The sequence below is a fragment of the Saccopteryx bilineata genome, chromosome 3 (assembly GCF_036850765.1).
Source record: "Saccopteryx bilineata isolate mSacBil1 chromosome 3, mSacBil1_pri_phased_curated, whole genome shotgun sequence".
Taxonomy (NCBI): Eukaryota; Metazoa; Chordata; class Mammalia; order Chiroptera; family Emballonuridae; genus Saccopteryx; species Saccopteryx bilineata.
The window spans coordinates 277,686,388-277,823,675 of record NC_089492.1 but is presented as its reverse complement, the minus strand read 5'-3'; the positions used below and the strand labels follow the sequence as shown (position 1 = coordinate 277,823,675).

The window sequence follows — 137,288 nt, the reverse complement described above, 5'->3', positions numbered from 1 at the left end:
AGTCAGGGAAGGAGGCACAGAGGGCTAGACTCACTAGACTAACACAGTAACTGCTAGCCACATGTGGTTATTTAAATTCAAATTAATTAAAATTAAATAATGTTAAAAATTCAGTGGCTTAATGCTCAACCGCTACCAGTGGCTAGTGGCTACCATATTGGACAGCCAAAATATAGAACATTTCTATCACCACAGAAAGTCCTATTGGATGGCACTGGTTTACAGCAGGGTCAGCAAACTGATTCTATAAAGGACCAGAGAGCGACTATTTTAGCTTTTGTTGGCCATATAGTTTTTATTGCAATGACTTAACTCTACCATTGTAGCATGAAAGTGGCCATAGATGATACGTAAATGAATGCATGTGACAACTGTTTCCCAATAACCTTATATACAAAAACAGACCATAAGCACAATTGGGCCCACGGGCTATAGTTTGCCAACTGCAAGTGGCAAACCCTTTGCAAGTTTGAGGCTTAGCAAAAGGCTAAGTTCTCCCCCTCACTCCTCCATATTGGCTATGAAGCTAAGTAGTATTTGCACTCATCCCAACCCCCCACCTCACTTGCTTGGTTAAATTGCTAAAGGCTAAGTTTTTCTTCACACCTCCATGTTGGCTGTGATGCTGGATTGTTTCTACTTGTCCTATCCTCCATGTCCTTCGGAGAGTTCGTGAAGTTAAGATGTTATGTATGGTGGAGGTTTTCTGCACTTGGGAGCATTCTTGGGTTGCCTTGGAAATGTGACTTTGTTTTAATGATCTCTTTGACTTGCTAATGACTTCACTTTGCCCTATAAATACAGCGGTAGGGGGGTGGAGACTCACCCTTGGCAAGCTGTCTTTCCCGTTGCAGAGTCTTCCTGAGCCCATCCTTTTTTCCCTTTAAGCTTATTTTCTTAATTCCACACTGTTCCCACTCAGGACCTGGAATTACTAGCCACGCTGGTTTGTGGCAAAGCCCTGGTTCAGATGGAGCTTTTGAAATCAGAATGTATCCCTGGCCAGAGAGCTCGGTTGGTTAGGACCTCGTCTGTCCTAAAACACAGAGGCTGCCAGTTTGATCCCTGGTCAGGGCACCTACAGGAACAGCTCGATGTTCCTGTCTGTCTCTCCCTGCCCCCCATACCTCTCTCGCTGAAATCAATAAATTTAAAAAAAAAAAGAAAGAAAATCAGAATGTAGAAAATGAGGAGAGAGGCAAAGGACTTGGGGCAGGTGGTGCTTCAGAGGACCCAAGAACCTTGGAAGAACTGGGGTTCAGATAGAGCAGAGGGCATTGGACCTACTGACACAGGTTAGAGGACAGAGAATGTTGAGATGCCCAGGTAGGTCGTAGGGCTGGTGGTTGGAGGGCTTTGGAGAGTCAGAATGTGATTTTAGTGACAGGGCCACCACCATGAGCAGCTGTATAGGTTGAGCACTGCATATTTCTTTCCTGCGTGAATGATGTCCTCCAGAGTTGTACAATGCACAACTTATACAGCTATGGGTAGCAACCCTTGTTGTGAGGTTTAAACTGCTCATCTTTCTCCCTCTCTGGCCCCCAGATCTCCCTGCAGTATGAAAAGGATGGCGCCTTTCACCACACCTGTGGTGGCAGCCTCATTGCCCCTGACTGGGTCATGACTGCGGGCCACTGCGTCTCGTGAGTTCTCTCAGTTGCCCTGTGCCCTGCATGTGATGTAGGCAAGCCAGGGTGGTGGGTGACCGTGGGAGGGAGGGAAGGGGGCCAGTTAGGCCTGGACCGACCTTACCTCCACTGGCAGGAGCTCCAAGACCTACCAGGTGGTGTTGGGAGAGTATGACCGGGCTGAGAAGGAGGGCCCTGAACAGGTGATCCCCATCAATGCCGAGGACCTCTTTGTGCACCCACTCTGGAACCCCAACTGTGTGGCCTGTGGGTAAGTAACCTCTTTGGCCTGGGACCTAGGAGATCCTCTATTCATCCCTCTGTGACCCAAAGCCAATTCTAAGAAGACTCCAGGGTCAGAGGGGCTAAGTCCAGCAACCTGTGCCCAGGTCCCACATGCTGAGGGTCAGATCCAGCAGAACCCTACACCAAACCTCTCTCCCTAAGGAGGGGACATCAGGACCCCAGGAGAGGCAGGAACTCCTCCCAAGCCACTTGGCTAGTTGGCTTCGGAACCCAGGATTCCTCTGGAACCTGCTTTCCCAAATCCAAGGGTTCTTCCATTCAATACATGGCATTCAGTGCATCCTGGGTTCCCGGGACCAAGGGCAAAAGGAGAAGCACTGAACCAAGATAAGAGCCAGGCTGAAACACTAAGTCACTGTATGGCTTGAGCAAGTCACTGCCCTTCACTGGGCTTTAGTTTTACCACTTGTCAAGGATGAACTTCTGGGCTTCCTGGGTGTTTATAAAGTTCAAGGAGGTAATCACTAGGTGAGGACACAACGTGGGGTCTCTCAAGCCCCTCAACCATATGCAAAACTGTGTGTCTGAATGGCCCAGCATTTTCTGATGGGAAGGTCCAAGAAGAGTGCAGAACACCTGAAAGTGTAGGACAAGAGTGAGGGGCCATGAGGACCTTGACCTGTCCTCATGGGGCCCTGGGGGTAAGTGAAGAAAGCTGAAGCAGGTGGATGGCAAGCAGGGGCCCTCACAGCATGGTCCCCAGGCTAGCAGTAGCAGCATCCCCTGCAAACTGGTTAGAAATGAGAATTTTTGAGACTCACTCAGACCCCCTGCATCAGAAACCCTGGGGTGCGGCCCAGGCACCCGTGTTTTAACAAGCCTTCCTGGTGATTCTGATGCAGCTAAAGTGTGAGAACCACTGGGGTAAAAGCCGAAGACAATTGTGAAGGCCAAGGGTGAGCAGGAAGCTGAGGGGGCCCTTGAGGGAAAGAGCGAGGGGGAGAGGAGAGTTGGAAGTGAAATATCTGGAGCAAGGGTTGAGAGGTGGGCTTGGCCTGGCTGGAGGACTAGGAGGATCGGATCGCGTGACTCTTCCCTCCTCCCCAGCAATGACATCGCCCTCATCAAGCTGTCGCGCCCTGCCCAGCTGGGAGACTCAGTCCAGCTTGCCTGCCTCCCTCCTGCCAACGACATCCTGCCCGATGAGGCGCCCTGCTATATCAGCGGCTGGGGCCGGCTCTCTAGTACGTGCTGCCCCTCCACCCGGCCACAGGGACAGTGGGCAGAAAGACAGGGCCTGGGAGCCAGGGTGGAAGGCAACACCAGGACTGGGCCTTGCATGTTTTTTTCCATTCCTCCTCCAGCAGCAGCCTTCTCCCCTGACACTCCCAACCCTGAATATGTTCAATTGAACATTTTTAGTGTCTCCTGAGTGACAGGTGCTAGGGATGCAGGGAGACAGAGCAGATAGGGTTATGTAACCTGGTGGGAAGAGAGCCCCCATCTTCCCCATCAGAAGAGCTTCCTACCTCCAACCCTCCATCCCACACAGGGGCTCCCAGCCCTGACTCCCAAACCCAGCCCAAGCCCTGCATCCCATAGCCCCTGAATCAGCACTCTCTGCCCCACAGCTGGTGGACCACTCCCTGACAAGCTGCAGCAAGCCCTGCTGCCCGTGGTGGACCATGAGCGCTGCTCCAAGTGGGACTGGTGGGGCACCTCCGTGAAGAAGACCATGGTGTGTGCCGGTGGGGACATCCGCTCCGGGTGCAACGTGAGTCAGCTCTCATCTGCCCACGGGGATGCTGGGCTACACCTACTCAGTTGGGCGGGCTGTGTCCTGGGGTACCACTGCTGTCTGCTCTGAAGCGCAGGAGGAATCTTGCCTGCTTGCCCCATTCAGCCTCCAGGCCAAGCAGGACTGGGAGGAAGTCACTTAGTCTAGACACACATCCCCAGCCTAGAGTCATGACCTTTGAATTCTACTCCTAGCTCACACACTGACTTGACCTGGGCAAGTTACTGTCCCTCCCTGGTCCTCAGGCTTCCCCATCAGCACAGTAAGGGATACTGACCTCTAAAGTCCTGAAGTTATACTTAAACCAAACAATCACTGTAATATAAGTGAGTATTAACCATAACATGGTGTGAATAATGGGAACTACCATTATTGACTGCTTCCTTTCTACCAGGCATTGTGCTAAAAATTGTATATCTGTCATCTCATTTAATTCTCACAAAATCCCATAAGATGGATACTATTCTCCATCACAAATGAGCAAACTGAGGCTCAGACAGGTCAAGTAATATGGGTTTTTCAAAATCCCTAAAGTCAGAACCAATTCCTGCTCAGACTTGGCTCAACCCCCCACTGCTTTCTGACCATTCCAGGGTGACTCTGGAGGACCCCTTAACTGCCCTGCTGCAGATGGCTCCTGGCAGGTCCATGGTGTGACCAGCTTTGTTTCTGCCTTCGGCTGCAACACCCGCAAGAAGCCCACTGTGTTCACCCGTGTCTCGGCCTTTAATGACTGGATCCAGGAGGTGAGCAGGTGGCTAGCTGCTAGATAGGAGGGCTCCAGGTGCTGCTCTTTCAAGAAGTGCCGAGGGGAAGGGTGAGGGGGTGAGAACAGCAGATCCTAAGGAAGGGCTCAAAGGATCCTAGGTCAGTAGTGAAAGGGCACTTGGTGACATTCCAGAGGGTTTGGGGATGTTTTCTGCTACAGTGTGGCCCCAAGAATTTTGATGGCTTCTGGGTGGAGCTTTGGACTTCTGCTGAACTTATTTAAACAAGTGTTTATGAAGTGTCTCCTCTGGTCCAGTTCTTTTCTTGTCATGAAGGACAAAGCAATGTGTCCAAGGGCTGCCTCGTGGGGGGACAGATAATTAAATGAGCAACAACGATGAGCTGTGATAGGAGAAGCTCAGGCCCCAGTGAGAGTGTAAATATCAGCTGGGGGTGAATGATCAAGGGATTAACAATGTTCGTAATAGTAATAACTACCATTTATTAACTACTAAAATATGTATCAGGCACTGTAATGAGCATCTTAGTTAATAGTTTAATTTAAAAAAAACCCATGCAGTGACTACTATGATTGCCCCCCCCATTATACAGATTAAGAAACTGAGGCTCAGAGAGGTCAAGTCACTCTCCCAGGGTCACACAGCTAATGAATGGAATGGCTGGAGTTGAACCCAGTTCCATCTGGCTTCAGAACCTGGCTTTTTAACTAGACGATTCTGGGTTTCCCCCCCATTTTTACAGACCATGGCAAGCCACTAGAAGCAAGGCCTGGGTGACAGTACGAATCCATACTCTGCAAATAAAATAATAAAGATCTTTTAGAAAACCCAAACTTGAGTTTTGCTTCCTTATTTGACTTACCTCTTCCTCTCCAGCCCTTTCCTAAAAGTGTAGCCTTCTTTTATGAAGATGAGAAAAAAATAATGAGACCCAGAGAGAATCAGGGAGTTGCTACAAGGTGACCAACCATCCCAGTTTGTCTGAGAGTAGGAGGTTCCCAGGACACAGGACTTTCAGTGCTGAAACTGGGAGAGTTCTGGGAAGTTGGTCACCTTCTATAGCCACACACAATCAATCATTGGCTTGTTAAGGCAGGCCAAAAAACATGGTAGAATCTGCAGAAAAACTGACTCTGCCAGCTCCTTGGGAGGGTCCATGGTGGAACAGGAAGGGCCATGTGTTTTCTGCTTTCACTGATGGGTTGGGGCAAGAGGACTAGAGTCATCATTCATTCAACAAGCATTCATTCCTTGTTCCAGAGAAGGACTCAGTGGGGGAAGATGATGTGGGTCTTGCCCTGAAATAGCATATTACTTATATATAAATAAGCATATTAAAACATTTACTAGCACCTTCTTTGTGGAAAGTTCAGTACAGAGGTGAGTAGGACAACCTGGGGAGAGCCCTTGTTGGGCCCTGCAGACAGACGCACACACAGATGCTCATGCAATGCTGGCAATGAGGCCGGAAGCCTTTAAGCTGTTATTGAGGTCCAAGACTGCTGCCACGTGACCAAAAGCAACAGTCAAAACAACTAATTCGGCCCTGGCCGGTTGGCTCAGTGGTAGAGCATCGGCCTGGCGTGTGGAAGTCCTGGGTTCGATTCCTGGCCAGGGCACACAGGAGAAGCGCCCATCTGCTTCTCCACCCCTCCCCCTCTCCTTCCTCTCTGTCTCTCTCTTCCCCTCCCGAAGCCGAGGCTCCATTGGAGCAAAAGATGGCCTGGGCGCTGAGGATGGCTCCTTGGCCTCTGCCCCAGGCGCTAGAGTGGCTCTGGTCGCGACAGAGCGACGCCCAGGATGGGCAGAGCATCGCTCCCTGGTGGGCGTGCCGTGTGGATCCCAGTCGGGCGCATGCGGGAGTCTGTCTGACTGCCTCCCCGTTTCCAGCTTCAGAAAAATACAAAAAAAAAACAAACAAAAAAAACACAACTAATTCGCCTGACCAGGCGGTGGCACAGTGGATAGAGCGTTGGACTGGGATGCAGAAGACCCAGGTTCGAGACCCCGAGGTCGCCAGCTTGAGCACGGGCTCATCTGGTTTGAGCAAAAGCTCACCAGCTTGAACCCAAGGTCTCTGGCTCCAGCAAGGGGTTACTCAGTCTGCTGAAGGCCCACGGTCAAGGCACATATGAGAAAGCAATCAATGAACAACTAAGGTGTTGCAATGCGCAATGAAAAACTAATGATTGATGCTTCTCATCTCTCTCCGTTCCTGTCTGTCTGTCCCTGTCTATCCCTCTCTCTGACTCACTCTCTGACTCTGTAAAAAATAAATAAAAACAACAACAAAAACAACTAATTCCTTTACTCATGTTTTTCCTGAATACTGTGAAAGGAAATATGGTCCCAGTGAGAACACATATATATAATTTTTTTAAATTTATTTTTCTTCTTCTTCTTATTATTTTTTTTTAAATTTTTTTTTAATTTACTTTTTTAGATTTTATCTATTCATTTTTATTAGAGAGAGAGGGGAGAGAGAGAGAGAGAGGGAGAGATAGAGAGAGAACAGGGGGAAGAGCAGGAAGCATCAACTCCCACACGTGCCTTGACCAGGCAAGCCCAGGGCTTCGAACCGGCAACCTCAGCATTCCAGGTCGACGCTTTATCCACTGCGCCACCACAGGTCAGGCTTATTATTTTTTATTAATTCATTTTTAGAGAGAGAGTAGAGAGAAAGAGAGAGAGAGAAGAAGGGGAGGAGCAGGAAGCATCAACTCCCGTATGTGCCTTGACCAGGGAAGCCTGGGGTTTCGAACCGGCCAACTCAGCATTCCAGGTTGATGCTTTATCCACTGCACTACCACAGGTCAGGCTATAATTTTTTTTTAATTTAATTTAATTTTTTTACAGAGACAGAGAGAGAGTCAGAGTGAGGGATAGACAAGGACAGACAGACAGGAATGGAGAGATGAGAAGCATCAATCATTAGATTTTCGTTGCGCAATGCGACACCTTAGTTCAGGGGTCTCAAAACTTTTTACACAGGGGGCCAGTTCACTGTCCCTCAGACCATTGGAGGGCCGGACTATAAAAAAAAACTATGGCCTGACCTGTGGTGGTGCAGTGGATAAAGTGTCGACCTGGAAATGCTGAGGTCGCTGGTTCGAAACCCTGGGCTTGCCTGGTCAAGGCACATATGGGAGTTGATGCTTCCAGCTCCTCCCCCCTTCTCTCTCTTTGTCTCTCTCTCCTCTCTCTCTCTCTCTGTCTCTCTCTCTCCCTCTCTCTCTCCTCTCTAAAAAAAAAAAACAAAAAAAAAAAAACGAATAAATTAAAAAAAAATTAAAAACAAAACAAAACTATGAACAAATCCCTATGCACACTGCACATATCTTATTTTAAAGTAAGAAAACAAGGCCTGACCTGTGGTGGCGCAGTGGATAAAGTGTCGACCTGGAAATGCTGAGGCTGCCGGTTCAAAACCCTGGGCTTGCCTGGTCAAGGCACATATGGGAGTTGATGCTTCCAGCTCCTCCCCATCTTCTCTCTCTGTATCTCTCTCTCCCTTTCTCTCTCTTCTCTAAAATGAATAAATAAAAATTAAAAAACAAAAATAAAGTAAGAAAACAAAATGGGAACAAATACAATAATTAAAATCAAGTAAATTTAAATCAACAAACTGACCAGTATTTCCATGGGAACTATAGGCCTGCTTTTGGCTAATGAGATGGTCAATGTGCTCCTCTCACTGAGCACGAATGAAAGAGGTGTCCCTTCTGGAAGTGCGGCGGGGGGCCGGATAAATGGCCTTAAGGGGCCGCATGCGGCCCGCGGGCCGTAGTTTGGGGACCCCTGCCTTAGTTGTTCATTGATTGCTTTCTCATATGTGCCTTGACTGTGGGCCTTCAGCAGACCGAGTAACCCCTTGCTTGAGCCAGCGACCTTGAGTCCAAGCTGGTGAATTTTTGCTCAAACCAGATGAGCCCACGCTCAAGCTGGCGACCTCGGGGTCTCGAACCTGGGTCTTCCGCATCCCAGTCTGATGCTCTATCCACTGTGCCACCACCTGGTCAGGCAAGGCTATAATTTTTAATATTAATGTTCCATTGCTCCCACTTCTAATTTCGAAAGTTTAAAAGGTATAACATAGCAAATAATATAGGACACACCCAGGTAGCTTCCATCTAGAATTAACAAATTTCACATTTTTGCTTCATATTTTCTAAATTGATAACTACAGTTAAAGTAGAGGCTCCTTTGTACTCTTCTCAGGGGTCACCAACATCATGGGTGTGGGGTCATCAACCCTATTTCTGCTTTCCCTTTAGGGCACATAGTAGGCTAGCTCTTGCCTGCCCCCTTGAAGCTGGGCTTGGCCATGTGACTTGCTCTGGCCAAGGAGAAGATCTGAGAGACAAGATGAATTGCTATGCTCTCTCCCTTTGCTCTGGCAACTGGTCACTCCTAGTCAGGCTGGTCCCAGAGCTAGGAGACAAGGAGCAGAGCCTCTGCTGACCCCTGCTGGTCATGTAGCACAAACAAGAAATAAGCTCTTATCACCGTGATGGTAAACCTATGACACGCGTAGCCATTTTTTTTTTTTTTTTTTTTTTTTTTTTCTGAAGCTGGAAACGGGGACAGTCAGACTCCCGCATGCGCCCGACCGGGATCCACCCAGCACGCCCACCAGGGGGCGTCGCTTTGCCGCGACCAGAGCCACTCTAGCACCTGGGGCAGAGGCCAAGGAGCCATCCCCAGCGCCCGGGCCATCTTTGCTCCAATGGAGCCTTGGCTGCTGGAGGGGAAGAGAGAGGCAGAGAGGAAGGAGGGGGAGGGGGTGGAGAAGCAAATGGGCGCTTCTCCTATGTGCCCTGGCCGGGAATCGAACCTGGGTACCCCGCACGCCAGGCCGACGCTCTACCACTGAGCCAAAAGGCCAGGGCTCGTAGCCATTTTTGATGACACGCAGCCTCATGCGGCCACATACCAGAGAAGTATGGGGCTGCATGCCGAGAAGGACGTTTCATCCTCAGCTCCTGCATGGCCAGGTGCAGTAGCCAAGGATAAAACATTTGCTATAGTGTAGACCAGTGATTTTCAACCTTTTTTGAGCCGTGGCACATTTTTTACATTTACAAAATCCTGGGGCACACCACCTACCAAAATGACACAAAATGACACTCTAACACAGTACATATTATACATATAGTTAATAATATAGTTTCTAAATGTATTTATACTCACTTAGTGTGAAACCTGGGCCTGTTTCGATGAACACAAAAGGGATATCCTGGCAGGAATGGTAGAAAGACACACATGAAGCTCTTCCTCAACAGTTCTCAGTCTCTCTCTGTTTTTAGTTTTTATCGCAGTCAAGCTTAAGAAGCTCAGCTCACATAGATATGTGGCTGAAAACGGGAGCAATGTCAAAATAGCTTTGTTGGCCAGAATGGGGAACTCCTTGGCAACAGATAACCAAAAACTGTCCAAAGGAAGATCAGCAAACTTTAGCTTTAAAGTTAGATAACATTGTGATGCATTGTATATCACCCTCTGCGGGGGCCTCTTTTAAAAAGAAAAAGTTCAAATATCTATATACACCATCAGGATAGACATAACCAGCTGAGGCTGAGGCTTCATCTAGTGGTGGCAACATTTACCTCCAGTCCTGACCAGGATTAGAAATCGGGACCAGCCTGACCAGGCGGTGGCGCAGTGGATAGAGCGTCGGACTGGGATGCGGAGGACCTGGGTTCGAGACCCCGAGGTTGTCAACTTGAGCGCGGGCTCACCTGGTTTGAGCAAAAGCTCACCAGCTTGGACCCAAGGTCGCTGGTTCAAGCAAGGGGTTACTCAGTCTGCTGTAGCCCCATGGTCAAGGCACATATGAGAAAGCATTCAATGAACAACTAAAGTGTCACAATGCGCAACAAAAAACTAATGATTCATGCTTCTCATCTCTCCGTTCCTGTCTGTCTGTCCCTGTCTATCCCTCTCACTGACTCTCTCTCTCTGTAAAAAAAACCAAAATAAATAAATAATAATCTTAGAAATCGGGACCATGGGGAGGAATAGCAGCTTCAACTACTTGCTATGGCCACACAATGACAAGTGCGCGGCAGCCCAAGCGGGGACCTTCCTGGGTGTGGATGAGAGGTGGCCTACAATTGGTTCATCGCTAGTGGTTGGGATGAATCCTAGAAGGTGATTGGTCAGTGAGCGTTCCCTGTGCCTCCACTCTTCCTGTCGCTGATAGCTGGAGGGATTGTGAGGGGAATGTTTATGTTCGGATGGAGGAGGCTGGCGGCAGGCCGGATAAACAGCCTCCATGGGCCGTATCCGGCAGGCGGGCCATAGTTTGGGGACCCATGTTTAATTTCCCCACGGCACACCTGACCATGTCTCACGTCACACTGGTTGAAAAACACTGGTGTAGACAATCTGTGCCGGAGGTCTGTAGGCCAAAACAACAGAACTCCGGCACAGAGCGTCTAGTTCTGGGACTTCCAGTTAGGCCGTTAGGGGATCTTTGACCTCACTTCCAGCCAGCGGAGCAGGGAGCAGTGGAATGCCACAGGGGACGCATCTCTGGGGGCCCTGTGATCGCCATTACCAGCAACCATATAACTACAGCAACCATCGTCCAATCTACTGTTCTGGGGTGTCATGGATTTCTAATTGACCATCATTACTGAGATAAGTGAGGAGAGGCTGGGAGAGGCAAGGGCCTGTACTATGGGTGCCGTTTCCCGCCATTAGAAATAGCAGCAGCCATCTTTTTTTTTTCTTTTTTTTTTTTAAGATTTTATTCATTATAGAGAGGAGAGAGAGAGAGAGAAGGGGGGAGGAGCAGGAAGCATCAACTCCCATATGTGCCTTGACTAGGCAAGCCCAGGGTTTCGAACCGGCAACCTCAGCATTTCCAGGTTGACGCTCCATCCACTGCGCCACCACAGGTCAGGCCAACCATCTTAATTTACATAAAATGCAACTTGCAGAATTTTAAGACAGCATCTGGGCTCAGGTGTTTGTCGACTTGAGGTCAAGCTTGAGAAACTAGAAAGATGCCGCTTGGAGAATCAAGAGGAGTGCCACTACGAACAGGAAATTTGGAGTGCCTGAAACCGATTACCAGACACGTTTAGCACCCTGAAAAATATAGCAATGACTTTACTCACAATTTTTCCCTCTATGTACTTTTGTGAGACCTTATTCTCAGCATTAAATAATATCAAAACAAACAAAAGAAGCAAATTGACAGATGAAGTTAGTAGTGCTTGCTTGGGCTTGAAGTGTACAAAATACTAACCTTCAATTGAAGATTTAGCCAATGAAATTCAGCAACAAAAAAGTCACTAATAGGCAGGTTAGTTAAAGAATTCCCCCTCCCCTCACTTATCTTAGTTCACGGCACCCCACACAAGTTAAGTAATATCAAGACCAACAAAAGAAACCGACTGACAAATGAGCAAAGAAGTCACTAAGCAGGTAAGTTAAATAGTTTTTGTTTTATTAACTACATTATATTTATAATTGTTATATATTACAATTATACATTTTTGTTATTTAAACTATAAATATCGTGAAATTATGTTTTTTTTTCTTGAAGTGACACACCACCCGAGTTATGCTCGGTTTTTTGGCGAATTTTGACACACCAAGCTCAAAAGATTGCCCATCACTGTCTTATCATCTACTGTGATTTGTGGTGTTACCAAAGCACGGCCCTAACTCAGGGGTTGGGAACCTTTTTGGCTGAGAGAGCCATGAACGCTACATATTTTAAAATGTAATTCCGTGAGAGCCATACAATATGTTTAACACTAAATACAAGTATATGTGTGCATTTTATGTAAGACCAACACTTTTAAATTACAATGAATCTCTGAATTCTTTTTAATAATGTTGTTATGCTGTTGCTAACCAATGATGAATAAAGTACTTCTTACCATTAATGTGACTTCTGGTGCTGCATAGTTTTGCTGATGGCTTTGTAGTCTGGTTGATATGTGGTGAGGTTAAGCTTCATGCAGGCGTTGAGACTTCCATCCGTTAAACGTGATCGTAAGTTGGTCTTAACGTTCTTTAGATGTGAGAAAGACTGCTCACATGCATACGTAGAGCCAAACATTGTCAGCATAGCAATACTCACAAGCTGCAGTGTGTGGTATGTGACGGGAAGCGCGTTCCAAGTTTTGACAATCAGCTGATCCGCGGGTTGAAGTTTTTTCATTTCTCCCCACTTGTGTTTGCTCGCCAACTCTGCTTGCTGTCGTGCTAGTCTTTCCAAATCTTCATTCAGTGACTTGAATTTATTCACCCACATGTCTGAGGCATTCAGGTCAGCAGCTTGTAGCTCAAAATCTCTGACGGAGACACTGGGGATGTAACTCAGGTCGGCGCTGTCCACTGCACACTCACGTGGATGGGTGATGAACTTAAAAAGACGACTACGCTCACGAAATTCTCCAAAGCGCGCTTTGAATGACTGCAGAAGATTAGATGTGAAGCCTGCTAGCTGCTGGAGATCAAGATGTTGAGCAGGGTCACTTGCTGTGCATGCATCTTTAAACTCTCCCAGTTTTTCAAGTGTAGTAAACGACCTATTTCAATGTTGGGACGAAGAGTTCCAGTTTGTTTTCAAATGCAAACACTGCTTGTTGAAGAGATAAGACTGTATTTCCAACGCCTTGCATTTTCACATTGAGCTGGTTCAGATGTTTAGTCCTGTCCATGAGATAGTAGGACTTCAGGAGCCACTCAGTGTTAGCTAACTCGGGATGCTTGACGTTTTTCATTTCAAGAAAAGTCTGGATTTCAAAAGTCTGGATTTCGCTCAGACAAGCCACGAAATGGCTGAGCACCTTCCCTCTTGACAACCAACACACATTGCTGTGCAGAAGCAGACCAGGATAATTATTCCCAACTTCATCCATCAGTGTTTCAAACTGGCGATCATTTAAAGCTCGGGCAACAATAAAGTTGACCATCCGAATGACCAGCGACATCACTTCACCAAGCTGCTTGCCACACATCTGAGCACAAAGCGCCTCCTGATGTAGGATGCAGTGAAAACTTAGGATGGGTCTCTTTTCATGTTCACGAAGAAGTGCTATGAATCTTCTGTTTTTCCTCACCATGCACGAAGCACCATCAGTACACACTGAAATAAGTTTATCCGTCAGTAGATTTTTTTCTTTTTTTGGTAGATTTCTGTCTTTAGCGAACTCAGTGAAAGACTTGGATAAATCCTCCCCTCTTGTTGTCTCTTTCATAGGCAAAACAGCAAGCCTTTCCTCATGTAGTGTGTCACTGACAGCATACCTTGCAATCACGCTGAACTGGAATAAATGGCTTACATCTGTCGACTCATCCAAAGTGAGAGAAAAGAATGGTGCTGCATTTATGTCCTTAACTTGTGTTGCCTCAATTTGATTTGTCATCACGATGGTACGATTGTGAACAATTCTTGCCGACAGAGGCATGTCTTTTATTCGTTTGATTATCTTGTCTTTATCTGAAAAGTCGTCAAAAAGTTCATTGGTAACATCAAGCATGAATGTGTTGGCATACTCCCCATCTGTGAATGGCTTTCCATTTCTCACAATTGCTAAAGCGCCAGCAAAGCTAGCAAAATTCCAGTCACCTTGTTGGGTCCAAACACAGAGTTGCTGCTGACTAGCTTGCACTCTGCACAGTAGTTCTTGACATGCTTTCTTCCTGCTGTCCCCCACTGGATATTTCGATACAAACGTAGTATGGCGTGTGTTGAAGTGCACTTTATATTTGACCATTTCATCGATGCAATTTTATCATTGCATATTAGACACACTGCAGAACCTGCTCTCTTCACAAAGGTGAATTCCTCTGTTCATTCCTGCTGAAAAGTACAACACTCCTCATCTTTTTTTCTTTTAGCCATCTTCTTTATCAAAAGGGTTTCTGCAATTAGCCAGCTGACTACTTGATTAAAAGGAGGGAAGTTTACTTCCTGACCTCACAACGACCCATGTATGTTACGCATTATCCAATAAAAATTTGGTGTTGTCCAGGAGGACAGCTGTGATTGGCTCCAGCTACCCACAACCATGAATATGAGCTATAGGAAATGAATGGATTGTAATACGTGAGAATGTTTTATATTTTTATTTTTTATTTTATTTATTTTATTTGTAAAGAGACAGAGTCAGAAAAAGGGATAGATAGGGACAGACAGGAACAGAGACAGATGAGAAGCATCAATCATCAGTTTTTCGTTGTGACACCTTAGTTGTTCATTGATTGCTTACTCATATGTGCCTTAACTGTGGGTCTTCAGCAGACCAAGTAACCCCTTGTGCAAGCCAGCGACCTTGGATCTAAGCTGGCGAGCTTTTTGCTCAAACCAGATGAGCCCGCGCTCAAGCTGGCAACCTTGGGGTCCTCCGCATCCCAGTCCAACGTTCTATCCACTGCGCCACCGCCTAGTTAGGCGAGAATGTTTTATATTTTTAATGTTATTATTATTTTTATTAAAGATTTGTCTGCAAGCCAGATGCAGCAATCAAAAGAGCCACATCTAGCTCGTGAGCCATAGGTTCCTGACCCCTGCCCTAACCGATCCTGACTGAAAAAAAATGAGTTTGATTTTTATCCTTCTACTCCATGCTGTTATATTTATATTGTGCATATAAATATTCATAAACAATATATTGCATTGTTTGAGTTTTTAAAAATATATGCATGGAAATGAACTCAAAGATACAGAGAATAGACTGATAGTTGCCAGAGGGGGAGGGAGTTGGGAGACTGAAAAAAGTGAAGGGGATGAGAATTACAAATTGGTAGTTACAAAATAGTTAGGGGGATGCAGAGTACAGCAGAGGGAATAGAGTCAGTAATATTGTAATAACTATGTATGGTGCCAGGTGGGTACTGGAAATACCAGTGGAATCACTTTGTAAATTATATGATTGTCTAACAACTATACTGTACCCTGAAACTATACAAAATAATATTGAATGTGAACCATAATTTAAAAAAATTTTTGAAATTGCAGTAGGGCAGAGCAACTCATAATTGTCCAGATCCTGAGTGAGAATGGTGCAGAATGAAGAAATAAACTCAGAGAAAAGAAGTATGGGATTGGGAGGTCTCTGCAAGCTGATAGCAAGCCAGAGCAAAGCAAAACCCCTGGTTTGCTTTATTATATTGTGCAGAGTCGTATGCAAATAAGGAAGTCTCCTATACAAAGTTACATATCTGAGGCATAAACAGGAATCCTCTTAAGGCATAAGGAATCACCCCACCATTCATTACTGAAATCAACCAACAGCAGAACAAACAAAGGGTGAGAGGAAGGGCATGTAAATTGCCTCTAGCAACTTAATCAAACAGTCAGAGGTTGAAGGGAAGAGCTTAGTTAGCCTTTAGCAACTTAAGCAAGTGAAGTGGGGAATGGGCAATGACCATGTCAGCTTACTGCCAGTCCCCCACACTTCTGTCCCCCACAAATCTAAACTGCAAGGACCCTGTCAGCTTGCAGTCTCCCACATGAAATAGAATAAATAAAAACACATGCAGGGCTTTATGCCATGTGGATGATTTTGCTTCTTTTAGTCAACATTATGTTTCTGAGGTCTTCTCAGGCTGATTTCTACACCTCTAGATCACTGCGGCTGGCTTGGTAGAGTAGCCCATTGCATAACAACACTAGTTATTTATCTTTCTCCTCCTACTGATGGACATTCACAACAGGGCCAACTTTTTTTGTGATTGCAAATACTGCCTCAATGAATGTCCTTGGACATATCTCTAGGTGCACGTGTGAATTTCTCTAGAGTATATTCTGAGAAACAAACGCAATTGAGTGGGGGGTGTTCTTTTGCAACTTTATAATTGCCAAATTGCTCTCCAAGACTTCTCCTTTTTTTTTTCTTTTCCAATCCACCGTCTCCACATATTTCAACTGCCCCACATTTTTCTCCCAAAAACCGCTCCTGGAATTGCAAGTCTCTCCCACAAAACCAAAACTCTCCTCCCGCCCACCCCCCACTCCAGCTCCTACAAAAACCCAAGAATTGGTCTGGTAAGTTGGGAGTGAGGGCCAGGAAGAAACTGCATCAATCAGAGAAGAGACTGCTGTGTCATGGGAGTGTGGGGGAGAGTGGGAGAAATTCTGGAATCAGCGTATGTTAATTATTTGTATTTAGTCAGACAGACAGTGCCAGGTGATATATATAACTGTCAGGTGTTCCCAAGGCACAGCAGGGTTACAAAAGCTGAGTACTTCTTCCTAATGGATCAGGGAAGAGCCCTTAGACAATTTTCCAAAATAATTTTAGGATAAAGGGCAGTCATATTGTTATAAAGTACCGCACCCCAGATTCTGAAAGGCACTGTACCTCTCACTTCGAGTTCACGTAGAGACACCTAGTCCAGATGAATTTTGAAGTTTTATTAGAGAAGAAAAATTTAAATATGCCGGCCGCATATGGCTGACACAGGGCATCTGCAGGTCCAAATCGTGCAGTCCCAAAAATAGTTCAGGGGCTGTTCATATATCCTGATCACACACGGGTGGGGGGGAGCATGACCTCATGGTACAACTTGGCAACATTTGTTTAGGGGATACACAGAAACATTAAGAACTTTCAAGGGCCTGACTGTGGTGGCGCAGTGGATAAAGCGTCGACCTGGAAATGCTGAGGTTGCCGGTTCAAAACCCTGGGCTTGCCTGGTCAAGGCACATATGGGAGTTGATGCTTCCAGCTCCTCCCCCCTGTCTCTCTCTCCTCTCTCTCTGTCTCTCTCTCTCTCTTTCCCCCTCTCTCTCCTCTCTAAAATGAATAAATAAAATAAAAATTAAGAACTTTCAAGGTAACACAATGAAAGATGTTTACAAATCTTTCAGGGTTCATCTTCCCTCACTAGCCTAGAGGTATTTTACCCTGAAGATTCAAGGGAGGGGGAGGAACTACAGTCAATGCAAGGTGGTATGTAAATTCAGCCTCCTAGCCTGACCAGGCGGTGGCGCAGTGGATAGAGTGTTGAACTGGGATGCAGAGGACCCTGAGGTCGCCAGCTTGAGCGCGAGCTCATCGGGCTTGAGCAAAAAGCTCACCAGCTGGGACCCAAGGCCCCTGGTTCCAGCAAGGGGTTGCTCAGTCTGCTGAAGGCCTGCGGTCAAGGCACATATGAGAAAGCAATCAATGAACAACTAAAGTGTCGCAACAAAAAACTGATGATTGATGCTTCTTGTCTCTCTTCGTCCCTGTCTATCCCTCTCTCTGACTCTCTCTGTCCCTGTAAAAAAAAAAAAAAAAATTCTGCCTCCTATTGAAAGAGAAGTTTCTAGGTTAACCATTATTTTAGATTTAAAACTGAATGACCCATTGTTCTTGCAAGCCAGAAACTTCTACATTCTTCTCCCTCCCCTTCCTAAAGGAGGGAAGGGACAGGAAAGCCTGACCTTTCCTCCCAGAATATCAATATCAATTTTCAGCTTTTTGGTACCTTACAACAATATGTGTAAAATTCTATACAGTGGCTGGGCAGAATGTCCTCGGGCCCTCTACCCAGCACCAGGAGGAGACTGAGAACTGCTATGACACCTTCCTTATATATGGGCAACAGAGAGTTAGGGAATCTTGCCTTAAAGTGCTAACAACTTTATCAATAACTTAATTTCCACTTGTTTAACCTCCAAGTCTCAACGATTCAAATCCTTTAAAAATCACATACATGCCTGACCAGTGGTGGCGCAGTGGATGAAACATCGACCTGGAATGCTGAGTTGCTGGTTCAAAAACCTGGGCTTACCCGGTCAAGGCACATACAAGAAGCAACTATGAGTTAATGCTTCCTACTCCCCATCCTTCTGTCTCTCTCCTCTCTCTAAAATTCAATAAATAAAAAATTTAAAAATCACATACTGTCATCATCTTGGCCAGATACCACGATTGGTTAGAGCATTGTCCTGATAGGCAAAGGTTGCAGGTTGAATCCCTGGTCAGAGCACATATAGGAACAGATCAGTGTTTCCCTCTCTCTCTCTCTCTCTCTCTCTCTTTCCCTCTCTCCCTAAAATCAACAAATAATAAAACTCATATAGTCAAGATGACAGACTACGTAAATGCATACTCACATCCTCCCACAACCACATCAGAATTACAACTAAACTACTGAACAACCATCATTCAGAACTGCCTGAAATCTAGCTGAACAGAAGTCCTATAAATAAGGAGAAAAGAAGAAGCCACAACAAGACTGCTACACAGGGTAGCAGTCTCCAACATGGTAATTACTAATTTAAAGATGATATTTGTTGTTTTGTTTTTTGGGGTTTTTTTTTGTATTTTTCTGAAGCTGGAAACTGGGAGGCAGTCAGACAGACTCCCGCATGTGCCCGACCGGGATCCACCCGGCAAAACCACCAGGGGGCGATGCTCCGCCCATCCGGGTGTTGCTCTGTTGCAACCAGAGTCATTCCAGCGCCTGAGGCAGAGGCCATAGAGCCATCCCCAGCACCTGGGCCATCCTTGCTCCAATGGAGCCTCGGTTGCGGGAGGGGAAGAGAGAGACAGAAAGGAAGGAGAGGGGGAGGGGTGGAGAAGCAGATGGGCACCTCTCCTGTGTGCCCCGGCCGGGAATTGAACCCGGGACTTCCGCACGCCAGGCCAACACTCTACCACTGAGCCAAACGGCCAGGGCCGATATTTGGGTTTTTCCCAGTGAAACAAACAGAGAAAATGCTTGAACTATCTAGCCGCAGGATCAGGACTAAAGAGCGCAATGTCTTGACTTATGTGGACCAGGTGACCAATGAGACACTGAGCTTTTCCTTCACCATGCTATAAGACACCTCTGAAACCTGGTATTGTGAATGTCTACGATTACTATGACACAGATGAAGCAGCTTTTGATGAATACAGACATAGGGCAAGTAAATGTTTGAGGCCCACATCTATAAACAGGGCTTTGCTACAATCCCCATGTTGGGCAGATAAAATATATTATGCTCACTTTGTTAAAGATGGGACTGCCCACGTGGAGGCCCGTTGCCCAGGTGATATTAATGTGTGTTGGGGGCGGGCTGTGGGCAGCAGGATCCTTGTAGCCTGAGGCTTGGTTTTAGGACTAAGCCTTTCCCACCCTTTTTTTTTTTTTTTAAGATTTTATTTATTCAATTTTCAGAGAGGGGAGAGACAGAGAGAGAGAGAAGGGGAAGGAGCAGGAAACATCAACTCCCACATGTGCCTTGACCAGGCAAGCCCAGGGTATCAAACAGGCGACCTCAGCGTTCTAGGTCGAAGCTTTATCCCACTGCGCCACCACAGGTCAGGCCTTTCCCACCCTTTTTGATGTGGGGTGGTGCAATCCCACCATGCCTCAGATATGTGACTTTGTATTAGAGACTTCCTTATTTGTATATTGGATTACAGGTTTTGATTTCTACACTATAAAATGGGGGCAGACCGGGAGCTTGCTCTCTCGGTTCCTGAGATTAGCATGAGAGGAGAGAGCAGAGAGGAGAGCAGAGAAAGACCACGTGGAGGAGGCCAGGAGAGGCAGCCAAGATGGCGGAGTGCTGAAGGAAAAGCCAGTTTGTGCAGAGAGAAGGAGATGGGGACCAGAGGTGAATAAGGCTGGTGAGCTAGAAACCTTTGATTCTAGGAAATTCAGATCCAAGTCAGTAGCTTTGTCAGCACTGAATGAGTGGGTTTTGGAGCCCAGTGTGTGTTTTTACTTGCCCGCCGGGTGCAAGCTAGGATTAAAGCTAATGGCCCACCAGTTCGTGGCTCTGTTGTTTCATTACCATCTGTCTGAATCCAGTGTGAACGTGCATGGGCCAGGCTGTTGTGATGGTGGCCACGGCAACTGGCCTTACACCCCAGAACCAAGACTTTTTTAAAATTTATTTTTATTGACTTTAGAGAGAGAAGAAAGAAGGGAGAGAGAGAAAGAGAAACATTAATTTGTTGTTCCACTTATTTATGTATTCATTGGTTGATTTTATTTATTATTTTTTAAAATTTTTTAAAAAATTTTATTTATTCATTTTTAGAGAGGAGAGAGAGAGGGAGAGAGAGAGACAGAGAGGGAGAGAGAGGAGAGAGAGACAGAGAGAGAGAGAAGGGAGGAGGAGCTGGAAGCATCAACTCCCATATGTGCCTTGACCAGGCAAGCCCAGGGTTTCGAACTGGCGACGTCAGCATTTCCAGGTCGACACTTTATCCACTGCGCCACCACAGGTCAGGCTATTTATTTATTCTTTTTAAGGATTTTATTTATTGATTTTAGAGAGAGGGGAGAGAAAGTGGAGGGAGGGAAGTGTAGGAAGCATCAACTCGTAGTAGTTGCTTCTCATATGTGTCTTGACCAGGCAAGCCTGGGGTTTCGAACCAACAACCTCAGCATTCCAGGTCAATGCTTCATCTACTGTGCCATGACAGGTCAGGCATTCTTTTTTCCCCCCATTGGTTAATTTCTTTCTTTCTTTTTTTTTTTCTGAAGCTGGAAACGGGAGAGACAGTCAGTCAGACAGACTCCCGCATGCGCCCGACCGGGAGCCACCTGGCACACCCACCAGGGGCGACACTCTGCCCACCAGGGGGCGACGCTCTGCCCCTCTGGGGTGTCGCTCTGCCGCGACCAGAGCCACTCTAGCGCCTGGGGCAGAGGCCAAGGAGTCATCCCCAGCGCCCGGGCCATCTTTGCTCCAATGGAGCCTTGGCTGCGGGAGGGGAAGAGAGAGATAGAGAGGAAGGAGGGGTTGGGGGTGGAGAAGCAAATGGGCGCTTCTCCTATGTGTCCTGGCCAGGAATCGAACCCGGGTCCCCCGCATGCCAGGCTGACGCTCTACCGCTGAGCCAACCGGCCAGGGCCTCTTTTTTTTTTTTTTTTTTTTTTTTTTACAGGGACAGAGAGAGAGTCAGAGAGAGGGATAGACAGACAGGAATGGAGAGAGATGAGAAACATCAATCATCAGTTTTTTGTTGCAGCACCTTAGTTGTTCATTGATTGCTTTCTCATATGTGCTTTGACTGTGGGCCTTCAGTAGACCGAGTAACCCCTTGCTCAAGCCAGCGACCTTGAGTCCAAGCTGGTGAGCTTTTTGCTCAAGCCAGATGAGCCCGCGCCCAAGCTGGTGACCTCGGGGTCTCATACCTGGGTCCTTCCACATCCCAGTCTGACGTATACACTGCGCCACTGCCTGGTCAGGCCCATTGGCTAATTCTTGTATGTGCCCTGACTGGGGATCAAACCCACAACCTTGGTGTATTGGGATGATGCTCTAACCAACTGAGTTAATTGGCCAGGCCTCAGAGCCAAGATTCTTTAAAAGGATTGTTTTATCTTTGAATATAGATGCCAAACAAGTTTGATAAATAAAGATATATTTCGCCTGACCTGTGGTGGCGCAGTGGATAAAGTGTCGACCTGGAAATGCTGAGGTCGCCGGTTCAAAACCCTGGGCTTACCTGGTCAAGGCACATATGGGAGTTGATGCTTCCAGCTCCTCCCCCTTCTCTCTCTCTGTCTCTCCTCTCTCTCTCTCTGTCTCTCCCTCTCCTCTCTAAAATGAATAAATAAATAAAAAATTAAAAAAAAAAGAAAAAAAAAAGATATATTTCTAGGGAGTATCTTTTTTTTTTTCTTAGGGAGTATCTTAAGAAAACATATAGTCTTGCCCTGGCCAGTTGGCTTAGTGGTAGAGCATTGCCCCAGTGTGTGGATAAACTGGATTCAATTCCCAGTCAGAGCACACAGGAGAAGCGACCATCTGCTTCTTCACCCTCTAACCTTTCCCCCTCTTTCTCTCTTCCCCTCCTGCAGCTGTGGCTTGATTGGTTTGAGCACGTTGGCCCCAGGCACTGAGGATGGCTCTGTGGCCTCTGCCTCAGGTGCTAAAAATAGCTTGGTTGTGAAGCAAAGGAGCAATTGGCCCAGTTGGGCAGAGCATTGCCCCTTAGGGGGTTTGCCAGGTGGATCCCGGTCTTGGGGCTGAAGCGGGAGTCCATCAAGCTGCCCTCCTCTAACTTGAAAAAAAGAATAAATTATCATATACTTTTGAAACCTATATAATTCTATTAACCAGTGTCACCCCAATAAATTCAATAAAAATTTTAAAAATTATGTAGTTAGTAATTTAATTTTTTGAGTAACTAGTATGTCAATAGCAACAGTTTTTTCTTTTGGTTTTTTTTTTTTTTTTTTTTTATAGAGACAGAGAGAGAGTCAGAGAGAGGGATAGATAGGGACAGACAGACAGGAACGAAGAGAGATGAGAAGTATCAATCATCAGTTTTTCCTTGCGACACCTTAGTTGTTCATTGATTGCTTTCTCATATGTGCCTTGACCGTGGGGCTACAGCAGACCGAGTAACCCCTTGCTCGAGCCAGCGACCTTGGGTCCAAGCTGGTGAGCTTTGCTCAAACCAGATGAGCCTGCGCTCAAGCTGGCGACCTCAGGGTCTTGAACCTGGGTCCTCCGCATCCCAGTCCAACGCTCTATTCACTGCACTATCACCTGGTCAGGCTGGTTTTGTTTTTTTAAAGTGTGAAGAACAATCCACAATATCAGTACTTCAATTCCCTTTTAAAAATGAGAAAGGAGCCTGACCAGGTGGTGGTGCAGTGGATAGAGCGTCGGACTGAGATGTGGAGGACCCAGGTTCGAGACCCCGAGGTCGCCAGCTTGAGCGCAGGCTCATCTGGTTTGAGCAAGGCTCACCAGCTTGAGCCCAAGGTGGTTGGCTCAAGCAAGGGGTCACTTGGTCTGCTGTAGCCCCCCGGTCAAGGCACATATGAGAAATCAATCGAACAACTAAGGAAGCACAATGAAGAATTGATGCTTCTCATCTCTCTCCCTTCCTGTCTGTCTGTCCCTCTCTCTGACTTTCTCTGTCTCTGCCTCAAAAAAAAAAAAAATGAGAAAGGACCAGTGTTGCAATGGTTTTATTTTTTTGCTACTATCATTTTGACATGCCTCCTTCTGCTTCGTCTTTATATTTAGAAAACCTACCAACAGTTAGATTCAATGGACTGAGCATCTAATGTTCTTTCATGCCAGGCATGGGCAGAGGAAAAAAGACCCAGGCTCGGTCTAGGACCTCAGTGAGCCCAAAGTCTGGCTAAAAAGCTGACAGGTACACTCAAGCAGGGATGAAGACCTGACTCAGTGTTCTAATGCAGGCCCAGAGTGAAGTGGGACTCCAGGAACTGGGAATATCAGAGCTATTGATGGCCCTCACATCCAGACGATTAAAGCATCAGCCATTCCTGTCAAATGTGAATCTGTCAAACCTTTTGTCAATTATACCAAAGACATGGTGCTGAGAAACTTGGCTATTTGAAATCGACACATCCCCCAACTGTCTAGAGAGGTAGGGCCAGATATGACACAGAGAAGCAGCCTGGATTACCAGCCCAGGTGCAGAGCCTCAGATAAGGGTTTTTCGTATACAACAGTCTACATTTATCTTAAATTTGTGGTATTCAAGAAAAGAGGACCATGTGTCTGCTTCTCAGCCTAAGCCAAATGTTAGCACCTTTCCGCACAGTCCAGATTTTCTTTGAGCCTATTGATGCTGCTTTATTTCAATTTAACCTATTTTCTTTCTTCCTCTAAATTCTAGAATAACCTGTTTCTTCTTTTATTTAGTGAGATACCCCATGGTTCCTCTGGGTGCTTGCTGAATCAAGTTAATAAACCCAACTTTGTTCAACTACACCTGTGTCTCTGATGGTCTTTACCAGATTGACTTTATTATAAAATTCAAGCCCTCTCTGTTCATTCTTTCACTCATTTATTCATTCAACAAACATCTGTTTAGGCTATGCTCAGCTTTAGGTCCTGAAGACACGGTGGCAGAACAATTGGAAGTCTTTAATCTAGCCTAATTTCTCTCATTTTACCAACAGGGAAACCAAAGCTGGGAAGAAGTGGAAACTGCATTGTAAGGAGTGAGTGGGGAAAAAGCCCACAGTAGCTATGGGTAGGGGTGGAAGCACAGCAAGGAGCCCTGGTTCTCCAACCACCAGCTAGAGTACCTGGTTATCTAGGAGTGTACTGACCAGCATTGGCACTGTAGACAAAAGGCACATCTTACCTTTCCCAAGGACTTTGGCTCTCCAGGTAATAACCCAGTAGGGGGCTTGAAGGTGCATCTCTTAATTCCCTTGCCTGTCCCATTGGATAAGTCAGTAAAAGAGGAGTGAGATGAGCCACCTGAGTGCCTCTTTTTAAGTACCAAATCCCTTCTCTTTTATTTATTTAGAGAAGGGGGGGAGGTGGAGGAGGAGCAGGAAGCATCAATTCCTACATGTGCCTTGACCAGGCAAGCTCAGGGTTTCAAACCAGCGACCTCAGCATTCTAGGTCGATGCTTTATCCACTGCGTCACCACAGGTCAGGCCCAAGTTCCTTCTCTTTCAAGGTTCAGAGCAAAGGGGAAGGGCTGCCTTGGCATAGCTGCACTGCTTCATGGAGGCTGTGCTATTTAACCTGTGTGCCCAGACTCAAACCTAAATTAAACCCAGGCTCAAATCAGCTCAATATGACTTTAAATTTTCAGTTCTTAACCATCAGCTATTGGAAAGTGTTGGGAAGAGGCACACAGGACTAAAATTGAATCACGCAGAGGCATGGGGTTGCCCCCTGGACAAACTGTTAAACCTGCAGGGCATATGCTCATTTCTGTTTGAGTTGACTGAGGCAGGGGCACTTAATGGACTGTGCCCACTGCCTCTTGTGAACTGATCCCACGGGGCGCTACACAGGACCACTGTCTCTAAACAGCAGCCATCCAGGCTTGTTTTTTGCTTTCTTTCCTCTGGGTGGTGCAAAAACTCAAGGGTGTAATTTCTGGGTGGGGCGCTGATTTAGCAGCGGGCCGTCTTCTCGAGTGTCTCAGTTCCCGGATTCATTCTCTTTCCATTTTCCAATAGGGCAAATTGCGGCTTAGAAAGACAAAGAACTTCGGTAAAGCGGAAAAGCTGCCTAGCCCTAGACTATCCCTAAAACGCCCCAAAGAAGGCAGCAGGACTGAGAAAGACCTCGAGAAGACCAAAGTTTACCACGGGTTAAAACCATAAAGTTGCGGAGCACCCCCGAGGCCTAGAGAGACCCAGACCCTCTAATCTAGTCCCACTCCACTTCCAATTTCCGGACAGGGCGCGATTTCCGGTTCCGGCGGTGGGCTACAAAGCTCTGCACCCGAACCGTAGTCTCCCTTTCCCGGAGTCGCTTGAAGGGTGTCCGCTCTTGTGGTGAGGTGTCCCGGTTCCGTTTCCCCGCCCTCTGGAGTGGCAAATGTGCAGGTGAACGCCTCCCCCCCCCCCCCCCCCCCGCTTTTCCCCCCAGCAGTTTGTTGGGAACGGAGGCCCCTGGCGTCGGCCGTCTTGAGGAGCCGGAAGCCCTGCCCTTGGGGGTCTGCGGGCTGTGCCACCTGGCGTTACGTTGGGCTTCGCCTCGGCTGAGGGGAGCAGGTCGCGGTCTGGAGTCCCAGAAGCGCTCTGTCCAGGCTGCCGAGGCTCGCTGAGCCGCGCCCATATTGGTGGGAGGAGTTGGGCAGCTCCCCGCCTAGACGCCTAGGATTTTTATTTGGTTGAGTGGTTCCACCATCTCCTACTGATTTGGCCTTGGACATGTTTTCTCTCTCCCCGGGCCTCAGTTTGCTTATCTGAATGGAAACGACAGTAACTGTTCCACTGGGCTACTGGGAGGATTGGATGAGGGAAAGCTGCCGCGGAGTGACTGGCCTGTAAAATTCAACAAATAGTTGTGGCTGCTGCTGCTGCTGATGATAGAGAAAACTGGGGTGGTAGAGAGTCGTATTAGGCCCTGGCCGGTTGGCTCAGCGGTAGAGCGTCGGCCTAGCGTGCGGAGGACCTGGGTTCGATTCCCGGCCAGGGCACACAGGAGAAGCGCCCATTTGCTTCTCCACCCCTCTGCGGCGCCTTCCTCTCTGTCTCTCTCTTCCCCTCCCACAGCCAAGGCTCCACTGGAGCAAAGATGGCCCGGGCGCTGGGGATGGCTCTGTGGCCTCTGCCTCAGGCGCTAGAGTGGCTCTGGTCGCAACATGGCGACACCCAGGAGGGTCGCAACATGGCGACGCCCAGGATGGGCAGAGCATCGGCAGAGCATCGCCCCCTGGTGGGCAGAGCATGGCCCCATGGTGGGCGTGCCGGGTGGATCCCGGTCGGGCGCATGCGGGAGTCTGTCTGTCTCTCCCTGTTTCCAGCTTCAGAAAAATGCAAAAAAAAAGAGTACCTGGGCCCTGGCCGGTTTTCTCAGTGGTAGAGCGTGGGCCTGGCGTGCAGGAGTCCCAGGTTCGATTCCCGGCCAGGGCACTCAGGAGAAGTGTCCATCTGCTTCTCCACCCCTCCCCCTCTCCTTCCTCTCTGTCTCTCTCTTCCCCTCCTGCAGCCAAGACTCCATTGGAGCAAAGTTGGCCCGGGCGCTGAGGATGGCTCCATGGCCTCTGCCTCAGGCGGTAGAATGGCTCTGGTTGTAACTGAGCAGCGCCCCAGAGGGGCAGAGCATCGCCCCCTGGTGGGCGTGCCAGGTGGATCCTGGTCGGGCGCATGCGGGAGTCTGACTGCATCCACGTTTCCAACTTCAGAAAAATACAAAAAAAAAAAAAAAAGAGTACCTGGGCTTGACCTATGGTGGTGCAGTGGGTAAAAAGTCGACCTGGAGTTCTGAGGTCGCCAATTCGAAACCTTGGGCTGGCTGGTCAAGGCACATATGGGAGTTGATGCTTCCTGCTCCTCCCCCTTTCTCTCTTTTTCTTTCTCTCCAAAATAAATAAATAGCCTGACCAGGCGGTGGCGCAGTGAATAGAGCGTCAGACTGGGATGTGGAGGACTCAGGTTAGAAACCTCGAGGTCGCCAGCTTGAGTGCGGGCTCCTTTGGTTTGAGCAAAGCTCACCAGCTTGGACCCAAGACCGCTGGCTCAAGCAAGGAGTTACTTGGTCTGCTGTAGCCCTAGGGGTCAAGGCACATATGAGAAGGCAATCAATGAACAACTAAGGTGTTGCAACAAAAAACTGATGATTGATGCTTCTCTCTCCGTTCCTGTCTGTCCTTATCTGCCCCTCTCTTTCTCACTCTGTCTCTGTAAAAAAACAAAAAAACAAAATGAATAAATAAAATCTTAAAAAAAGTTGTCTGACCTGTGGTGGTGCAGTGGATCAAGAGTCGACCTAGAACACTGAGGTCGCCGGTTCAAAACCCTGAGTTTGCCTGGTCAAGGCACATATGGGAGTTGATGCTTCCTGCTCCTCCCTCCTTCTCTCTCTCTCTCCTATAAAATGAATAAACAAAAATTAAAAAAAAGTGCCCGAGTGGCTAAGAGGAGCATGTAGAACAGGGATTGGGAAGATTTTTGGCTGAGAGAGCCATGAATGCCACATATTTTAAAATGTAATTCTGTGAGAGCCATACAACGACTCGTGTATGTACGCATTATCCAATAAAAATTTGGTGGTGTCCCGGAGGACAGCTGTGATTGGCTCCAGCCACCTGCAACCATGAACATGACCATTAGGAAATGAATGGATTGTAATACATGAGAATGTTTTATATTTTTAATGTTACTATTTTTTTTATTAAAGATTTGTCTACGAGCCAGATGCAGCCATCAAAAGAGCCACATCTGGCTTGCAAGCCATAGGTTCCCGACTCCTGGTGTAGAGGATAAAGTAAACTGCTCAGCACAGTGTCAGGAAATAGTGCTCAATACACTGGAGTTAGTGTGAGGTCAAGCTCTGTGTCAGGTGATCTAAAACTGTAAGTGGGACCCATCTTTCAGAACCAACCTTGAGACCTGACCTACTGACAAATGAGACTTACTTCTTAGAAGCCAGGGTTGTAATAGTCCTTGGTGATGCAAACTAGAATTATTATAAGGGTGTTACCCTAAGTGGGTTAGGGGTTTTCACTCAGAAAGGTTTTCCTCTTGAGTCGCGAGTTGTGTTTAAGAAGAAAGCAATACAGAAAGGTATAAAGTGGAAAACGCTCCCCTCTTCACTGTTCCTGCCCCTCATAAGTAAATGCAGTAAATGTCTTCGATAACCTTCCAGGTAGTGTTTGTGGGTAGGTCAGGTCTATACATGCTTATGTATATGTATTTTTAATTTCCTCAGATGGGATCATATTATGCATATTGATCTGCACCTTGGTGATGTGATCAGTTTTGACCATCTTCACATATGTACACTCACAGCCCTACTTCATTCTTTACAAGGCTCGCACAGTATCCCACTGAGGGGCTGACAGTACTTTTAATCATTTTCCTGTTGATGGTCACTTCAGTTCCCAAATTTTGCTTACCTACAATCTTTTATCTACCCTCTCTTTGACTAAAAAAAATTTTTTTATCCAAAGCACCCCTGAGTTATGGCAATATTTTACTTTTGTCCTAATCATTCTAGTTAGTAACTTACTTTTGAGATGAGCATACCTTTTATTTGCTGGTATGGTAATATAATTGCTGTACTCCAAGAATATTCAAGCTGTCGAGTCTAAAATCAATTCAGGACTCCTAGAAAATAAGTCGGGGAAGCATTAGAAATAGGTGAGCTGACAACTAGTTAATGTATAGGGCAGCTTGTCATTGTTGGCCTTTGTCAGTTACCTGGGGAACAGATTTGAGTGTCTGAAGGTAGTGGTTTTTATTTATTGATCTTAAAGAGAAACATTGGTTTGTTCCACTGATTGATGCATTCATTAGTTGATTTTTTAAAAAAGATTTTGTTTTAGAGAGAGAAAAGAATAAATATTTATTTCATTGATTTTAGAAAGAGATAAGAACATTGATCTGTTCCTATATGTGCCCTGACTGGGGATTGAACCAGCAACCATTATGCTTTGTGACAATGCTTAATCAACCAAGCTATCTGGCCAGGCCTGCTTTTATTTTATTTTATTTTATTTTATTTTATTTTATTTTATTTTACAGAGAGAGAGGAGGTGGGGGAGTGAGAAGCATCAACTCAGTTGCTTCTTCACTTCCGTTGTCCAGTGCTTGCTGCTGCCTTTTTTTTTTTCCCATTTTTCCAAAGCTGGAAACGGGGAGGCAGTCAGACAGACTCCCGCATGCGCCCAACCTGGATCCACCCGGCATGCCCACCAGGGGGCGATGTTCTGCCCTTCTGGGGTGTCGCTCTGTTGCATCCAGAGCCATTCTAGCGCCTGAGGCAGAGGCCACAGAGCCATCCCCAGCGCCCGGGCCATCTTTGCTCCAATGGAGCCTCGGCTGTGGGAGGGGAAGAGAGACAGAGAGGAAGGAAAGGAGGAGGGGTGGAGAAGCAGATGGGCGCTTCCTTCTGTGTGCCCTGGCCAGGAATCGAACCTGGGACTCCTGCACGCCAGGCTGACGCTCTACCGCTGAGCCAACCAGCCAGGGCGCTTGCTGCTTCTTTGGTATATGTGCCTTGACCCGGCCAGCCTAGGGTTTCAAACAGCAACCTCAGAGTTCCAGGCTGACACTCTATCCACTGTGCCACCACAGGCCAGGCCAGGGCTGATTTTAAATGTCAACACTTCTGTGTAGACTAGGGAGGAATTAGTTCTTGGGGGAGGGGAGTTGTTAATGAAAAAGAGGTGATCTCTGGTAACTGACCACATCATAAAGCTGATATTCTTTGATTGGACATACTTTGATGTGAAAATTAACTTAATCATTTCTGTCATTTGAGTTTCTCCTCCTTTCCTCTGTAACTAAATTAACATAGTGTGTGATTTTCCTATAAATAACCCCTCTGTTGGACTGGGGCCCTAACCCAAATGGAGCAAAGCCTTTTTTTTCCTGGTACTTTACAGGTATTTGATTTGCTTATCTCCTTTCTGGTATGGTGGTTTTGCTCATCTTGGAGCGATTAGGCATCCTAAGAGATTCTGAGTTCAAATTCCCAAACACTGAGTAGCTTAGGATCTTGATTTTAACAGGTAGGCTTTTCTCTTTCTCTCTCTCTCTCTTTTTATTTTTTTTATTTTTATTTTTTTGAGTCTTGGCTCTACCCTAATGGTAGCTCCTAAAGTATCACTTGCTATTTTTTTCATCATGAAAGATGGGAGAGGTAGAAAAGACAGTAGGATAGATGTAAATGAACAGACGGTTTTCTTTTTATTTTAGAGAAGAGAGAGAGAAGGGGGAGGAGCAGGAAGCATCATCTCCTATATGTGCCTTGACCGGGCAAGCCCAGGTTTTGGAAGTGGTGACCTCAGTGTTCCAGGTCTACGCTTTATCCACTGTGCCACCACAGGCCAGGCAGAACAGACCGTTTTCTTGTCTGTCTTAGCACCTCTTAATAATTTGCTTTTGGACATTGCAGGTACTCCATAAGATGGTTGGAGGAAACATATCCATGATTTTAAAGATTTTTTTCCTTCCCTATAAATCATGTGTATATATAGTTTTTGTTTTAGTAGAATGATAATGTAAAATACTTTGTAGTGGGAGGTGAAGTAGATGAAAGGTTCTCAAGTTAACAAGGCTAGCATTCTTCATTCTTTATCCTTTCTACTTTGATAATCTACATTTTTCTTTTTTTTTTTTCTGAAGCTGGAAATGGGAGAGACAGTCAGACAGACTCCTGCATGCGCCCGACTGGGATCCACCCGGCACGCCCACCAGGGGGCGATGCTCTGCCCCTCTGGGGCGTCGCTCTGCTGGGACCAGAGCCACTCCAGCGCCTGGGGCAGAGGCCAAGGAGCCATCCCCAGCACCCAGGCCATCTCTGTTCCAATGGAGCCTCGCTGCGAGAGGGGAAGAGAGAGACAGAGAGGAAGGAGAGGGGGAGGGGGGAAGAAGCAGATAGCGCTTCCCCTGTGTGCCCCGACCGGGAATCGAACCCGGGACTTCTGCACGCCAGGCCGATGCTTTACCGCTGAGCCAACTGGCCAGGGCCGATAATCTACATTTTTCATTTTGGTAAATCATTGACACATTTTCTCAATTGTGTCAATTGATCCAGCAAGAGGAAACAAAAATAAAAGTTCTAGTAGCTTTATTAAGAAAACCTATTAGCCTGACCAGGCGGTGGCGCAGTGGATAGAGCGTCGAACTGGGATGCAGAGGACCCAGGTTCGAGACCCCTGAGGTCACCAGCTTGAGCGTGGACTCATCTGGTTTGAGCAAAAAGCCCACCAGCATGAACCCAATGTCGCTGGCTTCAGCAAGGGGTTACTTGGTCTGCTGAAGGCCCGCGGTCAAAGCACATGTGAGAAAGCAGTCAATGAACAACTAAGGTGTTGCAAAGTGCAATGAAAAACAAATGATTGATGCTTCTCATCTCTCTCCATTCCTGTCTGTCTGTCCCTGTCTATCCCCCTCTCTGACTCACTCTCTGTCTCTGTAAAAAATAAATTAATTTAAAAAAAAAAGAAAGCCTATTAAAACAAAACCAGCCCTGGCTGGATAGCTTAGTTGGTTAGAGCATCGTCCCAATGCATGGAAGTTGCTGGTTCTATCCTTAGGGCACATACAGGAACAGATTGATGTTCCTGTCTATTTGTCTCTCTCCCTTCCTCTCTGTAAATCAAGAAGATAAACAAAAAAAAAACAGAAAAGAGAACTGATCATTGCCAGCAGGGGAGTGGGATTAGGAGGATGGGTAAAAAAAGTGAAGGGATTAAGCAATACAAATTGGGCCCTGGCCAGGTAGGTTAGGTAATTAGAGTGTCATCCCAATGTGCCAGGGTTGTGGGTTCAGTCCCTGGTCAGGGCACATCCAAGAGTCAGCCAACGAATGCTTGGATAAGTAGGACAGCAAACCAATGTTTCTGTCTCAAATCAATAAAAAAAAATTTGTTAAAAGAAATAGATAATGGTTAGAAAATAGTCATAGGGATATAAAGTTCAACATAAGGAATATAGTCAATAGTAGTATAATTGTGTATGGTGCCAGGTGGGTATTTGAGTTTTTTTTGGGAGAGACAAGACAGGAAGGGGAAGAGATGAGAAACATTAATTCTTCGTTGCGGTTCCTTAGTTGTTCATTGATTACTCATATGTGCCTTGACCGGGGGGAAGGGGGCTCCAGCAGAGCAAGTGACCCCTTGCTTGAGCCAGTGACCTTGGGTCCAAGCTGGTGAGCTTTGCTCAAACCCTATGAACCTGCACTCTGGCTGGCAACCTCGGGATCTCAAACCTGGTCTTCTGCATCCCAGTCTGATGCTCTATCCCAGGGGTCAGGAACCTTTTTGGCTGAGAGAGCCATGAACGCCACATATTTTAAAATGTATATATGTCGAGCCATACGACGACCTGTGTACGTTATGCATTATCCAATAAAAATTTGGTGTTGTCCTGGAGGACAGCTGTGATTGGCTCCATCCACCCACAACCATGAACATGAGTGGTAGGAGATGAATGGATTGTAGTACATGAGAATGTTTTACATTTTTTTTTTTTTTCTTCATTTTTCTGAAGCTGGAAACAGGGAGAGACAGTCAGACAGACTCCCGCATGCGCCCGACCGGGATCCACCCGGCACGCCCACCAGGGGCGGTGCTCTGCCCCCCAGGGGGCGATGCTCTGCCCAGCCTGGGCGTCGCCATATTGCGACCAGAGCCACTCTAGCGCCTGAGGCAGAGGCCACAGAGCCATGCCCAGCGCCCGGGCCATCTTTGCTCCAATGGAGCCTTGGCTGCAGGAGGGGAAGAGAGAGACAGAGAGGAAAGCGCGGCGGAGGGGTGGAGAAGCAAATGGGCGCTTCTCCTATGTGCCCTGGCCGGGAATCGAACCCGGGTCCTCCGCACGCTAGGCCGACGCTCTACCGCTGAGCCATGTTTTACATTTTTAACGTTACTATTTTTTTTATTAAAGATTTGTCTGCGAGCCAGATGCAGCCATCAAAAGAGCCACATCTGGGTCGCGAGCCATAGGTTTCTGACCCCTGCTCTATCCACTGCGCCACTACCTGGTCAGGCGGGTACTTGAATTATTTGGGGGATCACTTTGTAAATTATATAATTGTCTAACAACTATCTGTACACCCGAAACTGATATAAAATAATACTGAATGTCAACAGTAATTGAAAAATAAAATAGAAAAAAACCCACAAGCCTTACCTGTGGTGGCACAGTGGATAGAGTGTTGACCTAGAACACTGAGGTTGCTGGTTGGAGGCCCTGGCTTGCCTGGTCAAGGCACATATAAGAAGTAATCGGCCCTGGCCGGTTGGCTCAGTGGTAGAGCGTCGGCCTGGCATGTGGAAGTCCCGGGTTCGATTCCCAGCCAGGGCACACAGGAGAGGCGCCCATCTGCTTCTCCACCCCTCCCCCTCTCCTTCCTCTCTGTCTGTTCCCCTCCTGCAGCCGAGGCTCCATTGGAGCAAAAGATGGCCTGGGCGCTGGGGATGGCTCCTTGGCCTTTGCCCCAGGCGCTAGAGTGGCTCTGGTCGCGACAGAGCGATGCCCCGGATGGGCAGAGCATCGCCTCCTGGTGGGCGTGCCGGGTGGATCCCGGTCGGATGCATGCGGGAGTCTGTCTGACTGCCTCCCCGTTTCCAGCTTCAGAAAAATACAAAAAAAAAAGAAAAGAAATCAATAACCAAAGTGAAACAACTATGATCTTGCCCCCCCCCAAATCAATAAATAAATCATATGTGGCCTGACCTATGGTGGCGCAGTGGATAAAGCGTTGACCTGGAAATGCTCAGGTCGCTGGTTCAAAACCTTGGGCTTGCCTGGTCAAGGCACATATGGGAGTTGATGCTTCCTACTTCTCCCTCACCCTTTTCTCTCTCACTCTCCTCTCTAAAAGTCAATAAAAAAAAGAAAATTTAGCCTGATCAGGCTGTGGTGCAGTGGATAGAGCGTCGGACTGGGATGCAGAGGACCCAGGTTTGAGACCCCGAGGTCACCAGCTTGAGCGTGGGCTCATCTGGTTTGAGCAAGGCTCACCAGCTTCAGCCCAAGGTGGTTGGCTCAAGCAAGGGGTTACTCGGTCTGCTGAAGGCCCATGGTCAAGGCACATATGAAAAAGCAATCAATGAACAACTAAGGTGTTGCAGTGTGCAATGAAAAACTAATGATTGATGCTTCTCATCTCTCTCCGTTTTTGTCTGTCTGTTCCTGTCTATCTCTCTCTGATTCACTCTCTGTCTCTGTAAAAAAACAAACAAACAAAATTTAAATCATACGTGTGTTTGCGTGTATATATATATGCATCTCTGAAAAGAAAACCTGTGAATGTCAGAAAGCTGAGCCCTGGCTATGGAGTTCAGTTGGTTAGAACGTCTTCCTGATATGCCAAGGTTGCTGGCTCAATCCCTGGTCAAGGCACATATAAGAATCAACCAATGAATGAGTAAATAAGTGGGACAACAAATCTGTGTTTCTCTTTTTTTCTCTTTCTCTCCCTACCTCTTTTTTTTTTTAATTTTATTTATTTATTTATTTTTTTAATATTTTTTTTATTTATTCATTATAGCGAGGGGAGAGAGAGAAGGGGGGAGGAGCAGGAAGCATTAACTCCCATATGTGCCTTGACCAGGCAAGCCCAGGGTTTTGTTTTTTATTTTTTTATATTTTTTATTTTTATTTTATTATTATTATTTTTTTTCATTTTTCTGAAGCTGGAAACAGGGAGAGACAGTCAGACAGACTCCCGCATGCACCCGACCGGGATCCACCCGGCACGCCCACCAGGGGCAAGGCTCTGCCCATCCTGGGTGTCACCATGTTGCGACCAGAGCCACTCTAGCGCCTGAGGCAGAGGCCACAGAGCCATCCCCAGCACCCGGGCCATCTTTGCTCCAATGGAGCCTTGGCTGTGGGAGGGGAAGAGAGAGACAGAGAGGAAAGCTTGGCGGAGGGGTAGAGAAGCAAATGGGCTCCTGTGTGCCCTGGCCGGGAATCGAACCCGGGTCCTCCGCACGCTAGGCCGACGAAGCCCAGGGTTAAACCGGCAACCTCAGCGTTTCCAGGTTGACACTTCATCCACTGCGCCACCACAGGTCAGGCCATTTATTTATTTATTTTTACAGAGAGAGTGAGTCAGAGAGGGATAGACAGGGACAGACAGGAACGGAGAGAGATGAGAAGTGTCAGTCATTAGTTTTTCATTGCGTGTTGCAACACCTTAGTTGTTCATTGATTGCTTTCTCATACGTGCCTTGACCTTGGGCCTTCAGCAGACCGAGTAACCCCTTGCTGGAGCCAGCAACCTTGGGTTCAAGCTGGTGGGCTTTTGCTCAAACCAGATGAGCCTGCACTCAAGCTGGCGACCCCGGGGTCTCAAACCTGGATCTTCTGCATCCCAGTCCGATACTCTACCCACTGCGCCACCGCCTGGTCAGGCTCCCTACCTCCTTTCTTAAAAAAAAAAAAGAAAAAAATTTGAGGTCAGAAAGCTGATGGAACCTGGGTCTGGACCAGATCCAGGAGATCAGTATCGTTTTAGTAGCCTTTGTGGTCTGTTTTTGTTAACCCTGACATTTCTCTTTGTGCCTAGGAGCCTGAATCATCCTTTTCTGGAGTTCCAGAATGGAGACTGAAGGAGACACAGAGACACCAAGAAATAGAGAAGTCCAGAATGATCAAATAATGTCACTGCCAAATGAGGTGATGGCTAAGAAGCCAGAAGATTTCCTCATAGCGGCTGCCCAGGGCCAGGTTCCACAAGAGCCTTCTGAGCACCCACCAGAGAGCCTTGATGAAGAATGTGTTGAAGATGTTGAGACCATGCCAGGAAGGAATCCTCTCAACCCTGTGGCCTTCAGGCAGATGTTCAGAAAGTTCCGCTATGACGATGCAGCTGGGCCCAGGGATGTCCTCAGACGTCTCCTGGAGCTTGCTAGGCAGTGGCTGAGACCTGATATTCACACAAAGGAGCAGATTGTGGAAATGCTGGTGCAGGAGCAATTCCAGGCTGTCCTGCCTGAGGAGCTCAGAGCTCAGGTGCAGAAATGTCAGCCCGGGGTCAGATTCACTGGCTAAGTCTCACTGCTCAGTTGTTCAGCCTACATATGAGACATTTGGTTAAAGGTTCTCTTTGTTGCAAGTTTCTACAGTCACGGGGAATCTGAACCCTGGTTTTCTTTTGAGTTTGCCTTTGACTGATTGTAATAAGAATCTATCAAAGCCCTGCCTGGACCTCTTTTTGCCTGAGGCAGCTCTATTTCCTGGGACTGAACTCCAGAAGGAGTTTCTCTGCCCTCTTGTTAGGACAATCAGCCTGCTGCTTGTTTTTGCTCTGCTGAATGTCTCCTTTTTTGCACTTTGTGACATCCTTTAATATATTGTTTTTATGTACCCAAAGAGGTAATTCTTTTTTTTTTTTTCCAAAGAGGTAATTCTTTATCTTTTCAGAATTACTGATTTTGCTATCGTGGCATGAGTGGGAACTTCTGTAACCCCACCAGTAACTCATTTGGGATGTCCTTGAAATATTAAAGTTTGGTTCTTAATAAAAATGTTCTGTGGTATTTTACCAGTATAGCTCTTAGTAGTCAACATTTGAGAAAGAATTATCAGGAATGGTAGAGCTAGAGATAAGAACTATGACCCGTATTCACTGAGCTGGGAAATAGGAACAGGCCAGGCCTTTGTTTTCAAAGCCAGAATTTAAATTGGACAAATGGGATCATAAGAGGTAAGGAACTCTTAAGCAGAGCTGTTCGAATTGGTCTTAATCCATTTCCATTACCGTTGTTCTACAGCTTGTTGTCCTGCAGAACTAAAGCCATCTGACAGTCTTGGTCTTCCCGAAACAGGTTATCCTTCCTTTCTGTGTATGGAGACCTGTACTTTGGCTGACAGCTGAGACAGAGCCACCATAGCTGTGGTGGAGACAAAGTAAACAGCAGCTGCTTCCCCAGCATGACCCAGTCTGAGGAGCCTGTCTGCCCTTGTGGCCTGGCTCTTAGATTTATAGATCTGCTCTAGTAACAAACTTAGTGCCAAATCACAACTAATCTTTTGGGTTAGGGTTGATTAGCTCCATGCTGTTTGTTAAGTAATCCTTTTTTTGTTTGTTTTGTTTTTGTGACAGACGGATAGATAGGGACAGACAGGAAACAGGGAGAGAGATGAGAAGCATCAGTTCTTCGCTGCGACACCATAGTTGTTCATTGATTGATTTCTCAAATGTGCCTTGACCGGAGGGCTACAGCAGACCGAGTGGCTCCTTGCTCGAGCCAGCGACCTTGGACTTGAGCTGGTGAGCTTTGTTTAAACCAGATGAGCCTGTGCTCAAGCTGGCAATCTTGGGGTCTCGAACCTGAGTCTTCCACGTCCCAGTCTGATGCTCTATCCACTGTGCCACTGCCTGGTCAGGCTTTTTTTTTTTTTTTTTTTTTTTTTTTAGATTTTAGTCATTTTTAAAGAGAAGGCGGGGGGGGGGAGAGAAGGGAGGAGGAGCAGGAAGCATCCACTCCCATATATGCCTTGACCAGGCACTCAGGGCTTTGAACCGGCAACCTCAGTATTCCAGGTCAATGCTTTATCCACTGCGCCACCACAGGTCAGGCGTATTCCTTTTTTTTTAGGTTTTTATTTATTGAGTTCACAGATAGAGGAGGGGGTGAGTGGAATTGAAAAGTAGTTGCTTCACTCTAGCTGTTCATTTGTTGCTTGTCATATGTGCCTTGACTGGGCAAGCCCAGGGATTTTTTTTTTTTTTTTTCTGAAGCTGGAAACGGGGAGAGATAGTCAGACAGACTCCCGCATGCGCCCGATCGGGATGACCGGGATCCACCCAGCACGCCCACCAGGGGGCGATGCTCTGCCCCTCCGGGGCATCGCTCTGCCAGACCAGAGCCACTCTAGCGCCTGGGGCAGAGGCCAAGGAGCCATCCCCAGCGCCCGGGCCATCTTTGCTCCAATGGAGCCTTGGCTGCGGGAGGGGAAGAGAGAGAGAGAGAGAAAGGGGGGGGGGTGGAGAAGCAAATGGGTGCTTCTATGTGCCCTGGCCGGGAATCGAACCCAGGTCCCCCGCACGCCAGGCCAACGCTCTACCGCTGAGCCAACCGGCCAGGGCCCAAGCCCAGGGATTTGAACCAGTGTTCTATCCACTGCACCACCACAGGCCAGAAGGTGGGGAGGAGCTGGAAGCATCAACTCCCATATGTGCCTTGACCAGGCAAGCCCAGGGTTTTGAACCGGCGACCTCAGCATTTCCAGGTTGACGCTTTATCCACTGCGCCACCACAGGTCAGGCTGCAAAGACTTTAATGTTTGGGGAATGGTGAATATAAAGACAAGTGTACTATGCCTTTAACTAGGTTAAGATATTTTGAAAATTTATTTTAGAGGAAGGGAGAAAGAAACAATCTTTCTGTATGTTCTCTGACCAGGGATTGAACTGGCAACCTTTATGTATCCAGATGATGCCTTAACCAACCGAGCTGTCTTCCCAGGGCTAGGTTAAGCTTTTTTTATATTCTTAATGCTAAAGGTAAATTTAATATTGGGAAAGGAATTAGTAATATTTATAGGTAGGGTCCTAGTATTGTCAGTACTTCAGTTTATTCAGACATTCTGAAGGTATTTCCTTTTAGTACGCAGGGATCAGGAACTCCTGGTGTTAAGGAACTTCTGGTCTGTACCAATTTCTTAGCTGTTTCAGTGATCTAGAATTTTGTAAGTAAAGGGCTTTTATGACAAGACAGCTGAGGTTCCCTGAATTAAGTGAACCTAGCACATTTTTTTCCAACCTTGGCACTTGGAGGCCAGATAATTTTTTGTTGGGGATTGTCCTCTGCATTATGGGATTTTTAGCAGCACCCCTAGCCTCTACCCACTAGGTCAGGGGTCCCCAAACTTTACACAGGGGGCCAGTTCACTGTCCCTCAGACCATTGGAGGGCCGGACTATAAAAGAAACTATAAACAAATCCCTATGCACACTGCACATATCTTATTTTAAAGTAAAAAAAACAAAACAGGAACAAATACAATATTTAAAATAAAGAACAAGGAAATTTAAATCAACAAACTGACCAGTATTTCATTAGGAACTATGCTCCTCTTACCACCAATGAAAGAGGTGCCCCTTCCGGAAGTGCGGTGGGGGCCGGATAAATGGCCTCAGGGGGCCGCAGTTTGGGGACCCCTGCACTAGGTGCTAGTAGGAATTCCCCTAGGTCTGACAAGCAAACCAAATGTCCCTTTAGGGCAAATCTGCCCCTGGTTGAGAACTGATTTTTTTTTTTTTTTTTTAGTGAAGGAGAGAGAGGTACAGACAGACAGGAAGGAAGAGAGATGAGAAGCATCAGTCTTTGTTACAGTACTTGTAGTTATTCATTGATAACTTCTCATATGTGCGTTGATGGGCTGGGGGCCTCGCTGAGCCAGTGACCCCTTGCTCAAGCCAGCAACAATGGAGTCATGTCTATGATCCCATGCTCAAGCTGGTGAGCCCACACTCATGCCGGGTCAGCCTGTGCTCAAGCCGGTCACCTCGGGGTTTCAAACCTGGGACCTTGGCGTTCCAGGTTGATGCTCTACCCATTGTGCCACCAGTGGTCAGGCTGTTGGTTGATTCTTGTATGTGCCCTGACCAGGGATCAAATCCATAACTGGCTTTTCAATGCCATTCTAACCAACTGAGCTAATGAGCTAGAGCTATCTTTTGTTTTCATCAAATTGAAAATAACATTTTTTAGATTCATTTGATACAGAAAAAATATTAAACAAAAATGGTGCATAAACTCACTTCCTGGGTAAATGCTATTGACATTTTTTAACGGTAAAGAAGATATTTACATGTGGATAGAAAAGTCCCAACAACGAAGAAGGGTATAAAAGGAAATATTAAAGACTTCCCATTTAAGAGTTTCTTATGTACCTTCAAGAAAATATGACTTACACATATGTAAGCAGATAAATGCACATGTGTATGTACACAGACATTCCTTATTTTTTTAGAATACATGTTAGTATATATAAAATTTTTTTCCTGTCCAATAAGCACTTGACTTTTTATCAATACAGAGAGATTTACTTTTTTTTTTTTCTTTTTTTAATGTTTGAAGCTGGAAACGGGGAGAGACAGACAGACTCCCGCATGCGCCTGACAGGGATCCACCCAGCACGCCCACCAGGGGGCGATGCTCTGCGACCAGAGCCACTCTAGCACCTGGGGCAGAGGCCAAGGAGCCATCCCCAGCGCCCGGGCCATCTTTGCTCCAATGGAGCCTTGGCTGCGGGAGGGGAAGAGAGAGACAGAGAGGAAGGAGGGAGGGGGGTGGAGAAGCAAATGGGCGCCTCTCCTATGTGCCCTGGCCGGGAATCGAACCCGGGTCCCCCGCACGCCAGGCTGACGCTCTACTGCTGAGCCAACCGGCCAGGGCCCAGAGAGATTTACTTTTTATTCAAAAAAAAATTTTTTAGGAGCTACAAAATAGTTGCTTTTATAGCTAATAGCTAGCCTAACACTTTCTAGCAAAAAAGGCAAAGTAGAGTATTTAGGTGTTGAGTCAACCTCCAAAGCACAAGTGAGATTTAGAGGTAAGTGACAGCCAAAACCCAATCCCCATGATCTAATACCAGAACTGGTCCAAATCACAGTTGCTCAGCACTATCTCCCAGCAACCTGTTTGGTACCAGCTCTTTTCCTTGGTAAACTCAAAGTGACTTTACAGATGAGATTCCTTGCCCCAAACAAACCCAGCAAGAGGAGAAGCTGAACTTCATTTCATCTGGCTTTAGCCCCTTGCCCTTACCACAAGGTCACACTGCCCAGATATCAAAAAATAAACCATTTCTGTTTCAAAGGCTCTGTGAGGGTTTGGGAGGACAGTAATTCCTCCTCTCGCCACTCCCTGAGATGATTCCTGTGCTTTCTCAGTTGGCATTACCCAGTTACCACCAGTGTCTATCATTGTCATTTCTTGAGCCAATATAGGTCCCATTTTGTTTTTTTGTGACAGAGTCAGAGAGACAGAAGATAGGGACAGACAGGAAGGGGGAGAGATGAGAAACATCAATTCTTTGTTGTGGTTCCTTAGTTGCTCATTGATTGATTTCTCAAATGTGCCTTGACGGTGGGGGGGGGGGTGCTACAGCAGACCGAGTGACTCCCTGCTCGAGCCAGCTACCCTGGGCTTAAGCTGGTGAACCTTGCTCAAACCAGATAAGCCCTCGCTCAAGCAGGCGACCTCAGAGTCTCAAACCTGGGTCCTCCACATCCCAATCCTACGCTCCATCCACTGCGCCACCGCCTGGCCAGGCTAGATAGGTCCCATTTCTAAAGCACCCTGACAACTTTAGTTCTGTGAATGATAGAGAAGGAAGAAGACAATGTAGAGGAGCCAGAGGGAAGTATTTCTAAAATGTCTAATTTTCCTTTGTGGTTATTTTGACTCCAAATTCCACAAAAATAATTTCATCTAGTTATTGAAAAACGCTCCTGCCAGATGGCTGTTGGTGAAAATCAGTGTTGGGACCACAAAGTAATATGACATTGCTGACAACTGGCCAGTGCCATTGAAAAATGTCATCTGTTGGGCAGCTACTCTTTGAGCAGTGAGTGGGTGACCGGCCCTGGCTGCTGGAGAGGAGGCCAACTCCAGGAGGGGTGGGGCCATGAGGGGACCATGGTGGTGGCAGCTGGAGAATGCGAGTATAACTGGCTTTCCTAGGAGCATCATGTGTGGTCATTTTCCACAGGCCACTCAGTACAGTGCACTTGACAATGACAACTATTTTGCTAAACATTTTCCACCCACTGCCATGCTTTGGATGTTTTTCTTTAGCCTGGAATGCCCCTCCCCCAATCTTCGCCAGCCCACTCCTATTCATTCTTTACTATGCAGATGGGCATGGTCATTCTCCTGAAGCTTTATTAAAAAATGTTTTTATTTTAATGTATTGATTTTATAATTTATTTATTTATTATTATTTATTTATTTATTTTTTATTCATTATAGAGAGGGGAGAGAGAGAGAGAAGGGGGGAGGAGCAGGAAGCATCAACTCCCATACGTGCCTTGACCAGGCAAGCCTAGAGTTTTGAACCGGCAACCTCAGCGTTTCCAGATTGACACTTTATCCACTGCACCACCACAGGTCAGGCTTATAATTTTTTTTATTTTTTCATTTTAGAGAGGAGAGGGAGAGAGAGAGAGAGAGAGAGAGAGGAGAGACAGAAGGGAGGGAGGAGCTGGAAGCATCAACTCCCATATGTGCCTTGACCAGGCAAGCCCAGGGTTTTGAACCGGCAACCTCAGCATTTCCAGGTCGATGCTTTATCCACTGCACCACCACAGGTCAGGCTTAATGTATTGATTTTAGAGAGAGGAGAAACATTCCTTGTTGTTCCACTTAGCTGTGCATTCATTGGTCGTTTCTCATGTGTGCCGTGACTAGGGATGGAACCTGTAACCTTGGTGTTTCCAGACGAAACTAAGCATAACCAACTGAACTAATTAGCCAGGGCTACTGCTACTTTTTTATATATATATATATATATATATATATATATATATATATATATATATATATATATATATTTAAGATTTTATTGATTGATTTTAGAGAGGAGAGAGAGAAAGAGAAAAAGGTGGAGGAAAAGTAGGAAGCAGTAGTAGCTGCTTTTGATATGTGCCTTGACCAGGAAGCTCAGGGTTTCGAACAGGCGACCTCAACGTTCCAGGTTGATGATACTTTTTCAACTGTGCCATCACAGGTCAGGCCTAACAAAATTATCAGGAAACATTCCCCTTCTTCCATTGAGTTCTCCTTCTAGCCATCCTTCCTCCTGTAGTTTCCTCACATTCCTGATGATTTCCTCAACTTGAATAGTTAACTCATCATCATGTACAGCATCATAGTCAAACTCCACAATATAGTCAACCATGCTGGGAGCCCTGGCGGGGAGAAGCCCGGTGCCGCTGCTCCTCCTCCAGCTGCTCGCGCGATGTCTGCCTTGAATTAGCATCTGAAACCCTCCTGTGAGCTGTGATAACACATCAACTTTAGTTCCCTCTTAGTCCATGTTCATTCAGCAAATATATATGCCATGTGCCATGCCCTGTTCTATCACATTGTAGTACAGCTTCTAGTTTGTGTCCCCAGGCAGGTTGTGAGCTCCATAAAGATGGAATCTATATTCTTGGCCTCCGACACAGGTCTTGCACATGGCTGATCCTCAAAGAACAGTTTGATTTTTGTAGGAGACACATGGTTGCTTCCTGATTTAAGATGTTTCCTTCTAGTGAACACAAATAACTAGAGTTTATGGAAGATCATTAAGTGTTACAATGGGAAGGGGGCAGGGAGTGAGATTATTTATTCCTGTGTAAGGGCTTGGGATGGCAGTAAAAATTAACCCCCCCAAAAAACAAGGCAGCTTCACTTAGGCTTCTCTCAGGTAACTGACTTCACAAGAAGGTGAGCCTAACAGCCCTGCATTGGCCTCGGTGGTGCCTAGCGACAACCTGACTGCCCAGAGTGATGCTTTTGAAGCTGTGTGTGTCTGCTGGGCAGGAAGCCACCTACACCGCTAAAGCAGCCAGGACCTCCCCTTCACTTCCTCTGAGCCCAAACACCACCTTCAATTGGAGCCAGTACTTAGCGTTTTGGAGCCCTGTCTTAGGAGCACAGATTAGATGTTTCTAGCAAAGATAACGCTAGTATTTATGAGATGTGTGATCTCAGATGAGTAGTGCCTCCTCTCTGAGCTTAAGTTTCCACACCTGTCTTTCTGTCTTGTCTTATTCCTAGCCAGGATCACTCTAGCACAGCGTTGGAGGCACAGGAACATGCAATAAATGCAATTGTATCTGAACCTTGGTTAGGGGAAGATTCAATTAGTGAGTTTTTCTCAGCTGTCCCTTTGATCTTGTTCTTCTGAGCTCTTTCAGACAGCTCTATCTTATTTTTTTTTCTTTTCTTTTTTTTTAAGAGGAAGGTGTATTATATGATGTTAAGTCAGTACTCTTTTTTTTTAAATTTATTCATTTTTTTTAGAGAGGAGAGGAAGAGACAGAGAGAGAGAGAGAGAGAGAGAGAGAGGGAAGACAGAGAGAAGGGGGGAGGAGCTGGAAGTATCAACTCCCATATGTGCCTTGACCAGGTAAGCCTAGGGTTTCGAACCGGCGACCTCAGCATTTCCAGGTTGGCGTTTTATCCACTGCGCCACCACAGGTCAGGCTAAGCAGCTCTATCTTCTATGTCCTAATTCCTATACATAAAATCCTATTACTGTTTCACTCCTACCCATCCTTCTCCTTATTGCTTATCTTATTCACAGGCTGTAAACTTCATCATCAAAAAAATTCTACAATTCAAAAAAATCACACAATTGTTTTGATTTTTTAAGCTAATACTGCTGCTGTAGTGACATTTATTATTTTTTAAGTTAAATATAACATGCAGCCTGACCTGTGGTGGTGCAGTGGGATAAAGCGTCGACCTGGAACACTGAGGTCGCCCGTTCGAAACCTTGGGCTCGCCTGGTCAAGGCACATATGGGAGTTGATGCTTCCTGCTCCTCCCCCTTCTCTCTCTCTCTGTCTCTCTCTCTCTCACTCCTCCCTCTCTAAAAAATCAATAAATAAAATATTTAAAAAAAAACATGCATCCTGTATGTACACAAATCTTAATTGCACAAAGTGAGCCTGCCCTTATAACCACCTTCCAAATGAAGATAGTCTATAATCAATATCTCTGAAGTCTCTCATGCCCTTTCCTAGTCATTAATCCCCTGAAAGTAACTGCTGATATGATTTCTATTACCCTAGAATAGCTGTTTTTCACCAAATGGAATCATACATTATATACCCTTTTGTGTCTGACTTCTTGTGTTCAATATTTATGTCAGTGAGATTCATCTATCCTTGCTTTTCCATGTCTGTGTACCTAAACATGCTTGTTTGTTCTGCCAGGAAGCTTTCTGTTCTTCCAGCATGCCCCACTCTGTCCTGGCCAGTCTGTACAAGTCCCCTAAACTCAGATCAAACCTCTCTCCTTTGTGAAAGCTGATGGGCCTTCCTGATCAGCTTTGGGTTTGAATCCCAGCTTCTGCACCTACCAGCTGTATGACTTTAGGCAAATTTTACTAACTTTTTCATGCCTCATTTCGGTTGACGATATTAGTTTCTATATTCCAGAGTTCTTGTGAATTTCAAGTGAGATAATACCTAATAAATACTTAGAACAATACCTGGAACATAGGAAGTACTTAATAGATATTAGGCATAACTGTTGTGAATTCTCTTCTTTTCTTTCTTGTATTTTTCTGAAGTTAGAAGCAGGGAGGCAGTCAGACAGACTACCACGTGCATCCGACTGGGATCCACCGGGCATGCCCACCAGGGGGCGATGCTCTGCCCATCTGGGGCGTTGCTCCATTGCAGCCGGAGCCATTCTAGCACCTGAGGCAGAGGCCATGGAGCCATCCTCAGTGCTTGGGCCAACTTTGCTCCAATAGAGCCCTGGCTGCAGGAGAGGAACAGAGAAAGAGAGAGAGAGGAAGGAGAGGGGGAGGGGTGGAGAAGCAGATGGGCGCTTCTCCTGTGTGCCCTGACTGGGAATCGAACCCGGGAGTTCCACACACCAGGCCAACACTCTACTGCTTAGCCAACTAGCCAGGGCCGTGAATTCTCTACTTATTCCCCTAGATCCTTCTTTTCTTTTAAATATTTTAGTCATTGATTTTTATGGGGTAGTGGGTGGAGTGAGAAGTGTCAACTCATAGTTGCTCCACTTTAGCTGTTCATGGCTTGCTTGTTGTGTGTGCCTTGACCAGGCAAACCCAAGGTTTTGGGGTTTTTTTTAAATAGAAATTGATAAATGACCAAAGGTTTTTTTTTTGTATTTTTCCGAAGCCAGAAACGGGGAGGCAGTCAGACAGACTCCCACATGTGCCCGACTGGGATCCACCCGGCATGCCCACCAGGGGGCGATGCTCTGCCCATCCTGGGCGTCTCTCTGTTGCGACCAGAGCCACTCTAGCGCCTTATGCAGAGGCCACAGAGCCATCCTCAGCGCCCAGGCCAACTTTGCTCCAATGGAGCCTTGGCTGCGGGAGGGGAAGAGAGAGACAGAGGAAGGAGAGGGGGAGGGGTGGAGAAGCAGATGGGCGCTTCTCCTGTGTGCCCTGGCCGGGAATCAAACCCGGGACTCCTGCACGCCAGGCCGATGCTCTACCACTGAGCCAATCGGCCAGGGCCAGTTTTTTATTTATTTTTATTTATTCATTTTAGAGAAGAGAGACAGAGAGAGAGAGAAGGGGGGAGGAGCTGGAAGCATCAACTCCAATATGTGCCTTGACCGGGCAAGCCCAGGGTTTTGAACCAGCGACCTCAGCATTCCAGGTCGACGCTTGATCCACTGCGCCACCACAGGTCAGGCCAAACCCAAGGTTTTGAACCAGTGACCTCAGTACTCCAGGTTGATGCTCTATCCACTATGCCACCACAGTTCAGGCTCTTGTACAAACTCTTGTTTTCATACTTATTTTAATTATAGTTTGTCTCACTATGAGACCTTAATTCCTTGATTAGGAATTAAGTCTTCATTCATTGTATTTCTTCAACAGATTATATTATCAATTGATTTTAGGGAGAGAGAGAAGCACTGATTTGTTGTTCCACTTTGTTCTGCACCCACTGGTTGCCTCTTGTATGTGCCCTAACCAGGGGTCAATCCCACAATCTTGGCCTATCAGGATGATGCTCTAACCAACTGAGCTAACTGGCAAGTGTGTGTGTGTATGTATTTTTTAAATTTTAATTTATATTTATTTTAGAGGGAGGAGGAGGGAGAGAGAGACATTAATTTGTTGTTTTATTTATTTCTGCATTCATTGGTTGATTCTTGTGTGTGCCCTGACCAGGGATCAAACCCACAACCTTGGCTATTGAGACAACGCTCTAACCAAATGAGCTAATTGGCCAGAGCTTAACAGATTCATTGAGTATGCACTAGATTCTAGTACTGAAGGTAATGTGGAGAAAGAGGCTCTGAAATTTTTTTTTTTTTTTTTTTTTTTTACAGAGACAGAGAGTCAGAGAGGGTAAAATAGGAACAGACAGGAACAGAGAGAGATAAGAAGCATCAATCATCAGTTTTTTGTTGTGACACCTTAGTTGTTCATTGATTGCTTTCTCATATGTGCCTTGACTGTGGGGCTACAGCAGACCGAGTAACCCCTTGCTCGAGCCAGCGACCTTGGGTCCAAGCTGGTGAGCTTTTTGCTCAAGCCAGATGAGCCCGCGCTCAAGCTGGCAACCTCAGGGTCTCGTACCTGGGTCCTCCGCATCCCAGTTTGATGCTTCATCCACTGCGCCACCACCTGGTCAGGCTTTACTTTTTTGTTTTTTTTTTAAAATATTTTATTTATTGATATTACATAGAGAGGAGCTGGAGGGGAATGTGAAGTTATTGCTTCACTCTCAGCTGTTCATTGGCTGCTTGTGGTATGTGCCTCGACCGGGCAAGCCCAGGGTTTTGAACCAGCGACCTCCGCTTTCCAGGTCGATGCTTTATCCAATGCGCCACCACAGGGCAGGCTTACTTTTATATATATATTTAAGTGAGAGGAGGGGAGACTGTCGCATGTGCCCCGACTGGAATCCATGTGGCAATCCCCATCTGGGGCTAATGCTCAGTGGAGCTATTTTTTTTTTGCACTCCTCTGAAGCTGGAAACGGGGAGAGACAGTCAGACAGACTCTTGCATGCGCCCCACCGCGACCAGAGCCACTCCAGCGCCTGGGGCAGAGGCCAAGGAGCCATCCCCAGCGCCCGGGCCATCTTTGCTCCAATGGAGCCTTGGCTGCTGGAGGGGAAGAGAGAGACAGAGAGGAAGGAGGAGGGTGGGGGTGGAGAAGCAAATGGGCGCCTCTCCCATGTGCCCTGGCTGGGAATCGAACCTGAGTCCCCCACACGCCAGGCCAACGCTCCACCGCTGAGCCAACCGGCCAGGGCCTCAGTGGAGCTATTTTGAGCATCTGAGGCTGACATACTCAGACTAACAGAGGATGCTCAAACCAGTTGAGCCACTGGCTGCAGGAGAGGAAGAGGGAGAGAAGGGGGAGAGCGAGGGGGAGAGAAGCAGATGGTTGCTTCTCTTGTATGCCCTGACCAGGAGTTGAACCTGGGATGTCCATACACTGGGCTGATGCTCTAGCCCAGGCGTGGCCAACAGTTTTTGCCCCCAGGCCAGATTAGAAAGAAAACTTTTTTCACGGGCCAAACGAAATATTAAAATTAAAAAATATTTAAGTAAACAAAGTTTTATTATGTAATTTTTTATGAATAAATGTGAGTGAAAACAAATTTTAATATACAATATCATTTTAATAAAATATTTTAATAAAAATGTAATTATATACCGTATAAATATCCAAACTATCGCAATCAATCGAAACAATATTAATTAATAGAATGAGCTTGAAGGGGTTATATCGCAAATAAAACAATGATTTTGTCTTACAAACAGCCTGTACACATTTTCAGTTAACTGCAGCTATTGTCTATGCTACAATGCCACTTGATTCAGCACACTTGACCACAAAAATAACGGATTGTTTGACCTTGGGTGCGCACTGGCAAACTCTGCCTAAAAGAATGTGGGTTTCACATTGCTGCTAAATGTCAAACAGTTCATATCGAGTACAGATGGGTACAAAAGTTGTAAATCTTTTTTTTCTTTTTTTTTTTTTTTCTGAAGCTGGAAACGGGGAGAGACAGTCAGACAGACTCCCGCATGCGCCCCACCGGGATCCACCCGGCACGCCCACCAGGGGCGAGGCTCTGCCCACCAGGGGGCGATGCTCTGCCCCTCCTGGGTGTCACTGTGTTGCGACCAGAGCCACTCTAGCGCCTGGGGCAGAGGCCAAGGAGCCATCCCCAGCACCTGGGCCATCTTTGCTCCAATGGAGCCTTGGCTGCGGGAGGGGAAGAGAGACAGAGAGGAAGGAGGGGGTGGGGGGGTGGAGAAGCAAATGGGCGCTTCTCCTATGTGCCCTGGCCGGGAATCGAACTCCGGTCCCCCACACGCCAGGCCGATGCTCTACCGCTGAGCTAACCGGCCAGGGCCGTAAATCTTTATAATGGGATTTTTTAAAAAAAACAAAGAAGGCCTGACCTGTGGTGGTGCAGTGGGATAAAGCGTCGACCTGGAACACTGAGGTCGCCGGTTCGAAACCTTAGGCTTGCCTGGTCAAGGCACATATGGGAGTTGATGCTTCCTGCTCCTCCCCCTTCTCTCTCTCTCTGTCTCTCTCTCTCACTCCTCTCTCTCTAAAAAAATCAATAAATAAAATATTTTTAAAAACCCCAAAAAACAAAAAAACAAATATTGCGAATCCATTCGACCAATTATTGGAAGTTAACCCTAGATTAGTCACATGCGGAATTCTTTTCCGTATATCACTATCTTCTTAAATATCTCAATTTCCACTAATCAAAGACACTTCCGCTTCTGAGTAGCTGAGATTTTAAAGTAGCAGTGAATATTAAAAACTTAATCGTGGGCCGCATAAACTTATTACGCGGGCCAGAGGATCTGGCCCACAGGCCGTATGTTGGCCATGCCTGCTCTAGCCACTGAACCAATCAGCCAGGGCCATATTTATATATTTTTTACAGATTTTATTTATTGATTTTAGAAAGGTGAGAGAGAGAAAGAGAGAGAGAGAGAGAGAGAAAGGTGGGAGTGGGGGGGGAGGAAGAAGCAAGAAGCATCAACTTGTAGTTTTTTCTCGTATGTGCCTTGACTGGGCAAACTGAGGGCTTTTGAACTGGCGGCCTCAGCATTCCAGGTCAACACTATCCACTGTGTCACCACAAGTTGGGTCTTTTTGCTTTGTTTTGTTTTGTTTTTTAAATATTTTATATATTGATTTTAGAGAGAGAGGAGAGAGAAAGAGAAAGGGTAGGGGCAAGAACAGGAAGCATCAACTTATAGTTGCTTCTCATACGTGCCTTGACTAGGCAAGCCTGGGACCTCGAATCAGCAACCCCAGTGTTCCAAGTCGACACTTTATCCACTTTGCTATCACAGATCAGGTGATATCAGCCTACTTTGCATCTGTGGTACCTAGCACATAATAGATACTAACTGCTGAATACTGGTCACAACTGCCAATGACCAACTGGCCCACATGAGTGATCCTCAGATAGTTTTCTTTCTTTTTTTTAAATGTTTATTTTTAGAGAGAGGAAGGAAGACAGAAGGGAAGACAGGAATATCAATCTGTTCCTGAATGTGCCCTGACTGGGGATTGAACCAGCAACCTCTGTGCTTTGTTTTTTTTTTTTTTTTTTTTTTAATTTTATTTTATTTATTCATTTTAGAGAGGAGACAGAGAGGGAGAGAGAGAGACAGGGGGGAGGAGCTGGAAGCATCAACTCCCATATGTGCCTTGACCAGGAAAGCCCAGGGCTTTGAACCGGCGACCTCAGCATTTCCACGTCAATGCTCCATCCACTGTGCCACCACAGGTCAGGCAACCTCTGTGCTTTGAGATGACACTCTAACCCAAGCTATTTGGCCAGAGCTCAGATAGTTTTCAAGTTAAAACTTCATCATGCCTGACCTGTGGTGGCACAGTAGATAAAGCGTCAACCTGGAAACGCTGAGGTCGCCGGTTCGAAACCCTGGGCTTGCCCGGTCAAGGCACATATGGGAGTTGATGCTTCCTGCTCCTCCCTACCCCTTCTCTCTCTGTCTCTCCTCTCTAAAAATTAATTAAAAAAAATTAAAAAAAAAAATTCATCATTGTGCCATGTGCCTCTGGGTTCTTACTAAGTCCTACCGGAAGGGGATGGAGTTGCTCAGTTACTTCTAGACTTCTCTCTTCCCTGTCCCATTTTACCTACCCTTCTTTAGTGACCCAGATTATCTTTGCCAGAGATGTGTAACAGAGATGAAAGTCTGGCAAGTCTGGACCAGTTGGAGAAAAGGCAAACAAACAGGTTTGGTCAGTTCTTTTCCTTTCTCTGACTCCTAGAAAGGTCAGGGTCCCTGGATAAGTGTACAGTTGTGGCACAAAACGGTGAAGGGAGGCTGAGCAGTGGGTGGGGCTGCAGAAGGGGTGGGGGTGGGGTCAGAGCCATAGAGTAGACAGACTGCAGCTGCAGCAGCTCTAGCCTCTTATGGTGTGGCAGGCAAAACCCGAGCATGTCTGGAGTGTTACCAGCAGAGTGGGGCTGTCAACAAGGTCTGGGCCATTATCGGCTAGTGGAGGAAAAGACCTGCCAGTAATTCGGAATGGGAAGGTAGGCTTGATTCTTAAGTGACAGGAGTTTGCACAACAGCATCAACTTTTCAGTAACAACAGTGAGACTTTTTGTTTTACTAAATTATTTTTAACCTTTACTTTTATGAAATATTACCCATGAGAAAAAGCACATAACACAAATGTACAGTATGGTGAATAATTACAAAACAAACATCCATGTAATCATCACTCAGGTCATAAAACAGAACATTGTCAACTGTCCCCGCTACGGTCCCCCATCCCTCTCAGATTACAACCTCATTTAGAGGCAGCCAGCAGCTGGATTTTTTTTTATAATAATCACTTTCTGGCTTTTCTTTATAGTTTCATCACCTGTGAATCACATGGAAAGTCTTAAATTAGGATTTTCTTATGTAAATCCTCAGACTGAAGACCATGAAGATCCGCCTCTTTAATGTGGATCCTACTGACTTCTTTTGTAAATCTTGTTAGGCCCTGGGGAGATGGTGGTGGATTTGCGGTCTTCTGCATTTGGCAGAGAATGCAGTTTGGAGGCTTCTCTCACTCAGCCGGTGTTTAAATGCTCCTTATGTTTAAGGTACCTGAAGAGTATGGTGAGGGGCACAGAGATGCATTCAAAACTGCCCCTGCCCCTGGTAGCTTGCAGTTGGGAAGAGACAGCATGGAGATACATGGCAGAACAGGGCAAGGTCCTAAAGAAGTCCCCAGGTAAATGCTATCAGTGTTTTGAAGAGGCAGCGATCCCTTTTGGCAGCCAGAAGCAAAGCATGCTTTGTGGAAGAGGTGGCATTGCATTCATTCATGCATTATTTATCAAACATTTTTGAGGGCTGGCAATGTGCCAGGAAATTAAGTTCAAAGGATACAAAAATAAATAAGATCCTTGCCCACTCATGGACTAATGGTTGTGTTAGCAAGGCTATAAATGATTCTAATATGGTATGCTTGAAATATAAAGTGTAATAGGAATGACTGTGGCCAGAGGTTGTCAAGGAGGGCTTCAGAGCTGAGGTCTAGGCTAGTATTTGAAGGAGAGAGGAATAGGAGTTTGGCAGACAGAGAGGGGAACCGCTGAATCTTCAGAGCCACTGAGGTGGGAAAGGACACAGCTCAGTGTTGGCAAAAGGCAGAGTTCATGGCGGGACTTGACAAGTAGGATGGATGAACAGGAAAGGTATTCTAGACAAAGGGATGAGTAGGGGTGTAGAGGCAAGAAATTTGTTACCTGCATGCATAAAAGGAAGTTGTCAGCATAAAGTGTATGATGGAAGGTATGATGGTTAATCTGTGTCAACTTGACTGGGCCATGAGGTGCCCAGATATTTGGTCAAACCTTATTCAGGGTGTGTCTGTGAGGGTGTTTTGGGATGAGATTAACATTTGGATTGGTAGACTGACTACTGCAGACTTCTCTCCCTATTGTGGTGGGACTCATCCAAACAGTTGAAGGCCTGAATAGAACAAAAGGCCGACCATCCCTCAAGTTAGGGAATATTTTTCCGGGTTTTGGACACAAACTGAAACATTGGTCTTTCCTGGATCTTAAGCCTGCTAGTTATTGTACAGCAACTGAGACATCGGCTCTTCTGGTTCTCAGGCCCTACAACTTGGACTGGAACTATACCAGTAGCTCTCCTGGGTCTCTGACTTGTCAATTCACAATGCAGATCTTGGGGCTTATCAGCTTCCATAGTTGTTTGAGTCAACTTTTTTATATATATAGGAGAACCCTGACTAATACAGAAAAGGAAATAAGTTTGGAAAAGCAAGTTGGTGCCAGATAACAGAGGACAGAGAATGCCTAGCCGAAGGACTTAGAATTTTATTTGGAGGTTCCTGAGCCTAGAAGCAACACCTGAGCCTAGAAGTGACTTACTAAGAGCTAAGACCTGAGAAGATGGAGGTTGTGCTGTATAAGATGAATTAAAACAAAGATTCTCAAAGGAACCCTCTAGAAATTGGGTATAAATTTTATGGGTACAGGAAAGTTTGGGAGCCCCTGGATGTGCGAGGGTGCATGGACAGCAGATTTAGGCAGCAAAGATCCTGGAGCAGGTGGGAATTGGAAGATGGTTTCAGTGGTGCTGATGGGTCTTCTGAGTAGCCAAAATTTGGAAATGGGGCCCTAGCCTGATAGCTTGGTTGGCCGGTACACAAAAGTTTCCAGTTCAATCCCCATACAGGGCACATACAGAAACAGATTGATGTTTCTGTCTTACTCTCACTTCCCCCTTCTCTCTCTCTCTCTCTCAAAATAAATAAATAAATAAAATTTGGAAATGGGGGTGGGAATAGGCAATGGAGGAAGTAGAGATTTGGGAATCATCTACATAGAGGGTGGTGACTAGAACCACACAGGAGCAGACATGGGGCGTAGAGATGGCAGAGTGATTCATCAATAGGCTTATAGTTGTGACAGAGACTTACTCAGCCTGGCTCAGGCAGTATAAGAAATTGATTATCTCATTGCTGAAATACTGTGGCAAGGGGTGCTGTCTAAAACGCTCTGATTGGTCAAGCCTAGGTCACCAGTCTATCCCTGCAACTGGGGGTAGAGTCATCTCCTCTAGAGCTTCTTGGAGTAAGAATGAGGGAGGGGTGGCTCCAGAAGAAATAGAAGTACTGTTACTAGAAGAAGGAGGAATGGACGCTGCGCTTGTAAGTACAGGGGAAGGGCAGCTGGAGACCTGGATGCTACCCCTTCTGTTAACAGGCAGCTGTAGCCAGTGGGGCAGTGGCAAAGAAGCACTCCTGGGAGGCTGGTGTCTGGATGGGCTAGCAGCAAGGGAAGCAGTTGAGTGGGGTTAAGTAGTAATGCTACTGCCTTCTGGGGCTGTGAAAAGCTGGGGGAGGGCCCTCTGACAAAAACCTGACAGCATAGTAGACAAAGTGCTAAATGAGTCCTTGTCCTCAGTATAAAGGCAGGAAAAACCAAGAAGTTGGGTGACACCCCATCAAGATATTGCTGCTGATGGAAAGAGCAGATATTGGGGACAATTCGTGGGATTGTGAGAAGGGATGAAGGAAAGGTCACTTCCAAATGGCCTTGCAGAGGGAGAAATAACCAGTTTCCCCTCAAGTTTAAGAAACTAAGCTTATGCATTTTTACAATAGTAAAAAATTTGTAATAGCCCAAAACAACTTAGATTACAACAGGAGGTTGGATAAATACTATAATGCCAATGCAGTAGTATACAGCCTTTACAAGTCATGCTGTATATGACATGGGAAGATGTTCACAATGTAGTTTTGAGAGAGAAAAGCACATTACAATCTGTTTTTGTGCAAAGATGTGTGTGTATACATACACAGATACATAAATAAATATTGAGAAGGTATACACCAAAATATTAACAGTTGGTATTATTAGAGGCAGGACCACAGTTGAAACTATCTTTTGATTCCTCTATAATAGAGCTGCTGAGTAGTATGATAGTGTAATGGTCAAATAGAGACAGCCTTCAAGTCCCAGCTCTGCCACTGCCTGCATTGGCCACCTTGGGTAAGTCCCTTAACACCTCTGAGCCTCAGTTTATGTATCAATAAATGGGAGTACTAGTTTTTTTGTGTGTGGCAGAGACAGAGAGTCAAAGAGAGGGACAAACAGACAGGAAGGGAGAGAGATGAGAAACATCAATTCTTGGTTGCGGCTCCTTAGTTGTTCATTGATTGATTTCTCTTATGTGCCTTGACCGGGGAGCTACAGTAGACCGAGTGACTCCTTGCTCCAGCCAGCGACCTTGGGCTCAAGCTGGTGAGCCTTGCTCAAACCAGATGAGCCCGTGCTCACGCTGGCGACCTTGGGGTCTCGAACCTGGGTCCTCTACATCCCAGTCCGAAGCTCTTATCTACAGCACCACCGCCTGGTCAGGCGGGGGTACTAGTTCTAAACTTAAAATGGTTAAGTATTAAATTAGCTACTGTTACATGCAAAGTTGTTAGCACACCTATAGTAAACATTCAAAAATGTATTTATTCTTCTTGTGTAATTAAAAAGTCCAAAAGAAAATATGACTATTAAATCAAATTATTAAAAATAGGTGTCTGTCTTGATCAAATAACAGTGGTAGTCATCAATAAATCAACTATTATTAAGATAATCTGTTTTCCTCTAGCTGGCAAACATTTGCGAGAACCCCAGAGAAGGTTCCTATTCCACTGAAACTTCCTCACTAGCAGGAAAGACAGATGATAAACAGGTGCTGTGAGGATAGGATGATCGGAAGGGCTGAGAGCCAACCAAAGGGCTGAAGAGGTGCAGGCAGTGAGTGAAGGGCCTTGCAGTGGGGAGAAAGTCTGTAAACCAAAGGAAGACACTGGCTGGAGCCAGGGGGACTGAGGTGTTGGCAAAGATGAGAAGAACAGCTCAGCTCTCAGGCCACCTAGGACCCACAGACTACAGGGTCCTCCATCTGAACTGGTATCTCGGGCAAGTCATTTTCTTCTTTGGTTAGTCTTCGTCTTCTCTGCTAAATAGGGATGATAATACTGTACTGCACAAGGTTGCAAACTACCTAAAGAAATGTTAGTGGAAGCGCTTTGCAAACGACCATTTACAGTATTATAAATACAACTATTTGAGAAAGACATGAGGAGCTCCGCAGCAAACGAGGAAGCCGCATTCGCTGGCGCGTGCGCGATAAACGACAGGAACCAGAGTTTAGGATGAATTCAGGGCACGGGCTCAGCCTTTGCCGGCCTCCAGGTCCCTCCCACTTCCGCGGGTACCCAACCGTGCGTCGCTTGCGTGCTGACGTAACGCGCGTGCCCCTGTCCGGCAGTCGAGGAGACCCCGCGCAGTGCTGCCAACGCCCCGGCGGAGAAGCTGAGGTGAGTGCGGGGCCCGAGGCTCCCGGCGGGAGCAGCTTTCCAACTGTCCCATACCCACCGCGCCGCCCCCAGCCTTTTCCCGTCCGCGGGGACCCCCTGCCTCTGGCTTCCCGGGAAGCCTGGGAACACGGGTCGCGGGGTTGGGTGCGGTGGCCGGCTCGCGCAGCGCCGTCCGGACGAGCGCGGGTCCGGATTCTGTAGGGGGAATGGAGGGGGGGGGGCTCCGAGGGAGGAAGGCGGGGGTTCCCGCCCCGCGGAGGGGAGTGCGGCCGGGGCGCGGGGCGCCGGCCTGAAGGTGCGGGCGGGGCCGGGCTGTCACCGGGCAGCGACGGAAGGAAGGGGTCACACCCATCCCGGCCGCTCGGGCTCCCCTCCCCCCCGCCCGCCCGGCTGGCCCCAAGGGCGGACGGGCGGCCTGCTGGCCGGCCAGTGCGCGGCGAGTCTGAGCTTCAGAATCCCTCGCGGAAGTCCAGGGGGAACGAGGGTGTCTGTGGCTGGGACGCCGGGGATGGCTCTGCCCCCGGCGCTCCGGCTTCGACTTCCTGCTCCGCCGCGGACATTTTGCGGTGGGCGGGCGGGCGGATTTGCTAGCGCGGCGGTAAGTGGCGGCCCGGGAGGGGGCGGCTTGCTGGCTGCCCCGGGCTTTTCCCGCGGCGCGCTTCCCTCTGCAGCCTCCCCTCCCGAAGCTTCGTCCAGGCGGGGTGGGTCTGATCGCCGTTTTTCTTGCTTTAGGTTGAGTTCCTAATACCATTTCCGTTTGCTTCTCCAACTCTATCTTCCTGACTATTCAGCTGAAGCTTCCCTTTCTGGGAGTTACCTAACCACCTCTCGAAACTGTGGTTCTGCTGCTTTCTTAATTCCTGTTATTAGGGGGAAATTTTCTTTGTTCATTTGTTTTTTACTCCCCTTTAAGTCCAAGAGAAATGCGGTGTGAAAGATGACGTCATCGAAATATAAGGGGTGAGAGTTTTAACTCCTGCAAGTCAGGGACTCACCAAATTAAGACAGCATTTTGAAGCCTTAATTGGATATCCTGCCTGCTTCCCAATGCATCGTATTCAGAGAGATTTCAAATCCCGGTCGTCTCGAATGCTTCTAAAAGCCAGGAAGTTTAAAATCTCCAGATTAGTTTGTGCCAGGGAATAAAGCGTAAGACAATACCTTCTACAGCCACTTACTTAGGCAATACCTTTAAAGATCTCTTGGTACTCAAATGAACTCAATTTATTTGTGGAAGCATCTCTGGTCCAGAATGACTTTCCCAAACTGTTTAATGTCTCCCATATCACTTATTGATGCAGAGTGCATACCTAAGTTGACTCACGTGTGCTTTTTGTGACAAGGGAAAAGAATCAGTTCATTTTACCCCTACTCTTTGCTTACTAGACACTTTCAGTTTTGTAATTAAAAGTGAGTTTTGGATTTTTATCTAAAAAACCGGAGTAACATTTTCAGACTTTTGGGATCACAGTATGGTCCTATGTTAGGTACATCCTTCGTGGACTACAAGGTACAGAAGCACAGTAAAATGTTGGCATTGTAAAACAAATGAGATCCAATTGTGTAATGCATTGTTAAGAGTAGTTCTTGTTGGAACAAGTACTTACCTATTGTTTCTCATTTGTATAGAGAGAATAAATTGCTTGTTAAGAAACATTTAGGAGAACTAGGTTTAAATAAGTTTTCTGCAGTGTGTAGGTGTTGTGATTGGATAGGTGTGGAGTTTGGATCTTCTGAAAAAATGTTTGCCATGATTGATCTTGTTTTAAGAGAATATAAAAATGAAATGCATCTGCTGCTTTATATCTTGAATCTTATATATTTAAGAAGTTTATCCTATCCCAGTGGTGCCTCAAAAAAAAAAAAGTTTAAATATATGTATATATCAATTTGTATATTTTCTCTTAAAATGTAGCAGAATAGTTTGAACTTACAAGGTTTAGGCTGAAAGCAGTAAGATAAGAGATTGGTATTAACTGAGTATTAAAAATAAGCTCTTTTCCAGTAATTTTTTCAGGACCTAAAGTTATGCCAGCCTCTTATAATGTTTTCACATGATAATGAACAGTTGTACTCAGTTAAACTTAGTTTTCAGGAATCTGAGAGAGGTATTACAGTCTAAAGTATTCTGGGGCTTAAATATCAGTGAGATTCTTTTTTATTAAAAATTAAAAATTTATTCATTTTTAGAGAAAGCGAAAGAGTGGGGAAGAGCAGGAAGCATCAACTTCCATATGTGTCCCAACCAGGCAAACCCAGGGCTTCGAACCGGCGACCTCAGCATTTGAGGTCGACGCTTCATCCACTGTGCCGCCACAGGCCAGACTATCAGTGAGATTGTTAAAACCCACTGACACCAATCTTGACTCTCTTGTAACTTCAGGATACAAGATAAATGGATAATTTTTCCATTTATAATTTTCTGGTCTATTAGAAAAGCATTTTTAGTTTTGTATAAAATTGTTACACTAATACAATGTATTAATCCAAGAGCTGGCACATTTGGAAAACTTGGAAGTAATTCACTGTGCCTGTCTGGGAGTAGTATGGATAGATATTCCTGGGAGTAAAGATCAAATTGCACTTTTATTTGTAGAGAGAGGCAGAGGCAGAGACAGACAAACAGAAAGTGAGAGAAATGAGAAGCGTCAACTCATAGTTGTAGCATCTTAGTAGTTCATTGATTGCTTTCTCATATGTGCCTTGGTCCAGGGGCTCCAGCTGAGCCAGTGACCCCTTGCTCAAGCCAGCAACCTTGGGCTTCAAGCCAGTGACCATGGGGTTATGTCTATGACCCCATGCTCAAACTGGTGACCCTGTCTGTGCTCTAGCTGGTGAGCTTGCGTTCAAGCCTGTGACCTTGGAGTTCTGAACTTGGGTCCTCAGCACCCTAGGCCGACACTATGCACTGCACCACCCTTTACCCACTGCACCACTGCCTAGTCAGGCTGTAGATACATATGAAATGCATTTTGATATGTTTTATAGTCTTTTTTTTTTTTTTAAACAGACAGAGAGAGGGATAGGCAGGGACAGACAGACAGGAACGAAGAGATGAGAAGCATCAATCATTAATTTTTCGCTGCCCATTGCAACACCTTAGTTGTTCATTGATTGCTTTCTCATATGTGCCTTGACCTCAGGCCTTCAGCAGACCGAGTGACCCCTTGCTCGAGCCAGCGACCTTGGGCTCAAGCTGGTGAGCTTTTGCTCAAACCAGATGAGCCTGCGCTCAAGCTGGCGACCTCGGGGTCTTCCGCATCCCAGTTCGATGCTCTATCCACTGCGCCACCACCTGGTCAGGCTTTACAGTCTTTTGAGAGGATAAAAAACACTTAAGGAGCAGCATTTCAGGCAACAAGGCCTTTGCAGCAGGAGAAGGAAGGCTTAATATTTTGTTAACTTATTTCCCACAAATAGATTTATATATCCCACTGTATTGAAGGGTTTCATTCTTGTTCTTCAACATTCAAGATTCATTTCCACATCTGTTAGTTTCCCTCATTAAAATATGTTTTATGAAGGGAAGGCTTTGATTTGGCATGGTCAACCCTGTCCCTAAAAATGTTTATCAAATGAATAAATTTGATGATGTTTGAGGATTAACTTGCACTTTCTGCATATTCTATAGGCCTGTGTGCTGTGTTTCCTGAGACTTCTTTTGTGCTTGCTCAGCCATGTCCATATTTGGGTTCACTGAAATGATGATTACCAATCTATTTTTGTTTGACCGTATCCATCTGTGTAGTCCAGGATCTCTGCAGCTGTACTATCTGGATAGTTTACCATTGCTTAGAAAGTGTTTTCTGATGATCAATTCTTACACTCCTAAAAATTATTCAGACTTTAATATTTGTTTCATTTCTCTCTTTATTTGCAAATAGCTATTTTTGCCACTTCTCTACTCAACAGTATCAAATTCCTGGTCATGTTATGCTTTGTCCCCTACCAGTTTCTACTTTTAGTTACTCATCTTTTCAGTCCAAAATATTTTTGGTAAAGTAATTTTCATTACTTGCCATTTTAGCTGTGTCTGCTACTGCCGCTGTTATAAGTTCTGGATGTCAAAACTCTTCTTTACTAGTTGTCCTTGGGACATTGATCCCAAACTGCTTATTTCATGAAGTAAAACAAGGTGTTTTGCCACCAAGATTGTGTCCCATTACAATTTTTTAGGAAAATAGGTTTTTCTCAGTTATTATGCTAAAGTTCAGAACAGTTTCTTAAAAAAAATTTTTATGTATACATTTTGGGGGAGAGAGAGAGAAAGGGGGGAGGAGCAGGAAGCATCAACTCCCATATGTGTCTTGACCAGGCAAACCCGGGGGTTTTGAACTGGCGACCTCAGTGTTCACGTCGATGCTTTATCCACTGTGCCACCACAGGTCAGGCCAGAACAGTTTCTAATATAGCAGGAAACTACATAATGTTAAGTCATGGAATTCACCAAGCATCTGTGGTCTGTCACTTTGAAGAGATCCTGTTCCTCCCTCTGCTTTAACATTACACTTTTGCCTGACCAGGTGGTTGCGCAGTGGATAGAGCATTGACCTGGGATGCTGAGGACCCAGGTTTAAAACCCCGAGGTCACTGGATTGAGCACGGGTTAATCAGTTTGAGCGCGGGTTCGCTGGTTTGAGCGTGGGATCATAGACATGACCCCATGGTTGCTGGCTTGAGCCCAAAAGTAACTGGCTTGGAGCCCAAAGTCACCAGCTTGTCAAAGGGTCATTGCCTCAGTTGGAGCGCCCGCCCCCCCCCCAACAAGGCCCGGATGAGAAAGCCATCAATGAACAACTAAAGTGCCGCAACTATGAGTTGATGCTTCTCATCTCTCTCCCTTCGTGTCTGTCCCGGTTTCTCCCCTGTTAGAAAAACAAATGAAGGCCCTGACCGATTGGCTCAGTGGTAGAATGTCGGCCTGGTGTGCAGGAGTCCAGGGTTCGATTCCTGGCCAGGGCACACAGGAGAAGTGCCCATCTGCTTCTCCACCCCTCCCCCTCTCCTTCCTCTCTGTCTCTCTCTTTCCCCTCTGGCAGCCAAGGCTCCATTGGAGCAAGGTTGGCCCCGGGTGGGCGCTGAGGATGGCTCTAGGGCCTCTGCCTCAGGCGCTAGAGTGGCTCCCCAGATGGGCGGAGCGTCACCCCCTGGTGGGCATTTCTGAGTGGATCCCGGTTGGTCGGGCACATGCGGGAGTCTGTCTGACTGCCTCCCCATTTCCAACTTTAGAAAAATACAAAAAAACCCCACACACACAGCCTGACCTGTGGTGGCGCAGTGGATAAAGCATTGACCTGGAAATGCTGAGGTTGCCGGTTCAAAACCCTGGGCTTGCCTGGTCAAGGCACATATGGGAGTTGATGCTTCCAGCTCCTCCCCCCTTCTCTCTCTGTCTCTCTCTCTCCTCTCTAAAAATGAATAAAAAAAAAAAAAATTAAAAAAAAACCACACACACAAAAAACTACACTTTTATCACTTACATCGTTTTTTCCAAGAGTAAGCCATTATGATTTGCCATTTTGATTCTGCTTCTGTGTCTTCTTTAGAAAAATCATGCTAGTATAGTGATTGAAAGTGTAGACTCCGTCGACCTGGAAATGCTGAGGTCACCGGTTCGAAACCCTGGGCTTGCCTGGTCAAGGCACATATGGGAGTTGATGCTTCCAGCTCCTCCCCCTCTTCTCTCTCTTTGTCTCTCCCTCTCCTCTCTAAAAAAATGAATAAATTTAAAAAAATTAAAAAAAAAAAAAAAAAAAAAGAAAGTGTAGACTCTAAAATTGGACTGCCTGCATTCAAATCCTGGCTCTGTCATTTATTAGATATGTGCAATCTAAGTAATGTCTTTGTGACTCAGGTTTACTTTCTGTAAAATAGAGGAAGCAGTAGTCCCTACATAAGAGTGTTACGAGAATCAAATCAGTTAAACTGTGCCAAGTACTTAAGACAATTCACTGGCACTTGGTAAGTGCTTTGTAGATGTTTGCTGTTACCATTACAACTTCTTTAGGCCTCCAGTTTTGAGAAGCTATCTGCCTTTTCCTCAAATGTCGACATTTTAATAACCTTCTCTCCACATGAATCTTATGTGAACCCATTAAAATTATTAAATGAAGTGGAAATTGTTGTCTGCTTTAAATTTTTTGTCCATTATCTTAACCAGTGTCATAAAAGCAAAGGTGTAAGGTCCTAAGCATGTATTGTGTAGTATTTGGACCAGCAGAATAAGCATATTTTTGGAGTTCATTGGAAATCTCAGGCTATATCCCAGTCCTACTGAAGTGGAATCTGTGTTTTAACAAGACCCCACATATTTATGTTCATTGAAGTTTGAAGCACCTCTTCAGTGCTGCTAGAATGATGTCTTAAGGAATTTCAGAAACAATGTTGAGTGTTTTATTTTTATTTTTCTCTCTACATGATTAAGTCTAATCTGATTCCTTTTAAGCAGTGTACCAGAATTTATTGCAAAGTTCGTATCTTAAGCTGAATATGAAACCTATTTGGTTTTTATTTTTTATTTTTTTATTTATTCAATTTTAGAGAGGGGAGAGAGAGAGATAGAGAGGGAGAGAGAGACAGAGAGAGAGAAGGGGGGAGGAGCTGAAAGCATTAACTCTCATATGTGCCTTGACCAGGCAAGCCCAGGGTTTTGAACCGGCGACCTTAGCATTTCCAGGTCGACGCTTTATCCACTGTGCCACCACAGGTCAGGCCTCCTATTTGGTTTTTAAAGGAATTATATTTTCTTGCCTATTGTGTAGAATCACTTTATGCCTATATTCATTGTCAGGAACAAATGTGTGGTTTAGTTATTAAAATACTGTTGTCCACTTAGTAATAACTAGATAATTTTAAATTCTAGGTTAGTATATCAGTGACATTTTACTTCGTATTTTTTTTTTTTTAACTTTATTAGTTTTACAGAAACAGGAGAGAAGGGAGCATGGAATGGGAAGTATCAACTCATAGTTGCTTCATGTTAGTTGTTCATTGCTTGCTTGTTGTATGTGCCTTGACCAGGGAAGCCCAGGGTTTCGAACTAGCAAGTTTGGCATTCCAAGCTGAAGATTTATCCACTGCGCCACCACAGGCCAGGCTATCAATGACATTTTAATGGAAACCTTTTTTTTTAAGCAAGAGAGGGAAAAAAGAGAGAGAGATAGGGACAAACAGGAAGGGAGAGAGATGAGAAGCACCATCTCATAGTTGTGACACCTTAGTTCATTGATTGCTTTCTCATGTGCCTTGACTAGGGGGAGGGGGCTCCAGCCAACCCAGTGACCCCTTGCTCAAGCCAGTGACCAGGGGCTCATGTCTATGATCCCGCTCTCAAGCTGGGGACCCCAAGCCCAAGCGGGCAACCTTGGGGTTTCAAACCAGAATCCTCAGCGTCCCAGGCTGATGGCTCAATCCACTGTGTCACCACTGGTCAGGCAAGAGTAAAAAGTACGTGATTTCATCTTTTATTATAACACACCTTCACTGGAGCTATACTAGTATTTTTATTGCATATTTTGAGGTTAACAGATTTTAAATTATGTAGTTTTTTGTTAATGTCATAACTAGGAAAAATAGGTAGTTCCTGTGAATATTAGAGTTTAATCAAAGGTTTAAATTACTATCTGATACCCTCATTTGTTTCAGAAAGTATACAAATAGTATAAATAGTACAAAATATAAGCTATGGGGAAATGTTTAAGTTATTTTAGGTCATATTTATTGGTTCCTCTCATAGGGGCAAAGAATGTTAGATCATCCTAAGAGTTTATAAACCAGTAAAGATGGGGATAGGGGATAATTTTTACTTTTAAGAGTAATGCCTGTGTTGTTTCTTTAGTGTTTCAGAATACCTGAAAGATGTTTCCATGGGAGAGGGTGTCAGATTAATTGGGAATCCAACTTATTGTATCCTATCTTGGAAATTCAAATAATGTTTTTTTGTTTTTTAATTCAGAGAGAGAGAGAGAGGGATAGATAGGGACAGACAGACAGGAACGGAGAGAGATGAGAAGCGTCAATCATCAGTTTTTCATTGTGACACCCTAGTTGTTCATTGATTGCTTTCTCATATGTGCCTTGATCACGGGTCTTCAGCAGACCGAGTAACCTTTTGCTCGAGCCAGCGACCTTGGGTCCAACTGGTGAGCTTTTTTTGCTCAAGCCAGATGAGCCCACGCTCAAGCTGGCAACCTCGGGGTCTCGAACCTGGGTCCTCAGCATCCCAGTCCGACGCTCTATCCACTGTGCCACCGCCTGGTCAGGCCAAATTTATATGTTTATTAAAGGCTTAGAGGAGGGGTTAGATGGTCAGAGAATCTGTGTGTTGGTTTTTTTTTTTGTATTTTGTATTTTTCTAAAGTGAGAAGTAGGGAGGCAAAGAGACTCCTGTGTGAGCTCGACTGGGATCCACCCGGCAAGTCCACTAGGGGGTGATGCTGTGGCCTTGCTCCTTTGCAACTGAGCCATTCCAGTGCCTGAGGCAGAGGCCATGGAGCCATCCTCAGTGCTGGGGCTAACTTTGCTCCAGTGGAGCTTTGGCTGTGGGAGGGGAAAAGAGAGAGAGATAGAAAGGAGAGGGGGAAGGGTGAAGAAGTAGATGGTTGCTTCTCCTGTGTGCTCTGACTGGGAATCGAACCCAGCACTTACGCATGCTGGGCCAATGCTCTACCACTTGGCCAGTCGGCCAGGGCCTCAGAGGATCTGTTTCATGAAAATTTTTTTCTTTTTAAGTGAGAGGAGGGGATATAGACAGACCCCCACATGTGCCCTGACCAGGATTCAACTGGCAACCCCTGTCTGGTGCTGACACTCGAATCATTTGAACCATTGGTTGCAGGAGGGGAAGAGGGAGAAAAGCAGATGGTTGCTTCTCCTGTGTGTGCCCTGACTGAGAATCGAACCTGGGACGTCCATACACCGGGCTGATGCTCTACCCTGAGACAACCAGCCAGTGAGGGCCAAAATTTTATTTTTCAACTACAGTTGACATTTTTATTATTTGTTTTAGGTATACAGTGTAGTGGTTAGTCATGTAGTTTACAAAGTGATTCTCCGCAATATTTCAAGATCCACCTGTCACTGTAATTATTATATTACTGACCATATTTCCTATACTTACATCCCTGTAACTTTTTTTTTTTAGAGACAGAGAGAGAGAGTCAGAGAGAGGGATAGATAGGGACAGATGGGGAGAGATATCTGAGAAGCATCAATCATCAGCTTTTCGTTGTGACACTTTAGTTGTTCATTGGTTGCCCTCTCATATGTGCCCCAACCACGGGCCTTCAGCAGACCAAGTAACCCCTTGCTGGAGTCAGTGACCTTGGGTCCAAGCTGGTGAGCTTTTGCTCAAACCAGATGAGCCTGCACTCAAGCTGGCGACCTCGGGGTCTTGAACCTGGATCCTCCGCATCCCAGTCAGACGCTATATCCACTGTGTCACCGCCTGGTCAGGCCCTGTGACTATTTTATTTTTATTTTATTTTTTTATTTTTTTTTACAGAGGCAGAGATAGACAGGGACAGACAGACAGGAACGGAGAGATGAGAAGCATCAATCAGCAGTTTCTCGTTGCGCGTTGCGACTTCTTAGTTGTTCATTGATTGCTTTCTCACATGTGCCTTGACCATGGGCCTTCAGCAGACTGAGTAACCCCCTGCTGGAGCCAGCGACCTTGGGTCCAAGCTGGTGAGCTCTTTGCTCAAGCCAGATGAGCCCGCGCTCAAGCTGGCAACCTCGAGGTCTCAAACCTGGGTCCTTCCGCATCCCAGTCAGACGCTCTATCCACTGCGCCACCACCTGGTCAGGCGCCCTGTGACTATTTTTAACAACCAATTTGTACTTCTTAATCCCCAGAGAATCTGTTTTAATTCAGTGTTTCTTAAACTTTTTTGGTGGAACTCTCTTCTGCCTTCCCTTCCCTTCCCTTCCCTAAGCAGCCCCTGTGGAAGAAGACCCTTTAAAGATTTGAGAAAATGGCTTGGGAGAGACTGGTGTCTGGTGACTTAATGAGCTTTATTAGGTTAAAGGGCTTGTTGGTGTGGTCAGTGTTTGCTATGGGTAGAAAAATGGGAAACATTTTCTCAAGTTCCTGAGACAAGTGAATGAATGGTAGAGACTTCAGCAAAGGCCATGTCTATTCTTGCTGTGGCTTAAGCCCCGTTTAGGAGCTCTTGTATAGAAATTGCTAATTTTCAATTTCTCAGGATGGAACTGAACATGTTATATATAAAATACATCTTTGAAGTATCTATAATAGCTATATCTCAACTTAAAATTGTGGCAAGGTATTGGAAGGGAGAAGCAGACTGATATTCAGGACTAGGGGAAATGATAACTCCATTGGTTAGATCATTGTCTCTATTCGCAAAGGTTGTGGGTGCGATCCCCAGTCAGGGCACATACAGGAACAGATCATGTTTCTCTCTTCATTCCTCTCTCTAAAATCAAAAGAAAAATGAAATGGAGGCACTGTCTCCAGTTTCCTCTGTTCTTGCATCAGTGTTTCTAGTTTGCGTATCTGATTGTTTTCCAATATTTTGGAAAGTTTACAGTAATTTCAAAGCCAGTATTTTAGTGCCTTGAAACTCATATATTTCTTAACTTTTATCTGTGGTCCAAACATTTGTTTTTTTAAAGATAATTGTTCACATGCATGCGAAGTTAAGTTTTTTTTGGAGGTTGTGCCAATCTATAAATTCTTTTTCTTTTGTAATTTGACATATTTGCTTTCTTTTTCTGTTGCACATACTACCCTGTCCTTCCCCCTGCCCTCTCAGAAAATCACCCCAGTGCCATCTTTTAGATTAATACTTTTTACTGGTTGCATTTATTACATGCAAATGAAGATATTCTCCCAAAAACTTGTCCTTGGTTCTAGTTAGATCAGAACTAGGAACAGGAAATTTATTTCAGCATTACCAGTTATCTGAGCAAAATGGAAGAGTGGTGAAGGATATAATTTTGTATATCAGGTTAGGGGGCTTGAGGTTGGGATGTCTTAGTTCTTCTTTTGGTGGAGGAGATGAGAAGTATCAATTTGCAGTTGCTTTACTTTAGTTAATTGTTTGCTTCTCATACATGCCTTGACTAGGGGGCTCCAGCTGAGCCAGTGACCCCTTGTGACCTTGGGCCTCAAGCCAGTGACCTTGTCCCGTACTCCAGCTGGTGAGCATGGATTCAAGCTGGATATGCCCACACTTAAGCTGGTGACATTGAGATTTTGAACCTGGAGCCTCAGTGTCCCATTTCAATGCTCTATCCACTAGGCTACTACTGGTCAGGCTGTCTTAGTCCTTTTTCCCCCTGTTTTTTTGGTTATTTTTGTATTTTTCTGAAGTGAGAAGAGGGGAGGCAGAGACAGACTCCTGCATGTGCCTGACTGGGATCCACCCGGCATGCCCACCAGGGAGCAGTGCTCTGCCCATCTGGGCTGCTGCTCCACTGCAACCGGAGGCATTCTAGCGCCTGAGGGCAGAGGCCGTGGAGCCATCCTCAGTGCCCAGGTCAACTTTTGGTCCAGTTGAGCCTTGGCTGCAGAAGGGGAAGAAAGAGAAGGGAGGGAGGGAAGGGTAAAGAAGCAGATAGGCGCTTCTCCTGTGTGCCCTGACCGGGAATCGAACCCTGGACTTCTACATGTTGGGCCGCTGAGCCAACTGGCCAGGGCCTTAATTCTGTAAAAAAGAAAACCCTTGACCTGGCTTGGATTGTGCATTGGTTAGAGTGGTATCCCGAGACACAGGTTGATGGTTGGGTCCTTGTTCAGGGAACATGTAGGAGTAAGTTGATGTTCCTGGTTCTCTTTCTCTCCCCCTCCTCCATCTCTCCCCCTCCACCTCTCCCCTTTCACCTCTATCTCTTCCCCTCCCTCCCTCCTTTACCCCCTCCCCTCCCCCTTTACCCCTTCCTCCCTTCCTGTCTTTCTCTCTCAAAGTCAATAAAAGAAAATTACTTGATAATTAGGTTTTCTTCAGGATTAAGATTAATTCATGTTCTGCACTTGACATGTGTTGAAAACCCGAGTTTGTTATCTGCTGACACCAAATTTCTTACCTCTGCTACTTTCAGTAGGAGAAATTGGTGTAATTTCTGCTCCTATAAAATATAAATTTGCCTTTCTGGCTCTTAGTCTCTTTTTAATTTTTTCATTGATTTGAGAGTGAGAAGAAGGGGGGGAGGGGAACAAAAGGGAAGAGAGAAACAACTCATTCCACTTAGTTCATTTATTGAATGCTAATTGGTTGGTTGCTTCTTTTTTTTTTATTTTTTTATTTTTTATTTTTTATTTTTTGCATTTTTCTGAAGTTGGAAACAGGGAGGCAGACAGACTCCCGCATGCGCCCGACCAGGATTCACCCGGCACGCCCACCATGGGGCGATGCTCTGCCCATCTGGGGCGTCGCTCTGCTGCAATCAGAGCCATTCTAGCGCCTGAGGCAGAAGCCACAGAGCCATCCTCAGCGCCTGGGCAAACTTTTTGCTCCATTGGAGCCTCGGCTGTGGGAGGGGAAGAGAGAGACAGAGAGGAAGGAGAGGGGGAGGGGTGGAGAAGCAGATGGGCGCTTCTCCTGTGTGCCCTGGCCGGGAATCGAACCTGGGACTCCTGCACGCCAGGCCGACGCTCTGCCACTGAGCTAACCGGCCAGGGCGGTTGGTTGCTTCTTGTATGTGCCCTCACCATGGAATAGAACACGCAGCCTATGCATGGCTGGATGATATACTGTCCATTTAGCTACATGGCCAGGGCCTTAGTCTTTCTTCCGTAAGATGATTCTTTACAAACATTAAAAAAACCCACAAAAATCTAAGAAAAGAAACCTAAGACAAGCTGCTTTAAAAATAGAGCCATGGCCTGACCTGTGGTGGCGCAGTGGATAAAGCGTCGACCTGGAAATGCTGAGGTCGCCGGTTCGAAACCCTGGGCTTGCCTGGTTAAGGCACATATGGGAGTGGATGCTTCCAGCTCCTCCCCTCTTCTCTCTCTCTCTCCTCTCTAAAATGAGTAAATAAAATAAAAAAAAAAAAAAATAGAGCCAATCAATGGCAAAGATTTTTTGGTTTTTTTTTTATATTTTTCTGAAGTTGGAAACAGAGAGGCAGTCAAACTCCCGCATGCGCCTGACCGGGATCCACTTGGCATGCCCACCAGGGGGCGATGCTCTGCCCATCTGGGGTGTCGCTCTGTTTGACCAGAGCTATTCTAGTGCCTGAGGCAGAGGCCATAGAGCCATCCTCAGCGCCCGGGCCAACCTTGCTCCAGTGGAGCCTCGGCTGCGGGAGGGAAATAGAGAGACAGAGAGGAAGGAGAGGGGGAGGGGTGGAGAAGCAGATGGGCGCTTCTCCTTTGTGCCCTGGCCAGGAATCGAACCTGGGACTCCTGCATGCCAGGCCGATGCTCTACCACTGAGCCAACCGGCCAGGGCTCAAAGATTTTTGTTTAGACCTAGATTCTGGAGATAATTCACTGGTAATTTTGTGATGCTTAAATTTGTTATACACTTTTTTTTTTTCTGACAGAAACAGTGAGAGACAGAGGGACAAATAGGAACAGAGAGACAGGAAGGAAGGGAGATGAAAAGCATCAATTCTTCATTGTGGCTCCTTAGTTGTTCCTTGATTGCTTTTTCATATACGCCTTGACCTGGGGGCTCCAGCAAGGTAAATGACCCCTTGCTCAAGCCAGCAACCTTTGGGCTCAAGCCAGTGACCATGGGGTCATGTCTATGATCCCACGCTCAAGCCAGTGACCCCATGCTCGTGCAGGTGAGCCCACGCTCAAGCTGGCGACTTTGGGGTTTTCGAACCTGGGTTCTCTGCGTTCCAGTTCAACGCTATACCCACTGTGCTATTGCCTGGTCAGGCTGTTAGACATTATTTTAGTTTATTTAAATCTGAGTGTATTGTTTCAAAATTGGAGGTATATTTTAATTATAAAATGACTGAATGTAAGATTGGTTCCATTATCTGTTTTCTCTGATATGGTTGTAAACACATTCTTTTAAAAAATTATTTATTTATTTATTTATTTTTTTGTGGCAGAGACAGAGTCAGAGAGAGGGACAGATAGGGACAGACAGAAAGGGAGAGAGATGGGAAACATCAATACTTTGTTGTGGCTCCTTAGTTGTTCATTGATTGATTTCTCACATGTGCCTTGACCGGGGGGCTATAGCAGAGTGAGTGACCCCTTGCTCAAGCCAGTGACCTTGGGCTCAAGCTGGTAAGCCCTGCTCAAATCAGATAAGCCTGTGCTCAAGCTGGCGACCTCAGGGTCTTGTACTTGGGTCCTCCACATCCCAGTCTGATGCTCTATCCACTGCGCCACCGCCTGGTCAGGCTGTAAACACAATGTGATACACATGCTTTGGGGGATCCTGCTTTTTCTAGGTGTCTTACCTTTTTTTTTTTGCTAGTTTAAAAGTTGTAGAGGCCCTGACTGGTTGGCTCAGTGGTAGAGCATCAGCCAAGCATGTGGATGTCCCGGGTTTGATTCCTGGCCAGGGCACACAGGAGAAGTGCCCATCTACTTCCCCCTCTCCTTTCTCTCTCACTCTTTCTCTCTCTCTCTCTTTTCTTTCTGGCAGCCAAGGCTCCATTGAAGCAGAGTTGGCCTGAGTGCTGAGGACAGGTCCATGGCCTCCACCTCAGGTGCTAGAATGGTTCTGGTTGCAATGGAGCAACGCCTCAGACAGAGCATTGCCCTTTAGTGGGCATGTCAGGTGGATCCTGATCGGTTGCATGCGGGAGTCTCTCTGCCTCCCTGCTTCGCACTTCAGAAAAAAAAAAGTTGTAGAATTGGCCTGACCAGTGGTGGCTCAGTGGATAGGGCATCAATCTGGGATTCTGAGAACCCAGATTGCCGGCTTGAGCATGGGCTCATCTGGCTTTGAGCCCAGAGGTCACTGGCTTGAATCCTAAGGTCACTGGCTTGAGCAAGGGGTTACTAGCTTGGCTAGAGTCCCCCTCTCCCCACTTTTCCCATCATGGCATATATGAGAGGCAATCAGTGAACAACTAAAGTACTGCAACTACGAGTTGATGCTTCTCATCTCTCTCCCTTCCTGTCTCTCTCTGGCTTCAAACACTTTCTGTTAACTACTTTAACTACTTTAGCTAGTTCAGACTAGATTCCCCCCCCCCCCCCCAAGCTGGAAACGGGGAGAGACAGTCAGACAGACTCCCGCATGCACCCGACCGGGATCCACCCGGCACGCCCACCAGGGGCTACGCTCTGCCCACAAGGGGGTGACGCTCTGCCCCTCCGGGGCGTTGCTCTGTCGCAACCAGAGCCACTCTAGCGCCTGGGGCAGAGGCCAAGGAGCCATCCCCAGCGCCTGGGCCATTTTTGCTCCAATGGAGCCTCAGCTGCGGGAGGGGAAGAGAGAGACAGAGAGGAAGGGGAGGGTGGAGAAGCAAATGGGCGCCTCTCCTATGTGCCCTGGTCGGGAATCGAACTCGGGTCCCCCGCACGCCAGGCCGATGCTCCACCGCTGAGCCAACTTGCCAGGGCCTCTTTTTTTTTTTTTATTTACAGAGACAAACACTTTCTGTTAACTACTTTAGCTGGTTCAGACTGGATTTTTTTTTTTTTAAGTTTACAGAGACAGAGAGAGAGCCAGAGAGAACGATAGATAGGGACAGACAGGAACAAAGAGATGAGAAGCATCAATCAGTTTTTCGTTGTGACACCTTAGTTGTTCATTGATTGCTTTCTCATATGTGCCTTGACCGTGGGCCTTCAGCAGACCAAGTAACCTGTTGCTTGAGCCAGCGACCTTGGGTCCAAGCTGGTGAGCTCTGCTCAAACCAGATGAGCCTGCGCTCAAACTGGAGACCTCGGGGTCTCGAACCTGAGTCCTCCGCATCTCAGTCCGACACTCTATCCACTGCGCCACCGCCTAGTCAGGCAGACTAGATTTGACTTGTTAGAAAGTATTTTTCTCTTTCAGAGGGGTATCAAAAATTTAATTTTTTTAGTGAGAGAGACAGAAAGAGAGAGATAAGAAGCATCAACTCGTAGTTGTGGCACTTTAATTGTTGATTGATTACTTTTCATATGTGCCGTGACCTGGCAAGCCAGGGGTTTCTAACTGGTGACTTCAGCACTCCATGTCAACACTCCACTGTGCCACCACAAGTGAGGCCATACTAGTATTTTTCAGTATTTGCAACTCTACTCTGTTTGTTTCTCTCTCTTAGTGGATAGAATTGTATAGTTAACTGCTTTGCAAAGAAGCTGAAGCATCTGCAGTCATGCCAGCTGTATTCTATGGCCATAGAGAGACTTTGGTGCAACTGTGAAAGCATCTATTATTCTTTGTCTAGTTATTTCTTCAAGTACACGGTTGAGTGCTTCTGTATATGTTTACCCTATTAACAACAGATTTTACATTAAAATTGGCAGACTGCTTTGATTCAGGATTTTGGTAATCTTGTTTTGTTCTTTAAAAAAATGGCTTGTAAAATACTGTTGAGAAGCTGAATGTAGATAGCGCTCTGTCTCATTAGCTATACCAAAGAAAGTCTAAAAGATCATGGTTAGTTTTGTAGTTGGCATGTAACCTAATACAGTGTGTGTTGCCTAGGTAGTATAGTGATTTATTTTTTTTTTGCTGCAAACGTGTTTTTGTATGTAGGATTTCTGATACAGGCTGGCACATGATTTAATTCTTCATCAACTTAGGACAGATTTTGTTTACTGAATCTGAAAAGGTTGTTTTCTTACAAGAATGCCTTAAGAGCATAATAGATTTCTTCATCTAACTTCCTCCATTTTCTGTGGTACAAGCTTAAAAAATTTGTTTTTGAATTTATTGGGGTGACATTGGTTAATACAATTTAACAGGTTTCAGGTGTACAAACTATAATGCATCATTTATGAATTGCATTGTGTGTTCTCTCTGAGGTACAAAGTTTAGTGCCTCTTAATTTCCCAGACTGAAAAACTTCCTCATAATTTGCCGCCTCCTTCAACAAACCCACCCTCTCCCCCAAGCCAGTTAACTATTTCTTTTCTTTTCTTTTTTATTTTATTTTATTTATTCATTTTTTTTTTTTTAGAGAGGAGAGGGAGAGGGAGAGAGAGAGAGAGACAGAGAGAGAGGAGAGAGAGACAGAGAGAAGGGGGGAGGAGCTGGAAGCATCAATTCCCATATGTACCTTGACCAGGCGACCTCAGCATTTCCAGGTCGAGGCTTTATCCACTGCGCCACCACAGGTCAGGCAACTATTTCTTTTCTTTTTCCATGCTACCACCTTGTGCAGGTCTTTTATATATTTAAGTCTTGGATTGTTAAAGTAGTTTTATAGCTGAGTTCCCTTACTTTATTTGGTTAACTTTGACGTCCTCTTTGCAATACAGGTATAAGATTGATATTCCTAAAAAGCAAATGAAACTGTTGTTCATTGATAAGAAATGGTAATCTCTTGTTTACCCCCCAGGTTAAATGAAAACTTCTCTGCCTAACTTTCAGCGTCTTTAATGACTTGGATTCATCCTTTTTTTGTTGTTGTTTGTTTGTTTCTTCTATTTTGCAGTTTGGCAATACTTACCCCTTTCTCCTGATACTACATCTAACTAGTGATTTATTCTCACATTTTTCTAGACCACTCTCATATTTATTACTCTTTTTAAAAAAAATTTATTTATTTTTTACAGAGACAGAGAGAGGGATAGATAGGGACAGACAGACAGGAATGGAGAGAGATGAGAAGCATCAATCATTAGTTTTTCTTTGTGTGTTGCAACACCTTAGTTGTTCATTGATTGCTTTCTCATACGTGCCTTGACCGCGGGACTTCAGCAGACCGAGTAACCCCTTGCTGGAGCCAGTGACCTTGGGCTCAAGCTGGAGGAATTTTTGTCTCGAACCTGTGTCCTCTGCATCCCAGTCCCGACGCTCTGTCCACTGCGCTACGGCCTGATCAGGCTCATATTTATTACTCTTGAAAATCTGACACTTGTATAATTTTGTAGCAATCAGATGACTAGCCCTTTTTTTACTTATAACCAGTAAATTACATGAGATCTATGTCAAACTTTCTAGCATAGTGTTTAGCAGAGTAGGCATTCAGTAAATTACTGAAATGTTTTCAAGACCTTTGAAGGCAGGATTTCTTTTTTACCCAATGTGGTATTATAATAGGCATTGAAATAGTTTGCTGACTTTTACAGTTAATAGAATTGTTTCTTGAAGAACAGAAGCCTATTGTAATATGCTCTAGGTCTTAACCTGTGTCTCGATGCAGTGAAGTTGGATAAGACCTGCTGGGTGCTTGGTGGTGGTAACACGCACACCCACAACAGCATAGCTGCTATTAAACTCTTTTGCATTTGTCTTTTATATATTAGAACCCCAAATTTTAACAGTTACTAGTAGTATGTTTTATTTTTGGGTTTTTTTGTTTGTTTGTTTTTAATTTTTATTCAGAGACAGAGAGAGAGTCAGAGAGAGGGATAGATAGAGACAGACAGACAGGAACAGAGAGAGATGAGAAGCATCAGTCATCAGTTTTTCGTTGCGACACCTTAGTTGTTCATTGATTGCTTTCTCATATGTGCCTTGACCGCGGGCCTTCAGCAGACCGAGTAACCTCTTGCTCAAGCCAGCGAACTTGGGTCCAAGCTGGTGAGCTTTGCTCAAACCAGATGAGCCCGTGCTCAAGCTGGCAACCTTGGGGTCTCGAACCTGGGTCCTCCGCATCCCAGTTCGATGCTCTATCCACTGCGCCACCACCTGGCCAGGCCACAACTATTTTTGTTTTTATTTAAAAAAAATTATTGATTTTACAGAGGGAGAGAGAGGGATGAGGAGGGGAATGAGAAGTATCAACTCATAGTTGCTTCACTTTAGTTGTTTGTTGATTGCTTGTCATATGTGCCTTGACCAGGCAAGCCGAAGGTTTTGAACTGGCGACCTTAGCATTCCTAGGCCACAACTATTTTTACTATGAAAAGCATTTCATCCTGTGATACCTTATTAATCATTTTTTTGTTGCATTACTTTTTTTTTTTTTTTTTTGTATTTTTCTGAAGTGGGAAACAGGGAGGCAGACAGACTCCCGCATGCGCCTGACCAGGATCCACTTGGCATGCCCACCAGGGGGTGATGCTCTGCCCATCTGGGGCGTCGCTCTGTTGCAACCAGAGCCATTCTAGCGCCTGAGGCAGAAGCCACAGAGCCATCCTCAGCGCCCGGGCCAACCTTGCTCCAATGGAGCCTCAGCTGCGGGAGGGAAAGAGAGAGGAAGGAGAGGGGGGAGGGGTGGAGAAGCAGATGGGCGCTTCTTCTGTGTGCCCTGGCAGGGAATCAAACCCGGGACTCCTGCATGCCAGGCCGACGCTCTACCACTGAGTCAACTGGCCAGGGCTCTGCATTACTGTTTTTATGTTATAGCATTTTATTGTTTCCTGATAATGTATTTTCTTCATTTTGATTTAAAACTTTTTTTTTAATTTTAATTTTTTTAAAAATTTTTATTTTTTTATTTTATTTATTCATTTTAGAGAGGAGAGAGAGAGGGAGAGAGAGACTGAGAGAGAGAGAGAGAGAGGGAGAGAGAGAGTGGGGAGGAGCAGGAAGCAGCAACTCCCATATGTGCCTTGACCAGGCAAGCCCAGGGTTTCGAACCGGCGACCTCACCACAGGTCAGGTGTATTTCTTCATTTTGGATAAATTATCTTAAGTGGTATAGTTTTCTTTTAAAATGGGATACACATGAAGTGAAAACTTTAGTACAAAAGAAAGTATGATGAAAAATGAGTTTATCCATCTCCCTTCCCAGAAGCAGCTAGTGTTATCTAGCAGATCTCTTTGTTGATAGCCTCTACAGCTGTGCCTTTGCAGATAGTCTTATGTGTCTTGGCAGATAGTGTCTGCACCTGGAATTATATATGTACTGTATCTCTTCTCCATTAAAAAAAACTCAGAAACATAAATTGGCAAGTATACACACTGTTTGCACCTTGTTTTTTATTTTTTATTTAAAAAAAATTTTTTTTTTATTTATTCACTTTAGAGAGGAGAGAGAAAGTGAGAGAGAGAAGGGGGGGAGGAGCAGGAAGCATCAACTCTCATATGTGCCTTGACCAGGCAAGCTCAGGGTTTCGAACCGGCGACCTCAGTGTTCCAGGTTGACATTCTATCTATCCACTGCGCCACCACAGGTCAGACTGCACCTTGTTATTTATTTATTTATTTTTATTATTTTATTATTTTATTTTATTTATTTATTTTTTTTAATTTTATTTTTTTAATGGGGTGACATCAACAAATCAGGACACATACATTCAAAGATAACAAGTCCAGGTTATCTTGTCGTTCAACCATGCTGCATACCCATCACCCAAAGTCAGACCGCCCTCTGTCATGCACCTTGTTTTTTAAAAACTTCATATATAGGTTGGGGCAAAAGTAGGTTTATAGTTTATGTGGAAAATAATACAGTAATTAATAATAATAAAAATAAACTTTTGTGTACTAACAACTGTAAACCTACTCTTTGTCTTGGACCTCTTCCATATTGGCACTGTTATTAGGTTGCTAGGGCTACCATAACAAGGTACTATAGATTGGGTAATTTAAACAGAAATTTATTTTCTTAAAGTTTTGGAGGCTTGAAGCCCAAGATCGAGGTGTTGGCAGGGGCTACTTTCTTCTCAGGCCCTCTTTCCTTGGTCACTTTTAGAGTCTTCACTTGGTCTTCCCTTCTCTGTCTGTCTTTATCTTATTTCCCTTATAAGGATACCAGTCATATTGGATTAGGGCCCACCAATATGACCTTATTTTACCTTAATTACTTCTCAAAGACCCCATCTCCAAATACAGTAAGTCATATTCTGAGGTACTCTTAGGACTTCAACATACAGATTTTGGTGGGAATCACAATTCATTCTATAATCGGCAAAATAGTGCTTTTTTTTTTTTTTTGAGACAGACAGAGGGACAAACACAGACAGGAAGGGAGAGATATGAGAAGCATCAACTGGTAGTTCTGGTACTTTAGTTGTTCATTGATTGCTTTCTCATATGTGCTTTGACCAGAGGGACTCCAGCTGAGCCAATGACCCCTTGCTCAAGCCAGCGACCTTGGGCTCAAGCCAGCAATCTGGGGTCATGTCTATGATCCCATGCTCAAGCCTATGATCCCATGCTCAGGTTGGTGAGACTGCGCTCAAGCCAGCAACCTTGGGTTTTTGAATCTGGGTCTTCGGCATCCTAACTCGATGCTCTATCCACTGTACCACCACCTGGTCAGGGTAGTGCATTCTTTTTAATAGTTGCATAATATTTCTTTGTATTATAAGCTAGTTTACCAGTCCCCTGTTGGTTTTTGCAAGTTTAATTGGGAATAAGAATAAGGTGCCATATTAGGTGTTTACTCTGTGCCAGATGTTATATTAGTTGCTTTATATACATTACCTCATTTCTTTTTATTTCAGTTTTTTTAGTTAGATGTTATTGTGTATATGAGAAAATTAATATAAAACTGAAGTAACTTGCCAGCATCCACACATTGAAGTGAAGCTAAGATTGGAATCCATATGTACTTGTGTTTAAAAATCCAATGCTTTTTTCATGTTATTACTTTAGTTACGGTTTTTTTAAAAAAAAGTGTTGATGGATTTTAGAGAGAGAGAAAAAGAGAGAGAGGAAGGGAGAGGGGGAGAGAGAGACAGGAACATTGATCTGCTCTGTATGCATGTGCCCTGACTGGTGATCAGACTGGCAGCCTCTGTGCTTCGGGTGATGCTCTAACTCGGAGCTATCTGGCCGCAGCTAATTAACAAGGTTTAAAAAAAACATTAAAAAATTAATTTTTTTCTTGCCCTTAATATATGCTCAGTACTGTATTAGGTGCCTTGAAAGGGAGAAAAAGAAGTATAAGCCTGGTTTTTCTCTCTGGGGGCCTATAATGTTAGAATAAGCACAAGCACATGTGAATAAAAGCAGCATGATTAAGTAGTCACTTGTGTGATTCATTTATTCAGTGAGTACTTACTATATGCTCAGTATTGAGCTATTTCCTGGGAATACAGTAGAGTCCCTGCCTTTATAGCAATTTCCCTAGTTTTTGTCTCCTTTGCTACAATATAGCAAATAAAGTACATGATAATATGACAGTATTATAGAGGAAATAAACAGGGTAATATGATATAAGTAAGGAGGGAGAAGGGGGTTGGATATTATTGTGGGTAGTGTGCTTAGGGAGGATTTTCTTTTTTTTTTTTTTAATTCATTTTTAGAGAGGAGAGAGAGAGGGGGAGAGAGACTTAGAGGGAGAGAGAGGAGAGAGAGACAGAGAGAAGAGGGGAGGAGCTGGAAGCATCAACTCCCATATGTGCCTTGACCAGGCAAGCCCAGGGTTTTTTTTTTTCATTTTTTTTCTGAAGCTGGAAGCAGGGAGAGACAGTCAGACAGACTCCCGCATGCGCCCGACCGGGATCCACCCGGCACGCCCACCATGGGGCTACGCTCTGCCCACCAGGGGGCGATGCTCTGCCCATCCTGGGCGTCGCCATGTTGCGACCAGAGCCACTCTAGCGCCTGAGGCAGAGGCCACAGAGCCATGCCCAGCGCCCGGGCCATCTTTGCTCCAATGGAGCCTTGGCTGCGGGAGGGGAAGAGAGAGACAGAGAGGAAGGAGAGGGGGAGGGGTGGAGAAGCAAATGGGCGCTTCTCCTGTGTGCCCTGGCCGGGAATCGAACCCAGGTCCTCCTCACGCTAGGCCGACGCTCTACCGCTAAGCCAACCGGCCAGGGCCCCAGGGTTTTTTTTGAACCGGCGACCTCAGCATTTCCAGGTCGACGCTCTATCCACTGCGCCACCACAGGTCAGGCAGGGAGGATTTTCTGAGGAGATGATTTGAGTTGAAATCTGAAGGAAGAGATGTTAACAGCTTTGTGAATAGGGGAAAGAGTGCTCTTGGCAAGTATGAAAACCTAAAGGGTAGGACAGGGCCCAGCATGTTTGAGGAATATAAAGAGATCTGTGTAGCCAGAGCATGGAGAGTGAAGGGGAGAGGAATAGGAAAAATGAGATCAAAGAACTAAGAAGGGTTTTGTCATGGGATTATAGAATTTGGGCAGTTTTTGATAGTTGAAAATAGTTAGGGAAGTAGTCTCAGATAAGGTAGAGTTTGGGGATGGAAAGTTAGGATCAGAGTAGGATGAACTAAGTTGTAAGGCCAGACATCTCTGGTTTGGAGAGATGTGAATAAAGTCATAGACTTTGAAATAAGCACTGTACTGGACAATTTAAATATTATCAGGCAATTGATAATTGATTAGATGGACAGAATAAGATGCAAAGAAACTGTTTGAGACTGACCTGTGGTGGTGCAGTGTAAACATTGACCTGGCTTGAAACCCCGGGCTTGCCCCATCAAGGCATGTACAAGAAGCAACAAGTGTATGCTTCTTGCCACCCCCCCAACCAATAAATAAAACCTTAAAAAAAAAAAGAAAAGAAAATAAACTAGTTGAGCAATTTCAGTCCTGTTTGTTGTTTTTTTTCCTAGGTTGTCTAGACCTCAGAACTGTTGTAAATTCAGATTTGAGATTTAGGATAAGCAAAATGCCCTTCTCGTTCGTTTTTTGGTATTTTACACAAAATGGAAGAAGATTTGAGTGTATGGAATATCTCCTTGCCTGTTCTTAATTCAGAGAATAGAATTATATTGCTCTTATTTAAGAGACCAGAATGGGAAAATTACATATTTGAGTGTCAGTATCAGTAATGTTATGAGGGAAGAAAATGTTGGGGAGGATGATGCTTATTTGTTGTCTGCATACTCCACTTAGGATTGTTGCCCCTAGAGAACATGAACTTTGTTCTGAGCATAGGGATTGGATATGGCTATAGGGGGTTTGGCACATATTAGGTGCTTAAAGAAAGGTTTGTTGAGTGAATGAATAAATCTACAAGTCTTTTTTTTTTTTTCCTGCAGTGAGAAGTGGGGAGGCATGCACCCGACTGGGATTTACCCAGCAAGCCCGCTAGGGGTTGATGCTCTACCCATCTGGGGTGTTGCTTTGGTTGCAACCGGAGCCATTCAGGCACCTGAGGAGGAGGCCATGGAGCCATCCTCAGCGCCCTGACCAACTTTGTTCCGATGGACCTTGGCTGTGGGAGGGGAAGAGAGAGACAGAGAGGAAGGAGAGGGGAAGGGGTGGAGAAGCAAATGGGCACTTCTCCTGTGTGCCCTGGCCGGGAATAGAACCTGGGACTTTCACATTCCAGGCTGATGCTCTACCACTGAGCCAACCGGCCAGGGCCTATTGGCCTGTTTATTGATGACTCAGGAAACAAATTATAAAGTTTAAAAAGAACTGTCTTTATGTGGCTTGTCCTGTGTTTGCCTTTGAAGTCTAAAGAGTTAGAAAAGAATGGCAAGATACATGGGGTGTTAACATTCTGGCTTTGGGGCAGTTTAGGGATATTTCAAGTCCTAAAAAGATTCTCATTCTTTTTTTTTTTTTTTTTTTTTTTTATTTTTCTGAAGGTGGAAACGGGGAGAGACAGTCAGACAAACTCCTGCATGCGCCCGACCGGGATCCCCCTGGCACACCCACCAGGGGCGATGCTCTGCCCCTCTGGGGCGTCGCTCTGCCGCGACCAGAGCCACTCTAGCGCCTGGGGCAGAGGCCAAGGAGCCATCCCCAGCGTCTGGGCCATTTTTGCTCCAATGGAGCCTCGGCTGCGGGAGGGGAAGAGAGAGACAGAGAGGAAGGAGGGGGGGGTGTGTGTGGAGAAGCAAATGGGCTCTTCTCCTATGTGCCCTGGCCGGGAATCGAACCCGGGTCCCCCGCACGCCAGGCCGACGCTCCACCGCTGAGCCAACCGGCCAGGGCCAAGATTCTCATTCTTTATTTTGGTTCTTTCAGGTAATACTGAGTCAACTAATACCATTAAGTTCTCTTGAATTTTATTTGAAGCTAAACATTTGTTGCAAGGTTTAAAACATGCCTTTTATAATGTATTGTTTGTTTTTGGGAAAAAGGTAATTGGTGGAGGTGTAGTAAGGTTTTTGGAGTTTAGCTGGCAGCCAGCCAGTAATAATAATGATACTAAAAAGAGAGAGAGCATTCCATAGTCTCTTCAAAGCTACACTCAAGGAAAAACATACAATAAAATAAATCTACTTTCAAAGACCCCAAAAATATAAAGAGACTTTAGTTCTGAGATTCTCAAATGGTATCTGAGATTCTCAAATGGTATTTGGACCCCCAAAGCATTTAAGAACCTAGGAAGTAGGGGTTTTGGTGTAGCTGTCTGGAGGAGTGATGGGTATTGGGAAGGAGTGTAGGAAGATTACCATATTTCACAATTTCCTTTTTCTTTTTTTTGACAGAGACAGAATCAGAGAGAGGGACAGATAGGGATAGACAGGAACAGAGTGAGATGAGAAGCATCAATTCTTTGTTGCAGCTTCTTAGTTCATTGATTGCTTTCTCATATGTACCCTAACCAGAGGGCTGCAGCAGAGCGAGTGACCCCTTGTTCAAGCCAGTGACCTTGGGCTCAAGCCAGCGACCTCTCGCTCAAGCTGGTGAGCCCTTGCTCAAGCCGAATGAACCCAGGCTCAAGCCGGTGACCTCGGGGTTTCGAACCTGGGTCCTCTGCATCCCTGTTCAACTCTTTCTGTCCGCGGCATCACTGTGTGGTTAGGCTCACAATTTATTTTTCTTATAATTGGCAGAATTGTTTTTTATGCTTTAGTTGCTCAATTCCAATTCTAAGTTCTGGTACAAATGAGCTTCATCATTAAAGAGGGATAGTGTTTAGTTACTGATGCAAAATAACTTCTAGCCACTTTGGATAGCAAAATGGTAATTGGTACACATAACCTCTTAGCTGCTGTAGTGATTTGACATTGTTTTAACAGGAAGTTAACATAGGATATACAAACATGTCTGGCCTAGTTTCCTCCATGTTGTTGAAGCTGTCATTGTATATATTGTGAAACCAAAGTCTCTTCCCTGTTCACCTGCTTCTTCATTTGGAGACATTTTAATACATGAAATTATTAATTAATAATACATGTCAAATGCTTTGCAGAATAGTTAATGAAATTGGAACTTGACTCTGAAATGACCACTTTTGTAATGATAGCTCTGTATTAAACTACATTTTTAGTAAGAACAATGACTGCTTTAATTATTTTGGAAATAAAAGTATATGCTCCTTTCTAAATGGGTTGAAATTGTTGATGTTTTCTTTTTTTTTTTTGTGACAGAGACAGAGGGAGGGAAAGATAGGAACAGACAGACAGGAAGGAAGGGAGATGAGAAGCATCAATTCTTTGTTGTAGCTCCTCAGTTGTTCAGTGATTGCTTTCTCATATGTGCCTTGGGGGGGGGGCTAAGCAGAGCTAATGACCCCTTGCTCAGGCCAATGACCTTGGGCTCAAACCAGCGACCATGAGGTCATGTCTGTGATCCCATGATCAAGCCAGCGATCCTGTGCTCAAGCTGGTGACCTCAGGGTTTTGAACGTGGGTTCTCCACGTCCCAGTCCAACGTTCTCTCCACTGCACCGTCTGGTGAGGTGAATTGTTGATGTTTTAAAACTTGTCTGGCCTGTGGTGGCGCAGTGGGATACAGTGTAGACCTGGAATGCTGAGGTTGCTTTTTCAAAACCCTGGGCTTGCCTTGTTAAGGCACATAGGGAGAAGCAATGAATTGATGCTTTCTGCTCCTCTCCTCCCCATCCCCCCTACCTTTTTCTCTTTTCTCTCTAAAAATCAATAAATAAAATCTTAACATATTGATTTAAAAGTGCCTTTAACTGAAAATTAATTGCTAACATTTACTAAGCATTTACTGTATGCCAAGGCACTGTTTTAAATTCTTTACATGTAATATCTTTTTTTTTTAATTTTTATTTATTTATTTCAGAGACAGAGTGAGAGTCAGAGAGAGGGATAGACAGGGACAGACAGACAGGAACGGAAAGAGACGAGAAGCATCAATCATCAGATTTTCGTTGCAACACCTTAGTTGTTCATTGATTGCTTTCTCACATGTGCCTTGACTGTGGGCCTTCAGCAGACCGAGTAACCCCTTGCTCGAGCCAGCAACCTTGGGTCCAAGCTGGTGAATTTCTGCTCACACCAGATGAGCCCGCGCTCAAGCTGGCAACCTCGGGGTCTTGAACCTAGATTCTTGGCATCCCAGTCCGACGCTCTATCCACTGCGCCACCGCCTGGTCAGGCTACATATATTATCTTAATCAGCTTATTCTTTGAGGAGGGTGTTACCATTTTCATTTTTTAGATAAAGGGATATTGAGCCACAGGGAAGTTAAATAACTTACCTAAGGTCACATAACTAGAGTGGTAGAACCGGTCTGATTTCTGAACCAATGCTCTTAACAGGGAACCTACAACCAGTTTCCAAAAGATTGCTAGGCTGTCAAATCAGGAAGCCTAAGAAATGGAAGGTTTGTGGGTACATAGAAAGAGGAAGAGCGAACTCCTGTTTTTCCCCAGTAAAATTCGTAGTTGTCTGCAGGGTGAAGAAACAGGAACTGAACTTGTTTCTTGCTTCCACTTCTGCCTTCCTCTTTCTAATGTTGACAGTTGTTATGGGTATATACTTGCTACTCCATTTGCAGTGATCATGGTTTTTTTGTTTGTTTGTGACAGACAGAGACAGAAAGGGACAGACAGGAAGGGAGAGAGATGAGAAGCATCAATTCTTTGTTGCAGCACCTTTGTTGTTCATTGATTGCTTTCTCATATGTGCCTTGACCAGGGTGGGGGGGGGGCGGCTACAACAGATGGAGTGACCCCCTTGCTCAAGCCAGCGACCTTGGGTCCAAGCTGGTGAGCTTTGCTCAAACCAGAGGAGCCCGCACTCAAGCTGGTAACCTCGGGGCTTTGAACCTGGGTCCTCTGCATCCCAGTCTAATGCTCTATCCACTGTGCCACCACCTGGTCAGGCTCATATTTGTTTTTATTAATGTTACTTCTTAGGCATGGTAGTCAGACTGCTTGGGTTTAGAAGTTCCGTTTTGCCATTTACTGGCTCATTAACCTTGGCCTAGTTACTTAACTTCATTAAGCCTCACTTTTTTTACTTGTAAGATAGGGATAATATAGTACACAGTACATACCTCATTTGGGTTGTTGGGAGGATGAAATGTATGAATATGTATAATGTGTTTAGAACAGTATGTGGCACATTGAAAGTGATAATAAGTGTAATCTTCCCTGTTTGAAAACACTTTTAGGTAGAAACACCTCTGAAATATACTATGTAGTTCATGACCTCTCAGTATTCAGTGTGAGTTTTTCATTACTAAACATGTAAAATGTTTGGGTGATACAGCTAATTCATATTGATAATCTGAATTCTACTTTAAGAAACTTACTTACGCGTGACCTAAAATGCTAGCAGTTTATTTAGTTTAAATTCTTTTGTTACTGGTATTCCTTGTGTTGCTATCATATAGGAAAGTGGTTCTCAGACTTCATTGTGCATTAGAAACATAGGAAATGTTGAGTTCTGAATTGTTAATAAACCTAGTTCAAGGTAATTCTGACTCTGATGACCTGAGGTAATAATTTTGAAATTGCAGATTTAGAGGTTGAATTCAAGCATAACAGGAAAAAGATTATAAAAGAAAATAACTTTCAGATTTTTGTTAGTCTGCATGTAGGCAGTGATGAGTTTTTTGTTTTATTTTAGCATGAGAGACAGGAAGGGGGGAGAGAGATGAGAAGTAACTCATAGTTGCAGCTCTTGAGTTCATTGATTCTTATGTGTGCCTTGTAGGGTGGGGGCTCCAGCTGAGCCAGTGACCCCTGCTCAAGCCAGCGACCTTGGGCTTCAAGCCAGCAACCTTTGGGTTCAGACTGGTAAGCCTGTGGTCACGCCGGATAAGCCCGTGTTTGAGCCAGTGTCTTTGGGATTTCTAACTTGGGTCCTCAGTATCCTAGGTTGATGCTCTATCCACTGCACCACCACTTGGTCAGGCTAGGCAGTGATGGTTTGTAAACTAAAAAAACATTTAATTTAGTGTTTAAAGATACTATTAGATATCTTTAGTCTCCCACCTAAATATTTTGTTAACACCTGTTAGATAACTTGGTTTTAGGACTGTTCTATATATACAGAAATGATACAGGAAATATGGAAAGGAATAATACAGGAGTCTTCAGTTGAAGAAGTGTTTGGGTGGGTTTCTTGGTTTTTCTGTCATTAAGTAGCAGAAAATACAGTCCGTTCATTTTAACCTGTTCTTTTTTCTTTTTTTTTTTTGACAACAATTATGTATAATGTTAACTCATTCACACCAGATTTATTGATTTTAGTGAGAGAGAGGAGGAAGGGGAATAGAGAAGAGAGAGAGAGAGAGACAGGAACAATGAGCTGTTCCTGTGTGTGCCCTGACCGGTGATTGAAACGGCAACTTTGATGCACGTCTGACACTCTTTACAGAGTTAACCGGCAAGGGCGGGTTAACCTGTTCTTTTGATGTGCCTACTGTGTGCAAAGTATGAATAGTTTGGTTAGATAGTCCACCAAAGAGAAGTACAGTGTAAGTTTTGATCCACTGGTTGAAAATAGAATGAGGTATGATGGATTTTATTGGTACAGTATATATTGAGTATGTGCTATAAGCCAGGTCTTTTAGTCTTCATTACAACTGTGAGGTTTTTTTATCCTTTTTTTTTTTTGTTTTGTTTTGTTGTTGTTGTTGTATTTTTATGAAGCTGGAAATGGGGAGGCAGTCAGACAGACTCCCGCATGCCCCCGACCGGGATCCACCCGGCATGCCCACCAGGGGGCGATGCTCTGTTGTGACCAGAGCCACTCTAGCGCCTGAGGCAGAGGCCATGGAGCCATCCTCAGCACCTGGGCCATCTTTGCTCCAATGGAGCCTTGGCTGCGGGAGGGGAAGAGAGAGACAGAGAGGAAGGAGTGGGGGAGGGGTGGGGTGGAGAAGCAGATGGGTGCCCTGGCCGGGAATTGAACCCGGGACTTCCGCACGCCAGGCGGATGCTCTGCCACTGTGCAAACCGGCCAGGGTTACAACTGTGAGGTTTTGATACAATTAGTTCTGTTTTACAAATTAGAAAGTTGAGACAAACACAGGCCTGTAGTAAGTGCTGAGCAGCGATTAAAACCCAGAGTTTTTCTAACTTTGAAATTAGGAAAGTTATTTTATATATTAAGTATATTCATTTTGGATAATCTCTATAGTTTATTAGTCAGGATGTTACACAAAAAGGACTAATTGGCTTGGGGACTGTATTTCTTACTCTGAAAAGATACAGACTTTTTTTTTCTTTTTTTCAGAGACAGAGAGAGTGTCAGAGAGAGGGATAGATAGGGACAGACAGACAGGAATGGAGAGAGCTGAGAAGCATCAATCATCAGTTTTTTGTTGCGACATCTTCGCTGTTCATTGATTGCTTTCTCATATGTGCCTTGTCTGTGGGCCTTCAGTAGACTGAGTAACTCCTTGCTCAAGCCAAGCGACCTTGGGTCCAAACTTTGCTCAAACCAGATGAGCCTGTGCTCAAGCTGGCGACCTTGGGGTCTCGAACCTGGGTCCTCCGCATCCCAGTCCGAAGTTCTATCCACTGCACCACTGCCTGGTCAGGCAAAATACAGACTTCTAAAAGCAATCAAAGTAATAATATTTATTTAATGATCTAGCTGAACTGAATGCAGAACACTTTTCTCTTATGTGAATTCTACTTATCCATTACCTTCCATTGGAAAATCTTAAGGATCTCTCAGAAAATTTGGCATTTAGTTGTAATGAATTTGTGCTTAACAGTGCAGAAATATATTTCCTTGGTTATACGACTTCTGTTCACCTAGCCTTTAGTTGGTTAATTCAGGTTGATCTGTAATTTAGTTGTAATTGTAGTTTGAACCTAGAAGGAGGTGAGTGTAATTTCTTCTTCCCTGCTGCCAACTTGGATCTCCCAACAATGAAGATATATTTTAAAAATTTTAATTTATTGATTTAAGAGGGAAAGAGATTTATTGTTTCACTTATTTATTTATGCATTCATTGATTGATTCTTTTATTTTTTTTGTGGCAGAGACTGAGAGAGTCAGAGAGGGATAGATAGGGATAGACAGACAGGAAGGGAGAGAGATGAGAAACAGTTCTTCATTGCGGTTCCTTAGTTGTCCATTGATTGATTTCTCATATGTGCCTTGACTGGGGACTAAAGCAGACTGAGTGACCCCTTGCTTGATCCAGTGACCTTAGGCTCAAGCTGGTGAGCCTTGCTCAAACCAGATGAACCTGCACTCAAGCTGGCGACCTCGGGGTCTTTTTTTATTTATTTTTATTTTTTTATTTAAATTTTTTACCTTCCCTTCATCTGGTTTTTTTTTTTGTTGGTTTTTTTAAAATTAATTTTTAGAGAGGAGAGAGAGAGAGCGAGAGAAGGGGGAGGGAGGAGCAGGAAGCATCAACTCCCATATATGCCTTGACCAGGTAAGCCCAGGGTTTTGAACTGGCGACCTCAGCATTTCCAGGTCGACGCTTTATCCACTGCGCCACCACAGGTCAGGCATCGGGGTCTTGAACCTGGGTCCTCTGTGTCCCAGTCCAACGCTCTATCCACTGCGCCACTGCCTGGTCAGTCGATTGATTGATTCTTGTATGTGTTCTAACTAGGGATCAAACCCACAACCTTGGTGTATTGAGATGACTAACCAACTGAGCTACCTGGCCTGGGCCAGAAATATTTTTAAAAACTATAGTTAAAACTGATGAGCCAATTTGAAATATTGTTACTGTTGTTCCTCAACTTACATCAGATTTTTCTTCTAATACAAATTGTGTTGTATCTGTATATTTTACTTATATGTTTCCTAGTGGCCAGAGTGATCTCATTTTTAAATTTTTTTTTTAAAATTTATTCATTTTAGAGAGGAGGGGGGAAATAGAGAGAGAGAGAGAAAAGAGGGAGGAGCAGGAAGCATCAACTCCCATATGTGCCTTGACCAGACAAGCCAGGGTTTTGAACCGGCGACCTCAGCATTTCCAGGTCGATGCTTTATCCACTGCGCCACCACAGGTCAGGCATTGTGGTCTCATTTTTTTTTTTTTTTTTCATTTTTTTTTTTCTGAAGCTGGAAACAGGGAGAGACAGTCAGACAGACTCCCGCATGCGCCCGACCGGGATCCACCCGGCACGCCCACCAGGGGCGACGCTCTGCCCACCAGGGGGCGATGCTCTGCCCATCCTGGGCGTCGCCATGTTGCGACCAGAGCCACTCTAGCGCCTGAGGCAGAGGCCACAGAGCCATCCCCAGCGCCCGGGCCATCTTTGCTCCAATGGAGCCTTGGCTGCGGGAGGGGAAGAGAGAGACAGAGAGGAAAGCGCGGCGGAGGGGTGGAGAAGCAAATGGGCGCTTCTCCTATGTGCCCTGGCCGGGAATCGAACCCGGGTCCTCCGCACGCTAGGCCGACGCTCTACCGCTGAGCCAACCGGCCAGGGCCGTGGTCTCATTTTTAATATTTTTTTATTTATTAGAGTGATATGCATTTAAGGTTTCTACTACATAAAGAACCAATATAGTATTCTAACACTGCTCTTTGTGACTGATCTCTTGAAGATAATTTATATGATGGAATTTTCATTTATATCTATTTAAATTATTTCTTCTTTAATACAGTTATTAATGATGGCTTTCTTGGCCTGACTTGTGGTAGCACAGTGGATAAAGCATTGACCTGGAACACTGAGGTTGTTGGTTCAAAACTCTGGGCTTGCCTGTTCAAGGCACATATGAGAAGCAACTATTACAAGTTGATGCTTCCCTCTCCTCCTGCCCTTTTCTTTTTCTCTCTCTCCTTTCTGTAAAAAAATCAATAAGTAAAAAAAATATATATATGTGTGTGTGTGTATATATATATATATATTTTTTGTTGTTTTTTGTATTTTTATGAAGTTGGAAATGGGGAGGCAGTCAGACAGACTCCCGCATGCGCCCGACCGGGATCCACCTGGCATGCCCACCAGGGGGTGATGCTCTGCCCATCTGGGGCGTTGCTCTGTTGCAACCAGAGCCATTCTAGCGCCTGAGGCAGAGGCCATAGAGCCATCCTCAGCGCCCTGGCGAACTTTGCTCCAGTGGAGCCTTGGCTGCGGGAAGGGAAGAGAGAGAGAGAGGAAGGAGAGGGGGAGGGGTGGAGAAGCAGATGGGCGCTTCTCCTGTGTGCCCTGGCCAGGAATTGAACCCGGGACTTCTGCACACCAGGCCGACGCTCTACCACTGAGCTAACCGGCTAGGGCCTCAATAAGTAAAACCTTAAAAAAAAGTTGCCTGCCTGACCAGGCGGTGACATAGTGGATAGAGCATCGGACTGGGACATGGAGGATCCAGGTTTGAAACTCCGAGGTCGCCAGCTTGAGTGTGGCCTCATCTTGCTTGAGCATGGGCTCACCAGCTTGAGCGAGGGGTTGCTGGCTTGAGCATGGGATCATAGACATGACCCCATGGTCACCAGCTGAGCCCAAAGGTTGCTGGCTTAAAGCCCAAGGTTGCTGGCTTGAGCCCAGGGTTGCTGGCTTGAGCAAGGGGTCACTCGCTCTTCTGTAGGGCCCCCCCCCCATCAAGGCACATATGAGAAAGCAGTCTGAACAACTAGGGTGCCACAACGAAGAATTGATGCTTCTCATCTATCTCCCTTTCTGTCTGTCTGTGTCTATCTGTCCCTCTCTCTGTCTCTGTCACAGGAAAAAAAAAAAAGAAAAGAAAGTTGCCTGACCTGTGGTGGTGCTGTGGATAGAACATTGACCTGGATGCTGAGGTTGCCGGTTTGAATCCCTGGGTGTGCCCAGTCAGGGCACATATGACAAGCAACAAGTGAGCAATGAACAACTGAAGTGAAGCAATTATGAGTTGATGCTTTTTGCTCCACCCCTCCTCTGTAGAATCAATAAATGAAATCTTAAAAAAAAAAATGATAGCTTTCTTGTAATATTTTTGAAAAGTTCTAAATGTCTCCACAGCTTGTAAAAGTTGCTGATTTAGCCATGTGGCGGTAATATTCATTGCTTTAACCATGGAAATATTTTGTCTCAATTTCTTCTTTTTTATTCCCTAGGGGATTTTAATGAAAATTTCAAGAAATAATAGCTCTTCCTTCATTAAAAGTTTCAAGTTTGGGTATTTTTTGTCTTGTTTTGTTTTTGGGTTTTTTTGTGGCAGAGACAGAGTTGAGAGAGGTACAGATTGGGACAGACAGGAAGGGAGAGAGATGAGAAACATCAATTCTTTGTGGCTTCTTAGTTGTTCATTGATTGATTTCTCATATGTGCCTTGACTGGAGAGCTACAGCAGACCGAGTGACCCCTTGCTCGAGCCAGGGACCTTGGGCTCAAGCTGGTGAGCCTTGCTCAAACCAGATGAGCTTGCGCTCAAGCTGGCGACCTTGGGGTCTCGAACCTGGGTCCTCCACATCCCAGTCCAACTCTCTATCCACTGCGCCACCGCCTGGTCAGGCAGAAGTTTCAAGTTTATAAACAGTCTATTGATTTTGTTTTTGCTTGTTAGTTTGGGTTATAAGTCTTAAAAGTGAATACCAGATAGACCCTGGCCAATTTTCTCAGTGATAGAACAGTGGCCCAGCATATGGATGTCCCGGGTTTGATTACTGGTCAGGGCACACAAGAGAAGTGACCATCTGCTTCCCTCTTTCTCCCCACTTTCTCCCCACTTTCTCTTCCCCCTTCATCTTCTACTTCTTGCCTTCCTCCTTTCCCATAGCCAGTCGCTGAGTTGGTTCGAGTGTTGGCCTGCGTGCTCTCGATACCTTGGTTCATCCAAGCACATCAGCCTCAGGTGTTAAGGATAGCTCTAGCTTGGTTGATTAGAATAACAGCCCCAGGCAGAGGTTGCTGGGTGGATCACAGTCAGGTTGCAGGAGGGAGGGAGTCTGTCTCACTATTTCCACCTCCTCTCACTTAAAAAAAAAAAAAATAGTGGATACTAGATACAAAATGAAGATAAAGAACTTTATATTTAGGGATGACAATGAATTTGACTTCACCCACAATTAAAACTTAAAAACAGCATTTATCTTAGATGTGTGTGTGTGTGTGTGTATATATATATATATATATTTTTCTTTTTGCTAGAGAGAGACAGGAAGGGAAAGATGAGAAGCATCAACTCGTAGTTGTATCACTTTAGTTGTTTATTGATTGGTTCTCATATGTGCCTTGACCAGGGGACTCAGCTGAGCCAGTGACCTTGGGCTTCAAGCCAGCGACCTTTGGGCTCAAGCCAGCAACTGTGGGATCATTTCAATATTCCATGCTCAATCTGGCAACCCCACTGGTGAGTCTGTGCCCAAGCTGAATGACTTGGGGGTTTCAAATTTGGGACCTCATTGTCCCAGGTCATTGCTCTATCTGTTGTGCCACCACTGGTCAGGCCTATATTAGATATATCTAAAAAATTTTTTATTTATTGACTTAGAGGAAAGGGGAGACAGAAAAAACATTGATTTGTTGTTCTACTTATTTATGCATTCATTGATTGATTTTTTTTTTTTAAGAGAGAGACAGGGACAGACAGAAAGGGAGATGAGAAGCATCAACTCATAGTTGCGTCACCTTAGTTGTTCATTTATTGCTTTCTCATATGTGCCTTGACTGGGGGGCTCCAGCCAACCCAATGACCTCTTGTTCAAGCCAGTTACCCTGGGGTCATGTCTATGACCCCATGCTGAAGCTGGTCGCCTAGTACTCAAGCTGGTGACCTCACTGTTTCTGACCTGGGTCTTTAGCATCCTGGGCTTATGCTCTATCCACTATGCCACTGCCTAGTCCAGCGGTTCTCAACCTGTGGGTCGCGACCCCGGTGGGGGGTTGAACGGCCAAAACACAGGGGTCGCCTAAAGCCATCGGAAATATATATTTTATTTAAAAATGTATTGTATAATAAAGTTACTCGATAAATCCAAATATTACAATTGATTCTAAGACATTTTCTCCCTTAATTTGAATTTAGGGTGTATTTTAAAATCACTATCTTCTTAGAGTCTATTAAATATAGTAATTAGGATTTCAGTTTTGCTACTATAACAGTCCAAAATACTTGGGACTTAATGAGAATGTGGTTTCTTTCTTGTGTAAAAGTCCTAGAAGGCAATCCAGGGCTGGCCCCTTCTATTTCATTAGTCATTTTATTTTTTTTAAGGTGAGAGGAGGGGAGATAGTGAGGCAGACTCCTCCCAGCAAGCCCTCCTTAGGCCAATGAGTACTGAGCTGTTTGTAGTGCCTGAGGGTGGTGCACTCCAAGCAAGCTATCCTCAGCACCTGGGGCAATGCTTGAACCAGTCAACCCACTGACTGGGAGGGGAAGAGGGAGTGAAGGGATAGAGGGAGGGGTGAGAAGTAGATGGTTGCTTCTGTGTGCCCTGACTGGGAATCCGACCTGGGACATCTATATGCTGGGCCAACACTCTATTCACTGAGCCTTTGGCCAGGGCCATGTTAGTCATTTTTAACATGTAATTTCTATCTGTGGTTTAGTATGAGAGTTTGAGCTTCCATCATCATGTCTGCATTCCAGCATAAAGGCTGGAACAGGGGAGATGGTAGCCTAACTTTTAAGGCTATTATAGTTCGTCAAGTTGCCATCCATCATTTCCACTCCTACTTGCCAGAACTTAGTCACTATGGTCATGTCTAACTGCAGAGGAATTTAGGAAATAACAGTCTTTACTAGGAGCCATATGCTTAGGTAAGAATTCTGTTACTGAAAAAAAGGAAGAACCTGATCGTGGTGGCATAGTGGATAGAACGTATACCTGGGATGCTGAGGTTCCAGGTTTGAAGCTTCAAGATTGCTGGCTTGAGCATGGGGTCACCGGCTTGAGCCTGGGATCATCAACATGAACCCATGGTTGCTGACTTGAGGACCCTTCTCCCCCCACAGCCAAGGCACATAAGAAGCAATCGATGAACAACTAAAGTGCCACAATCATGAGTTGATGCTTCTCATCTCCCTTCCTTCCTGTCTGTCTCTCAAAAAAAAAAAAAAAAAAAAAACACGAAGAGGGAGGAGGAATTGGCTGACCGCATTCTCTGCCACAGTGATCAAACATTACTTTCTGTCCAGTGTTTACAATTAAACTATACATAAAAAAATTACCTCAGTAATGATCAGGAGAAATGGAGGGTAAAAGCAGTGAACCTGAAATAGATTTGTAGACATTTGGAAAACTCTCTTTGCTTATGGCACTTTTCTCCTTCTCTGACTTGAAAAGAAATTCCATAGAAGACCTTGTTCTTTTTCTTTTCTTTTTTTTTTTAGCAGAACATTATCCTGCTTTTCAGAGGTAGTCTGAGGAACCATGAGAAGACAATTATTCCTATTTTCTATTCTTGCCTTTATTATTAAATAAAAGACATTCTTTTAGAATAACTCTCTAGAATTGATTTAATACTCAATGTGCTTGATTATTTTGCTTAGGGATCAAGATCTTTAAACTTCAATGCTATACTAGTATGAGTGCTTCTAGTGCATTAAAAAGGGAAGAGAAAGCAAAGGATAAAAGGAGGTTAAATAAAAAATGTAATAAAGATGGTTTTGATGAGGAACGGGAGAATGTATATTTACTGGCGGTTACTCCCAATGTATATACAGATGTTAACATTCATTTATAAATCATTATGATTGAGTTATGAAGGGTACTGTGGAAGCATTATAGGCATTACATCCAACCCAGAGTTAGATGATTCTATGCCATTTTTATGTTTAATAAGGTGGCAGCTCTAGCCAATAAGAAACTGTAACCTCTTTAGCATTATAATTGAAATAGGACTTTATCTTAAAATATAAGTACAGCCTGACCAGGTGGTGGCGCAGTGGATAGAGCATCAGACTGGGATTCAGAGGACCCAGGTTCGAGACCCCAAGGTCAACAGCTTGAGCGTGGGCTCATCTGGCTTGAGCAAAAGCTCACCAGGTTGGACCCAAGGTTGCTGGCTCGAGCAAAGGGTTACTCGGTTTGCTGAAGGCCTGTGGTCAAGGCACATATGAGAAAGCAATCAATGAACAGCTAAGGTCTCGCAACAAAAAACTGATGATTGATGCTTCTCATCTCTCTCCATTTCTGTCTGTCTGTCCCTGTCTATTCCTCTCTCTGACTCTCTCTCTGTCTCGGTAAAAAAAAAAAAAAAAAAAAAAAAAAAAAAATATATATATATATATATATATATATATGTACACAAAGAGTAGTGTTTCTTTTTTATTCTTCCAGAAAAACTATTAAACTGACTCTAAGATGCCATTTATCTCAATTTTGTAGATGTCAAAATGTGGGGGGAAAATGGCTGATGATAATTGTAAGGAACCTTGAGTAAAGACATGTTCTGATTTTAGAGATATTTCAAGGTGAAAACAAGTATCTCAGAATTGATGAAATGTAATAAATCTTTGGTGCATTTGTAATCAATAGCTTCTTAGAATGGAGGACTACAGTAAGAGAAGCTGAAGTAATTATATTTGTTTATAAGTAAATATGTTTTAGAGTGATTTGGCTTTTTCATTATAAAAATGTAGCTTTTGACTTTATGCCACAAATACTGAATTAGTAACTAGGCAACGTGGTGCTAAAACAGCTGCTGAGAAGAGGGATTACCCTAATTTCTGTCCAGTTTCTCATGCTGCTCATCTATTACGGGGTGGTGGTGGTGGTGCTCTGCAGCTTTTTGGATATTGTCTGAGTAACTATAGCTCTAATGTTGGATATATGGACCATTCTTTTTTTAAAAAATTTTATTTATTGATTTCAGAGAGGAAGAGAGAGAGGGAGACAGGAACAAGACAGGAACATCTATTTGTTCCTGTGTGTGCCCTGACTAGGCACTGAAACAGCAACCTCTGTGCATAGGGATGATGCTCCAACCATCTGAGCTGTCTGGCTAGGGCTGGATCATTATTTAAAGCAGTGGCCTTCATATTGTAGTCTAGTACACATACAATTATAGACACATAATGTGTATACATATAACCGAAGGAAAAGTCTCACAAAGTACTTTGCACACTAAATGGGATTCATTCTGAAAAATGAATAGCCTGTTCTCACTATAAAAAGAAACATGCTGCTTTTTACAGTACTTTGAGCTTTTTAAAAATCATTTTTTGAAAAAAAAAAAACAGGTATCAGAAATTTGACTTATTGTGACTTTGAGCAATTCACCATTTCTCTAGGTTTTTTTTGGTCATAGTGGTTGGGTGCTAGTTCTGTTCTTGTTCTGAATGAGTGAACCTGTTGCAAAGTGAGGGAAAAATACATATATAAGTACAAATGCATAAAACAAATATCTTTAATCTTTTTGTAGGTCATCATTGGATTTAAAATATTTAAAGTGGATAGAAAACAGTTTCAGCTATGCAGACAATTAAGTGCGTTGTTGTGGGTGATGGTGCCGTTGGTAAAACATGTCTCCTGATATCCTACACAACAAACAAATTTCCATCTGAGTATGTACCAACTGTAAGTATAAAGGCTTTCATCTGTTAGTGAAACATAATTTGATATCCTTTTGAAAACTCTTTCTTTGTGTGTACTGAAGTATTTCTGTTGTCTGCCTTTGTTTCCTGTTTTTAAAGGTCTTGACTTCTCATGGTAAATTATATATACTTTAAAATTAAACAGCTGAAAAATCAGTGAAAAGTCAGAAGGGGTGACACAAGGGTTTGCAAGAAGTGGTAGGTGGCAAAACTCCAATAGACAAGATTCTAGAGTGGTGGTCGCAGTTTTGGAGAAGTATGTCCTACATCCTGAAATGAGGTGACCTTTTTTTTTTTTTTTTTTTTTTTCTTTCCTATTTTGGCCAATGATTAATCAATGCTTAGAGGTTTTCTGGGATGCTTTTTGGGATCTTGTAACTTTAAAAAAAGTAATATATGTCTTAGTATGTCTACACTTACTGTCCTGAGGGAGTGGAAGAGAATGGGGCTGTTATCTTAGAAGTAATGGAGGTCCAAACTAGTTTTTAGAGGCAGAGAAGACCTGCTCTTGTTATGAGACTACCAATAGATGCCTTAAAAGATCCTTTCCCGTCAACCTTATTATTAGCTTGTTGGAAGAGTAGAGGGAAAATGGGAATAACAAAGGTAATGAGAGAGAGAGAGAAAGACAGGGAGTTATTTAGAGTAACATGCACTAGTGAAAGAATATGTTTGTGGATCCAGTGTTTGTCCTAGGTAGTTGGATCAACCCAGTGATATAATTATGTTAACATAGATTTCCATTCAGTGGTGAGAGGGGAGTAGGGTTGGCTTAGTCTGACAATATTCACCTCTGGTAAGTGAGCTATTTTAGTGGTTATGTAGCACCTGTGTAGATTAATAAGGGTTTAATCCTGTTTGTAAGTAAGAAGGAAGAATATGTATGAGTACTTGAGGTTAATCTTAATAGATATGAGCATTGTTAAGAGGGTGTTTTTTATTTTTTTGGGAAATAGACAAGACAGGAAGGGAGAGAGATTGAGAAACATCAACTCACAGTTGCATCATTTTAGTGGGGGACTCAAGCCGAGCCATTGACCCCTTGTTCAAGCCAGCGACCTTTGGGTTCAAGCCAGGGAGCATGGAATCATGTTGATGATCCCACACTAAGAGACCCTGTGCTCAAGCTGGCGACCTCAGGTTTTTGAACCTGGGACCTCAGCATTCTAGGTTGACACTATCCACTGCACCACCACCGGTCAGGCAAGAGGGTAAATTGTTAAAGACTTGGTAATTATATTTAATTGGAATTGATTGTTTATAATGTAAAATGAATGAGGTAGACCAATGCTATAGGAAGATTAGGTTTCTTGGAGGAGGGAGAGAATTTGAAGGTATAATTAAATACAAAATCACATTTTTGTGTTAGCCCATTTGGAGACATTGTAAGTGAAAGAAATTCTGAGGTCAAAAGAGAGTTTTAGGGGATTTTTAGAGATACATGGACCTTAATTCAGAGAGCATCTCTCAGAATTTTTTTGATTCTAGTCTCTATTAACATTTTTTCTTGTAAACATTTTTGAGTCTGTTTTATGTCTTTGGTAGGTGTTCTGTTTAAGGTGGTGGGTGTGTGGGTGCTTTCTGTATGTGTTTGTCTGTGGATCTCTGGAAAGGGGTTAGATATGACTTAAGAAAATAACCTGTATGGTGTGAGAGCTTAACCACATTAGATACATTTCCTTTTTCTTGTTATCAAAAACTGACTTTCATGTTAACTATGTAACTATCGCCTCCCCCATGCTGTAGCTTCCACTTTTGTTTACATTTATTTATTTATTTATTTATTTATTTATTTATTTATTTATTTTGGTATTTTTCTGAAGCTGGAAATGGGGAGGCAGTCAGACAGACTCCCGCATGCGCCCGACTGGGATCCACCCAGCATGCCCACCAGGGGGCGATGCTCTGCCCATCCAGGGCGTCGCTCTGTCGCGACCAGAGCCACTCTAGCACCTGAGGCAGAGGCCAAGGAGCCATCCCCAGCGCCTGGGCCATCTTTTGCTCCAATGGAGCCTCGGCTGCGGGAGGGGAAGAGAAAGACAGAGAGGAAGGAGAGGGGGAGGGGTGGAGAAGCAGATGGGCACTTCTCCTGTGTGCCCTGGCCGGAAATCGAACCTGGGACTTGTGCACGCCAGGCCGATGCTCTACCACTGAGCCAACCGGCCAAGGCCCTTTTTGTTTACATTTAAACAAACGCTTAACCTATTAGAACATGAATCAGAAAATTAGTGTTAGATAGCTAAAAGGTTAAATAGGGCTGATCTCTTTTTTTTTTTTTTTAAATAAGATTTTATTTATTGATTTTACAGAGAGGAGGAGGCTGGGGGAGCAGGAAGTATCAACTCATAGTTGCTTCATGTTAGTTGTTTGTTGACTGCTTGTAAGTGCCTTGACTGGACAAGCCCAGAGTTTCGAATCAGCAACCTCAGCATTCCAGGTCAACACTTTATCCACTTTGCCACCACAGGCCAGGCAAACCGGACAGATCTTAAAATGTAACATCTCTATTCTAGTCCTAGTTAGAAAGCTTTGCTTTTTAATTGTAAATTAATTCTAAGGCATCCATGAATTAATGTTGAGTCCTTTTCCATTTAGCACCATTGTCTCCCATTTTCACAAAGAACTTAGTACAGCCATATTAGTATATATTGAGTTTGTCATGGGTTTTACCATCTATTTACAAATAAAACATCTAGTCAAAGAAGGCATCTTACTTATGTCATGTGGTTTGTACCCAATAATATAAATTTTATTTATGAAATCCCAACAAATAATGTGTCAGCCTTTTTTGGACCCTTTCCTTGAGTACCCTGAGGAAACCTTTATTTCTCTCCACTGGGTCTACTGACAGCAAGACTCTTATCTTGAACACTAAAGTGGAAAAGATTATCATGGATCTAGGAGATTACCATTCTAGATGAAAAGGAAAAGGTCTGTGAAGAAATACTTCCTCAGAAATTAGGTTGAACATTGAGGTAAACTTTAAACTACTGTCTTCAAAATTTTCAAGCTTGAACAGGGTCATTTTATATAGTTAGGGACTCTGCTCCTGTGACATCTCTAACCCTTTTGTGGCTTTTCATCCAGGCTGCTGGAGTAGAGCAGGCATTCCAAAATACATCCCCTGTCACTTTTTCCAAGAACCTTTTAGCTCATGCAAAGGGCTTGGTTGGCAAGGTTGGTTATATAAGGAAAATGGACTCAGAGAGGAGTAAGTCTTAGGAAGGAAACATTGCCTTAGCGTAAGAGTTGTACTGTCTCATTTTGACCATTCTCTTGTACATCTCATTTTGACCATCCCCTTGTACACTAACAGTCTGTTTTTGTGTTTTTAGGTTTTTGACAACTATGCAGTCACAGTTATGATTGGTGGAGAGCCATATACTCTTGGACTTTTTGATACTGCAGGTGAAAACTTGATATCTTTTATAACGTTTTGGTCTGTACCTGTGACAGTTGTTGGTTGGTTGTCTTTTTTCGGACATTTTAGAAAACTAGCATATTAGGAAACTAGCATATTAGCAAACTCCTTGCCTTTTTAAAATAGTTAGCAGGATTGAATATCACAATGGTTTTTGCTTGACCAAGAGGCAATCCCAGGCCTGGAATGGCAAATAAGAATTTGGCATACCCTGGGTGGATGGTGTGGAAAGGGATAAAGTAGGGTGAGAGTGGAGTACATAGACAAGCTGTATTGTCACTCCCTGAAATTTGAAGGCTTTAGTATGCGTGTCCCTATCATATATGTACAGGTACGTTCTTATAATGTGCAGGTAGCATGTTATTTTTATACTACATTTGAAAATATTTTGAGGGTGATAGTATGTAGAAATTCTGAATTTTTCACTTTTTATGAGTTACCCTCTCACTGTCTGCCAGCTTACAAAGTGCTTTTATGGAGTATATTATACTGCCCACTTAGAGGAATTATCTAGGTTCAATTGGGAGGGTGAAATGGAGAGACAATAGTAAGAAATAAAGTGGCTAATGGTGTCTTGGGTCTTTAAAATTTCTATGAAATAAAAATTATAAAAGTAATGGTATATTAGTGGAAACTCAGAAAATAGAGAAAATGATGACCTGTATCTCATGATAGGTGAAGGGTTTGTTTTATGTGTGCCTTTGGAGACATCTATATATGTAGCAAAAAGACAGTTTAAAATTAATTTCAAATTTTATTTTGCATAAAGACTTCCAAGTTATTTATCTTTATTTGTTTATTTTAAAGAGAGAGAGAGGATGGGAGAGAGAGAGACAGAAACATCGATCCATTTCTGTATGTGCCCTGACTGGGGATCGAACTTGGCAAGCTTTGCATGTGAGGATGCCAAGCTCTAAATCAACTGAGCTATCTGGCCAGGGCTAAACCTCTAAATTTTAATAAGTATTTTATTTTTTAGCTTTATTGAAGTATAATACAATAGAATTTACTCATTTTAAGAGTTCAGTTTAATTTTGCTGGTTAGTTGTGTAACCCCTACCATAATCAAGATACATCACCTTGAAAATTTTCTTGTGTCTTTTCCCTTAACATGGCCCCAGGCAATGACAGCTCTGCTTCTGTCACTGTAGTTTTGCTTTTCTAGAGGTTCATATGAATGTAATCATACAGTATGTAGCCTTTTGTGTTTGATTTCTTTTATTTAGCGTACTATCTGTGTTGTGTGTACCAGTAACTTTTATTGGTGAGTAGTATGTCATTATATGACATTATATGTATAGCAAAATCTATCATTTATGGGTTGATTGATATTTGGGTTCCACTTTTTTTCCTTTTTTTTGTATTTTTCTGAAGTTAGAAGTGGGGAAGCAGTCAGACGGTCTCCTGCATGTTCCTGACTGGGATCCACCCAGCAAGCCCACCAGGGGGCAATGCTCTGCCCATCTGGGGCATTGCTCCATTGCTGCCAGAGCCATTCTCTAGCACCTGAGGCGGAGGCCACGGAGCCGTCCTCAGTGTCCAGGCCAACTTTGCTCCAATAGCGCCTTGGCTGTGGGAGGGGAAGAGAGAGAGAGGAAGGAGAGGGGAGGGGTAGAGAAGCAGATGGGCGCTTCTCCTGTGTGCCCTGGCTGGGAGTTGAACCCCGTTCTTCCATACGCTGGGCTGACGCTCTCCCGCTGAGCCAACCTGCCAGGGCCTCTACTTTTAAACTATACAAATAATGGTGCTATTGTCACCAGTCCTGTGGTAATGTTCTAGGGTCCTTGGTTCTTATTTCTCTAAAGAAGGATTTCAGACAGCAAAGCAGGCAGTGATTTATTGGCAAAGTGAAAGTATACTTGGAAGATTCCCAAGTGGGTAACTCTTACTGAATCAAGTCCCCCACTTGGTTACATAGTCTGTTTTTTATACTTGCTTGGGCTCCCTTGCTGCCCCTCCTGGCTCATCCTCCTCAGCCAGTTTGTTCCTTGTTACATGCACACATCTCTGTCAGGAGTGGGCGGTTGTATGCCTGCTCACATTTTGAGGCCATGCACATGCCTTTTTTCATCTTTTTGCCCTTCTTTGTCTAGCTTCCCCAATGGGAGGTCATATAGCAGTCATTGCCTTGTTAATCCCTTACCATGTGCTCCTCACTGGTTTGTAACTGCCCTAGGCTGTATCAGGAGCTAGAAAAGGATGGGGGGGGTGTCAGCCATCTGGTTATCAGCTGATGGTTATGTTTAAGGTTGATATTTCCTTTCCTTCTGTTCTCTTACGCAGCTCCTATCTGATTAGTTACCTACTCTGACACTGAACATTTGTATGAGTATATTTTACTTTTCAGCAAAGCTTGGAGTGGGTAAGCCCTTAAATTTAGTTGCACAACTTACCGTATTTCCCCATGTATAAGACGCTCCCATGTATGAGACGCACCTTAATTGTGGGGCCCAAAACTTGAAAAAAGAAAAGTATTACATAAAGTTACTGAATTCAAATTTTATTCATCATAAAACTCATACAACTCTTTATCACTGTCAAAACTTCGTAAACTTGTCCTCATCTGTGTCTGATGATGAATCTCACTATCTTCAACAATGAGCACAAAAACAAACGTGAAAAAGCGGGAAATGCAAGTAAAAAAAGCTTACAATCACTGTATAAGATGCACCCAGTTTTTAGACCCCAAATTTTTTGAAAGAGGGTGTGTCTTATACATGGGGAAATATGGTACTGCATATTTTTATTAAAATAGTCAGTTTAAGGGTTGTCCACTCTCTCCACTCTTATTTAATGTGGTACTAGAGGTTCTAGCCAGAGCAATCAGACAAGACAAAGAAATAAAAGGCATCCATATCGGAAAAGAAGAAGTAAAGGTATCACTTTTTGCAGATGATATGATCCTATACATCGAAAACCCCAAAGAATCCACAAAAAGACTACTAGAAACAATAAGCCAATACAGTAAGGTCGCAGGATACAAAATTAACATACAGAAGTCAATAGCCTTTCTATATGCCAACAATGAAACAACTGAGAAGGAACTCAAAAGAATAATCCCCTTCACGATTGCAACAAAAAAAATAAAATACTTAGGAATAAACATAACAAAGAATGTAAAGGACTTATATAATGAAAACTATAAACCATTGTTAAGGGAAATTGAAAAAGATATAATGAGATGGAAGAATATACCTTGTTCTTGGTTAGGAAGAATAAATATAATCAAGATGGCTATATTACCCAAAGCAATATACAAATTTAATGCAATTCCCATCAAACCTCCAATGATATTTTTTAAAGAAATAGAGCAAAAAATCATCAGATTTATATGGAACTATAAAAAACCCTGAATAGCCAAAGCAACCCTAAAGAAAAAGAATGAAGCTGGGGGCATAACAATACCTGACTTCAAACTCTATTATAGGGCCACGACAATCAAAACAGCATGGTATTGGCAGAAAAATAGACACTCAGACCAATGGAACAGAATAGAAAGTCCAGAAATAAAACCACATATATATAGTCAAATAATTTTTGATAAAGGGGCCAACAACACACAATGGAGAAAAGAAAGCCTCTTCAATAAATGGTGCTGGGAAAACTGGAAAGCCACATGCAAAAGAATGAAACTGGACTACAGTCTCTCCCCCTGTACAAAAATTAACTCAAAATGGATCAAAGATCTAAACATAAGACCTGAAACAATTAAGTACATAGAAGAAGACATAGGTACTCAACTCATGGACCTGGGTTTTAAAGAGCATTTTATGAATTTGACTCCAATGGCAAGAGAAGTGAAGGCAAAAATTAATGAATGGGACTACATCAGACTAAGAAGTTTTTGCTCAGCAAGAGAAACTGATAACAAAATAAACAGAAAGCCAACTAAATGGGAAATGATATTTTCAAACAACAGCTCAGATAAGGGCTTAATATCCAAAATATACAAAGAACTCATAAAACTCAACAACAAACAAACAATCCAATAAAAAAATGGGAAGAGGATATGAATAGACACTTCTCCCAGGAAGAAATACAAATGGCCAACAGATATATGAAAAGATGCTCATCTTCTTTAGCTATTAGAGAAATGCAAATCAAAACGGCAATGAGATACCACCTCACACCTGTTCGATTAGCTGTTATTAGCAAGTCAGGTAATAGCAAATGTTGGAGAGGCTGTGGAGAAAAAGGAACCCTCATCCACTGTTGGTGGGAATGTAAAGTAGTACAACCATTATGGAAGAAAGTATGGTGGTTTCTCAGAAAACTGAAAATAGAACTACCTTATGACCCAGCAATTCCTCTACTGGGTATATATCCCCAAAACTCAGAAACATTGATACGTAAAGACACATGCAGCCCCATGTTTATTGCAGCATTGTTCACAGTGGCCAGGACATGGAAACAACCAAAAAGCCCGTCAATAGATGACTGGATAAAGAAGATGTGGCACATATACACTATGGAATACTACTCAGCCATAAGAAATGATGACATCGGAACATTTACAGCAAAATGGTGGGATCTTGATAACATGATACGAAGCGAAATAAGTAAATCAGAAAAAACCAGGAACTGTATTATTCCATACGTAGGTGGGACATAATAGTAAAACTAAGAGACATTGATAAGAGTGTGGTGGTTACGGGGGGGGGGGGAAGGGGGAATGGGGGAGGGAAAGGGGAGGGGGAGGGGCACAGAGAGAACAAGATAGAGGGTGACTGAGGACAATCTGACTTTGGGTGGTGGGTATGCAACATAATTGAATGACAAGATAACCTGGACTTGTTATCTTTGAATATATGTATCCTGATTTATTGATGTCACCCTATTAAAAAAAATAAAATTATAAAAAAAAAAAATAGTCAGTTTAACAGATCAGGTCAAAGTGGCCAAAAAGTCCTTTGATTAATATTCGTTTATTTAACTTAGGTTGACAAGACTTTAATCCCAGTCAGCCTCATTTTACAGCTGTTAAATTTCTTCCTGCACTTTTTTTTAAAGAGAGAGATGCATTAACTCATAGTTGTGTCATTTTATTTTAATATTTATTTATTTATTTAAAGTGAGAGTAGGGGAAGAGATAGACTCCTGCATGTGCCCTAACCAAGATCCACCCATTAACCCCTGCCTGTAACCGATGCTTGAATCAACCGAGCTATCCTCAATGCCTGAAGTAGATGCTTGGACCAACCGAGCCACTGGCTGCAAGAGGGGAAGAGAGAGAGAGAAGGGGGAGAAGGAGAGGAAGAGAAACAGACAGTCATTTCTCATGTGTGCCCCGACCCAGGATCAAACCTGGAATGTCCACATGCTGGGCTAACACTGCCCACTGAGTCCACTGGCCAGGGAAAACTATATTTATTTTTAAAAAGATTTTATTTATTGATTTGAGAGAGAGAGAAAGGCAGGGGTGGGGGTAGGAGCAGGAAGCATCATTTGTAGTTCCTTCTTGTATATGCCTTGATGAGGGCTTTGAGCCAGTGACCTTAGCATTCCAAGTCAACACCTATTCACTCTGCCACCATGTAGTTGTGTCATTTTAGTTGTTCATTGATTACTTCTCATACATGCTTTGACTAGGGGGCTCAAGCCAAGTCATTGACCTTGGACTTTAAGCCAGCGACCTTTGGGCTCAAGCTGGTGAGCTTTTGGATCATTTGGCTGATTCCCACTCAAGCCAACGACTCCATGTTTACAAGCCCAGGCTTAGAGCTGGTGACCTCAGCTTTCTGGGTCGACACTTGACCTACTTACTGCACCACCGCAGTCAAGCTATTTTTTGTTTGTTTTTAAATAAACCCTTCCTTTTATTGAGGTGTTTTCTCATATCTGGCCAATTCTGCAGTTGTTCAGTTACGTTAGAAGGAATGACGGTGCTCTCTATAGAGATATTTATATAACCTTGGTCTCTAGTTTAGCACTATAGTATATGGTACAATCTTCCAGAGGGGTGTTTTGACTAAGATTGGAATCTTCAGTAAATTCTGCATTAACATGCAGTGGTCTAGAATTTTGCAGATGTTATACATAAAAGGTAGGAATTTCAGGAGCCAGAGTATCTCCTGTATTTTTGGATTTCCTTTTTTTCCATGAACTAAAAGGTATTTGGAAATTATTTAGCAGTAAATTATTTAGCATGGCACAGATGAGGCAGGATCACTAAGTGCCATTAAGTTTTGAGTGAGAAAAAATGTTTAGGTTTTAATCTTTAGTGATAAATACTATGAAATGTTTATTTGCTTTCTTCTTGTGTTTATAATGTCCTACTGGAGTTCATATGAACTAGAGTCCTCAGTTCAAACTGACTTTGTTCCTCTTGAATTTGAATTTTAAATACAAGATTATAAGCAAGGAAAAAGATCAGCAACCCACAAGGTGTATTCCTTCTTTTTGAAAAGTGTTTGAAGTTAAGCAGTGAGCTGGTGTGCTGTTAGAGTTGGTATAATTTGACTTGTGTCCAAACCTGTCTTACGTAGTAGAGGGAAAAAATTTTTGATCATGTTAATATCCATTAAAGGATGCTAATTGGTAGTGTTGCCTCCATCTTGAGTGAATAGTGGCCATTTGTGACATCTTAGGGGATAAATTCTAATTGAATAAATTATGGTTGGATATTGAAGAATCTTGGTCATTTTAGGGACTGTATTCTATTTTCTCTTGTTTTTTTTTTTTTTGTGACAGAGACAGAGAGAGCGACTGATAGGGACAGATAGGAAGAGAGAGAGAGATGAGAAGTATCAATTCTTTGTTGCAGCACTTTTAGTTGTTCATTGATTGCTTTCTCACATGTGCCTTGACGTGGGGGCTACAGAAGACGGAGTGACCCCTTGCTCAAACCATCTTCCTTGGGCTCAAGTTGGTGAGCCTTGCTCAAGCCAGATGAGCCCGCGCTCAAGTTGGCGACCTCGGGGTCTCGAACCTGGGTCCTCTACATCCCAGTCTGATGCTCTATCCACTGCACCACCACTTGGTCAGGCTGTATTCTATTTTCTTAAATGTAGCACTTGTAGCAGAAGTAGAGGTAAGATAGCCTCTTCGTTTATTGAATGGTTTTACTACTGAATTATTTTTTTGTTTGGGAAAGAAAAAGAAAGATTTTTATAGCTTTTAGTGCTTGTTCATCACAAATAAATGGATTGACCACTACTGCTGTTGATCTAGTATTCAAAAAGAATGGCTTTGATTTGTCACCAATCCATCTGATTAGAAGGTTGTTTGTAAAACATTGGACATTCATTTAGATGCTTTTAGTGGTGCTCAGGAATAGAGTTGGATCTTTTTAAAAATTTTTTATGTATTAATTTTTTGGGGGGGGAGAGAAAAAGAGAGAAAGAGAGAGGCAGGAGTATCTATCTATTCTTGTATGTGCTCTGACTGGAAATCGAACTGACAACTTCTGGGTTTTGGGACGAAGCTCTAACCAGCTGAGCTCTGGCCAGGGATGGATATTTTTGATGCCCACCCTACTTTCAGGGGCCAAATGACTAAAAATGAAGTTTTTTCTAGATTATATCAGGCTTACTTTTTTTGAAATATATTCCAATTGAGTAGGGAAAAGGATTAAGAAAAGGTATGTGAACATCTGTATCTCTTTTTACAAGGCTTCATAAACTGTTTTGTCTTATTTTAAAATTCTTCTGTTGTTTTATTGGAGCTTAGGTCTGTGATGTTTCAAAGCTTCAGCTAGTGTTGGAGCTCAGGCAGTATATATTGAGAGAATTGTTTTGAGTTTGGCTGACTTTGTTTTCTTTAGGCTCATTTCTTTCCTTTTAATCCCATGTCTGTAATTATTATGCCTTATAATTTAAGATGTGAAAGTTTTACCTCTAAGTGCATAACTTTGAATTCCTTTGACTCACCCCTAGTGTATTGTTATATTAGGTATTCGATAAATATTAGAGGTACTGCTGATGATTTTATTGCTTTGTAACCTTCATTTTATGAATTTTTAATTGTTTTTAGAGAGGAAGGGAGAGAGTGAGAGAAAAATGGAATTGTAGTTCCACTTATTTATGCATTCATTGGTTGATTCTTATATGTGAGGACTGGGGATTAAACTTGCAACCTTGGCATATCAGGATGACATTCTAACCAACTGAGCTACCTGGCCAGGCCTATTTTGACTTTCTCTAGTTTGCTGTATTACTTATTTAAGTGGCAATAATAGTAACATTGTTAATTAGCATGTTTTGATGGCTGCCCTAAATTCTTGTATTTTCTCTCACTGGTGGCCCACCCAGAATTTTTTGGCATACAAAACAGTTAACGTATTTTTTTCCCTTTAAAATATTTTTTTATTGTGGTAAAATATATAAAACATAAAGTTTACCATTTTGACCATTTTTAAAAATATTTATCTTACTGATTTGAGAGAGAGACAGACAGACAGACATCAATCTGTTCCTGTATGTGCTCTGACTGGAGATTGAACTAGTGCAACCTCTGTGCTTGGGATGATGCTCTATTTCAGTGGTAGTCAACCTGGTCCCTACCACCCACTAGTGGGCATTCCAGCTTTCATGGTGGGTGGTAGTGGAGCAACCAAAGTATAAATAAAAAGATAGATTTAACTATAGTAAGTTGTTTTATAAAGATTTATTCTGCCAAACTTAGCGAAAATTCGACATGAAGTACTTGGTAAGTAATTATTATTATATGCTTTAACTTGCTGTAACTCTGCTTTATAAATTTTATAAACTAAAGTTACTTCCCTACTTTATAAATCACCATTACTGTGGAACCAGTGGGCAGTTAGAAAATTTTACTACTAACAGAGATACAAAAGTAGGCGGTAGGTATAAAGAGGTTGACTACTCCTGCTCTATTCAACTGAGCTATCCAGCTAGGGCCATTTTAACTATTTAAAATGCAGAGTTCTGTGGCATTAAATACTTCTTTCTAATACATAGAATTGCTGTAGCTCAGTTTTGAAATTGCAGTCTTAAATACTTCCCTTGTGATTCTTCCCCTTCCCTTAGAGTTTTGGAAATGTGTATGGGTATTTTAAAACTCTTTTTATCTGAAAATAATTTCAAGTCTATAGAACAGTTGCAAGAATAGCACCAAGAGCCCCAAATACCCTTTAACCAAATTTACCAATTGTTAATATTTTGCCCTATTTACTTTATTATTCTCTTTAAACATATATACACATTAATTTTTCCCCTGAACTATTTGAGAGTAAGTTGCATAAATCATAGCTGTTTGGCTTTGAATAATTAAGTATTTTCCTAAGAACAGAGGCATTCTTATGTAACTAGAGTCAGGAGATTTAACATTGATACAGTACTTTAATGTCTATATTCTAGTTTTGTCAGTTGATCCAGATCCAGTTTTTTGTGCTTTCAGTATAGGACCACATATTGTATTTAGTTGTCATGTCTCTTTAGTCTCTTTTAATCGGGTCAATTCTTCAGCCTTTGTCTTTCAAGACTTTTTTTTTAGAGAGGGGAGAGGAGGAAAGTGAGAGAGAGAGGAGGGGGAGAGGAGCAGGAAGCATCAACTCCCATATGTGCCTTGACCAGACAAGCCCAGGGTTTTGAACTGGTGACCTCAGTGTTCTAGGTCGATACTTTATCCACTGTGCCACCACAGGTCAAGCTAAGACTTTTTTTTCATGACTTTTAAAATATAATACAGGCTCACCCTCTCTTCCTTATAAAATGTTCCTCATTTTGAGTTTGGTCTGTGTTTCCTTATGATTAGATTCAGGTTTTGGTATTTGTTTAGAATACTACATTAGTGATGTGTTTTTTTTTTTGTTTTTTTTTTTTGCATTTTTCTGAAGCTGGAAACAGGGAGAGACAGTCAGACAGACTCCTGCATGCGCCTGACCGGGATCCACCCGGCACGCCCACCAGGGGGCGACGCTCTGTCCACCAGGGGGCGATGCTCTGCCCATCCTGGGCGTCGCCATGTTGCGACCAGAGCCACTCTAGCGCCTGGGGCAGAGGCCACAGAGCCATCCCCAGCGCCCGGGCCATCTTTGTTCCAATGGAGCCTTGGCTGCGGGAGGGGAAGAGAGAGACAGAGAGGAAAGCGCGGCGGAGGGGTGGAGAAGCAAATGGGCGCTTCTCCTATGTGCCCTGGCCGGGAATCGAACCCGGGTCCTCCGCACGCTAGGCCGACGCTCTACCGCTGAGCCAACCGGCCAGGGCAGTGATGTGTTTTTTTTAGGATACATATCTGGAAGCACATGATAATATTCATCTTCCACTCACTGGTGATGGTCATTTTGATCACTTAGTCCTCAAGGTGATGTCTGGTTTCTTCACAGTGTAGTACATTTCCCCCCTGTAGTTTATAAAGAATCTTTTAGACTGTATAGATACTCTCCTTTTCACCAGAATTTCTCCTCGTGGATTTAGAATCAATTGAGTCTTGCCAAAGTATTTTTTTCTAGTCCTTCTCAATTTTAGGTACTGGTCTTATATGCACATGTTATCTAAACAATGTGAACCTGCTTTGGTAGTCATGAATGGGCAGTGGATTTTGTCATTTGTATTTCACAGAGATTTGTTTCCTTAAATGGTTTCAGTGTGATCATTTCTTAACCAGATCTGAGTAGGATTAATTTTTAGCCATTCTGTAGCAACAGTTTATTGTGTTTGTTATAGTATTGCTGGATTGCTTAATAGACACAAAGATTGAAAACTATAAACTGGTAATAAATCAGATTAACATTCATTGCTATTCAAATGGCTTGAAATATTAAGTAGAATTAGCCCAATTAGAATTTTCTTAAATCTTATATTATAAAGCCATATATTTTATTAGATGATTTACTTTCTCATTAATGATCACAGTGCTGTTAAACTTAATTTGTTGACTGACTTATGATTTTAATACTATGAGGACATCAAGTTTGAGTTGATTTCTCCAATGTTTTCCCCTCTAGGGCAAGAGGATTATGACAGATTACGACCGCTGAGTTATCCACAAACAGATGTATTTCTAGTCTGTTTTTCAGTGGTCTCTCCATCCTCATTTGAAAATGTGAAAGAAAAGGTGAGTCAGTCGAGTAGTTTTGTCCTGAAAAAGATTGTCATAGAGCTACTGTTGACTTGTATATAGTTTTAGAAGCTTGTGGGTTAATGAAGGTGTAACTTTTATAATATCTTTTCTCTAGTGGGTGCCTGAGATAACTCACCACTGTCCAAAGACTCCTTTCTTGCTTGTTGGGACCCAAATTGATCTCAGAGATGATCCCTCTACTATTGAGAAACTTGCCAAGAACAAACAGAAGCCTATCACTCCAGAGACTGCTGAAAAGCTGGCCCGTGACCTGAAGGCTGTCAAGTATGTGGAGTGTTCTGCACTTACACAGGTGAGGAGTATGTGGAACCCTATTTTTATTTACAGCTGAATAGTTTCTTAGAGCATTAGGAATCAGTTTATTTCTAACAGTGGTCCGCAGTGCTAAAGAAAGCTGCCCAGGAAGACTTACCAGCTTTGTAGTATATATTCCTTTGCTGGCGGTCTGTATTTATGGAGAAAATCATCAGTCTCTAAGTCAAGTTCTTGTGTTGGTGAGCTTCCATGTGTACTGAGTCATTTGTAGTGGTCAGGAATTATGTTAAAAAAATTACAGGAACAGTCCAGATGAGGGCAAATTTACAATGATGCCCCTTCTGCTGCCATACCCCTCCACCCCGACTTAAATTTTCAACCAAATAGAACTAATCCTTTCTTGTCAATTCTGACATTGATTCTATACTGTTTCTAGGGGAGGGAATTAGTCATAATAGAGACTTTCGTGTCAGAGAAAGTTGCTGTGACCATTTTTCAAGCATGCTTGTATAGTGTCTATTATGTTTCTGGAGACATTTCTTCCTCATGTGGTTCCCTTTCCTCTGTTCTGAATAATTTAATTGAAACTCTTCTATAGCTTGATGGGAAATGTCAGATTCTGAGGATGGGGAGCAATGTTAGAATATTTAGGCTGAGAGTTGTAACTGACCTGTGTGATTTCATCTTCTCAACCTTCATGGATATTGCCGACTGATTCTCCCATTTGATTTTCCATCTGGGTGCAAAGGAAAGAATTATGGAAATAAAGTAAATTAAGGTAGCGTTAAAGGTTTTTTAGTTACATTAATTTTGATTATGTGTATACTATGGTAAAATGCATAGATGCATATTGTACATATATCAGGTATTTAGTATGTGGGGCGTAGACATAGTTTAATAATCTTCAGTTTAGGGATAGGTTAGATATTTAAAGATAAAATTTCCATGCTTATCTGGATATTCCACAGGATAATTTAAAAGCCTAATATTTTCCCAAACCCAAGTTTTCCTTGGCAATTTAGTTCTATTGTAAAGCCAGATACTTAAAACTAAATGAGATTTTACATCTTTTCACACACAGCACTGACTGAGATTTTTAAAAAGCACAGATGCTTCTGTGTTTTGATAGCATCCTCAGCAAAGTCTTTATGTGTTTGTTGGGGAAGGACATGTTGGGAACATGCATGTCAGATTATAAGTATATGCATCTTGCATACCTCTTTTCTCTAAATATGAGTTGCTTTTTGGGGAAATGGAGATAAGTAGGCCAGGTGGACCCAGTTTTCAAGTCACTGGTAAAGCTTATTTTAGAGATGTGGATGCTTCCATATATGATTCTTTTTACAGTATGAACAGGTTTATATAGTAAGTCACTTTGCAGAGAAAAAGAATTTGAAAAGGTCTTAGCAGCTATATTTTTTTTCTTAGCAGATTTTGAAGTTGGAGAAGTCTAAAGAGGAGAAGATAGAAAATGGGGTCTCTGGTAATGTTTGGGAGCTAGAATTTTTAGGACTCAAAATTTTGTTTGGTTAAGGTGTACTCTTTAGGTAGTGTGGGTAAAAGCAGAAACTTGTTTTGTAGGGGATTAGTCGGTCTTTGTCAATAAATAAAAGATTTGCTTCTTAATTAAGGGATGCCCTAGTTTCTAATTACTTTCCTCCACTTTTTTCCTTATAAAATATATTTCCCTTTCCAATCTCCCTTCTTCCTTTTATAATTGACTACCAGAGTTTGGTCCTACATGTGTAGAAAGAATTTCAGAGGCACTTTAACTTTTGTTTAGTATTTCTATTTTGTAAAAGATAAGAAAACATTTTAGCCTGACCAGGCTGTGGCGGATAAAGCATCGGACTGGGATGTGGAGGACCCAGGTTTGAAACCCCAAAGTTGCCGGCTTGAGCGTGGGCTTATCTGGTTTGAGCAAGACTCACCAGCTTGGACCCAAGGTCGCTGGCTTGAGCAAGGGGTCACTTGCTCTGCTGTAGCCCCCCCAGTCAAGGCACACATGAGAAAGCAATCAGTGAACAACTAAGGTGCCGCCATGAAGATTTGATACTTCTCATCTCTCTCCCTTCCTGTCTGTTTGTCTCTATCTGTCCCACTCTCTGTCTCTTTCTCTGTCTCTGTCACAAAAAAAAAAGAAAAAGAAAACATTTTAAACTCTTTGCTTCTTTTTAAATACTTATTGTTATTTTTTATTTATTATTTATTTTGTACCTACTAGAATGTGTAGGTGCCAGTCCTCCAGGATGCCATGGTGGGACCCTGATGGGGCTAAGGTGAGGGTGGGGACAGCTGAGGTAGTCTGGACCTGGCACCTGTTATTGGAGCTGTATTCTGGGACTTTTGTGAAATTTTTATTTGGGATTAAACTGACATAAACAACACATGAAACCTCTTTGGGTGGTAATCCTGTGGCTTCAGATTTAGGTGAGTTTAGGTGAGTCTATAGACCTGGGCCCAGGGTACCAGTACTGCTGAGTCACACTGTCACGTTGGAGTCTGCCTGAGGTGTAAGTGTTTATGCATCTTAATCCCTGTAGATCTGAGAATATTCTTTGTTCTCACTCCACGCTTTTATGCTCTGATGTCCATGCAGACATGTTAAACATTGGACTGCTTGCTAAAACTCATTCTAGGACCCCATTCTTTGTTTTCCTGTAACTTGGGTGGTGGTTACTTGCTCTGATAACATTACTGAATAACTGAAGTTTATGCTGTTTCTAGAGTCTTTTCTTTAAACTTTCCCCAGTTAGTACTGTTGAGCAATTAACATTCTTAAATGTCTGAACTTTTTTGTTCTGGAAAACTGGTTAATTCTGAAATCTTGATTAATACAATCCAGCTATGTCATTGAATCTAGAAACATGTAGCATGCCTGTTAGTCTGCTATTTGTGTCCTTCAGTTATTCAGGGGCTGAATTCACAGAAGTCAGAAATTTAGTAGATTTTAAAATGTGTGTGCCACTCTTTTCATTAGAAATACTGTGGAATTTACAAGGCTTACCTATAAAAAGCATTTCATCTTGTGTTTACATATCCATTTTTCTTTCCTGGCATTATTTTCATTAAAATGTTGTAATACTAGATTTCAAAGTGTGATTGTTTTAGAATTCAACATATGGCATTTTCATAAAAACTGCTTTCTTTTTCAGTTAACCTTTTTGAAGTAAGTAATTTCTGTTCCGTTACATACTGTTCCTGTAATGGGCTTAAATTCTACATTCTAGCAGTTATTTTTTTCTTAAAGCACATTACTTCTGTGAATTCATCCCGTTTAATCCAGACTGCTATTGTATCTGCTAGTCTTTCTAATCCTCTAACCTGGCTGCTATTCTCTCTCCTCCCCTCTGTCTTGTAGAGAGGTCTGAAGAATGTGTTTGATGAGGCTATCCTAGCTGCCCTCGAGCCTCCGGAAACTCAACCCAAAAGGAAGTGCTGTATATTCTAAACTGTTTTCTCCTTCCCCTCTTTGCTGCTGCTTTTTGTCCCACTACTGTAGAAAGACCATTTTAAAACAAAGGAATAAAACCATCCTGTTTGAAAGCCTCTGCGTCTTTTTACTCACCACCTTAGAGCAATCTCTGTATTAGTTTTTGATCAAGAATGCAATATCTTATAGAATATTTTTTGTGATCAGTAGTCAAGTTGGACTTGTTTACTTTTCCTGCTTGAGTTGTCTGATGCTCAGAGCTTTTTGGTTTGGATTACTATTGCAAAAGGGAACTTGGTATGGCATTAAGAATGTCTTCTTGGAGAAAATAAGAGTTTTCATACTTCTAGATCTTAGTTCTAGGTGGAGAAAATAACACAAATATCATTTTACTCTTATGATCAATTGTTAATTGTAATTGCATGACAAACTATGGAAAAAGGGTGACTTGCCTAGTAGAGTGTAATGGGGAAGGGACGGTTTTTTTCTGGTTTTTCTTTGTGCAGTGAAATCTTGTGTTGCTATTGCTTTGGCTGTTTGTGCTGTAGTGGAGTATTTGTCAGTCTGGGGTGGGAAAGATATTGATGTATCTGCTACTGCTTTATGAGATTATTTGTTACATTATCTTTTAAGAATAGCATCCATTTTAACAGTTGACTTAAGGTTGTTAATGTTGAGATGTTAAGCTGCCAACTTTATATTCCTTCTGATTTTATCATTGTGAGGGAAACATACAATTGTGGTTACCTTCAAATTTTGAAATTAAAAATATACAATTCTTTGTATAAATGCCTGATGAAGCTTTATTCCTGTTGCACTGACTGGCTCTAGTTTTACGTACGTATTGGGTTACCCACATTTTTACTTCCTTGAATCCCCTGGGCTCTAACTGGTGGGATAAAGGGAGTTCAGAGTGAATATCTTTGATGCAGCCACTGTAATCGCGCTCTCCATCTTTGCCTGCACCTTCATGTAATAAGGATGCCACTGTTTGGTGCCCATCCTCCCAGTCCTGTTCCATATCCAGCTGTTTCATTTGAATGCAGAGCTGCTTCACTTGTTTTTATGTGAAATGTCTCAGCAGCACATTACAAAACTCATATTGAATGAGCAAATGACACATGTGCTTGTTTGCTTCTTGTGACATACATTGGTCTGCAAAACGCTTTGTCAAAGGACCACTGTCTCACTCATGAATATCTGCTCCTCTGCTCCTGAGTTGCTGGATCCTTCCAGGCCCCTGCCTGGACAAAACTTGGTGAAATGAGATGATTGTGTTGAGATTCAGGATTGTTTTTAGTGTTTTGTTCTTTGCCAACTTTTGGGGTTTGAATATTTTTAATATGAGCTTCAGCTTTATTGTACTGAAAATCAGACTGCCCATTTTTTTTTTCTACCCCTTTTCAGAAAGGCCTAAAGAATGTATTTGACGAAGCAATTTTGGCTGCCCTGGAGCCTCCAGAACCGAAGAAGAGCCGCAGGTGTGTGCTGCTATGAACATCTCTTCAGAGCCCTTTCTGCACAGCTGGGATCCGCGTCATACTAAAAGCAATGTTCAAAGCAAACTAAAGATTAAAAATTAAAATTTGTTTTTGCAATAATGACAAATGCCCTGCACCTACCCATATGCACTCGTGTGAAACAAGGCCCATAGGTATGGTCCCTTTCCCCTCTCAGTACTAGATAATTTTGAGTAACTATGTATTGTCAGAAAAGTGATCAGTAACTAGTTTTTTTTTGTTGTTGTTTAAAAAAATATTTTTTTTTGTTTGTTTTTGTTTAAAAGCAAGGCATGCTTGTGATGACTCTGTAACAGACTAATTCGGGTTGTTGAAGCTGCGCCCGGGATCCACTCTGGAGAGGGATCTGGGACATCTGCTTGCTTTTATTTTTCTTCTGTTTTGGGGTGGGAGAGTGTGTGTGGGGTTTGTTTTTTATTTAGTCACTTAAAAAAAATTCATTAACCATTGGACAGCCCTTTGTGGGGGGAGGATGGAGTGATTCCACATTCCACTTCCTAGATCTAGTTTAGGAAACATATTCCCCACCTGGTGCTCTTAGGAAGGAGTATAGTAAATGCCTCATTTAATAACATACTCCTTTTTGAAAGTTGCCTTTTCTCTCCACCCTTGAGTAGGTTCAGTACGTGATGAAACTCATGTCAGTGGGTGGAACCTGTCTTGCCCCTCCTCTTTTCTAGGATGCACTATATATGTGGCTGACTTTCAAGGAAATTTGTTAGCCATTTGCTGATTTTTTGAAGTTAATTTTAACTTCTTTCACTGATAAATGGAGAAAAGTATTGCACCTTTTGAAATAACCAAATGAATTGAGTACATAATTAAAAAAAAACATTTTTTTCCTTGTCAGTCATTGTCTTACACACTTAGCATAGATATGCAGCTTAATGGTGTATGATATGTTGTTCCTGAAACACAGTGAAAGACCTGGTCTGTATGAGGGGTGGTGCTCGAAGACACACCTGTGGAATGATTCACATCCTCTTTCAAGTTACGAGGATGGAGACCTGCTTCATTAAGAAGCTAGGGGTGGGATAGGGGTGGGGAGAACATTTAACAACATGGGGACCAGTCAGGGGAATCCCCTTATTTCTGTTTTGCATGAGGAACCCTAGAGCAGCCAGTTGAGGCTCTCTAGTTTAATAAAAACCATGGAGAGAGTCTTATGAAGACTCTTCATAAGTGTTAATAGGGATTTTACCAGCTTATTTTGGTTGCAGTTCCCAATTTTTAAAAATGTTTAGGTAATCTTTTCCACCTTTCCCGAATCCTAATTCTTGTAGATCCATTAGTGTTGAACCAATGCTTTCTCATGTCTCAATTCTTTGTATATGCATTCTTTTCAGATGTATTAAACAAACAAACAAAAAAACCCTTCACAAGCCAGCCTGAGGGTTGTTATTTTCCCTCCGCCTCTTTTTTAGATATTTAGCAGTGGGAACTTGACTCTTATTAACATCAATTTCTAACAAATTTTGGGATAAGATTTTTAAAGCTTTATCATTTTTATGTGTTTTTATTTCTTTTCTGGCATTCAGTTTGAGATAAGGTTTTTCCCCATATACTCAGGTCTTCTCCCCTAACTCTGGCAGGTAGCCTACAAATTCCTTCTTTTTAATACCAAGTGGGTTCTTAACAGTTCTTAAATGAAGAAGTGTGAAGTGTTCAGGAAGCTCACTGCTCACCTTGCTGGAAGGAAGCACATGTCTACTTCATCAGTTAAGTGGGAAGCAGCCTTTCCACCCCAGTTTTTTCATCTATGGTTTTCAAACTCTCCTACTCACTGGGGTACAGATTGAGCATTTAGGTATTTAAAAGTTTTCCAGGTATTTCCAGAATGCAGCCAAATTTGACAATTGCTGCTTATGAGTGATTAGCTCAAACTGCTTTTATCAGATTCTAGATTCTGTGCTGTGAGTCGGATTATAGAACACATGTTTTTCAGGTTGCAAGAATGATTCATTTACCTTAAGGGCATATAATGATCTTTCTGAGAATCTTAGAAACCAAGAACTATTAACCTAGTTAATGAGGTTGATACAGTGTAGCCTCATTTTGATAGTTTTTTGTTTTTATTTTTAACAGGGAGTCATGTTTGGTTTGATTCCATACTGAGCTAGAACTTAGCTGGGTTGGTTGGGAAGGGGTAAGGAAGAGGCACATTTAAGCTTTACTGTTTTTTTTTTTTTTTTTTTTCCTGAAGTTGGAAACGGGGATAGACAGTAGACAGTCAGACAGACTCCCGCATGCGCCCGACCGGGATCCACCCGGCACGCCCACCAGGGGGCGAGTCTCTGCCCCTCCGGGGCGTTGCTATGTAGCGACCAGAGCCATCCCCAGCGGCCTGGGCCGTCCTTGCTCCAATGGAGCCTCACCGCGGGAGGGGAAGAGAGAGAGAGGAAGGAGAGGGGGAGGGGTGGAGAAGCAGATGGGTGCTTCTCCTGTGTGCCCTGGCCGGGAATCGAACCCGGGACTTCTGCACACCAGACTGACGCTCTACCACTGAGCCAACCGGCCAGGGCTTAAGCTTTACTGTTTTACCAGTGTTTTTTACTTACTTTTGTTGACCAAACTAGGGAGAGGTACCTGGATTGTTCTGTGAGACTCTGTGGAGCAGGGACTGTGTATCACTATTTCTTAGTACAGTGGCATATAGGTCCATCCTGATTAATGCTGTATTCCTCGTCTTGAGCAATGTTTGACACATGAGATAGTTACATGATTTCAAGAATGAATAAATGAAATAAGGCAGGTGACATGATTGTTGAATTATGCACACATCAGAAGAACAAGGGTGACAAGGAGATTGAAGCTTTTTTTTTTTTTTTTAAAGCGAGAGCGGTATAGACTGCCAGACAGGAAGGGAGAGAGATGAGAAGCATCAACTCGTAGTTGTGGCACCTTAGTTGTTCATTTATTGCTTTCTCATATGTGCTTTTATGGGGAGGGGGGTGATCCAGCTGAGCCAGCAACCTTGGGCTTCAAGCCAGTGCCCTTTGGGCTCAAGCCAGCAACCATGGGGTCATGTCTTTGATCCCATGCTCAAGCTGGTGAGACCATGCTTAAGCCGGATGAACCCCCTGCTCAAGCCAGTGACTGCGGGGTTCAAACCTGGATCTTCAGTGTCCCAGGCTGACGCTCTGCCACTGTGCCACCAACTGGGCAGGCAGCATTTATGTTTCTTATTCTGGGTCAGTTGGGCTTTGCTTCCAGACTTCAGATTGGGCTCAGGTCCATGTATTTTTTAATTCTGGAGCTCCAGAAAATAGGCAACCTGAGAGTTAACTTTTTCATGGTGAGCCCAGTGAGCAAAAGGGGGTGCGAAATCAAGCACATTTAAAATTTTTCATGTTCCTTTGCCCCGAGGATTCCATATAGTCAAGCCCAAAGTCTATGTCACTCATTCATTAAAAAATTTATATTTAGTAAATTTAAAAATAGTGTTTTTTATTATTAAATTTAATGCAGTGACATTGATAAATCATGGTACATATGTTGAGAGAAAACTTCTCCAGATTATTTTGACATTTGATTATACTGCATACCCCTCACCCAAAGTCAAATTGCTTTCTGTCACCACCTATCTGGTTTTCTTTGTGCCCCTCCCCTCCCCCCACCCCCCTCTCTCCTTCTTTGCCCCATCCCCCCCCCCCCCCCCCCCGTTACCATCACATTCTTGTCCATGTCTCTGAGTCTCATAAAAATAGTTTTTTATAAAGCAGTAAGACTCTAAGAAGATAACAATAAAATAGATGTGGGCTCCTGACTTCCAGTTGGAATTTTCTTTCCTTTACAGTTTTGATAGCTGCCTCTTGAATAGCCATGTGGTCTCATTCTACTTATATAGAGTGGTTCTTAAGAGAGTTAAACTTGGGTGGGAAAAAAAGTAAGAATCTTACCTGTTTGCATGTGCATGCCACACATTTACTTGTCAGAGCACTTGTTCCATACTGGGCACTGGAGACCTGGGGAAGGACAACTCTTAACTCATTGTGCCCTTTGGCAGGTAACTTTCACTCCTCTGGCCTCTTATCTGTAAAATAATGTGCTTTGTCATTGTTGAAGTCTCAGATGCAAGTCATCAGGTACCTAGTTGGTCAACAATTAATGGGAAGCAAAAAAATTCCTCTTAGGCTGGGACCTATGAATCAATCTAGTTTGTTTTTGTTTTGAGCAAGAGCAAAAGAAGAGCGGGGAATTGGACAGACATGGACAGACAGGAAGGGAGAAGATGAGAAGCATCAACTCAGTTAAAGCACCTTAGCTGTTCATTGATTGCTTTCCCATATGTGCTTTGACCGGGGCGGCAGGTGGCTCCAGCCGAGCCAGTGACCCCTTGCTCATGCCAGTGACCTTAGGCTCCTGCCAGCGACCATGGAGTCATATCCGTGATCCCATGCTCAAGCTAGCAACATTGATGTTTCGAACTTGGGTCCTCAGTGTCCCAGGTCGTTGCTTTATCCACTGTGCCACTGTCTGGTTAGGTATCAATCTAGTTCTTTTTTTAATTTTATTTTTAATTTTTTATTTTTTTTACAGGGACAGAGAGAGAGTCAGAGGGATAGATCTAGACAGACAGACAGGAACGGAGAGAGATGAGAAGCATCAATCATCAGTTTTCCGTTGCAACATCGTAGTTGTTCATTGATTGCTTTCTCATATGTGCCTTGATCATGGGGGTACAGCAGACTTGAGTAACCCCCGCTCCAGCCAGTGACCTTGGGTCCATGCTAGTGAGCTTTTTTTGCTCAAGCCAGATGAGCCCGCGCTCAAGCTGGCAACCCCGGGGTCTCGAATCTGGGTCCTTCCGCATCCCAGTCAGATGCTCTATCCACTGCACCACCGCCTGGTCAGGCATCAGTCTAGTTCTTAAAAGCTCCCCAGGTAGAACTTAGATGAAATATGTTTGATCATTAGTGCATACCTCAGTGCTTTGTGTGAATATCACCTTGGGAGCTCGTTTTAAAAAGAAGATAATGCCTGGGGCTATTTCAGTCAATCCCCAGAGACAGAGCCTGCTTTTTCAAATTATTTTTGAAAAGAATCACTTTAAAGCTCATCAGATTATTTTAATATGCCAACCAGGTTTAAGAACTATGGCACTAGACTTAAGGTTTCATTTATATCTGATGTGAGTTTTAGAGTAAGTTTGGGCCACCGGTCTTTATTTGTTCTCTGAGGAAAGAGGCTTTCCAAACTTGTGGTCCCAAACAAGCACTCAGTTCTTGGTTCCTTAATCAGAAAGAAGGTTTACAAAGTTTATAGTTATAATAATCTTATTGGTAGACCAGCACTGAGATAGTTTGGGCAGACTCTGAAGTAATTAAATCACTCAGGCAGCAATTTGAAAGAGGGCAGGTGTTTGATTTGTAGAGATCAGCTAAGGTTTTCTGAGCTGGAGTGCCGAAGAGGCTGTATTTCCCTGATAACTTCCGAGACAAGTGTGCTCTACAAGTTTTACTGGATGGAGATGGATAAACCTTTCATCTGCAGAGAGTACCAGGACCAAATTCCAAATAGTGTAAGTTACTGCTAGAAATGAGCATGAAATTGAAGTTACTCCAACAGACTAAATTGGACTTTTAGGATGTGAAGTCTCACATTTTATTCCTCCGCTGCAAATGTCTCCGTCCTCTCTGTTACTTGTCAGGTCTCTGGGCAGGGTGTGGGCCAGTGTTGTGTGGCTTTATTTTCCTCTCGTCAGTGAATATAGAGTTCCAGGTGGATCGAGATATATATATATATATATATATATATATATATATATATATATATATATATATATATAAAGTCTGTGTCTTGTTTTGTGATTTAGCTGTAATATATATATATATATATATATATATATATATATATATATATATATATATAAAGTCTGTGTCTTGTTTTGTGATTTAGCTGTAATTTGATGAAAATTCAAGTAGCCAGGCTTCTCAGAGGCAGGAATTCGAGGGGGTTACCTGTGTAGGTTTGCAAATACTTGTTTTTGAGCCATAAACCTGGAAAAACAAGTTTTTTCTTAACTCCCTGATCATGGGCTTTTGGGACAAAGGTGGGAAAGCTGGTGCCAGTACCATGCTATCTATTTCGTGTTTCTTTTAAACAATGGATTGAGCTACTTGTAACTCTGGCCCCTGTGTTCTCTTTCCCAAAGAGTTTACCTGTTGGCTTCTTGGATTGTTGAGAGTAGCTCCACCTAGTGGTGAATTTGTTAAAATTCTGGTGGTTGACTTGAGGGTACCTAATTTCTGGACATCACTTCTTATGGGGTTTTGATAGATGGCAGAAGAGACAGGGAAAGATGATGATGAAGAAAGAAATTGAGGCTGAGAAAATATGCTGGTAAATTGGGGAGACTTATGGGTTATTTAAGAGAAGTGAAGAGTCAGTCTGAGGATTCATAGTCAATCAAAATTTACAAGATGGTATCGGCTATAGGGAAATAACTGCCTTGCGTTTCTTTTCTGGCCTTACTAGCTGCATGACCTTGGATTAACAGTGAATGTCCCTAAGCTTCATTTGCTTCATCTGTTAATTAGGAATAATATCTACATCTTAGGGTTGAGTGTGAGAATTAAATGAGATCATATATGTGAATGTTCTGTAAACACAAAAGTGCTTTGAAATGTTAATAGCTATCAGATTTGCATTGCAGTGGGAGAAATTTAGGTTGTGTGTAAGGAATTATTTATTGACATCACATGCTTTACCGGGTATATATTGGAGATTTTATATTTTAGTAAATATAAGAGCACAGATTTAGTATTTATAGAACTAGAATTCTAGAGCTCAAGGTAGTATAGAACTTTCTTTTTTTAAAATATTTTCTTGATTTTTACAGAGAAAGGAAGGGGGGAGCGAGAAGTAGCAACTCATAGATGCTTCACTGTAGTTGTTCATTGATTGCTTGTCATATGTGCCTTGACTGGGCAAGCCTGGGAGCCTGGGGTTTCAGGTTGCGATCTCAGCATTCCAGGTCGACGCTTTATCCACTGCGCCACCACCGGCCAGACCAGAGTGCTCTTTAAGAAGAACCTAAAGATGGAGTTTCCTCCTAGCTTTTCATGTACACAGTAAGTTGTATCTAAAGAGCTTCAGAAACTTTACCTCTAAACTGCTTTGTTTTTAGGATCTCTGGGAGGCAGGAAAACCTTCCCTCTGGTAGGTCAGGTCAGTTTGCCATTTCCACGGTGTTCCAGAGTTACCAGGACTGGTAGGCCAAATCTCTGAGGCTAGCATGAGGATCTTGTTGGTCCAAGATAGTTTATGAACATCAGTGGATAAGAATGTTCAGAAGACGTTATTATATTAAGAACTACAGATCCCCCTAAAGCTTTTTTTTTTTTTTGTAAAGTCAGCAAATACTTAGTACTGAGAGGCTCTCTGTTGGCATGGTGAATGAGGATGGTTCTAGTGAGAATGAAAGTAAGGGAGGGTACCTGAATATACCAGGAAGAAGAGAAAACACAATTGTGTGTTCATATTTTTGGGATGGCGGTGGGGTTAAAGGGTTAAAAGAAATCAGGAAAGGCTTCTTGAAAAATGTGACATTTTAGTTGTACCTTCGAAGATGGGCCTGATTTGGAAATGCAGAGATACATAGGGTTGGGGTGGGGCCAGGTGTGTGAGTTTGAATTGCTGGGTGGGAGGAATGTGAACAAAGATGGGGGACACCTGGCATGTTTGGGGAGTAGTCAGGAACCCTACTTAGGGGATAAGTATAGAAAGCCAGCTCTCAGGGACCCCCATAAACAAATAAGTGAATTAAAGAGGGAACATTAATCATCAGGGGTCCCCAAACTTTTTACACAGGGGGCCAGTTCACTGTCCCTCAGACTGTTGGAGGGCCGGACTATAAAAAAACTATGAACAAATCCCTTTGCACACTGCACATATCTTATTTTAAAGTAAAAAAAACAAAACGGAAGTAGTACTGTACATGAGTGACGCCGCGCTTTGCGGCACCTCCACATACAGTACTCCAGGAGATGCATCCTGTGCTCCTCTCTCTGACCACCACTGAAAGAGGTGCCCCTTCTGGAAGTGTGGCAGGGGGCCACATGCAGCCCGCGGGCCGTAGTTTGAGGACCCCTGATTAATCATATTGAGGGAGGATTCTGTTCTAATTACCTAGGATTATAAAAGAAATGGAACATACTCTTTGGTAAAAGAATAGCTGTGTTTATTAAGCACTTACTGTGCTTTGCACTGTTAAACCCACAGTGTTATTACATTTAGTTCTCACAATAGCAGTATGACATTGATACTACAAGAAGATTCATTTTAAAAATAAGGACTCCAAGACTCTATGCTTGGTTAGTATCTCCAGCCAGAGTTAGAAGTCAGAACTGTCTGATGTTGAAGCCTGTGTGTTAAACCATACGTATCTTGTGAAAATAAAATACATGTAACTAATTACAAAGCTTAAACTTGTAATTCAACCATCATGTAATGCCAGAGTAAACAGCAGTATAAAAGGCTTCATCTACAGTGGCAGAGTAATTGGGCAGGAGTTTTTTGGGGAAGGTGACTTAATTGTAGCATGAAAGAAAGATACCCTTGGTCTTTGTACCTTCAAATGTGGGTATTCTGCCCCTAGAGTCTCTGCTCAACTGCTCCTTACTTCATTCCAGCAGCCCTATAAGTTGGCAGAGCAGGGTTTGTTGATGAGAAAGCTGGACCTTAGTACCCAAGGCCAGGGGATGATGGGAATGCCAGTTCTGAGATCTGGCATCCTTTCTCTTTTTTTCTTTACCATCCCACATAAAGGCCTTGAGAATAGCACCATTGTTTTCCACATATCTTATATGGGCCTGATCAGGAGAAAGGAACTCTTATTAGGGAACAAAATCTTTTTAGCTGGACCCAAATAAAGGGAAGTGATTGGGATTCTGTAGCTATAGCTTCTCCCCAAAGCTCAGGAGTCCTCGGACTGTTTTGAATTTAGATAGTGAACTCATCAACTTCAAATCATGTTTGTTTTAGTGATTTCATTTCATACCTTTACGGGAGGCAGGGAGAAATGTTATCATTTGTCATATGGTAAGACTGAGGTTAAACAACTGGTATTGTGATGGAAAGTGTGCATAGGCTTTGGATTTGAGTTTGGGCCCTGTCACTTAACTTTGACTTTTGTCAAGTAACTTAAACCTCTGAGCCTTGACTTCTCTGTGAAATGGAAATAGCTGTATTTATTTTACCTGAGAATTGTGAGGGTTAAGTAAAATATTTCATGTAAAGGACTTCGCACAGAGCTTGGCACAGTGCTGAGTAGGTACCCAATAGTAAATGGAGTGGATTGAAACTATTGTCACTATGACTGTTGGCTTACTTCAAACCAGGGTCAGAGAGCCTTGTTGGCTTCTAGGTTGTAGGCTGCTATATGACTGAGGGGCCCTCAGCCCTATTAGCAGGAACAGGATAAGACTTTCAGGGAGCTTGAGGGTATATCACACCCTCTTTGTGTTCCATCTCTAACAACTCTGTGACAGGGGTGGGCATTTGTCTGGAGCTCCAGGTGCACAGTGGAACCTCTGTACTACCTTCCTGGACCTCCTTTGTAAAGCTTTATAACAGTAGTTTTCAACTGCTGGTCCATAGACCAGTCCACCAGAAATTTCTTGCCAGTCTGTGAGAGAGTTGACAACCCTAATGTATGAAGATTATCGACCCAATGATCTTAGGCAATTTTGCTTATGCTCAAGGAAATTTCTCCCTTTTTGACCCCCCCAAATAATTCTCCTGTTTTAATTGGTCCCCAAGTGTAAAAAGATGGTAAATCACTGCTTTACAATAATATCTGCACTGGCCTGATGGAAGAGGGATTTTGGTTGGTTTTAAATCTTTTACTCACCAAAGAAATGCCCCCTTTTATCCATAACTTGAGGACTTCACAGTTGCATTGATTTTAGGGAGTTTGCTGTATCCCCTGGCATCTGCAAAGGGTGAGCAGGCACCTTTGTTTCTTGAAAATGACTTCACCCCAGGATGCTGTGTTTGCACTCATCTGCTCTTATAGTAGTGCCCCCTTACCTGTGGGGAGTATGTTCTGAGACCCCCAGTGGATGCCTGAAACCACAGATAGTACTGAACCCTAATCAGCTTCTTTCTACTCTGCCAGAAGTTTGACAGCAGCTTCTTCATTGACAGATGCAGCCCCTCCAGTAATTTTTATATTTTTAGGTCCAAAGCAATAACGACTTGGTGTCAGGGAATCCCTTGCTGAAGTCGTTGTGCAGATTTAGTGCTTTCTGGTGCAACATGTTACTGTCAGTCAGAACATGTTTTCTCTTCATGTCTTTTACCCACAAATTTAATGCCTTTTTCATTTTAACTAAGCATATATCACACACTGTTCCCGTAACTTTTGCAGTTTGAGGTGCGATAGCCAAAAACTAGCATGAATTTCTTTTTACTTCACAATTTCATAAATTTTTTACTGTAGATCTGAGAAACTTCAATATAATGATTTTTTTCCTTTTCACTTTTTCACTTAAAGGAAGCACTTTGCAGCTTCTCTTTGGCATATCTGAATTGCCAGAAACACTATGCTTGTGATTTGGGACCATTATTAATTAAAACAAGGGTGACCTGAACATAAGTTGATCTACTGAGACTACTACTAAGTGACAAACCAGCATATGCATTGTGGATACGCTGGGCAAAGGGATGATATCCATTCAGGATGGGACAGAATGGGACAGTGAGATTTCATCACACTGCTCAGAATGACCTGCAGTTTAAGACTTATGAATTGTTTACTTCTGGAATTTTCTATTTAATATATATATTTTTAACTTTATTTATTTTTTACAGAGACAGTGAGTCAGAGAGAGGAATAGACAGGGACAGACAGACAGGAACGGAGAGAGATGAGAAGCATCAATCGTTAGTTTTTCATTGCGTGTTGCAACACCTTAGTTGTTCATTGATTGCTTTCTCATATGTGCCTTGACTGCGGGCCTTCAGCAGACGGAGTAACCCCTTGCTGGAGCCAGCGACCTTGGGTCCAAGCTGGTGGGCTTTTGCTCAAACCAGATGAACCCTTGCTCAAGCTGGTGACCTCGAGGTCTCGAACCTGGGTCCTCTGCATCCCAGTCCAACACTCTATCCACTGCGCCACCGCCTGGTCAGGCTCTATTTAATATTTTTGAATTGCAGTTAACCACAGGTAACTGAAACTGCAGAAAGTGAAACCACAGATAAAGGAGGGACTAGTGTAGAAAATTCCACTGTCTTTGATGTCTCTTTATTCTAAGAGCAGCCTTTCCTTAGCCCAGAGGGATCTTGAAACCTGGTAAGCGTAGTGTGACTAAATGGAGTCCTTTTTTTGCATTATGTTGTTGTTATCTCCTCATTCTCCCAGGATGGTTATGTCAGTACTGGAAAAGTTCTGGGTTGGGAGTTGGAGACCCAGATTCTAGTTGGGACACCGGGCTTTTCTTGGAAAAGTATGCTGTGCCAACTGTTCTATGCCTCTTTTCCTCATGTATAGATAAAGTAGTTTTCTATTCCATTTTGATTTGTGTCTTTTTAGCAGTAGACCTTTTTATTTTCCCAAATAAAATTTTATATAGAACCTCATTATAGAAACAGAAAAGGTATCATGAAACAACTGCTGTGATTGAAACAGTCTCAGCAGTTTTGCTTCCCTGACTTCCTCCTTGTGCCAAACATGGATACACAGTTTGTGTACCCGGTGGGTCCTCTAGACTTTGCCAAGAGATTTGAACACCACTGGTGCCAGGATCAACTCTACAACCCTAGGAATTTTTTGCTGTTGACAGGAAATTAGTAAAATCCATAAAACCTTTGTATTAAATAGACTATGGAGTCTTTAAGGAGAATTAGGTTTTCATTGATACACATATTTGAGAGGTTCTAAAGTTTGGTTCAAACTATAGTGTCTTGTATTTTGCAGTGTCCAGTAAAGACTGACTTGGTTTTTGCTTGTAGGATATATATGGTTTCTTAATGGTGGCAGACACTTTTTCGCTATTTTATGGACCACTTTTTCTTCTGGGAATACTAGTAGGATCCAAGAATTAATAGACTTCAGTAGTGAGACTATATCCCCTTACAGATCTCTTCTTGTAAATATCTTGACACTCTCCATTACAATTTATATAAAATCAAACATTTGCTGTGGTTATTTGTGTTTTGGGAAATCTAGTACCAATTCCATATAAATTTTTTAATTTAAAAGAGAAACAATATTGAATAATAGGAGAAGCACTTATATTTTGGAGTAGAGAGACCTATACTTGAATTAGACTCAATACCTAGCTGTGTTTGAGCAAACAACTTTAGTTTTTCAGTCTTGATTTACACATTTGTAAAGTGAGGCAATAAAACCTGCTAACCTATTGCAGAATTGTCATTAGGATTAGAGATAATGGTTCTTCAATTCCCAGTGAACATTCAGTCAGACTAAAGGATAAAGCTTGATCTGTTAGGAAATTCTTCTATAGAACGGCATCCAATTTTATAATGTTAAGGGGTTCAAAATGGTCCATCACTCAGTATGATTTACTCTTAGGCATTATAGCTTGTCTGTTTTGCAAAAGGCAGTATAAAGTAATAATTAAGAACATGGACTCTAGAGCCAGACTGCCTGGTTTTGAATCATGGCTCCATTGTTTACTTACTGAATGATCTTGGACAGGTTATTTAACTTTGATGTTTTTCTTGGAGTAATAAAAATACCTTTTCAGTAGTTATTTTAAAACTAGGGACAAATCCTTTTTCAGTCCTGTAGAAAGAAAAAAGTTGGAGAGAGAGCTGGTACAGTACTAGTGATGTAGCTAAAAATTTAGCAAGTAGCTAGTCCAACCCCAACAGTGTATTTCTATGTTCTGGTTGTGGACATGTTTTCTGCCTCATTTAAGAGTGGTGTTTGGTTGTTAAAAAACAATTCAGCCCTGGCCGGTTGGCTCAGTGGTAGAGCGTCGGCCTAGCGTGCGGAGGACCCGGGTTCGATTCCCGGCCAGGGCACACAGGAGAAGCGCCCATTTGCTTCTCCACCCCTCTGCCGCGCTTTCCTCTCTGTCTCTCTCTTCCCCTCCCGCAGCCAAGGCTCCATTGGAGCAAGGATGGCCCGGGCGCTGGGGATGGCTCTGTGGCCTCTGCCTCAGGCTCTAGAGTGGCTCTGGTCGCAACATGGCGACGCCCAGGATGGGCAGAGCATCGCCCCCTGGTGGGCAGAGTGTCGCCCCTGGTGGGCGTGCCGGGTGGGTCCCAGTCGGGCGCATGCGGGAGTCTGTCTGACTGTCTCTCCCTGTTTCCAGCTTCAGAAAAATGAAAAAAAATAAAATAAAAAAAAATAAAAAAAATAAAAAACAATTCAGTATTAGTAATCATAGGTTTCGGGGGCGAGGGATCTTATACACCAGAAGAGATCTAAGGTTATTGTTAGTCCCTCATTTTACAAGGGAAGGTACTTGCTCAAAGTCACATAAAGCACATTTAGCGGCAGAATCAACCTGGATCCTGCACACAGATCAGGACTTTGTCCTTGTTACAGAACACAGGATACTTTTTAAAAGGGCTGGATGAGCAATTCTTGCTAGTGAAGAGTAGCAAAACTTAGTATTTAATAAATTACAGGAAATCTGCAGACATGGGGAGTTTGTTTTTTCAGAGGCGTGGGCCATCAGACTCTAAAGTGTTTGGAAGACTGAAAGGGAATAATCAGTGAGGTGGGGCTGTCAGGTAGGACTTCTCAGAGAATAGAGGTCTGGAGCCAGAGCTCATAGGAAAGGGTGTGTTCCAGAAGTCTTGTGTAGGGCACCTGACTTGGAATGTCAGCCTCAAATGATACACATACCATTTCCATAAGAGTAGTGGAAGCATATTTGTAACCATTTTGCAGGAAATTTAACATCAGAGTAGCTAAGTAACTTGCCCAAGACAGAGCTGTAAAATAATGAAATCACATCTGATTCCAAAGCCAGTGTATTTACCAGAGTACAGGCCGCCCCTGAAGTGTGAATGAACATTCTCAGAACTGTTGAGTTTAGGCTGGAGTCACTTATCAGGAAGGTCTCTGAAACAGCATCAGAGATAGAGGCAGGCTGTCTGTGCCCTATTTTTCTTGTCTAGAGTCAGTGGTTATATAGATGTCTGCAGTTTGGGTTCCTTAAGACAGCGAGGTATCTGCCTCTCAGAGGCAGAGTCTGCTCACTCAGATGTTGGGGAGAGGGCACGGAACAGTTATTCAGGGAACCTTGGATGAGATTGGACTTAATACCAGTTTGAGGTGGTTAAGGCCAAGTTATTAGTGCTGGCACTAACAATGATAGATTAATTCGTCTGCTAAAAACAACTGGAAGGAAGGACCTTAGGGTATTTAGAGCAGTCCTCTTTTTTTGGTGGGAGGGGATGTGTGCAACAGTTTTACTGAGATAATTTACATATAATAGAATTCACTTAATTAAAGTAGACAATTTAGTGGTTTTTATATATTCACTGAGTTGTGTAATTATGACCATGATATATTTTAGAACATTATCTTGACTTAAGAAATAAATCCTAGGCCCTGGCCGGTTGGCTCAGCGGTAGAGCGTCGGCCTAGCGTGCGGAGGACCCGGGTTCGATTCCCGGCCAGGGCACATAGGAGAAGCGCCCATTTGCTTCTCCACCCCTCCCCCGCGCTTTCCTCTCTGTCTCTCTCTTCCCCTTCCGCAGCCGAGGCTCCATTGGAGCAAAGATGGCCCGGGCGCTGGGGATGGCTCTGTGGCCTCTGCCCCAGGCGCTAGAGTGGCTCTGGTCGCAATATGGCGACGCCCAGGATGGGCAGAGCATCGCCCCCTGGGGGGCAGAGCACCGCCCCTGGTGGGCGTGCCGGGTGGATCCCGGTCGGGCGCATGCGGGAGTCTGACTGTCTCTCCCTGTTTCCAGCTTCAGAAAAATGAAAAAAAAAAAAAAAAAAAGAAAGAAATCCTGTACCCTTAGCTATCACTTTCTAAACCCTTGTTCTCCTGCCTCCAATCCCTTCAGCCCTAAGTAACCATTAATCTTTCTGTAGATTTACCTGTTCTGGACATTTCATGTAAATGTTAAGCATACAGTGTGTGCTCTTTTGTGATTGGATTCTTTCACTTATAATGTTTTTTAAGGTTCTTTAATGTTTTAGCATATATCAGTACTTCATGCCTTTTTATGGCTAAATATTTCATTTTATGGATATACCACATTTTGTCCAATTTATTCATCAGGTGATGGGTTCTTGAGTTGTTTCCACCTCTTGGTTATTATGCATAACATTCCTATGAACATCTGTGTACCTGTTTTGTGTAGCCTCTCATTCTCAGCTGGAGAAATTGAGTGAGGTGATTTGCCTGATCCCCCCTGCTGTGTCTGGTGTATCCTGGGGCAAGTAGTGGTACTATTTGACCAGAATGTTAACTAACTGTGAGGAGCTTGGAACATGCACGGATTTGTGGAAGAATTGAGATCATCTTTAGTGTTGGGCCTTCTTTTCCTCTAGGAGGAGTGATAACAATAGCATGAGGATAGACTTGGGCATCGTATTTTCCACTGGTCAAGCGATGTTACTTTTAAGCCTTGGTTTTCATATTTGAAAAATAGAATTCTCACCGTGCGTTGTTATGAAGACTAGCAATAATATAGATAAAGCACCCAACATAATGCTTGGCTGTCTAAATAATACCGTTATTTAGGAAAATGATAGAGGGGCCAAGGAAAATGACCACAAGGTGGACCTGTGATACTCCAGATGAGCCACTAGATGGCAGAGAAATAGCAAGAAAGTCTGGCTGGTTGTGGGACTAAGCAAGGTTTCTTGAGTTTCTGTTTTTCTAGTTGCTCCTGGGAAGAGAGTGCAAACTCTCAAATTGATGGGAAAAGAGCCCACTACCCACAGTGTCTTGTCATCCATACTTGCAGCCTGTACTTCCAATTCTGAGAATCATTACTACCTTATAGAGTCAGTGATCTTGCTTGCTATTTCCAAATAACAATGTCTTTTAATTCAGTGTTTTTCAACTGCTGGTCTGCCAAGGAATGAACTACCCTGGACTGGCACTGTTATTGACCGACACTGGTGTGCAGACTGGCAGTTGAAAAACACTGTTTTAGTTAACGTCAGGCAAGCATCAGTCTTTATTTTTTTCTGTTTTTAAAAAAATTGGATCATGAACCAAGCCTTTGTGCAGACTCCGTTTTTGAGGAGCTTGTTATAGACAGATACACTCTGCCCCTATGAGCAGCCGCATCATATTTGGGCTTCCAGGGAAGAGTGAAATGTCCATGTGGGATGGGAGTTGGAGGGAATTGGTTTATTTTAGGGCTGTAGAGATGTTCTGGGGTCAGTTGGAATGTGTGCAAGCAGAGAACCCCTCTTAATGATGTCCACTGGGACTATTACACCAGATGTCCTCCACATTCTCTTAGAGTTCTGAGCCTAGACGGCCGGAATGAGTAAGGAAGAGGAATCTCTGTGTCTTTCAGAAAGATTTTGGTTTGTCCCAGCCCCCTTGTGTTCCCAAGGAGGGAAGCTATATGTCTAATAGAGTTGAAAGTACTTAATTTGCCAAGGCCCGTGAGTTAAGCATGGAAAAAGCAGGGAGTTAGGGGCAGATGGGTCAACTCTTGGGGCTGAAAGTAGCCTGGAAAGATGCGGTCCTTATCCTTGCCTGTGGGCAGATAGTGTCTGAGTTAGGGGGAAGCTGAGCCTGTAGTCCTGAGGTCCCACAGCCAGGCCAGAAGGGTCCTGGGCAGGCCTGAGGCTTAAATAGACCCTGGCCGTTCCTCAGCAGGCCAGCCCTTCAGTTCATTTGTAGCCAGTTGGCTCTGGTTTCATACTGTCTGATGTTAGGTCTCTATCATCTTTTCTTAGCCTGTATGTGAGCCTCTCCTTGTACCCAGCATGGTGTTGAGCACACAGTGAGTTCCAATATTTGAACAGAAGGGGGAATATTTGCAAGGCAGGGGGGAAGAGGAGGAGTCAGAATGCAGAAGACACCAGCAGAGGAAAGAACATGCATGGAGCTGCTGATTAAAGCTTCTATGTCTGTCCTGAGGAAAGCTGGGAGGCAAGTAGAACAGGTGATTGTTTTCTGAACGAGAAAACTGGCTTAGAGTTGAGCTTCTATAAGAGTTCACTCATTGAACAAGAGTCTTTTGATTGAGTCCAGTGCTCCCTAGACTTGAGCATTTTACTGTTGTGTGGATGGTGCCCTTTGTAGTTGGGAAAGCTAGGATTGGCATTTCACTAATTCACAAAATGGATAGGACTGTCCTTTCCTCCGTGAAGTCACATGCCCTTGGGACAGATGGTTGCTAATATTTGGTCAGGTTAAGATAGGAATGACTCATGGGAGACCAGGCTGGCAACTGTGGTTTTGACTTCCAGATTAAGGAGTTTGGGTTTTGTTTCCATCATGAATTTTTCTTTTTAGATATTAAAGGGTTAACTACTCCCTTTGAGGTTGAAAAACTGGGCATTAGGGAAGAAGCATTAAAGGAGGGGTGAATTTGTTCGAGTTGCTATAGAAATTGTAGGTTTTGGAGTAAACAGATCTGAATTTTAAACCATCCTTGCCATTGAATAGTTGTGACTTTGGACAAGTCCATTAACCTCTCTTGGCTTCAGTTTCTTCATCCCTAAAATTGAAAAGTTCCTATTTTGGAGGGTTGGTGAGAATTAGAGATGCTTACCCAGAGAAAGGTATATTCCCCAAATGAAATTCCACATCCTGGATACTCACTGCCTTTCCTGTCTGCTGCCATGGGATGGAGCCCTGATTGCCTTCTGCTCTGGTGAGACAAGAGCAGGACTCCCAGGCCTGGTTCTTGGGAAGCTCATACCAGGGGCTATAGAATCTGATGCATTTGTACTTTCCCAGGAGAAGGGGGAGGATGTCTTTAAACTTCTTGCTGGCTGCTGGGCCCGGGGACAAAGGGGAGACAAGCCCCAGGGCTGAGACAATCATGTCTTTATTATCTCAGATGTCTCAGGCCTGTCCCCCGCCTGGAGATATATGGCCGGGAAGGCTAGCTCTATGGCCTCGGCGGGATTCCAGGTCCTAGGAATGTCTGGCTGTTTTATAGCAAACAGAATCACGCACAACAGCCCAACATCCAGGCATCTCCACCCCAGCAATCTCCTTTTCTCGCCAACTTGTAAAACAGTGAGACCTACAGCAGAGTGACAGAGGCTCCATACCTCTTGGGGTCCCAGCAGCTGGCATAGGGCAGCAATCCTGGGCAATGGCGAACTCATCCAAGGCTCTGGGCACAGGGCCAGCAGTATAGGATGGGCCATACCCACAGGCCATCTTTCAGACCAGGCCTCCTGGTTCAAGTCTCTCTTGTAAGCCATGGGCTGCCCTGATTCTAGCCTGTTTTCCTCCTTTTTGACCCCTTGGGAGTAGCTGCAGGGATCCATTGAGAAGGCTTGTTTATAGATGCACTTGGCATGGGATGGGGAGACCAGCAGTGATGAGTCCTTGAGTTCCAACTTCCAGCTGCTCCCAGGTGCTAGGGAGCCTTCCATTCTGGGCCCCAAAGAAACAAGTCCACACTGTTGTCTTTGGCCGAGGCTCTAGGAACTCAGAGATGAGACCAGGAGACAGTGGGTCAGATAGCTGTTCAGGGCATCATTTATAACAAAGCCATGTGGGCTGGCCCTCCAGGGAGGTCTTACATGGGGATCAGGGGTTTTGGACCTAGGCGGAGGCTTTTTTCTGGGGCCTTGAAAGGGCAGTGGGGTTCTGTAATCCAGGGACAGTAGTAGATGGAGGTGGTTTAATCTATTCCTCACTCCTTTATTCTGAAGGACTCCAGAATACCAGCTATAGAGCTGTTAGTGTTTTAGAGCTTTTAAGGATGTGAGCCCACTCTGTTGCCTCTTATCAGGCTGCAGGCCACCTTGTGCCTCTAGCAGATAGCCGTGTTGCGTATCTTTCTAGCGTGTATGCCTCAATTCATTTGACTTTTATTCACTGCTTCGTGACCCCTCCCCCCTTTAAAAAATAGTAACCACTGTGAAAGCTCATAGAAAGGCAAGGGTGGGACCGTGTAAGCAATAGTGTGGACGGCAGAAGGTGGTATGGTCCTCGGGAAGCATGGGTCTGTAGAAGGCGCACCCACCCATTTTTCTCTAAAGTGTCCTCTGCCAGCTGAAGTCAGGGAGCTCACTCTGAAACATCTGGCTCACTGAGTCTCAGAATCAGAGGTGAGCGGTGACTGCAGGCACATTCTCCAGTGTTAATAGCAGTAGTAGTAATAGCTGATGGCTGAGCAGCAGTGGTGTGACAGGATGTGCTAAGTGCTTTATGTTCTCTAACTTCACAAGAGGTCTGTAAACAGGTTCAATGGCTTATCCAAGGCACACAGCTAGGATGCAGTGGAGCTGGGGTTATTTGACTCCAGAGCAGTTAACTACTAGACTCCTCTTGGGAAGTATTAGAATAGCTAGTGGACAAATGGTATATATAATTTGAAATGCTTATTTTAGTCACAAGATTTATTTTGAAATGTCAGCTAACAAAGCAAAGGCAGGGGGCATAGGTTAAAGCAGGCATCCCCAAACTAGGGCCCCGCGGGCTGCATGCGGCCCCCTGAGGCCATTTATCCTCCCCCCGCCGCACTTCCGGAAGAGGCATCTCTTTCATTGGTGGTCAGTGAGAGGAACACTGTATGTGGCGGCCATCCAATGGTCTGAGGGACAGCCCCCTGTGTAAAAAGTTTGAGGACCCCTGGGTTAAAGGGTGAGAACCTCTTTTTTGCTAATGAGCTGATTCCTCTGCTGGGTAAACTGGACAGCTCTGACCCTTGAGGACAAGTTGGAGGGGTGTAACCTGCCTTTCCCCTCATGATGTGAGGGTCTTCCTGTCAAACTTGAAGCTTGCTGTGTTTGTAAAGGGGCAACTGAGCAGCTTGGAATCATGCCATTTTGAATGTTCCTGAGGTGTTGAGAGGAGATGGTTGGGGTAAGGTGTATGGGGTGCCATCACCACGCACGTGACAATAGTAACTGGCTAGATGGGAAGGGAAGAGTGCAAGTCCTAGTCCAAAAGTGAGGGGACTGGGACAAGGAACTGTTACTGGGCACCTGTCTGCGTTATGATTCAGTTCCCACAGTAGCCTGTGAGATGGTGCAGGTGAGGAAGCTGAGACTCATAGGGTTAACTTCTCTGGGGTCACCCAGCTAGTGAGCGGCCTTGAAGAGGTTCAGCCCCACATCTGTGCAACTTCAGCTCTCAGAATTCTTCTACGACACCATGCCTGTTCTTCTAAGGAATGAGTCTCCTCATCCCTTTCTGATTTGAATGATTGAGCTGCCCTCTCTCAGCCTCTTTCCTGACTGAAAGTCTGAATTCATAGCAGCAACCCTGCATCCTCTTGGTCACTTCTCTGGATCCACTCAGCTCTGATGAGTCAGAGGGGCAGCAGCTCGCCCCATCCTGGCTGTGATACCCATCAGCCATTCCTGAAGCTTCCCAAGTGGCTCCGGCTGCTCTCCAAGAAGGAGATGAGGAAGAGGCCCAGGCTGCAGGAGGTGCTGGGAGGAGGAGGGATGGGAACACTCAGAGAAGAAGAGAGACCCAGCAAATTCTGTGTCATCTAAACCTGATGGGACCAGGAGCCTACAGTGCCATCCCTGCTCCTCCCACACATTTACCTCATGCTTAAAGAACCAGGGTGCTGGCTGGTGATGACCATCAGAGTCCCCTACAGTCCCCTTCCCGTCCACAGAGCACTTCCCCGTTCAGTGTTTCATGTGGTCCTCCAGCAGCCATCATGTCGCTGGGGAGGCTGCATAGTCAAGGCTGTCAAATTAGAACTGGGTTTGGTCCTGGTTCTGCCATTATCTATATCTTTTTTTTTTTTTTTTTTTTTACAGAGAGTCAGAGAGACAGGCACAGAGAGAGATAAGAAGCATCAATTATCAGTTTTTCGTTGCAACACCTTAGTTGTTCATTGATTGCTTTCTTTTATGTGCCTTGACCGCGGGTCTTCAGCAGACCAAGTAACCCCTTGCTCGAGCCAGTGACCTTGGGCTCAAGCTGGTGAGCTTTGCTCAAACCAGATGAGCCCGCGCCCAAGCTGGCGACCTCGGGTCTCGAACCTGGGTCCTCCGCATCCCAGTCCGACGCTTGATCCACTGTGCCACAGCCTGGTCAGGCCCATTATCTACATCTTTGACAGGTGAGATATAGAGGTCATTGGCTTGCTTCAGACTTCACAGGCTGCCAGCAGTGGAGCTAGAATGAGACTCTGGATGTCTGGAAGGAGGCGTAGGAAAAGCAGCATCTTTGGGGTTCTGGTCAAGTGCTGGTTAAAGTCCTCCTAGGCATCTGCTTCTGTGTACTGTGTTTCTGTGTACTTAGGATCTGTTTGTTTTTCTTCAGTTTCCTAGTAAAAAAACTTTGAAAAATATCTCCCTTTTTGGCTGAACTAAAGGGGAAAAGGACTCATCTACACATCTATACCTTGGTTCAAGCTAGATGTTCGAGAGCCAGGTGTGGAAGCAGCCCAAAGAGAGTCCAGGCTGGCTTGTCAGCCCCTTCCTGCTGTGGACAGAAACCTGACAGCCCGTCTGGCGGGCTAGGAACTGGACCGAAGTCTGCCACACCAGCCAGGGCAGGGGGTGGTGCGCCGGGCTGCTCTTTCCAGCTGTGGCTTTGTCAGCCCTAGCAGTGTGATTCCAGCTTTCCTACCCTCTGTCCTAGAGAGAGCTGTCTGCAGAGGAATGTATAGGTCCCCAGCAGAGCGACCAAGTTGAGCTTAGCCCAGCCAGAGACAGATAAT

At 44.0% G+C, this 137,288-nt stretch overlaps 2 protein-coding genes and 1 long non-coding RNA gene across 7 annotated transcripts in view; all 3 read left to right on the top strand.

The window, feature by feature from the left end:
• The window catches only part of LOC136331536 (proproteinase E), a 7,608-nt gene extending 2,372 nt beyond the window's left edge, over nt 1-5,236 (top strand). Inside the window, exons 3-8 of one of the 2 annotated variants that reach the window (XM_066270165.1) lie at nt 1,549-1,646; nt 1,768-1,902; nt 2,985-3,121; nt 3,509-3,651; nt 4,269-4,421; nt 4,996-5,236. In XM_066270165.1, the coding sequence (XP_066126262.1) occupies nt 1,549-1,646; nt 1,768-1,902; nt 2,985-3,121; nt 3,509-3,651; nt 4,269-4,421; nt 4,996-5,073 (744 nt within the window). In that variant the 3' untranslated portion in view covers nt 5,074-5,236. The remainder of the gene's footprint in view (nt 1-1,548; nt 1,647-1,767; nt 1,903-2,984; nt 3,122-3,508; nt 3,652-4,268; nt 4,422-4,995) is intronic. The other variant, XM_066270166.1, reaches the window with a different exon arrangement.
• A 20,275-nt stretch (nt 5,237-25,511) lies between these two features.
• On the top strand, nt 25,512-36,759 carry LOC136329192 (uncharacterized). Its single transcript, XR_010730161.1, has 2 exons — nt 25,512-25,651; nt 35,799-36,759. It is a non-coding gene; the product is annotated as an uncharacterized lncRNA (long non-coding RNA).
• Nucleotides 36,760-56,238: 19,479 nt separating this feature from the next.
• CDC42 (cell division cycle 42) lies at nt 56,239-116,893 on the top strand. Of its 4 annotated transcripts, none has more exons than XM_066270160.1 (6): nt 56,239-56,328; nt 95,668-95,822; nt 99,175-99,247; nt 110,167-110,276; nt 110,398-110,595; nt 115,399-116,893. In XM_066270160.1, exons 2-6 carry the CDS (start codon nt 95,718-95,720, stop codon nt 115,486-115,488), a joined length of 576 nt encoding a protein of 191 aa, XP_066126257.1. In that variant the 5' UTR covers nt 56,239-56,328; nt 95,668-95,717; the 3' UTR covers nt 115,489-116,893. The 4 variants fall into 4 exon arrangements, with proteins under 4 accessions (XP_066126257.1, XP_066126261.1, XP_066126260.1 ...); XM_066270164.1 differs by lacking the exon at nt 115,399-116,893 and adding an exon at nt 113,920-114,706; XM_066270163.1 differs by lacking the exon at nt 56,239-56,328 and adding an exon at nt 56,906-56,926.
• Nucleotides 116,894-137,288: the final 20,395 nt, after the last annotated feature.

Coding starts and splice junctions, on each gene's coding strand:
- CDC42 (XM_066270160.1), top strand. CDS start 95,718: ATGCAGACAATTAAGTGCGTTGTTGTGGGTGATGGTGCCGTTGGTAAA. Junction 95,823..99,174: donor CATCTGAGTATGTACCAACT/GTAAGTATAAAG, acceptor TTGTGTTTTTAG/GTTTTTGACAACTATGCAGT. Junction 110,596..115,398: donor AGTGTTCTGCACTTACACAG/GTGAGGAGTATG, acceptor ACCCCTTTTCAG/AAAGGCCTAAAGAATGTATT.